Here is a 113389-nt window from a genome sequence, read left to right on the forward strand (position 1 = left end):
ACATGAGCAGATTACAGTAACTGCAAGTCATTATCTTAGAAGAACTCCATGATTTTTTAAAATTGCCTCTTCCACTAAGCTTTAAGGCTTTAAAATGTGTTTCCTCCTGCTTGATGCAGCTCATTTACATGTGCATCCTTAACGACTGCAGCATATTTAGTCCATCACTAGAACTAAAGCCAAGCACTGGGGGGGACAGGTAGCTCAGAGCAGGATTATACTGTCATACATTTTACATCTCAAAGTGATTCCACAAAAAAAAAAAAAAAAAAAAAAAAACATCAAAGCAGTGCGACAACATAAACCTCTTTTAGTAATATGGATTTATGGCACCAAACAGCAAGCTTATGATGAGATGCCAGCTGACACAACATCTTAGTGCTGCATTGGACTCAAGCCGAGGATCTCCAGCTGCTCTTCTGCTAACCCAGTCACCCATATACTAGGGATTATGTACATCCACTGGTAAATATGCATAAGCGATCTTTTGAATGGTTTCTGTAAATGTGTCAGTCCTTCTTGGTGTTTCGAATGAACAAAAGAAAAGTCTAATTTTAATGTTCCAGGGCACCAGAATAGATTTCAGTAAATGTAATCTGAGCGTACTCTATCTGTAGTCAGACGTAATAACAGTTACCGTATTTTTCGGACTGTAAGGCGCTACTTTTATCCCACACTTTGAACCATGCAGCTTATTGCCCGGTGCGGCTTTTCTGTGGAATTTTTCTTCTACCATCTGTGGTTCATTGCGGTCTTAAAAGAGCTTTTAAACACATCAGCTTGAGAAATAATCAAAGTTATGTTGATCCCTGTTAACCAAAACACCAAAGTCAGATTTTTAATGTTTGGCTGGCTTATCTAAACTTATTTGTTAAGAAGGAAAATGGATCGGTGATAAGTATGACTGGTGCATGAAAGTACAAATATTAAAATTTTTCTTAGTGCTTGTATCTCGTATGCAAACAGACCCATGATGTCCAGTCACTCAGTTAGCCCCCATCATGCCACTGAAACACGGTCAGAGGGTTTTTAATTAATTACAGCATAGATGGGTTCTAGCAGCTGAGCAAGTCAACATTTAGAGCACAAGTACCTCAACGTTACGACCAAGTTACCAAATGATCTCCTCCTGAATATCATGCACTTTGTGGAGAGATGAATATACAACGCACTGTATCTGTCACCTGCATGACTGCAGAGATACCAGCAGAACAGAGATCAATCAAATGAAAAGCTTCAATAAGCAATAGAAACGGATGTCCTGCAGTTCAAGATCTAAAGACTATAGTCATCCTCATTACCACATGTTTCAGCCTCGACATCCACATTAGCATCCAGCATGGCTTGAGAGTCATCAGCTCAAATAACGGCGAGTGAACTCCGTGCAGCCGGATGCTCTCACTGTCCAAACTTTTTCTGCCTGTCTGGATGGAAATGACCTTGATGAAAAAAATATGTTGGAAGTTTAGTTCATGAAACTTGTCTTTAAATTCCCATTGCTTACTACTGCTCTCGCTTTCAAACTTCAGTTGTTCTACTTTCCTAAAGCCCTGCATTAAAAATGTATATGTTTTATTATTATTTTATGTTATTGTATTCTAAGGTAGCTCAATAATAAGGAAATGCACCTCTAAGCATTTAATCTCCTGCCCACTTTCCTGCTGGATTTTCTGTTCACGTACAAATTACAGTTGACTTTGTCTTTCGGTAGATAACAGCTCAATCAGTAAACTGAGCAGAGACCAGCAAAATAAATAAATAAGTTAACATTTTTCAGATTTGGGTGGGAATTAGACCACCCAAATCTGACCCAAATTTTGCCAGCTGGAGGATAATAAAGACTAGCAGAAGTGAAGGGATGTGGAAAAATTCGACTTCATCCATTCTACACGGATCGGTGTCGAGCTGCAGCCGTCATCACATGAAGGGTGCAGACGTCGCCGCCGCAGCCTCACGCTCTCATCACGTTCTGCGCGACTTTATCACTCCCGAATCTGACAGTCAGAGCACAGCGTTTCTCTGAAACTGGGTGATTTCTGGTGGATCAAATGTCAGAGCAGATTCTGGCTACAGGACCCGGGGGGCCAGTTACTTCATCATCGCCACACACTGTGTGCAATTTGGACAAATTCCAGTGCAAATGAATTCAGGTCAAGATTTTCTCCCTCACCAGGAAACTCGGTGATTCAGCGCCTCAGCAGGATGAAGATTAGTTCATGGAGCAAAACCAGCTCCGGTTGGTCAAGCAACCTATTTCATCTCTGTTGTTTTAGACACTGGGGTTTGCAGAATTTATATTTATCCAATTAACAATTTGGAGAGAAATCCGCCTGATTTCCACCTTAGGACAGTTTGCCCTAACAATGGCCTTGGGAGGAGGATGGGTCGCCAGAAAAGTGTCAATTTTTAGGAATATTGGAGAACAAAGTGTCTCCCAAGGGTAGAGATAAGCCTGAGCGATTACAGAAGTCATGCATTATTTATCCAGGTTATCCACGTGTGCTGTTTCTGGGCTGGTCTGACTTAAGCCCTCTGATTGGACACACCTCCTTCCCCAGCAGCAGTCCCCATCCAGGCGGGGCGGGACCAGACCAGCCTTCACACCCATGATTGGTCTATAATAAGAAAATTTACATCTTTTTCTGACTGGGTGCCAGAAGCATCTTGTGCGTTATAAATACAGCCTGCAGCCGGGAAAACAAAATGAGCATCGACACCCAAGGGATCCGCGAACAGACACCAGCGCTCCATGATCTTTGTGAGGAGGATGGTGCAGCAAGCGCTTCGAGTGTCCGTCCGCAACGCCCTCCCCCTGGTCAAGTGGATGGAGAGGTGGGGCGAGAGCGCAGCAGCGCCTCCGCTGGGGAGCGACCGGCAGGCGGTGAGGACCCTGGACGACATGCCCGGACCGACGGTCGCCGGCTTCGCCTGGGACCTGTTTGCCAGGGGGGGTCTGACCCGGCTGCATGAGTTACAGGTAAGGAGGTGAGGCTGAAAGGGTTGGGCGCTCCGAGGGGGAACCCATCTTCAGCTCACTGATTATCCCTGCCGGGTTTTTGTTTGTTTGTTTGTTTGTTTTTAGGGTGGGGGGATTCTGGCAGCACATTTTAGTCAGTGGCGGTGCTTGCGTTAATGGTGCCCTGGAAGAGTCCCTCCTTCTGCGCCCCCAATCCTTCCCAACAGACTCTGGGTTTATATTCTGCATTTTAATTATTTGAATATTGGTTAATTGACTGGTAATTGTCATTTTATTCAGGCGTGAAGGTCAGAAACGGTGATGGAGACGAATCTGGCTCCAAACAATACAGCCTTCCTTTTACATTCATTTTCAAATGAAACCATTAAATCCTGACATAAGACTATTAATGACTCTGCAGCTTGATCAGCTGCTCACTATGTATGTATTTCTTGAATCTTAAAATGTGTTTTGAAGGATCCCTGCTGAACATAGACCAGCAGTTCCTGAGTGCAATCCTGGAGGCTTCTCCAACACACATGAATCAGTTTAATGGCTGCTGATGAGGGAGTTCAGCCATTTGATGCAGGTGTGTTGGAGCAGGGATGCATCTAAAAGTAGCTCTATAAGGATTGGACCTTGCATCCTCTGGTGTAGAATAACTCAAATAGGGATTGACCAGTTTCAGTATTTTGGAGTTTGAACTTGAAATGATAAAATGCAACAAAACAGTTCTTTACAAAAGCAGCACAATTATCCTTTAATTTAACACCAAATGTTATGTAATTAGCCACCCTGAGAAATATTTTTTGTTTTAGTGCTTTTTGTTGTCCTAGTGTTCCTGGTGCTACACTACAGGCTTCACATGTGGATCTAGAGATTTTCACATGGGGATCAAAGAAGAGGCAAAGAATGTAGCTTTGCTCACCAAGATGTAAAAGGAGCAAATAGAATAGCCATAAAAATGCTTTTAAGTTTTTTAATATATCATTTTCCAAGAAATCAAAGACATTTCGGGTACATGACGAATTTCTTTCTGTGCACCTAAACAGTTTCATCCTGCAAATATTCATTCCTGTTGCTTTTTACACACTGCTTCGCTATGCTAAAGTTAGCTAGAGCTTAGATGAAAGCAGGTGATTTTATTTTTTTTTAAAGAAGATTTTTTGGAAAAACTCCTCTCACAGTCCGTGGTACCCACAGGCAAATAAATAGTGATGTTGCACAAGATAAATTGTTAAAAGATTCCAGGAATGTCACAAACTCTGTCAGACTGGATGGGCACACTTTGTCATTTTCTCTGTTTCTTACCAGACATTTCATTGCATAGTCCATCTCATTTGGGTGTAGTGCTTGTATCCCCCCATCACCTTACAGCAGTTTGACAAGCATCCATCTCAGCCATCACTGTGATTTTATAATCTTCTATAACAAGAAGGAATATACTGACTCTAAAGGCATCTTACAGAAAGTAAAGGCATTTTACAGCTTACATTTTTAAACCTGGTGTTTTAAAGATGGAGTCGACACACTAGAAGTGATCCAATTAAAGGACATATATAGGGATGGACTCAAACAATCTTTTACTTCTTGCTGGTTAGACAGATAGTTCTTTCTTTCCACTCAATGTTTCTTTTAATCCTGTTTTCATTCACTGACCAAAACATTGTCTTTGTTTTGCCATACTGCATGAGTTCTGATTTAGTTTGCAGTCAGTTTTCATGACAAAGTAAGAAATAAAAGGTTGTTGACCAACTCAGGGGAGTGTCCAGAAAATGCTGAAAAGGTGACCCAACTCTGCAGCTGACAGACGTAGCTATAGATAAATTGATTATATTGTTTATTCATAAAAATAACTTTGCATATTGGACTGTTTGTGCACAGGGCTGACCAAATATATAGAGGGTGGCACTCTCCCCTCTTATCCCCCTTTAGTCGCAACCCTGGATGCTTCAGAGCATTTTATTCAGAGCAGAGAAATTAATTTTTTTTTCCTATAATGTCATCCAAAATATATTCAGTTTATGTTTCAGTATTTGTGTGTGTGAGCTCAATATATCAACCCCCATCTGTTCATTCAGAATTATGCCTAAGACGCCATGCATTTTTAATGCAAACTATTGCATTTTAGCCCAATTTTTTTTTCACCAACGCCCTCCAGGCATCCCATTTTCTGTTCTGCTTCAATCTAACAGAGACTGCAAATCAAAAGAGAGCGGATGAAGAGATGAAGCCAGTTATCTCGTAGCCTGCAGGGTTTTCATAATCCTCTCTGTCTCTTTCCCAGCTGGAAGGAGTGCAACGCTATGGGCCCATGTGGAAGGCGAGCTTCGGCCCCATCCTGACGGTCCACGTAGCAGACCCGGCCCTCATAGAGCAGGTCCTGAGGCAGGAGGGCCAGCACCCAATGAGATCGAACTTTTCATCCTGGAAGGACTACAGGAAGCAGAGAGGACATAACTTTGGACTTTTGACTGCGTAAGTGTTGCTGCCTCCATAAACGCCAGTGATTCCAGTTCAATAACTGGCTACAAGAAAAAGCAGCCAGTTGATGAAAAAATAAGCAGTTCAGATGGGTGGTCCGTCTAAAAATGTTACATGTTAGCGATGTTAAATAAAGGCCTCTATTTGGGTCAGAAATGTGAAAATGATCCTATAGAGAAGATATTCAATGGATGGCACAATGGCTCCATGTTAATTGCCCATACGTTTGATGCATGACCCACATGATGACTTGGATTTAGTCCATTGGTTATTACTAACATCACTATTCATGCCCACAGCGAGGGAGAGGAGTGGCAGGAAGTGAGAAGTCTCTTGGGGAAGCACATGCTGCGACCGAAGGCTGTGGAGGTTTACGACGAGACCCTGAACAGCGTCGTCAGCGACCTTATTTCCAAACTCCGCTTTTGCCGGTCCTCCCAAGGCCTCGTGACTGACATCACCAGAGAGTTCTACCGCTTCGGCCTCGAGGGTAAGGCACCGCGTCGTCTGAGAAGGACATCCATGAAAACCAACTTGGATAACCAAAATAGCCTCTCGCTGCCTCGCATGGCATTAAAATTAAAATATTTCCTACAAGACCCCAAAAAAGTAGCTGTTATGCAGTTAATTATTTTCTTCATGTCCTCTATTGTCTTCTTTTTTTCCCCAGGTATCTCCTCTGTGCTGTTTGAGTCCAGAATTGGATGCCTGGACCCGATTATTCCCGAGGAAACGGAGCGCTTCATCGAGTCCATCAAGACCATGTTTGTGATGACTCTCTTCACCATGGCCATGCCCAGCTGGCTGCACCGGCTGTACCCTAAACCCTGGAAAACCTTCTGCGACTGCTGGGACTACATCTTTGAATTTGGTAGGCGAAGCAAACCGAGCCACCAACCTGAAGAACATATCTTAAATATTTCTTTAAAACGTTCGGCACGCAAAGAGGCTTGAACTGATTCTTGAGGATATTTTAAAGAAGGATCTAGATGGGCTCCAGCTTGAAGGGCAACATGTAAACATAAACGAATAAATAAGTACAGCGATCTCCCATTGGTCGTTGAAGACTTGCACAGGACTTATGAGAAGCTGAGGCATCAAACATGTTTAAAATAATCAGCCTTGATCGAGAATTTACAGATTAAAGTCTTTAACCCTCACGCACTGCAAGCTCCTCTGCCCTGAATGTCGAGCGTGTTCTCAGAATAACTTTATATGGCTTACCATTAAGGCTTGAATAGATCTGCAACATCCTTGCCTTATTGGCCTTTGATTTCCTTTTACAGCCAAAGGTCACATCGACCAGCGCTTGTTGGCCGAAGCCAACAAGATTGCCAAAGGGGAGAAGGTCGAGGGCCGTTATATCACCTACTTCCTCTCACAGACGGGGCTGCCGATGAAGACTGTCTACAGCAATGTCACAGAGCTGCTTCTGGCTGGAGTCGACACGGTAAGACAGAGTTGTTTTTATTTCTCCTGGCAGATTTTACTTGGCTCAAAGTCCAGAAGTAGGTTAAAGCTGTCCTGTTGGTTTTCACCTCAGATTTCCAGCACTATGTCCTGGATTCTGTACGAGCTCTCCCGTCACCCAGAGATCCAGGATGCACTCAGGAAGGAGGTGTTGACCGTACTGGAAGGTCGAAAGATACCGGACAGCAGAGACGTGGCCCGTATGCCCCTCATGAAGGCCACAGTCAAGGAAGTGCTCAGGTACAACTCAGTTATATTGATTTATCTGCCGTTTACATTTTTCATCCTGTCTGACATTTTTGTTTGTTTGTTTGTTTGTTTGTTTGTTTTTTCCAGGCTATACCCAGTTATTCCTGCTAATGCACGGGTCATTTCAGAGAAAGACATTGAGGTGGGAGGCTACCTCATTCCTAAAAAGGTGAGTCAAAGCAACATGTGAAAATACTTCTAGTTGTCAAACAAACTGGATTATCATCTAGATCAACTTTAGTCCACGAGGTCCAGAGTCCTGAAACGTTCTGATGCATTCCTGATCTAACACAACCAAATCCAAAAGATGAATTACCTCTAGCATTTTGTTAATCTTTACAAAGTCTTGATAATGGACAGATAGTTATCAAGTTCCACTATGTTGAAGCAGACACACATCTAAAACTGACTGATATAAGAGTCGAGATCAAAGGTGGACAGTCTCCCTCCATATGGACAAATGTCCTGCATGTCGTAGATGAAGCTTCGCCCCACGAAGTGTGTTCATGCAGGGTTATAATACATAAAACACGCAAGATAGGACTGGAATTTCTCATCCTGATGGAGCTTCAGGTTCTGTCCCCTAACACAAATATTTTTGCATTTTACAACCCATTTGGAAGTCTTTTAGAGGAAAAACCTGCTTTAAAATGTAGGTTTTTTTATGTACAGCTTTCACTGGAAGTCCAGGGATTTTAAAAAGTAATAGCTAATGCTTTGATTACACTGTTGTAAAATTTTATGGTCAGGCCAGCATTTCCACCACCAATTGTACTCTCGCTGAGCAGACTGGGTTAAGCCCAAATGCCCAATATGACGTCATATTAGTCCAATGACAAACATAATGCATTATTATGTCTCATGCTTGTTGCAAGCAGTGACTTTTTTTCCTGTCTTCCAATAAATGGATTGATGCCAGCAGCTCCACCCTAGCCGTACCATTGTCCTATGGACTTGCAACTGGAGGAAGCCCACAAATAGTGCGGTTCTGGTCAATTGTATGGGCCACTTTTACAATGGAAACAGACAAAATGGTGTACAGAGCCGCACCGATCTGGGCCGTTCCGCTCAGTGGAAACCCACTTTTCACATTCCCAATTTGGGTTTCTGTTCTAAAAAAACAATAACAGCATGAAAGCAGTTATTACAGGACTTTTCCCTCATCTGTTTTTCTTTGTCTGGACTCTGATTCTTTTGAACTTGTGAACTGAAGACGTTCATGTCGGGGATGAAAGACTTACTTGTGTCTAACAATAAACTGGCTACAGTTGCTTTGGGAGGATAAGTAGTCTGGCATTGGATCAGTCATCCTCTGAATGATCTTCTGAATCTGGATGTAATTTCTGTTAATATTAATGGTTCATATATCCACATGCTGGCAGAGCAACTTTCTAGATACATGTAGGGAAAAATCAATTTGCAAAAATCTAGAAAGGTCTCACTATACACCTGACTAGAGCTTCTTCTCCTACAGACCTTGATCACTTTGTGCCAATTTGCCACATCCCGGGACCCGGCTGTGTTTCAAAATCCAGATGATTTCCGTCCCTATCGCTGGTTTAACAAAGATGAGGCTCATCACCCCTACGCCTCAGTTCCCTTTGGCGTGGGAAAACGCAGCTGCATAGGTCGCCGGATTGCGGAACTGGAGCTCTACCTCGCTGTATCTCGGGTAAGTTAGCTTAACTTAATCCTTTGTTTTTCTGGCGTTGAGAACAGGTGACTTGCTATGACCCTTTGACCTGCGGAAAAGTCTTCACTTGCAATGCATAGCTTCACCAATCAGTTTTTGCTCTAGTTCTGTATCTTAGGAAGGTATTTAACAAGAATCTAAGGGGGCATGTGCAGTTTTCAGTTTACAGGGATTACAACACAAGACTGAAACTACGTGACAATAATCAGATTAATTTCTAACTAACAGCAGGTTTAACTGAATGTAACAACTGTAAAATATGACGTAATAATTTGGCTTTACCCATGACCTATTTTCTGGAAACAGATAAACTGTGCTAATATTAAAGTATACGAGCATCGTAACTCTGCTTTTAGTTGCTTTTGAAGCTGCTACCAGCTAACAAAATCAGTGTTACGGTTTTGTTAAATTTGAACTAAAATCTTATCAAACTTGTATTTACATTTATATCCGAGATAAAAGTTTGTCTGTTTAGCTGCCTAATAATGACACAATTGCTAATTCTGCTAGGAAGCAGAATCGAAAAGCTAGTTAATTCTGCTTGCTAGCAGAATTAGCTAGGAAGCTAGCTGGTGTCTTTTTAAGGAAAAGCTTTACCTGTTTTTTTTTTTTTTCATGCTAAAAACAGCTTTTCAGTCACTTAATCAGAAACTATTAAGTGATTTGAATGCCTTAAAGGTGCCCCACTTCATTTTGAAGTTGAATTTATGTTGTATTAAGACTTTAAAACCTATATTTGCACTTTTTTAGCTAAGCTTTCTGCTCCAGAGAAAAGGTTTTCTCTTGAAATCCTGAACTACGTCAACTCTTACTTGAAAGACTGGGCCTACTTTGGGTCACTAGGTAGTTGTGACCCAACTACCAAGTAAAGGGGGTAAAATGACATGTGGAGTACCTCAAGGCTCCATTCTTAGGCAACATTTAATTAGCGTCGTCACACTCTCTCTTGCTCACATTATAAAGTATTACAATCTTTCTGCCTATTTCTATGTGGGAAGACTGGCATCTTTATTTTACTGTCACCCCATGGCCATAGTCCATTACTGTCATTGAGTCAGGTTTTCTGTCATATCAGTGAGTGAGAGGCAGACAATACAGAAGTCAGGGATTTTGGTTCCAAAAGTACAACATTAAAGATCGGGAATCGAGAACCAAACCAGGAAAATGGTTCATATCACCTCAGTCCTTTAATCAATGTCGTGGCTCCAGAAACAGTTGGTGTTGCAAATTTATTTTAGAGTTTTGTATTGGTACCTTGTCAGCTATTTTCTGCCGAGTTTATTTCTGAGAGTCGTCTCTGACAACATTAATATTTCTTATGACATTTACTAGCTGTTGACTCAATGTTTAGGCAAAACGAATAAGAGCACAAATTACAATTAGAGGATTAAAGTCATTAAACAAATCTCATTCCTTATAAATTAACTGGATTACTGGCCGAGGGATTTCCCATAACGGCCCAGGACTTACTTCCTTATTTGCTTATTTGTGTATTAATTTTGAGTTGCTGTGTTGTGTTCCTGCTCTCGTCAGATCCTGATGGAGTTTGAGGTGAAGCCAGACGCTGAGGGTAATTCTGTGAAGCCGATGACTCGGACGCTCCTCGTTCCTGAAAAAGCCATCAACCTGCAGTTTGTTGAACGATGAACTCCTCCTCTGATCCTGATGGGTGAACGTGAGCTGTCCCCCGCTGCCACCCAGGCTGCCCTTTACTCGGGCTGTGTGAGGTGGAGAGAACAGGCAGGGCAGCGTTATCGCATGCACCACAAGGCTGCTCAGGCGCAGCAGTTCATGTCAAAGCGGGTCTTCGACCTTTGACACAGTTAGGAGAAAAGCCCACCTAATCTGCAGCCCGGCGCGTGCTGGCCAGCACATAACGATGGAGAGAGGAAAAAAAAAAAAAACCCAGCAGTCTTAACGGCGCATTTAATGCTGAGAAAGATGTGACGGAGAAAACACGAGTTACCTGTCTGCACTGTTTCTGGAGAAAAATCTTTAGAATTTCACGTTGGACTCATCAGATCAGTTCAAGTGACGAATGAATGCGAGCTGTGCTTGAATTAAGTGGATTTCTTTTTTCTTTTTTTTTAATCTTGTAAAACCTATGAATTTGAAATCTAGCACTATTACACACATTTACTGTGTCCTGAATATGTGAACATTTTGCGTTGAATCGTTGGAGCTGATTGTAGTGCAGTGAGAAAGCTGTGCAGGTGTAATGATTACCATGGTGGGACCAGTACATTTTGTCAGGGAAAATGTTTTAAAAGGCAGCTATTGAGAACATACCTGTGTGATGTCACTGAATTCACAGGTGTAATGTCCTGAAACGGGAAGTACAGTGTGCCAGGTCATCTAAATGTCCAAGTTACTGATGTGGCATTATTCTGCAAAATCTTTTGGATTTCACCATTGTATTTATTCCAGTGTGACACAATATGATGCTGCTTCTGTAAATGTCAATAAATGTGTATCAATAATTGACGCTTAAGTCAATTAAGCATTTGAAATCTGTCCTGTCCGTGATTGATTTATTCATGTAGCTATCCATCCATTCACTTATGTCCGCAAAAGGGGGTAAAAGCAGCGGTTTGACATGAAACGCTCCCAAAGCATCACAATGTTGATGGAGAAATGAATAACTTATATGAATAATATCCGTTGGAATCTGACACAATTCAATAGATTTTACCTGGATTTTCTAGGAAGGACAAGTTGGTGCTTATATGTGAAGTGGAAGTAAAATGTTGCATGGTTTTCAATATTTTTTGCAAATAAAAGTATGAGAAATGTGGCAAGCATCTTTATCATTTCAGCTGGAGGCCTTTGCGTGTTTCTCTTTCAGCTTTCAACTTCTAGAAAATCAGAAGTTTAAATTTTTGCACATTTGTGAGTTTTTACGCATTCTTCTTTGCAAATTATTTCAAGCAGATTGGATGGAGAGCATCTGTGAAAATTTTTTTTTAAGTCTTTCCACAGATTATGGATCCTTAGATTTATATGTGTATTTTGACTATGCTATTCTAATAGATACATTTGCTTTGATTGAAGCCATTGTGTCTCTGGTCGTTCTGCAAGAAAGCCAAAAAGTTACATTTTGGTCTCCTTTTCACCAAATCACTTTCTCTCACATTTTTGCAGAAGATATTTAATGGAGATCTTCATGTCATTTTTTTCTACACTTAGAGCCACCCTGTCATATTCTTCCACCTGATCTGCAGATCTATGCAGCTCTTCAAGAGCTACCATAGGTTGCTTTTCTGATACATGTGCTTCTTGTCCAGCCTATTACCATCTTTGGATGGTCATGTCCTGGTTTCCAGTTTATTTTTAAAAAATGGAGTAAGATGAGCTCTATGGGATGAAATCTTGTGGAGAACTTCAGCTTTTACTTTACTCATACCTACTTGCTTTGATAATTTTTTTAAAATGACATCTTGTTCAGTGATGTTTTTGGACCAACCTGACAACATCTCAATTTATACTGGCATTAAATTACACATAGAGGGAATCTGTTTACCAATTTGGTGACTTGTAAAGCAATTTCTCACTCTGGATTTTAGTTTTGGGGACCAGTGAGCAGGGACTGAAAATGGATTCTTGCCACTTTTCAAATTTTACTTTTTAAAACGTCCAGAAGTTTAGTGTCGGTTCGAGGGGGATTGATTGGGGTGTTATAGCGCTCCCTGGATTGGACACCAAAAACACCCCACAAAAAATAACAATTTCAAAAACGGGAAATGATTGTTGACCAAGACCTAATTTCACATCCTATAAACCAGTGGATGGCAGAGCAGCATTACTTGGTCATTATGCAGGTAGAAGGGTCAATTCTGCAACAAAATGTTTGACGCTCCACTGAGAAGTTTCAGAAACGATTATCAAAAAGCAGATTATGCTAATATCACATGACTGTAGTCAGCAAGGAGAACTAGGAGGCAGAGCTTCACCAAGTTAAGGAGAACTTATATATTATGCAGCATTACAAAGACGCATTTCTAGAGTTATATAAGTTGGTACCTGTTTCTTTGACATTTTATGTTCACCAGTGCACTGTGAACACAGTTTATGATGTTTGTTTAATTGGTAAAAATACTACGGTACCTGTTCAACCGCTGACCAGGAAAAAATCTTGAGGATCTCGATCAAGACATGGACGACTTTCCCTTTCTACTGCAACAACAGGTACATGTTCCTGTGGCGGTGACATCTGAGAGGAAAGAATGCCCCATCTTTTGGCTGTCACTGCAAAATAAACACTTTAATGGTCTTCTGAAATTGCAACAAATACATGAATAGGATGCCACAGACATCAGCAAAAATTATTTATTTTTAATCTTATTTCAAATGGCTCTATTTCGAAATGAAAAACTTGGTATTTTGTTTTTGAATCTTAAAAAGTGTTTGAGCAAAGTCTAAACAAAACATTTTACATGTTTTATTTGAGTCTGAAGGTTTTATGTAAAAACCAAGTGACATATGCATACGCTAACAATGCAAGCTAAAGGTGTACATCCTTCCACTGATGCAGTAAAACATGACAATATCTTACTCACACTTGAAAATTTTATGCTTAATGACAATGCTTAAAATTACCTCTGCAGAACTTTGACAATAGATTTCAGCCATTCCAGTCTGCGCTGGTAATCTTCAAGAAATCATTGATTTATTGTCTCCAAGTTTTCCTGCAATCAGTGCAGCGTTCTTCTGTACAACTTGAACATTTTCCTTCCTTCAAACGCAATTGAAGGAAAAATTTTATTATAACAGTACAAATATAGAGAGAAAAAAGTAAAACAGGAATGTACTCAGAAAATATGAGTATATTCAGCTGAATCAGTTTGTGTACTTTAATTATACTATTACTTTAATTTGTTGTTTTTTTTAGATTGAGAGGTAAAAAAAAAATTATTCTTTGTTTAAAAATAAAAATGTAGTAAAAGAGTAAAAACACAAAAAAAATTCTGGGGGAATAAAATAAAGAGGATTTTGAACCATTTGGTAACAAAATTTTGCCAACTTACAACAACTATAACTTTCATGTTTATATATATATATATATAATTTTACAACGAATTACACAAACATTTATTGTGTGTATTGTGTTACCATAAAGTGCGTTTTAAAGCAGCCCGGGTCTGTTTCGGTCCGGTCCGCTAGGTGGCGGTAGTGCATCGTAAGGCTATTTGCCAAACCGTTTCTCCAAATAGAAAACCAGGAAGAAAACATGAATGTAGCCGAGCGGCTAATGCTAACTAGTTGGACGTTAAATGTTTCAAGGTAATTCTGAAAAACAGGATTAATTAAGAATAAATTGAACTTGGAATTTATAAGGGACCGACACCGAGCTACATATAAAAGGTGAGTGATAAGATAGCAGAACTAACCTTCCTAGCTTGGAAAGAAGCGCTAGTTACCGCACGATGACTGTGTTAGCTTAGCTAACATGATCCGTTAAAAAGAACCACTCTGGTGTTTTTGTTGTGTAGCCAAACAGACTGTTGTTAAATGTTGTCCTCGGTTAACATTCTGTTTTTTTATCTTATTGTGTAACTTTACGCCACATAAAAACACAGAAAAAAGGCATCAAACTAGCATCGCATGTAAACAAAGGAAGTACAAAGCTACAAACATCTCGTCAATTAATTATTGTGAATAAAAAGTTATTAACTATAAGTCCACATAAGACACCTTCAACTTATATGCAATTTCTACTCTTGTTATTTCGCTAGTTTTCAGTTCTTAGTTTGAAAATGTATCTGCAAAATATGAATTTGCAGTGTAAAAAAGTGTAAACAGTGGTACTCCTTCGTATAGAATTTCACATTATATAAAATATATTCTTATCCTACCTGTATTTGTAATATTACTTCACCGTGTAGTATAAGTTGAAAGTCGGGGCTCTAGAGTCCCCGTCTCAACATTTTGTTCAGATGGGAACAACAAAAAGCTGTAAAATCAAGGGATATGAATAAGAGTAAAATGCAGTGTAGAAAAAGAACATCTTTTAGAGCATAAATCACCAAGATGTAAAAATGAGCAAAGATTTCATTCTGAAAACAGTTAAAACTATAAAATAATGCTCAGCACAAAATTGGGAAAACTCTGAATATCCCCTCATCTACAGTACAGTGTGTTTACCGAAATGCTGCATCAGATTTCCAATATGCTTCCTTCAGTGAATGAAGAGATGCAGGCTGGTGACCCAGGGGTCGGCGCATCAGTTGGGGTGTCAGGTGTTCAGAGCCGGTCGGAGGATGAAGAGTCGCTTGGTGTGAAAGATGTGAAAAGGACAGCAACACAAGCATTTGGAGTCGGTGTTCCCAAGAGGAGAAGTTCATCCAGGTACTGTTACATTACACAGAATTGATGCCATCATGCTGCATTTCAAAAGAACGTTTTTATTTCTCATGAATGTTTCTGCAACAAAAGGTCAATAAAAAGAAAGAAGTTTGACGATGAGCTGGTGGAGAGCAGCCTGGTGAAGTCGTCCAGTCGAGTCAAAGGGCCTCCTGTCATGGAGCCTATTCGCTGTTTGGGCAGTGAACCTTCACCTATAGAAAAGAAAAAAGTAAAAAATGTTAGATTGTCAAGAGAGCATTATGAAAAATATGAAATAGATTTACATACTGATGTATTTTTCTTTTTTTTTTTGTAAGGTGACAAAATCAGGAACTGCTCTCACACCGCCTCTCGCCATGATGTTAAACCCTTCACCTCTGCCCAAAAGAGTGAAGAAAACCAAGCAGCCTTTAAATATGACTAAAGATCTGGGACGCTGGAAACCCACAGATGACCTTCTGCTAATAAATGCTGTGCTACAGGTGAGCACGAAAAACTTTGTTCAGAATTAATAAGCTCTCCTGTAGGATAGTTTTTTTTTTAGTTATTTCCTGTTATGATGCGACACTGGTGAGTGCAATGCTTTATCATTATGTCTGTGTGTTGTCCCTTGTTTCCAGACTAGTGATCTAACTTCAGTTCATCTGGGGGTGAAGTTCAGCTGTCGCTTCACCTTGAGGGAAATTAAAGAGAGGTGGTACGCTTTGCTGTACGACCCCGTCATCTCCAAGTAAGAGCTTTGTTTGGTTCTGTGTTTTTATTCTTTCTTCCTCATGGATTTTTCTAAGCACGTTGCTGATTTTGCGTCTTTCCATCAGGTTGGCATGGCAGGCCATGCGGCAGCTCCACCCGGAGGCAATCGCAGCAATCCAAAGCAAAGCTCTGTTCAGTCAGGGGGAACAGGCGCTGCTGGCCAAGATTGGCTCAGTAAGTAACAGTTACTTGTTTTGTGACTGCTCAGTTTTTATTTTGGGTTGTCTGAAACTTAAGGAATATGAAATGTGTTTGAAGTTTCATAATAGCTTTCTGATTACTGATTTTGCGGCACTCTGACCTGCTTCGCTGGACTATAGTCTATTCTTATTTCTCTGTAGAAGGTATTAATAACTAAAGATTGTGTTTTACTTTCAGGATGAGTTCAAAATGTGACGGCTTTAATAAAACGTTTAATAAAGTGAAACAATTATTATCTCTGCATCATTGAAAAACAAAATAGCAGTAAACCCATTTGGATTATCGGACAGATGGATCTATAAATAAAACTAAAAACCATTTTTCTAATCTATATCAAATTTACTACTTTACAAGAAAAGTTTTGTATATCACACGATATTTTTCTCTTATCCTCTATTAGTTAACCTCAAAATAAACAACAGTTTCCAGTTTGATGTATAAAAGTAAAGAAAACTGTTTCACAGTTTGAATCATTTACTAATTCACTGCAACTACAAACACTAACAGCAGTGGGCATTTTCTACACAATATACAGAACATAGAATATATTCTATATTCAAGAGAATATAGAATATATATTCAAGAGAATATAGAATATAGAGATCTCCCATATCTCCATGTGGGAGATCTTTAAAAGGCTGCCAACATTTCCTAATCCTCTGCCAGGGATCTCTTGTTAATTTAGTGAATTTCTTGCTAATTAAACATGAACATTTTTCAGTAGAAATGTTCTCGTGTGTTGGAGGTTTCATGGTAACATTTATGCGATTGTTAAACTTGCAAAATCGTTCCGTATTCATCAGATTCTGGATCCTGCAGGCTGCAACCAGTCAATCTTTCACAGATTAGAACCGCTGATCCTTTGTTTACCTGCGGAAACAAAGACTTCTGATTTTAGATTTTATGTTTTATTCACGTGCCGCTTCTTTCTAAACAGACCAGTCAGCCTAAAATGGACATTTTCCAGGAGCTTCTGAGCAAACACCCGGGCATCTTTCACCCGTCTCGCACCCCCAAGAGCCTGATGGTTCACTGGCAGCTGCTGAAGCAGTACTACCTGCTAGACGACCAGAGCGGTGAGTTCGATCAGCCGATCACTATGATCAAATACGTTCAAATTCTGGTGCAGTTTTTAAGAGGAGATTTGCACGAAATCTCCTCTCGGTTGTTGATTCTGCTCGACTCATGCAGCGATGCTTCGCTGTCCAAACTGAGCCAGATGTAGAAAAGTTGTGACATTAACCAAATAAGGAACAATGCAAACTGTTGTCTTTTGCTGATATTATTTTAGTGGACAATATGATGTCTTAAAACATAATAAATATAAGAGAATTATTATCAGAACTTGTTCATTTCAGTGAAACACTCGAGCTAAATCGTCTGAATTTGGTCTTGCAGTTCAGCCCCTTCCTAAAGGTGACCAAGTCCTCAACTTCTCTGATGCAGAGCAGATGGTTGACGATGTGAAATTAAAGTGAGTGTGATTTAAAATTCAGAAATTAAAATTACTTTTTTTTTATATGTAACATACTTCCTTGGGTGCTGCTTTTCCTCTGCTAATAAAAGCTGCTGTTTTTGCTTCCATGCAGGGACAGCAGAGACGAGGTGTTGGAACACGGTAAGAAATCAAGTTGCTCAGCTCAGCTAACATTGTAGCTGGAGAGGTAAAATATAGTTTTTTTTGTCAAAGGATTTCTTGTCTGACGTTGCATCAGTCCAAGCCATTTCTTCACTTTCTCGATAAGGAAGTAAATATTTGCGCCTCTCTGCTGACAGCAGCTATTGACGGATGCTTTGTGTTCCTCGCTTGTTCAATTGTACTTCTCATGTTCTCACAAACGCATTGTTTGTTTTGACCCTTTTCAGAAATTTTAGCTTTGGTACGTTTCTTCTCTTCTTTATATGTTGATGTTGCTCTGATTTGTTCTTGAATACTCAGTTGTTTTCAGAGTTCCTGAGTTTTATTTCAATATTCTCCAAGTTTGGGAAAGTACAGAAAGAAAATATTCATATTTGTAGAGAATATCCCGTTGTTGTCTGTCCTTCATTCCAGTTTGTTTTTGCACATTACATATTCAAAGCCCGCCTGCTGTCAAAATGATTGTTATAAATTTGAAGTGAACTCTAATATTTTATATATTGAACAGAAAGCAAATTACTGAGACGTTTGGAAAACGGTTTGTAGTTGAGATGATTCTCTTTTGTGAAATTGTTGTTGTTGGTGTTGTTTCCCTTCAGAGCTGATGATTTCAGACCGTCACCAGAAGCGGGAGATCAGACAGCTGGAGCAGGAGTTGCCTCGGTGGCAGGTTCTAGTGGACAGCATCACAGGTAGGTGACTTTTGGTGAGATTTTATATTTAAAATTATCATAAACTAAAGCATAGTGAAAGGAAGACGATGCACCAAGTGAGGCCAGCATCAGCAGAAGTTTTGATTACGTATCATTTGAGCGACCAGCCAGCAGCAGAACCAGAAACAAGACTCAGAAATCAGCTTGGGAAATAAATAAGAAAGTAAAATATAGTTCTGAATTTGATTAAAAATGCTCGTCCAACTTTTTAGACTTTTGTTTGTTAAAGTTTTGAAAGCTATGTATCATTTTTCTTTCTCTTAACCATGATACTTTGTTGGTCTGTCGCATAAAATCCCAATAAAAAACGTTGAACTTTCTGATTGTAAAGTTACAGAGTTACGCGTTCAAGGGTTTTGGTTGCCTTTACAAAGAAGAAGAAAGACGTAAATGCTAAATTGCATTGATTAATTTAAACGCGCAGAACTCGTTTTTGTCCTTCACCTCCAGGGATGAGCATGCCCGACTTCGACAATCAGACACTGGCAGCGTTACGAGGAAGAATGGTGCGGTACCTCATGAGATCAAGAGAGGTGGGAGGACGTTTCTGAAAGCTCTTGCTGTTATAAGTTATGCTGTGAGACTTAAGAACTGTGTTCGTTCAGATTACACTGGGCAGAGCGACGAAGGACAAGCAGATAGATGTAGATCTGTCACTAGAGGGACCCGCTTGGAAAATATCCAGAAAACAAGGTGACTTATCTCTACTTGTTGTAGAAACAATTAAGATTTTTTGTTGGTTGCTAGAAACGACAGAAATAATGGAAATAAGTTGAAAGATCAATGGTAAAAGTACTGCACCTAAATATGAGCATCATTTGTTTAATGTGGACTTGAACGTAAATGATGTGAAAATATAACTTTTTCTCTTAAAGGTCGGGGTGACAGAGCTAACAGCGACTGTTTGTCTCGACAGGAATAATTAAACTGAAGAATAATGGAGACTTCTTCATTGCTAACGAGGGCAGGCGGCCCATTTACATCGACGGCAGACCGGTGCTGTCAGGCAACAAGTGGAAGCTAAACAACAACTCAGTGGTGGAGGTGTGTTAAGAGCCTTGCACGTCCTGCAGGTTTATTGCTACTAGATGGGCGCAAAGTTTTCCACAGTCATGGAGATTTACGTAAAAATCAACAGAGCCCTGCATTTTTTTCATGCATAACTGTGAGTTTTGTAGCAGATTTTCCTCAAAAATTGTCAAAAACATTGAGTTTAAATGACCTCTAACTCCCACCTGCAGGTGGCAGTATTTTCTACTTCTTCTACACTTCTGCCTCAGCCTTACTTGATATGAAGTGATAGTTGTGATCAATATGGCAAATAAAAATTTGCATTTTCCTTTATAGACGCAAATTTCACAAAATTCCTTGCAAATATTTCTAAAAGATTTTCCATCCACATCGCAAAAAAAAATCACAAAATCCTGGATGAACTGATAAATCCTTCAGTTACATAATACACACCATGTTGTACACCATGGATTAATTATATATGTATGTATATATTTAATTAATCCATGTTGTCCTGTTTCCATGGGACATAACAATAACTTAAAACTGAGGTCCGGTTTGTTTTAGCCACTCTACAAAATGGAAACGTGACTTTATTTTTTAAGGTTGTTTTATTCACTTCAGGTGAGCAGTAAACATGAAGGGGGCTGAACTGCCAGGTCGTGTTTCATTAAAGTTGAATGAGCGATATCTCTAATGAATTTGTTTCTTCAGATCGCAGGCCTCCGCTTCGTCTTCCTAATAAACCTGGAGCTCATCTCACTGATCAAAGCTGAAGCTGCTAAGATGACACAGCAGTGAAAGGCCAAGAAGAAAAGGACTCGCAATAACCGTGACCCTCAGTGCGACTCTCTGACAGACTAAATCCTGGAGCAACATGTTTAATGTGCTGTGTGGATATTTTATTTGTAATGCTGACACTCACGGTTCAGTCCTGCTGTGTCCAGTTTTTCAGAACGTTGTATTTAAATTCTCACACCAAGCTTTTTTTAAAAATAATAAACTTGTTTAATACGTGTGCCCTATTTTGTGTTTTAGTGCATTTAAGAGTCAAGTCTGCATCTGAAAGGATACTTTCTTCTTCGTGTTTGCTCAGTTTGCCTCATGTCACAGTTTAGCGGTAAGAATTTCTAGTTTCTAAATAGTTGACTACTCTTTAAGTTGGTCATACAATATAAATAAAAATAATCAGGACTCAAAAATTATCCAAAGGGGTTAATAAGAGCGAAAATAAGAACCGTTCCAGCTACAAGCTGCCGTTAGTCGAAACCAATCCTAATTTTGCCCTAATTAGAGCCTTTGGAGATTTTTGGAGCACTAGTTTATTTCTATTTTTTGAGATTCTTCAGATACAGGTAATTATTAACTCTTCCTCCTTATTATCACATTGGAGTTGTGTGCACTGCTCCCCTCTTGTTCATACAATATTAGCAATCATATTTGCTTAGTTTACTGTTTATCTATTTTGCTAACAGCTGTAGTTTGATCAGGAGCCAAAGAATCGCTCGTTTAAGAGTAGACTAGCAAAACTTTCTGCTAACCATCAAAAAACATTTTCAAAATTTGGGTTTAAGATATTTTATTTCTTTATTTGTCCCAAATCCCTTTTCCCCGTCACTGGAAACATTTGTGCCTCTTGTGTAATTGTCATGAGAGCCTGGCTTCAGGTGACTTATGCACTTCACCACTTGGGGGCGCCAAAGAGACTAATAGATAAAATGGTTGAATTACCGTCATGTTTAAATCCCAGGTTTTAATGCACAGGTTGGGACATTTCTCTGCATAAAATTGTTTTTATTTCTTTTTACTGTGAAGGCAAAATAAACCCATTCTAGCTTTAAATATAACTTTTGTAACCTGAGTGCTTTATAAACTGTTTATAGACTAAGTTGGAATAATACACACCTCAACGGGAGAAATGTATTATGATTTGTAAATAAACACATTTTCTCTTAATTTGATAATTAGCTTATTGGTACATCCTTTATTTATCAATCATCTCAATGAATTAGAATACCATCAAAAAGTTTATTTATTTTAGTAAATTGGATAAAAATGTGAAACTAACATGCTGATTTGTTGTTTGTGGAGTGACATGTTAGAAGTGTTAATTTTTACTTGTTTTTATGGTTATGAGTAAATTAAGAATAAAGTTTCACAGAAAATCACATTGCACTCCATAAAAAAATTTAAAAAACAATTTAAAAATTAAGATGTTCATTGCAGTAACGTTGACTGATTTTGAAATAACACCAGAGTAAATGTTACAAATTTAAATGAGCTTGTTAAAACCAGTCAATAATAATTTAAGTTTCTATGATTCTTCAAACCTTTACCTGTAGTATGGCAAAAAATAAAAAATACAAATTAAAGACAAAACAATGACAAGATGAGGGGTTTTAGTGTAAATTATAAAGAAATGCATAATGTTTGTGATGTTAAAGAAAAATTATATTTAATCTGAGATTTCTCCATATCTCAGAATTTTATTGGCATTTGGGATCTGCAAAGACATGAGCAACAAGTCCAAATGTGGCCATAAATGTTATGTAATTATTTAGTTAAATAAGTCATTTTCTTTTTTGGTGCTAGTAAAGAGATACATAATTTTCTACAATATATTTAATTAATATCTAAACGTTACAACTGCAGGTTGCAGTTATAAGTTCATAGAGGCTTTTCATCTAATTTGCATGAGCTTCTGGTATTTTGCACAAAAAAAAAAATCGGTAAGATGTGCCAAGCTGGCAGAGACACAAACCAAAAGACTTAAAGCCGTAACTGTGTGAAAGATAAACCTACAGAGTACCGACTCAGGAGACTGAAGCCAAATGTTTGCTTCTCTTTGGGTTTGTGTTGTACATTTTACTTCCACTTTACAGTTTAGAAATGTGAAACACTTCAAGGGTTATGAAAAACACAAACAATCCAATTTGCTGTAAAATCACAGAGGAATAATTTGGGTTAAGATCCAAAAACAAAGATCTCATGTTTTCTCCCAGCAGTCGAATCATGGGTCTCTCAGCTGAGAGACAGCAGACCATCACCCGAGGGAAAACCGAAGCTTTATTTCTCCAGATTGCAAACATTTCAGGCTTTAAAATCAATCGGTGAGCTCGCCGCCACCTTTGTTCATAAAGAACAGTAAATCAGGGCGCCGTGTGGTGAATCCCCTGTTGCCATGTCAACAGTCTTCAGACCTGTTTTGACTGGGTTCATCAAACGTGGCGCAGCTCAGCCCGGCTAAGTCAAACAATGGAAACAGGCAACCCTGAGCCACAGTTTACGCAACAGCGCGGTCCGATCTGGACACACATAGCTGTCTTTTTTTTTCTTCTCAGACGTGTGTCATTCCAAATCACTGAACCGTCAGAAATGGGCCCTGAAACAGAGGGCACAGAGACAGCAGGACACGCTGCTTTAGTGGTAATAAAACAAATTTAAGACCTCCTGTCATAGTATGTATATTTATCTGAGGTACATTTTTTATTTTATATATACTGTAATAGTAAATCATTGTGTTTCAAACTGCTTTTGACTGGTACTCTTTTCTGTCTTTTTATTCATCTGTAAATTGTCTGTAAATTGAGATTAATGCAATAAATCCAGTTAATCTTTTCTGCTATTATGCTGAGAAATTACAATATTGCAACAGATCTGCTGGAGCTGTTCCATGTGGTTAGGTTAAAGGTTTTAAAGTTTTTATCTCTGAGAGCTTTCTCTGTGAACAAAAACTTTTATAGATTTTATTTAGTCACAGTACAACTCCAGACCGAAATATATTTTTACTGTGATTTTATGTGATAAAAGGAAAATAATATGTGGTCTTCAAATTTTTTATGTGCAAATCTGAAGAATATGACCTGGGGTTGTTTGAAGCAACCAGATTGGAAATAAAGTGTCTGTAAACAAACGTTTTCAAGTCTTGCCATAGATTTTCTACTGGATTTAGGCCTGTGCTTTGACTGGGCCATTCTGACATTGGAATTTGCTCAGATAACTTTATCATCAGTCAGACTAAAGGCTGCAGTTAAGCTGCTGCCTCCGTTTGAACCTTCATAGAGCTCTAACTTTATGCTTAAGGTTGTTTTTCTGGACTGACAAACTCCCTGACGATGATGTCCTGCAGCTTCTTTGTTCCTGGAGTTACCTGTGTGCCAGAAGGTGAACTTCCACTGCAGTCTCAAGTCTTTTACAACCTCTGACAGGTTTTCTAACTCTGCATTTGTCTCAATCAATCTTCTGGTCAATCCTGACCAGGTTTCTTGTCCTTGTTATAAAAATAAAAATAAAAACCCTTTTGCCACCATTCACTATGTAGGTTTTCCTCCACACAGCAGAATCATGTCTAACATCTTTACCTCTTTTCCAGGTAAAAATGTTATATATGTTGTGGTACACGTTTTACCTGTCTCAGGTCCTTTAAATGTCCCTTCATTCCCAGAAAGGAAATATTCCTGGAATAAGATGAATATTTCCAGAAACCTACTCATCTGTGTTGGCTGCATATAGGATAAACAAATATGTGTGATATGATCTATTCTAATCTTTTATATTAATGTCACCTTATTTAGAAATAGCCAGAATAAGTTCGCTCTAAACAATAATAAGCGCTAAATAAGTGCCCCACTTTCTCAGGCTTGTATCATCACAAAGTCATGCATACTTGTTCTGGGGACTAAAACAAAATTAAAATGTTTATTTTTATGTAAGGTGGAAGAGTCTGCTTAATTAGAACCGCTCTGGGATTAGCTGTGCCAAAAACGCGTCACCTCATTCATGCAAAAGGCGGTGCCTTTTATAAGACACCGCGTTACAGCTGGTCTGGATTCAGTTATACCGGCGTTTTCTGGCTGCGTCGCTAATCAGTCTGTGCTACGTAGCCGCGCGCCATGGCTGTTCTGAGATCAGCTGTACCGCTATCTAAGATCCTCGTGCTTCGCTCACCGTGTTTATGAAACTCTCAGTCTGAGAAGAAGGGGTCACGTCGGTGGAGCTTCGTGGAAAACATCTGTGAAGAAGCAGACGACAGGCTGACTACTGAGCAGTGAGTGTCCCGCTGTGGGCGGAGGAAGCTGGAGTTAGCCGTTTGGTTAACAGAAAGGATGAAGCGGCTAGTTTTAACATTAGCTTAGTTAGCTACGTCAGTGAGGATGTTTACTATCGGACCGGAATCCTACCCTTCATCTTCAAACCAGCAACCGCCTGGTTCATATTTATGATTAGCAAAAATTCATTAATGCAGACAGTTCATGTTTGGTTTTGTGGCAGTTTGTCGTTAAATAATGCTCCACAGTTAATCAGTGTACGCACAGCTGAGGCTTGTTGGTATGATTGTTGCTGTGATATATTCTGTTCAAGCTACACAAATTAACAAAAAACATTAAAACACACAAGTTTAAAATGATTGATATATTTATTTTCATATACTTAGCACAAAAAATAAGTACATTTGCTTCTTGGTAACAAACGGGAGAGTAATGTCTGACATCCTCTCCGTCAATGCCAAGCAGCTTTCGGTAGAGGCAGTATGATGATGTGGGCTGACTAGACATTGACAGAAACAAGGGTTTTCATCACTGGAGGCAATCTCAGTCCACAGAGATGTCTGGATATGATTTTGTAACCAGTGAAAATCTCAATTATATCCTAACATCTCCCACAGAGGAGGATTTATCTCAGACCTCCAGAATTAGGGAGTAAAGATGATTGCATTGCTTTCTTGTAGTTCTGACCTCAACCCCACTGCTGTTGACTTTAATCATTTAAAAAAATCACACCAAACAAGAGTCTGTAGTGGAACAAGCTGCCTGGCAGGATCAGGCAAGGATCTTCTCCATTCAGCCCATTTAAATGTCTTGTTGGCAGTTGCAGAGGAACAACACATTTTTTGCAGCCATTATCGTGCTTGTGGCTTAAATATGGCTGGATTTTTGATCACTCTTCTCTGCAGAATTGGAAGAGTTCATTGAATTCCCAGCAAGATTGAGGTTAAGGTTGCTTTATGTAACCACTGCCATTGTAAGTAGTGTTGTTTGCTTTGAAAGTCTCATTTTTCTTGTCATGTCATGTCTCTTTGCTAGGTAACCAAAGAGCGAGTGAGCTAGTTGATGCTACCCACCTAGCTTAGCTTACCATGAGGGGTTGAGCAGTTTTCCATCTGCCTACATCCCCCAGAATGCTGTGCAGTTCTGGATTGGAGTTCAGCGAAATTATTGAACATTGTGTCGGATATATTTTCTATTGATAGTCATCGTGTGTTTATCGTAATATACATTGTTATTGATTTATTGTCCAGCTGTATTTAAAGAATTGCTGAAAATGACTTTTCTGACTTTGTAAATCCATAATCTTCTTTCTTATATCTTCACTGAGTGCATGCTGTTACCAGATCTTTTTTTGTAATTTTAAACTGAAGGATTTTCCTTACTAATTATTGTTGAGTAATTTTAATGTCCTAAATAATTACAGTTCTGAATCTTCACTGGGCATTAACAGGCATGTAGATGAACTGGATCAGTCGGTGTTCAGCCTTCTCCTGTTAGCCTTTCTGAGTTTCGCAATATGGGTAATAACAGGTAGCTGCACATTATCATGCTTGCTGTAAAAAGAATATGGTTTTCCAGGTATGAAGTTGTAGATGGATGTGTTATCTCAGTGAAAACTGCTTCAAGACAACCCTGTCTAATCTTAATAGGCCTTGCAGACAGTGATAAGACGTGTGATTGACTGATAAAGCAGAGCTTCTCTTTTAGCTGCTTTATGAGCCTAAAGAGAGAGTGCTGGTTTTCACAGTTTGTGCTTCCTGTTCCAGAGAAAAGCAGGAAAACAGGAGGTTCATTCCTCCTGTCAGCCACAGATAGTTTTTATTCTTAAACGGCCCTATTCACTTTATTATGGATGTTAAAGTCCAAATTAAACTAGAGTCACTAGTTTGTGTATTCGTTTTGTTCACTGTAAATGATGTGCATGACGCTTCCTCCGTTTTTGCTGCTCACTCCCCTTCAGCTGGTTGGCTCATCTAGCTGGTTAAGATAACAGCTGATTGGCTAGGTTAGTAGGAGGCAAAGGTTTAAAGGTTCAGTTTGATTGTTAATAAAAGCACATTTTTGCTGAAAAGGTGAATAAAGTGTTCCTGAGCAAAGCCTCAGGAAATCAATGCTGATTTGAAAACCGAACGTTGTTTTCAATCCAAACTTTCAAAACCGAACGTTGTGTACACAAGTGTAAAGGTTTAAAGTCAAACACTATGCTTTCATCTTTTTTGTGTTTTTTTTAATCCTGCTTGGTTGACTATTGCATCACGAGAAAACTCATTAATCTTTAATCTTCTGTGTTGTGGACAGGTCTTCTTCCCAGTGAAGATCATTTTGTGTAAAATTTTTAAATGAGATTGTTTTGAGCCAAGCAGAGATTATATATATATATATATATAATTCTCTACAGCAAAGGATATTATGTGAGTGTGTTTTTTGTTTTGTTTTTTCCCTCTGAACTTAATTAATTGAATATTTCCCCAGGACATCAATGCAATGCTGCTTCTCAGGCACTGCCAGAGCCTGACTCGACTTGGCGCTGTCGGCACTCAAAGGTATGCAGCAGCAACCCCACGGTCAGCTGTTTCCATTACTGTTGTAGCTGTTGTAAAGTCACAATTTATGTGGCTTCACACATACATTTGTTAAAATCAAGTATAAGTAATAGGAGAGGCTAGTTCAATCCTTATTGAGACGTATTGTATTTTTGTTATTTCTTTATCAGGTATCAGGCGGCTCCTTGTTTTGTATCTCGTGCAGTTCGTCTCTGTAGCAGCAGCAGGGAGGATCAGAGATCATACCAGCGTGCCAACTGGAAACGTATTGTTGCTGGGGTGCTGACTGGTACCGGGGCTGTACTGACCTATGGTCTACTCCACCAAGAGGTCAGAAATGCATTGTAGCTTAAAAAAAGAGCAACCAATTAATCAGTTAACATGCATGTTTTTGGAGGAAGCTGGAGTATCCAGAGAGAACCCACACATGTGGGGAGAATATTCTAGCTCCGTCCACAAAGACAATGCATCCAACCTTCCTGTTATCTGCTGTTTTAATACTCATTTAAAAGTTTTGCCCTGACTGAAGTCATGGGTGCTGGCATGTCTTTGGAGTTGATATATTTTCCTTTTACATTTATTTTTACTTCTTCTGTGTTTTTTTTGTTGTTGTTTTTTTTTTTTAAGATTTGGAGCAAAAGGTTAACTGCTTTTCAGTCAGTAATAACTTCTACACTGAAGACTGTTTTTTAGCATAAACTGCTGGCTCTTATTTAAACATGAAATGTGTTTCAGTATAGATTTACATGTTAGACATTACCAGTGTGCATCATTGCATACTGAAATTAGCAGCTCGTCAAGTCCAAGCTGACATTTCTGAGCGTTTGTATCACTTTTAAGGAAAGTGACGTCGGCTCTGTCCCTGTTCAGGTTGAGCAAGCAGACGCTGGCTTGCCCGCCACAGAGAATCGCTCCTCTCTTCCTGTCTTCAGCCACGAGGAAGTCTCCAAGCACCGCTCTCTGGATGACGGCGTGTGGGTCACGTACAAGGGAGGCGTCTATGACATCACCGAGTTTGTGCCGATACACCCTGGTGGGAATAAAATCTTGCTAGCAGCAGGTGGTGCACTTGAACCTTTCTGGGCCCTGTATGCTGTTCATGACCAGGAATACGTGTTGGAGATCCTCTCACAATATAAGGTTAGACACATCTGTGTTGGTTTTCTTTTCAAAATTTAAAATGCCATGGATTATTTGAAACTTAATTTTACTTTAAACCCATGCAGGTGCAGTGATCATGCAGCAAAATTGTCAATTTTAAAAGGGATACAGAAAAGCTTATGCATACAGGTTTAAATAAATACAGTTTAGACCAGATATTTACAGAACCTGTCTGAAAAGTCAAACCTTCTTTCTCACTATCTGACATTAAATCAGACCAAGCTTGTTTTAGGTTAGTTAATATGATCAAAACTAGTTTGCTGAAAGTTTGAAACAGAATTTACAATAAATTCAGACTTGTGCTCCTTGTCATCATTGAAAAGTTATTGGGCCATCAAAATGACAAAATTGTAACATGCCAAAATTAATGACACCCAGAGCCATGCTGAGTGTATGAAAACAGACCCAACAATGTCTAATTTGATACTTATCAGAAATAACTTCATAATTATTGTCTATTTAGTGAATAAAATATGTTTGGATGAAAGTGCAGAAAACTGCAAACTCCATTAAAGAGGGTACATTTTCAAGTAATGTTATGAAAAAGCTGCATATATCAAAAATAACTTGAAATAAATTTGACTTTGCATCTTAAGGCAGCAAAGATTCAATGAATTCTCAAACATGCATGAATGAAACAAAGCCAGTCGGGTGTGATTTTGATATAAGCATTATATATTTATATATACAGTTCCCCTACTGGTTCCTGTAGTTGTTGATGTCAAAATTTGTTGCTTGAAGTTGGAGCATCTGTTTGTGACGGTTAGAGGGAAAGTTCATCTGAAACGCCTGCTGGTTCCTGTAGTTGTTAAAACCGTCACAATGCCATGACCGTATGATACGAGAGATGATCTGTGAAAAAAATGGAGCTCCTCTGCCTTCTCCCTGCTCTTCCTTATGTAGAAACAACCAATCAGAGGGAGGAGGAGGGTCTTAGGGCTGTCAATCACCCTCCACGTGGTGCTGCTCGTGCTCCCTTCCCTCTCTTCCCTTTGCTCTGCAGCTAGCATAGCATGCTGTGAATCCTCAGGCTAGTTAGCTTAGCCACCGAATGACGGCGGATAAATGTTTTTTTTTTGCATCGGTAAATTGTTTCTCTGTCAGGTTGATTGACAACGCTAAGACCCTCCTCCCGGCTCTGATTGGTTGTTTTTGGTCAGGAGCTATGCATTTCTTCAGACGGCAGTAGCAGCTCAGGGAGGAGCTGGAGGACAACGATCTCACAGATTATCAGTCTCATAACAAATTGTCACAACATGGAGACAGTTTGAACAAATATGTAAAAATCATATTTTATTAATTACGTACTGCAGCTTTAATGTAACCTTTCTCTTAATACAAAGGTTGGTGAGCTGAGTGTAGACGACCTGAAGAAGCAGGACGATACCAAAGCGTCGGACCCTTACTCTTCGGACCCCGAGCGCCACCCGGTGCTCCAGGTCAACAGCAAGAAGCCGTTCAATGCCGAGCCTCCTCCTGAGATCCTGACGGAGAACTACATCACTCCCCATGTGTTGTTCTTCAAGCGGAACCACCTGCCTGTTCCTCAGGTGGACCCGGCTTCATATAACCTCCAGGTGGAGGGCCTGCCCAAAGGAGCGCTGACTCTGTCGTTGAAGGATTTGAAGACCCGGTTCCCCAAACACACCGTCACGGCTACGCTGCAGTGCGCCGGGAACCGCCGCAGTGACATGAACAAGGTAAAGCAGGTGAAAGGACTGAACTGGGGCATTTCTGCTATCGGGAATGCCAAATGGAGCGGAGCGCGGCTCAGAGACGTTCTGCTGGCTGCTGGGTTTGGCCCAGATGTGGCCAAATGGGCCCGCCATGTTCACTTTGAAGGACTGGATAAAGATGTGACGGGGTCAGCATACGGAACCTCCATCCCCATCAACAAGGCGATTAATGAGGACGGCGACGTGCTGCTGGCGTATGAAATGAACGGCGAGGATATCCCCCCTGATCACGGCTTCCCGGTTCGGGTCGTGGTTCCGGGCGTGGTGGGAGCGCGCAACGTGAAGTGGCTGGGGCGGATCGTGGTCAGCGCAGAGGAGAGCAGCAGCCACTGGCAGCAGCTCGACTACAAAGGCTTCTCCCCGGGGACGGACTGGAGCAAGGTCGACTACGCGTCCTCTCCGGCCATCCAGGAGCTGCCCGTTCAGTCCGCCATCACCGTCCCGGCAGACGGAGCCGAGATCGACCGCAGCGACGAAACGCTGACCGTCAAGGGCTACGCATGGAGCGGCGGCGGCAGAGAGGTGGTGCGGGTCGACGTCTCCCTGGATGGAGGGAAGACATGGCAGGTGGCTCAGCTGAGGAGCGGGGACAAAGGTCAACCGGATGAGCCTTCGCCTCCTCCGGGTCGAGCCTGGGCCTGGAAGCTGTGGGAGCTGACTGCTCCTCTTCCTCCTGGCGCCGACGAGCTGGAGATTATCTGCAAGGCGGTGGACAACAGCTACAACGTGCAGCCGGACACAATCCCACCCATCTGGAACCTGAGAGGCCTGCTGAGCAACGCCTGGCACAGAGTGAAGGTCAAGGTGACCGAGGATTAGAGGGAGGCCCAAAACTCATCAAGGAGGGAGCTTTGTTTGTGTCGGACTGCGCGGTTAACAGAATCTGTCTAAAGTTTACAAATTATTTATGTGATCTGATCTTGTTGCTTGGGAGATTTGAAAAATGAAAGTTTTATATGACAAAAGTCAAACATCTCAACGGTTTCTGCTGTGCCACACAGGAAGTTCAGGTGATGTAGAGATTAGAGACGCACCGATCAGGCTTTTCCTGATCAACACTGAAATCTGGGTCTCTGACATCTAACCTGCAGACTTAGACTTTCTTTTTTTTAAAGAATGTAACCAAGAAAATAAAATATTTCTGTAGGTTGTTTGATAGCAGTAGTTAGGCTCTTTATAAATATAGATTTTTAAAAAAGATGTCATATGAAAATACATGCCGTTTGTCGACGAGGGTAAATCGGAGACTACTGAGTCTTTATTTTTATCAAGTGACGGTACTGATTGTATTATGATCAACTTTAGCAACAAGTGGGAGAAAAATTGCAAATAAAAAAATTAAAATACGGCACATAATTTACAACATCACAGCATAAAATAACTGAGCAAGAAAAAAAACACTTGTGCATAAATTTGTTTGGGATTTTCTCTGCTAATTTCTTAATACTTAGTGTTACTGTCCCCATTACAGTTTATGTGAAGGTACAAATTTAGTGGAATTGTTACTTTAATTGCTACAAAAGTAGCGATGGCAAAGTCTCCAGCTTAAATTTCTGTTCACTGACTTTCTATATAGGTTTAGATGTTTTTGATGTGTCCATTGAAGAGTAGAAAGTCAGGTGAAAGAGTGACTTGGAGACCCAACAAACCGACACCCTAGGCAAGGTTGTAAAAGCTCTTTGCCACGGATGTGGTCTCCCTGTAATTCACCGCAGTGGACGGGGCAGACGACTGCTTGTGCCTCAACTGATGCAGTTTTCAGGTTGGTGTTGTAATCCAGTATCGTTACTTTGACCACTTGCATTCATCAGCATTCCTCTCTCAGTAACTGTCATCAGACAATGCACACTTTGTTAGCCATGCAGTGGTTGTGCAAGTCTCACTTTTTTCCACATAATCAGCCTGTTTTCAGTGTGTTTGAAGGTTTAGTTGCACTAAAGGTTTCATAGGCCTGGCTACCAAAGACTGCTTTTTTTGTTGTAAAAAAAAAAAGTGATTTTAAAATTACTTTTCTGTTTTAGAAAACACATGAAAAGACAATTCCCACTTCTTTATGTTTCATACTAGGTTATAAACTGGCACTGCAGAAAATCTGCCCGAGATTTATCAAAATCAGGGGAATGAACACTAACGATCATAATTCAGTATTGAAGGACATTACACAAGAGACCAGTTAATAAACTTGTCCCCCCCCCGGTCCGCAGAAAATTTACGAAGGGTTGACCGGTCCGCTGTACTAAAAAGGTTGGGGACCACTGATGTAAGGTACAACACCGTGATGTGTTTGTCATGTGTATTTATGATGCAGCACTAATGGAAACAAGTGTGGATTTAAAGAAAGGTGACAGAATCAAAACTGTTTTTGACTTGGCAATGAAGAATGTTCTGAACAGGGCCTGAAGTTTTGAGCCAAATATGCAGTTTTTAGAAAATGTCTCCAAAAAGGGAGCTAATTTTCATGACACTGAAAGGGTTTTTTTTCTAGTTCTGTTGAATCAGATTTATAAATGGTTACCTGCTGATGTGTCATATCCAGCAGTGCTTCTAAAATGCGTACTGTGCATTTTGAATTTAAGGATGGCGGAGATGATGTAGACTTCTAACCTGACTTCGACTTCCTTCTGCTGATTTTGTTTCTGCTCAGTGTGAAAACTGTCAGGATGCCAAACTACACAGCACCTCCTGGATTCTCACTCATGTTTTATATACCAAGTACATTTTATTTTTCATCATTTTTCACAATAATGCAAGCTTAATGTTTTCTATAATGTTGTAATGTTTCTTTAATGTTAACTTTTAACCCTTTAGAATGGAGGTATATTTTGATATGCAGTCATGATCTTTTTATTCACTTATTTATAAATTTTAGAAAAGTGTCTTTTTTGATTTGTTTTGCTCCATTTGTGCACAAACATCAATCAATCAAATTTTATTTGTATAGCACATTTCAGCAGCAAGGCATTTCAAAGTGCTTTACATCAAATCAAACAAAAACACAATGCAACATAGAATCAACAATATCAACAAACATCTAATCTTCCAAAAATAAAAAATGTTTCCACTTGAAAATACACCTAGCACATGTCTACAATAAAATGTAGTTAGGATTTTGTTTATTTTTTCCATTTGTAGTTAAAAAAAAAAGTTTCTGAATATCTGGGAATGAGATAAGCTGGATTTGAAACCTAAACAGCCTGTTGTGTGTTTGATGTTGGGCAGGAGGCAGGAAGGAAAGTTTCTTAAAACTCCTGATCTTTTATGTAAGAAAAGCCAGCGCACATCGTGTGTGTATATTTACATGACTGGTAACTGATGACCAAAGCCGTTGTGTTATCTCTGTGATGACTGAGTTTGCTTTTCGGCTTGGACGTGACTCAGTCCAGATGTCCTCTCTTGAGCCTGAGACTGGTAGAGACTCTGAAAACGGAATAAATCAGAAAACATTCAGGAGGTTCTGTGATGCATCTTTGTGTGACTCATACAGAAGTAATGTTTGGATGAGCAGAAATGTTCTGCAGATAACCAAGAGAGACTCTGGTGATTTATGCTTGCATTCATGCAGGATCGTATGGTCCTTCTCTGCTCTTTAAAACTTTGAGATAAATGGAAAAACTGGAAATCAAATATAAAATTATACCGATTTTTTGTGTGTGTTTGTGTGTGTCACCATTCCAGGAAAAGCGTCTTTTTGTACATTTTTCTTTAATTACCAGTTTGCTGCCATAAAAATGACAAATACAGGAAACACAAAGCTGACTGTTCTCTAAATAAAGCAAGTGTGTCACTTTACTAGTGAATTAAAACTTGTAAATGTTTTTCAGTGAGTGAAGTTGTAAGAAGCAAATGTGGGAGTAAATAATTTGTTAAAATTGGGTAAGAAGGTTTTCTCGTTTTACCAGAACGTCAGAGTCCTTTAAAGGGGCAGTAATATCTGTTTTCCAGGCACATGGTGCCATTTTATAGCACAATCAAGTAACTGTGTCACCTTTAGTTGTTATAAAACTCCTGTTTACGTCAAATATGACCTAAAATAAAATTTGCTTCCTAATTTAATGCCTTGAAATTGGACCGCTGTTTCTTTAAAAACTCCTCTTTCTGAAAGAAAGTCATCACCTCTCCTCTATTGACCCTTTAACATTTTTACGAGCGTTGCAATGAGAAGTAGCTGATATGAGCTCAGCAGGTGGACAGTTCCACCAGGTGTTTGCTAATTGCTGCTGGCTAGTCTGAAGGAGCTCAGTGGGGGAGCACTGCACTGCAGCTCTGAGGAAAAGGATAATACTGCCTTGTTATAAATTTTATGAGCTCCATTAGGTTTGCTTATAGGTGGCAGATATTTATAGCTTGAGACCAGAAATGTTGCTTTTCTTGGATTTAGTCCCTTTGCTAATTTAAGTAGAATACAAACTCTACTAGAAAAGTCTGAAGATGAGTTGATGCGTTTATTAGCTTTAGATATTAAGATCCGCCTTCTCCATTTTTACCTTGTTATTGAGCAAAGTATGGCACAACTCGAAGAGACTTAACATTTATGTAGACTTGGCGTTGGTTGTGGTTTTTAAGCATCTGAAAACTTTCTGAATTATTAAAGAAATTTCAATTACTCTAGAAAGAAGTGGGAATTAATTCATAGAAATATTTTGCAGGTTATTCCTAAATGTTTCAAAAGCAAGAATGTGTAATCCAAAAAGATATTTATCCTCAAACAAAATCTGAACAGGCCTGGACTGTTAGCTAAGTGTTAGCAGGTAGCATGCTTGCTAATTTCCTATTTTAATGTAAGATGGGATGTTTGTCATAACCTTAAACAGTTTCATGCTTTGAATCACATCCAGCCAAATGTCACTGTGAAGGCTGGTTGATGAAATATTGCTACAATTGCAATATTGTGCATTATTTTACAATTGTTGGTGAATATTTATCGCTACTTAGTTAGGTTTTTTGATAATTTCCTAAAGCAACAGGAAGTGTTAATAGATCTAGGTGAACATGTGAAATTTAAAATAGATCTTTCTGATTTATAGAAAAATAGTCACAAAATTTGGATGTAAAGCAGATGAGTGCAAAACCATGCAACTTACTTCCCTGAGTGAATATGAAGACACAAAAAAGAATACTTATAACTTCTTGAAGCTAAAAAAAAAACCAACTTTTCACATACATAGTCTCCAAAAAAATGTAATACCAAAAGATTTATGTTGTATTTTTGGAAAATTTTATTTGTGAATCACGTGACAAAATTGTAGCTGCAGCACATGGTTACATTTTTTCTGACTAGAAGATGAAATGAATGAATATGAATGAAACATATTAAATCTTAAATTTGTGCTCTGAAGTGTCTTGAGACAGTAAAGTTTGGGTGAGATGTTCTGCAAATAATCCAGTTTGAGTAAAAATATATTGAATATGCCTGTAGGGGTGTGTGTGTGTGTGTGTGTGTGCGTGTGTGTGTACAGGGGAATGTGTTACTGTCCTACTCACCAGAATGTAGAGAAATATGAAAGCATTAAGCTTTCATATTTCATATGAGAGACATAAAAGCATGTTTCTTCTTTTTTGTTCACTCCACTAATCTGTTGTAACACAAACAGACACAGGAAACATAAAGCTGACTGTTCTCAAAGTCACACAAATGTGTCATTAGAGTGGTCAGTTCAAACTTTCAAATGTTTTTCAGTGGCGTTTGGTTTCTATACACTGTGGTATAAAATGAGTTAAAAACCAGAGCTCCTTTACTCTGAGGCACTTAGAGATACCACAGTGGTAATGTGATGCCTCCAAATATAAAGGCGTTTTAAAGGGGGAAAGGTTGGTAACTTTGATTTGACGTCACAAGACGCACAAGAATCAGGCCTGTCAGACGACATTAGTTAACAGCACTATGGTAGAAAGAGATTTGTGTCCGATTTGAACATAGATACAGTAACATTCAAGCTGCATTGAGCTGCAGGAGAAATCTGAAACAAATAGTGAGGATGATGATCATCTTTACTTGATTCTGTTTAATATTCCTTGTTGAATTTCTCCGTCTGGTGGCTTTCGGTGCATATTTGCGGATTATAAAAGTAGCAAATATTGTATGCTTCTTTTCTCACCTTAAATAGTTACTCTTTAGTCTGCCTGTTTTGTGGCTGTTTGGTGGAAGTGGTAAGTGATCCAGCACTTTTGCAGGACGTATTGTTGGTACTTAGAAACTCATCAACCAGGACATGTGGTTTTTATAACAGCGTGGCTTCCTGTTAGCGCTTTAAGATCTCAGCAAATAAAAACCAGCCCACACCGGTCCTCTTTAGAAACCACTTCCATGTGTTTTATTGTCGCCATGTCGTTCAGCTCAAATATGTTTTGCTGCTGCTGTAAAGAAAACAAGTCAGTTTAGACAAAATCTAGTAAAACAAGCTGCTTTAGGAACTACTGATATCCAATATCCCAAGCTTTAGACATCTTTCGGAGAACTGTTCAATCTTTCATCTGAAAATGGAGGATAACTCAAACTCCTACCACAGATATTTAATATACCTAGACACAGAAAACATGTGGAAAAGGGCCAAACGAGAACAAAAGTTAACTTTCTGACCTATAAACAAAAGATTATGCAAAGAAAAACAAACCCTGCACATCGATCTGAACACCTGGGTGACACATGGTGGTGGCAGTATTATGCTGATGGGAAAAATATAGGGAATCTTGTAAGAAAACATGTTAGAATATTGATGCAGAACAGATTTAGTTTTTTAATTGGAGAAAAATGTTGAAAACCATCAATCGTATTCAGTTCTTTTAACAATTGTACATTGCTTTGTGTTGGTATATCTGCTTACATACGTTGACGTTTCTGTTTGTAACATGTTAATATGTATAAAAAGCTCCAGCAGTACAAAAACACAGTCGGAATTCATTTCAAATGTTGGGAAAAATTTAAGTTTTGACCCCTTTGGGAGCAAATCCTGGTACAATTTGTACTTTTTTTTTTTAGCTGCATTTCTAAATGTAAATGAATTCAACCTTAATTATACCAAATACTTTTATTGTAAAGTTGTGTTTACGCATGGTGCAAGTACGTCACAAATCTATATTAAAAAGAGAGAACACTGTTCTTTGTCAACAAGAGAAGTAATGCTTTATCTGAGGTAAAACCATGCATGTGTTTGGGCTGAAACAGGAATGTGGGAGACAGAAGGTGAGTCTTACCCTGTGTTTCAGGCCCATCATTATCTGAGATACACAGCATATCTAGGACAACAGAGAATAAACACCAACCCTGTCATCCTGGAGATTACGTTACTTGTTGAGCTGAGTTTCGGAAGAAGTCCCCTCTAAACGGAGCTCAACTCAAACAACTGGGTCAACTCTGTGGAGCAAGGAGAAGCTCCCTGAACATCTGTACAGTTTAACTGCGCACATGTTGGCTGAGGTCAGCTGGCCGCTCTTTGTAATTCTCATTCCTCGGAGGTGGATCATCGCAGCCGCGGGGCTGACTCATGCCCGGCTGAGTTAAAACTGCTGCGGCGCCCGGGAACACAAAGAGTCTGCTGTGAGGCTCTGCTGAGCACTTCTCACTCCATAAAGCGCCAGCTGTGGATCCGCGGGACCGGACCTGTAGATGAGAACCTGATGATGGACGGATCAGGACTCCTGCTGCTGCTGCTCAGCCTCAGAGCTGCGCTGTGTGAGGTGGAGTGGACAGAGCTAAACGAAGCAGAGGTAAACTTAGCTTCATCACACTTACTTACCTTCATCTCCCAAATGTAGAAATTACTTCGTGTGAAATGAGTGTATTGTTTTGTTCTGCATACAGGCGTATTTAAAGCAGTACGGCTACTTAAATGACCCAGCTGATCCACAGGACCCTTCTTACCTGGAGGAGGTCATTGAAGGGCTGAGGTGACTTTATTGTTGTTTTCTTTTAATCATACAAACTTAGACTAAACTTAAAGGCGCCTGCTGCTGCAAACAGGCATTTCCAAACAATAAATGTGTCAATCACGCATCAGTTTGCAGATGTTTAATTGTCTCAAATTTGCCTGGTCAGAGTCTTCCAGGGCGTGAATGAGCTGCCCCCTACTGGAGAGTTAGATGAAGCCACGCTTGGAGTGATGAGGCAGCCCCGCTGCGGCTTGGAGGATCCGTTCAACAAGAAGTTACACAAGTACAAAGTGATGGGTGAGTCACAAAATTTAGACATAATTGTTTTGTTTTAGCCTGAAAACTTCAGTAGCTTTTCTATCAACCAGCCGTCTGTGTGAGAGGTAGAAATATCACGTAGTTTTACACAAATCCCATCTCATTACTGGGGGGGACCATAAACAGGAACATTTCCTAAGACCGATTTTTATTTTTTATTTTTAGGAGGGATGAGGGGGGGGGTCGGCAAAGTTACAGTGAAATGTAACATAAAATGTGGTTTAAAATGTGTTTTTAAACCACATTCAAGTTGCAGGACCAAAAATGACTAGTAATGCACATCAAATATGTTTTTCTAAGTAAGCAAACTGTTGAGAAGTAAAACTAAAATTCAAATGTTGCTTAGACACAAGTTTTTTTCAGTCTGACTGATCTAATCTCTGCTACACCTTTACAAAACTTTAAATTATAAGGCTTTAATGAGTAACTGCTCTTAATAAAATGACGACCAGTTACTCATTAACTTATAGCCAAATAAGCCTATTTAAATTAGGCTTATTTGGCCTAATTTAAATAGGCCAAATAAGTTATGGCCTATTTAAATTATAGCTTAAGTTGCTTTATTTTTTAACCTTTTTTAGTTTTGCCATGTCCTGGATGGATGACTGAGAACCAACAAGTAGATAGCAATGAATATCTGGGGAGTATTATTACTTAAATTTAACATTCAAAGCACCAGGGTTTATACAGAAAAATATTCAGATTCTATTTTGTGCTTTTAAAGCACAAAATAGAAATAGCTTTCTGGCTTTCTGTTTTTCCTGTCTGTTCTCGGGTCCACTTGCTCAGCCTCTCCCTCCCGTTTCAAACTCTTCTAATTAACTAAAAGTTAAAGAGTTAAATATGAATGAGATGTTTGCTACCTTTACCAAAAATTGCTTAAGTCTATGAAAGTAGTGTAGCAGTTTTGCTAAAGGGGCAGTTTATCAAGATTCAGCCAAAGTAATGAAACAATGAACTGCACTCTGATTGTTAATGTGCTTCACTCTATTGAGCAGTGAAAGTAAATAAACTGTGTTACACGTGTTTTGCTGTAAGTATTTACTTACTGGAGGTTTTTGGGTTTTTTCTTGGTGATGCAGAGCTACAGCTAACAGCTAGCTCCTCACTTCAGCGGCTCTAACGGTCCCCGTACCGTTCAGCGCTGCTGTAGCTCCTCCTACACTTTGGACTGAACCATTATTCTAACAATGGTAGGGGGGAACCTCAAAATTAATTCTTAATTTTTCCGAGATAAATGGTAGATTTAGTTCGTTTTTTGTTTCTTTTGTCTTTTCATATCGATATTATTTGAATGCAAACGTTTCTTCAATATTTTTTGTTTGGGGGGGACAATTCTAGACTTTTCCAAGATTGGGGGGTCTGGACCGCCCTGACCCCCCGGGATTTACGCCTATTGGTTGTACAAGTAATCTGAAGTCATAAACTGGACAGCTGAAGAAAATCACACAACAAAAAAATGCTATGTTACAAAGTAAAGGTTCAGAAAATATAATACCTTTAATAAGTACTCAAACCTATTTAAAGCCAAATTAGCTTCCTCGTGGTAGGTCTTGATATGGGGATTGTTTTCGTCATCAGACAGTGAAGTTTGTGGAGTTCAACACAGGACAAGAAAACGTGTTAGAGACTGTCAGATATGTCAGAGATGTGATAAAATGGTCCAGTCAAAGTCCAGATCTAAATCTTTTTGAGAATCACTCCACTCTGACTTAAAAGAACAGGCAGAGATTTCAGTTCCAGATGTGCAAAGCTGGTAGAGACATAACACAAATGTTCTGCAGATGTAATTTCGAGTATGATGACTCAAAAGGCCTGGATCCAAAAGCATCACACACTTTTTAGGTTTCAATATGTAAACATATGAAAACTATGTATCATTTCCTTCTCCTATTAAACTCTGCACTACTTTTACGCTTCATTCACATAAAATCCTAATAAAATACTGAGGTTTGGAGATATGTCATTACAAAGCATGAAAAGGTTCGACTTCCTTTAAATGTGGTTTTAATGGCGACTCACAGTAAAGGATTCTGGTCTTTCTCAGGTCGTTGGAGGAAGAAGAGACTCACCTACCGCATCCACAACTACACACCTGACATGGTGAGGTCGGAGGTCAGGAAGGCCCTCCGCTCTGCCTTTAAGTACTGGAGCGATGCGGCTGATCTGACGTTCACAGAGATCGACTTCGGCAGAGCAGACATCAAGATCTCCTTTCATAAGAAAGATGGCTCCTGCCCAGTCCCGTTTGACGGCCGGGGTTTGTTCCCTTTCCAAATCCACTCGCTGTTCCCCACACAAACCATTTAATAGGAGTGTAATCCTGCTGTGTGTGTGTGTGTGTGGATGCTTTTTGCAGGTCACGTGCTGGCGCATGCTGAGTCACCAGAATCTGGTGTCGTCCATTTTGATGAAGACGAGTTCTGGACGGAGGCGTCATACTATGGCACCAACCTGCGTATCGTGGCTGCCCATGAAATAGGACACGCTCTGGGACTGGGTCACTCCCAGTTCAGGAGCGCTCTGATGGCGCCGGTTTACGCTGGTTATCGCATCAACTTCAGGCTGCATTCAGACGATGTTAACGGCATTCAGACACTTTACGGTAAGTGCAGTAAGAAAACTTCCTGTGATAGTTCATGATAATTATTATGATTCTGACAAAGTGAATCAACCTTGATATTATTCCTTTTTATAAACTTGAGTGCCATCCCATTCTTAATCCACAAAGTTGAAAGGGAAGGCAGTGTTATGTAAAGTTGACTTCTTTGACCTTTACATGATGTAATTATGTTATTCGCACATCAAAAACATACCTGGATTGCTGAATTGAGTCTTTCATGCATGTTTGAGAAACCTTTTATCCATTTTATGTAACCTTTTGATTAAAATAGCCATGTTTATGGACACAAGCTAAACAAATAAAAATGATAGAAAACGAGACATGTAGAAAATGTTGAGTAATTATGCTCAGATTTGCATAAACTTGAATTCATACATTGCAGAAATCTAGGAATCCAATGTTTCCATTCTTTGAAGTCTGTTTCTTTAAATGTAAAATCAATCTACTCAAGGAAGAGTAGCAACAGAATATAACACTCAAGTAAAAGTGCAAATATAATTATATTTTTTTCCCAAAAAAAATGTTACTCAAGTGAAGGCAACCAGTACTCCCAGTCTCTGAACATAGATAACAAAATGATCTTCTTCACAAGTTTAACGGGAAATAGACAGTGAGCATTTAACTGAGGAGCAAAACGTATCCCAACTCAAGAGAGCAAAGCATTTACTTTTATGCCCCAATATATCAAAAAAAGGGGAATATTTATGATCCCTCAAACTTTAGATTTCAATTTGTGTTGCAGGCAAACCCATCAACACCATAACGTCCAGTACACCGACCCTGGGCAGCCCGGTGGAGAGCAGCTCCATACCAGACCCCTGCACTGCTGATCTGGACGCCATCATGTTGGGTTTGTTGCTGCAGGCATTATGACCATTTAAAAGAGAAAATAACCATAACTATACTAAATTTTCCTTCGATTTTCAAAGTATATGCATAAATGAAATTTACAAAACAAACACTGTTGACTAGATCGAAAGAGATTGTTAACTGATTTATGCATAAATGTTTAATAGATTCTAGAATAATATCAAAACTTGTTTTATTCAGGACCATGGGACAAAACCTTCGCCTTTAGTGGGGACTATGTGTGGACTATCTCTGATATGGGCCACAACAGTCCAATAAAGATCAACAGACTGTGGTGGGAACTCCCGGGAAGCCTGAACGCTGCTGTCCACTCACAGAGAACCAACAAGACCTACTTTTTTAAAGGTAGAACCATTTCTGTTTCATGGCGCTGAGCCTCTGTTGGATTTCTTCTGCTCTGCAGCTGCTGCTTCTAAACATTAAACGTCTGGACTCTTTCTGGTCACAGGCAGTAAAGTGTGGAGGTACACGAGGTTCATGCTTGACTACGGCTACCCTAAACAGGTCAAAAACATCCCTCCTAACATCGACGCCGCCTTATACCTGCAGATTAACCAGAAGCTTGTGTTCATAAAGGTAGGAATAAAGCAAAGCAGCATCTCAGTAAATTAATACTTTAAAAATGTTTTAATCATTTTTAAAGAAAAACGTCACAGAACGATATTTTTAAGTGCTTATTTATGTTGATTTTTGTTAATTATTGCTTACTGCAAATAAAAATCCATCAATACTCTGAAGTAAAGCATGAAATTCTTTGTTAGTTGTGCTTCTCAGTGCCTACCTCAGCCCAGGTAAAACTCCTGAAGTTGTATCTGATTGAGGACTAGCTTAACTAGCTAGTCGTTAAGCTAGCTCAATGGAAACTGCATTTCCATCGACCACAGAGTTAAGCTAATTTAAATTTCGAAAATAAATTCACTTAATGGAAACACACCAATTTTTTTTTTAAGTCACAGGTTTTTAATAAAAAGTTATTCTTTTGCGCTAAGATGAGGTAGTTTTTTTGGCCGTATCAAAATTTGTGTATTTCGTAAACCTGCAATGGAAAAATTTTTTCACATCACTCCGGTCACGTGATCAACAGCCGGAAGTTACCACTGGTGAAAACGATGAAGAAGACAACAGGAAGTAGCTATCTATCACAGCATTGCACAGTTCATAAAAAAGTTGTCTGTCATTCCAACGTGTTAAATCCATAATCCTTCTGTAAAATCATTTAATTATGGCTGAATATTGAATATAATCTCATGGGTCACTCTTTACATATGTAGCTACCATTATTTTTAACGAGTTATTAAAACTCATTAAAAATAAATTGTTTATGCGTGATTTTGATTTAATTTCTTATTTAATGGAAACACTGCAATTGGAAAATTGTATTTTTTGACATTAGTGGTGTAGTGACTAAGATTTATGCACATTTGTAATGAAAACGCCGCTACTCAAATTCCTTTGAATGGAATTTGCCTATAGTCCTCTACAGGATACCTGTTGCTTGTCTGACATTTGCTTCGCCACATTTTTTTGTTCCACTAAACTTTCCCTTTATTAAGCCTGGGTAAAAAAAAAACTCCCTGAACAGCCAGTTTCTCCAGCTCTTTGTAGATAACTCTCCTTTTGAATGAAGTCAGTGACTGAGTGAAGTCAACAGTCTTCCCCTTGATTTTGTAGGTATTTTTATGAGAAACAGAATTTGAGATTTTCATTAGCTCAAAGCTAATGAAAAGATAATGAAGGCAGGTGCATTTATTGAGATGCACCTGCCTTCATGTTTAACAATCTCAACTGGTCGTTATGATTTTTAATCCCAACTCTTTGCTCTTTGTCTATGCAGGGATCAGACCACTGGCAGTTTGATGAGGTGAAACCCAATTTTTCTTTCTACCCTAAGCCGCTTAGCAAGCTTATTAGCGGGTTGCCGTCCTCTCCTGACGCAGCCTTCACCTGGAACAACGGAAAGATCTTTTTCTTCAAGGGCGACAATTACTGGAGAGTGAACGAGCAGCTGAAAGTGGACAGCTGGTACCCGCTGAGCAAGGCGAAGCGATGGATGAGATGCTAGCGACCCACCACCAGGGGGCAACAGCAACCAGACGACGGGATTCAGACTCCAATCCCGAGGGCATTGACTAATGAAGAACCTCAACATCAGTGATTAATTGTGAATTGGTGAAAAATAGTGAGAGACTGACTGACTTAACTTCACTGGATTTTATTACTTTCGAGCCCCTTCAGGCTGATTTGTGGAGAGTAGAAAGTCTCCACAGGCTGATGAATTATGTAAACTTCAGTATAATCTTGGAGAGAAATCGAGGCCATCTGTTTTGCTTTTTTCTTCCACATATGTGTTGGATTATCTGTTGCAACACTTTTGTTAAGATGTTACATTATGGCTTTTTTCTTGCATGTTGTGCATGTTCTGGATCAATTTTAATATTTTTTTTAAGAGAAAATGTGAGATTTTATAAAATAAAGACATTGTCAACAATGCAACCCTTTTGCTCTGTTCATAATTACATAAAAATCAGATACGTTCATAGTGATGAAAGAACGGTCTGTCCTGCATTGTGCTGTCTGCACAAAAAAAAGAGAAGAAAAAAAATTGGAGGCGCCATGGCAACGCCAACCAATCAGAGGGTAGGAAATCCTCCCCATGACCTCTTTACTGTGGATGAAAAATCCGGTGAGTAATGCTGCTGGAGTTGCTAAGAACAAGAGGAGACAAACAGTGCTGCACATTTGAGCCAAATTTTGAGTTAAAACTTTTTTTTTTATTAAAATCTGTGAAAACTATTAACAAGTATTTACACATTCAGGCAACAAGTGTGCTGTTTTTGAAAAACAACAAATGAAACAATAAATCTTTAAACACAACCTACAAAAAAAGGGCAACAAAAAAACCCCTCAAACATGCAGTTTTGTCCTTTTTTAAAACACTACCAGGTACTAGATTATCACATAAATTACGTTTATAAGACATTAGCATACATCTTTTACTGACTGTGTTCTGACCAAAGCTATGAATAAAAAAAATAAAAAATAAAAATAAAAAAAAACAGATCTACGGTAGATCTAAAACAAGATCCTGGAGGCTCCAGCAGGGAACATTGAGGAACACTTTCTCTGCAGATTTTTCATACTTTACATTGTCAGACGCCACAAACTCACATCACATCTCACCATTTTTCCACACAGAAAACAAATAGAGACGCACCAATCAATTGGCCAGGTATCGGAAATGAGCTAATTTTCCCTCACTGAGCTCTGATCAGTAATTCTGAACAATCAAACCATTTCTTCACCACATGCATTTTTCAGTGAATAACCCTTCTTGAATTAAAAACACTGTTTATGTAGTAATTTATTACTAATACACTAGCGCAGATAAAGATGAAACAGAACATTATTTACATTCTGATGTGTAAATGTGATTTAATCTTCTCAAAACTTTGCGGATCAGTGTTTTCTAATATTTTAGTAAAATGTTAAACCAAATTCAAAAAAAGAGAATGTGAACGTAGGAAAGGTCCAATATTTCCAAAACATTTTTTTTAAACATACCAATTGGATTTTTCACAATTTCATAAATGGATCAAGAAATACCACCGTGAAAGGATAAATTTTCCTAGTAAAATCTCTTTTCTGGATGGTAAATATTTGCTGGTCAAGGTGCCGGCCAATCACCCTTAATCCACCACATTTTGCTGAGAAATAAAATTTTTTTTTTTTTGGAAGTTAAGTGGAAAAGAACTGAAAATATTTACATTTTAATGCTGTAAGTTAAACAAAACCAACAGCAGGTACCTTGGTGTGTTTTTCACTGAACACCAGATAAAGGTTAAGGAGTTCAGAATAGTTCAGATAAATATTAGGGGAAGTGCTGTGATGAACAAACGGGGATGTTTTTACTGTTTATTTTATATTAAGCCCAACACTAAAACGTCTACTGAGGAACCTGCAGTACATGCTTTACAGAAACTGAAACACTAATCTGCTCAGACCTCAAAGACGCTTTGAAAATCAGCAGAAAAACAAAAGATTGGTGCATCTCTAAAAATAAAAGAAGTACATAAAATCAAACGGATTACTTCATCAAATCCTACAACCACCCAACTAGCATGTGAGACGTGTAATACTAAAACTCTTCATGGTAATGGCAAACTTCTGAAGTACAGTACACTAAACGCAGAGACACGTCTGTTTCTGAGGCTTCCAGTTGTTGCTGTGTATCAAATACACAATAAGTGGAAATGGGAGACCTTTTTCTGTTAGTATTGACTGGATACCATTTCTCGGAGACACACAGTGGTCATAGTGGTTTCAACAGCATCAAAACAGAGTTCGATGCTTGTTATCCCTCAGTGGCATTCTGTTTGACACACAGGACTCACCGCAAAACAAACATAAAAACAACAACAACAAAAAAACCACATCCTCTCTACCAGATCTACTTCACAGCAATTAGAGACACTAGAGCAGTTGGGATGTGCTGCTCTGCGTGACAAAGACCCTCCAACCAAAGGAATCTCCTGATGAAGATACCTCCCACCAGGAATCAGGAAGTCCGGACTTTTTCCTCTGCGTTGGTCAGACCCTGACGACTGGAGTCGTGGCTGTGAGGGGAACCATGGACCCGGTCTCGCAGTCCATGTCGACCATGGTCGGGTTGGTGGTGCCGAGGCTGCTAAGGGAAGTACCTGTTCCCATCTGCCGATCTCGCAGACTTTGCAGGTAGCTCTGAGAAGACGAACGGCAAAACACAGAGAGACATGCGTTATGGAGGGGAAGTAAGGCAGAAAACATTACCCACTCAGAAAGACATTTGCTCGTATTTAAATAAATAAGAATAGGAGAAAAAAAAAAGAAGTCACTACAGCACACGCCTTGTTGGGAGACACTGACCGGTGCCAGTAGATCCCCAGCGTAACGTTTCACTGGGGTGGCTTTACGGCGGTATGTGCCTTCCTGCCCACCTGCCTGCTGTCGCTTCTTGCCGTCCTTCTCTCGAATCCGCATCAGCTGAACCCGCTTCTGTCTCCGGCTGATGACAACTGCAAGAGGAAGGGCAATTTCAAACCGGCCTTTGGAAACTGATTGTGTCTGTGAAATGCTGACCAACACATCGATCATGAATACTTTCAGCGAACCGTCTGAGTTTAAGCAACAGGCAAAACTTACAGGCAGCATTTTGAAGGAATAATTCAGATTTCTGATGAGATATTTTTGCTCTGGCCTGAAATTAGCTTATTCTTTAGAGATCCTTCAATATCTTGTTAAGACAATAAGTCATTTGATAAAACTCTCCTTCTTTACTTGGATATTAAAGAAGTTTTCATCTCAGTGTTTCTAGTGTGAAGAGAGCTTGTGAGTTTAGCAGAAAAAGTTTTGAGTCATCAAAATATTTCTGTTTGAGGTTTTGAGCAACATCTAAAAAGTGTCAACTGAAAAAATTTCTGCAATTTGTCAAGTGTGAAAAATGTAACTTTAAAATGTTTCATGAAAGAACAGAAAAGATTTGCTTTTTTTTTGTTTTTTTATTGGAAATCTATTTAGTAACATTGTGGACAAATTCAAGTGTTCAACTGTACCAAAAAAACCCTTCACTTCTCTAAAACTTGACTTTCACCCTCTGTGATGCTTTACTGGGCACTTCTCCAGCTGCAACGTTTTCCAAATCATCTCATTCTCAGATGAAAATGAGATGATTTTGTCGTCAGGTTGAGACGGACTGGTTATCCGTCTCAACCTGAGACCAGCCGACCACAAACCAGTCAACGAACTCACTGCGCTAAGTGTTACCAGTCGATACTAAGACCAATCCTCTTCCGTGTGGATGCTGTAACAATGTGAAGAATGTAATAAGCTATTTTCAAGATCTGTGCGTTGCTTCAGTAAAGTTAGAGGAAGCACAGAGAAAAAAGAAGCAGTTAAAAGGAAAATTGTTTTCAATGACATCTCCTCATATTTGTGTGGTTCAGTTTGTGAGAGAGCAAGATAACAGATAACGCAATAAGTCTACACGTACGATAACAAAACAAATCAATTTTATGCTTCTAAGTTTTCAATCTTTGTCTTCGGTGGAAAACGCTGAATTTTGAAATGTTGAAAACCTTTTTAAGGACTCAGAGTTAAGACATGGATCTACATGCTCTAGGGAATACGTATGGAGACATGATATAAGATGCCGGCCATGTGCGTAATTATTTTGTTGTTGTTTTCAAGAAATAAAAACTATTGTTTATAGTAACATTTCCTATAGTGTGAGATCACACCTGTTTCAGACAAAAACAATGAATGCCTGCTCATGGCAGGAAGGCTGGAGAAAACAGTTTGAAGATTGTCCTGAAATGTTATTATATTACAGTTACTAAAGAGAGCAAGGAATTCCCTGAGATTAGGTTTTTGAATCAGAGATTCAGTTCAATGAGTGAGTGGTCTTTATGCGTTTTGATGGTTTCCATCTTGATGAAGAGAGAGCTTTGCCTTTCGCCTCAGCTCTCCATTTACTGGATTCAGCTAGGTACAAATGAAATGTTTCTTCTTCAATCAGAAGATGAACAAAGTGTAACTAACCCCAAATCAACAGTTTTTGTTGCTAAAACGACCTAAATAGGTTATTTAGAGTCCTATCTTATGTTTTTTTTTTTTTTTTTGCTAATGTTGACATTTTCATGTTCATTTTTTAGTTCTGCGATATTTGACCTAAAACTGTCTCGCTGGTTGTAGTGGTACAGCTTGCTACAACTTTGTCGGGTATAAAACCATCTAACTCAGACACATGGCCCCGCTCAGTGGACAGCAAGGAGTTCGAATAATGAGCGTTGCCGTGGCAATCGGTGCCTCAGCTTTGCAAATGTGTGATTTATGTGCAATGTGGACACAGAGTGGAATGGCTCTCCTCTGCTCTGACAATTGGTGCAGGTATGCTGCTGTTGAATGGACGACTGTCAGACTGACTGCAGTGGTGAGGCAGCGAAGGCATTGTCGCCATAAAATCTCTAACAAGCCAGAAAAACAATCGCTAAATTTATCACCAGCTGATTTAAAAAAAAAAAAAAATTACTAGAGGAGTCTGAAAAATTGGTAAGTATAGTAACAAAGTGGATAGGGTTAATACAGAAACGTGCCATGAAAAGTTAAAACAGAATGGTTGAGATAATGTTAAATTCCCAAAGCCAAACCGTATGTTTTCCTTACCCTCAGTGTGTGAGAAGCTGTCACCTGTCATCTTCCACTGGATCAGTACTCCTATGAGGCTGAGGGCGGGCCAGATGCCCAGAATGACCCAGCTGTACCAGCACAGCGCCGGCCCGGGCGTGAGGCGCAAGCAGTCATATACGTGATTGGCAAGAGCCAGCATCTCCACAAAGTAATCAGCGCACACGGTCATGATAGCAGCTCCGAACACGGCCGTGGAGAGCACGGTGAAGGTCTTCTGCCACTGCAGCGTCAGCACAGCAAACAGCATGCCGGTGCCCAGCAGCGTGCCCAGGGGCACCCAGAGCGTGGTCGGCGTGTGGAACTGGTGAGTGACCAGCAGGCCGGCCAGAGAGAGCAGGAGTCCCAGCATCAGGCCGGTCATGAAGAGGCCGACGCTTCGCACCAGCATGGTGACCAGGCCGCACAGCAGGCCGATGCCGAGGCCGATGCCTGCGCTGGCCTCCACGCTCAGCTGAGTGTCCAGAATGTGCTCCTTGTGGCACAGCAGGAAGATGATGATCGAGCCGAACATGAGACCGGACAGGAACATGACGGCCTTGAAACAGCGGTAGCCTAAAGCAGGAAACACACAAAAAACAGGAAATGAACAGAGCAACTAACAGTAATCCAACGATTTAAAAATTAGGTGTCCGTGAGGAAAAGCGGTCCTCACCAAAGAAACAGTAGATGATGCCAAAAAGGCAACACATGGAGCAGATGATGGTGGGGATGATGTCATATTTTCGCTCAATTTCCAAACTACAGGCGTTGACCTCGGCCACACCTGCCCCCTCGACCTCGGGGCTCAGCCCAGTGGGATCAGCCATTTTGGTTGGACGATGGACGCCTCGAGGTCGGCTGAACTTCAAGATTAAGGCAGACCTGCAGCTGCTGTTATCTAAGGTCCATCTGTACAGGATTGGTGTAGGAGAAGAGAAAAACATTAGGAGATTAGTACTGTGCTTTTAATTAAAGGAAAGAAAAATTCTTCTAAATTTAGTTTCACATGAGTTTGCAGCACGTGTTAAATTTTTTCAAAATACAAATTAAAACGACAGTAAAACCTATCAGTCTACTGGTCTGTATCACATAATCACACTAAAAAGTGCTGAAGTTTATGCTTGTACAGTAACGCATTCAGTGTTCACAAGCTGCTTAATAGGCAAAGGAAGAGTACTGGTTCCTCTGGTCTGTCAGGACCTTTTCCAAACTGGTCTGTAGGCACAGCTACCATCATAACCACTAACGTCCATCTGCTGACTCTGCAGTTTCCTGTGAAGAGCTCGAGTTGTGAACTAAGAGTTCTTAGATTGATTTATTGAAGTAGCAAATGAGCTGTAACATTGGCTTCTCAGTGAAAAAATGTCTCCACCCCGTTTCCAGCTCTGTCGTTTTGTTTCTCCTCTGTTTTCAATCGGTTACTCAGATTAAAAAAAAAAATAAATAAACTGCGTCGTCAATTTAAAACACATCGCCCCTTATTGGGTCAAAACTTGAAACGAAAACATGCACACAATATTCCTGTTTCTCTCCCACTTTAAAACATTTTCTAGAACTTTTCCGTTTCTTCTTAGGATTTCTGCTTCAGAAGCCGCCCGTCCTCTATTTGTCTTGAAAAATTATATGACATTTAAGCCGTCAGGCCTTCGGGGAGCCGCAGAGGGCTGAAGGCGTATGGGTGGACTGCTCCTTCTCTGCGAGGGCTGCTGGCAGGCCTGCTGTATGAGCTCACCGCAGCTGAGATCAGATTACAACTTATTCTCGTTGTCTACCTCAGACAAACACTCAGGAACAGGCAGTTCTGTCTTTTGAGCGAAATAACACCCTGCTTCCTTCTTTATAGTCATACCTACTACCATGTTCTTTCTTACCTCAATGTTTTTAAGATGTTCTATGTTTGGGGGGTTTTTTACAGCAAAAATGAGCCACAGTTGTTTTGACATGTTTGCAGACATGAGGCTGTGTAATTTGCGTGTCCTGCCCAGGAATGACTTTAGTAGGAAAAAATGAGACCAGCGGAAAGTTTTCCTCTCTTCTTCAGTCACAGTTTTTCTACACCTATTCTCTTGAGATATTTATCTTTTACAGTAATTTGTAAAAAAGGAACAGATTATCCGAATGTAACTTTTCCCTATAATACCAAAATAGAAAACATAATGTGTTTAAAATGGCATGCGTTGTTTTAATATGAGAAAAACGAAACGATGCAAATTAAAGAGCTGTGTCAGTGAGGAAACAAATAGTTTTCAGGCAGGATGAGGGTTTGGACTGTCGCCTTAAAGCAAGAAGAGAGTCTTTGTGACAACTGGAGGGGGCGGGGGGTGTCATGTACATTTCAGGGAATTCAAAATAAAACTCAAAATTTGTAACAGATGTGAATTCATGGTTGCAAGTAGAGACTCTGCAACTCCGAATCTGATTAGAGTTCAAAACAACAACTGTTGTTTCCTTCTTGCTTGGGCGGTGGCGAGATCTAACTTGTTTAAGAGGAGAAATACATTCGCGCAAGTTTAAACTTGAACATGATTTGTGCAAAACTGAAATGAAATAAAAAGATGACTAGCGTGAAATACATTCCTTTTGTGAGTGGATGTTAGTTTAGTACCTTTTCACCCAGATGGCTTTTATCCAACTGAACGTGACGTCTGGTATGGAAAACCTGATTGGTTTAGATTTGAATAAACCTGGGCCCACCTGTCGTGATGAATAGAAACAGATCTCACCTGTGTGTCACGCGAGACTTTAAACCTTAGATCAAACGTAGCTCAATCTATACAACATACAAACATATTAAGCCTCAATCCTATTTACTACCAAATGTTTTTACACAGATTCAAACATAGTAGCTGCTGAGCCTAGTACAAAATAAAGACTACAAGAAAATTGTTGGATGATGCATAACCGGCTTTTTGTCCTTTCCCTGTTTGGAGTATAAAATATGTTTTCAGTAAAAAAAAAACATACAAATTATAACCAAGGTTTTTATTGATGTTTTATTACAGATCTTGGAGAAAACTAGAAAACTTGCACTGAATATTCTCTCAAGGCTCAGGCTCAATTATTCATCATCAGGGGTTTTTGTGATTTTTGTGGGGCCCCATGAAAGTTTAGTTAGATAGTCCTGCTTCTTTTCTGGACCCCCCACTGCTGCCATTCCCCAGTTCATTGAATTTGTATAGTCGGCATATATATAAAAAGCAAACAACTCGGGTTGTACCAGTATCCCTGCTTCTCCCCGGCATCTTTATGTGCTCTCCTTTTTGAGTCTGCATGGTTTCCTCTCAGTGCCACTAGAGGTCACAGCATGGGCCTCAGAGTCTTTGTTTTGCCCCATAATGGCTCTATTCTCCCCCGGCAGCATTGACTTGCAAGCCTGCCTTGACATAAGACACCACTGTGAGGAAGGGAGGTAACATGAGACAGAGACATGGGAGTGTACTGCTTCACACTGCTGATGCTGACTAGAACATTATTTTAACGTGAAACAAATTGTCAGAGGTGCAGACAAACAGGGCGTCAAGTTTGTTAATGCACATTTCAACCTGTTAACATGGAGCACCATCGAACTCTGGGCTGTTTGGACTTTCGGTTTGCCGAGTCAGGATTCCAACTTTAACGAATCTATAAGACTTGTTTAGACTTGAGATTCAGAAATGACTAATTCAGAAGAGTACAAATTGAGAAGTGTTTTGCAGCTGATGCTTATAGCCCGTGACATTTGCTGTCTGCGTTTTCCATTTGATTTATGTAGACTTCCAACTGAGCCAACCGGTTCCACAACCCAAAACTGGGTTCCTGTGTTACTGCTGCAGCTTCTTCTTTCAAACCTGTTGGTATGACTTTTAATCTTCTTAATTAAAGTAAAAAATTTTTTTTTTAAAAGTCAGAATAAAAAGTCACGAGTGCATAAGAATTACAAAATATCATATTCTCTATTAGCTCCCTACTGATTACAAACATCTAATAAAGTTGGTAAACCAGATGTCGCTGCTTTATAATACAACTACTTCAGCCTAATCTATCTAATGCTGTGTGCAATGTTGTTCATGAACACTGTCAGGCCTTTAGTATCTTCTAAAGCTATTATTAGAGCTAACATTGATAAGAGAACAGAAATGCAGGACAGAAGTTGTGCAAAGCAAATAAAAAAGTGCTGATTGTTTGAGAGAGCGTTTATAAGCTGAGACGAACAGTTTATATGTATGAAGGAACACATACGGTGTCTTACTGCAGTGTGATCAGAAAATTACACCAGAACCTGCATATCAAAACTGTCTGCAAAAATAACTGGATCTTAGTTTTGTTTCAACAAAAATCATTTCAGAACTGACTCTAAACACAGCATTTTTTATTTATTTATTTTATTTTATTTTTTTTTTTTTTTTTACATTTTATAGAAATATTTTATGGTAAAGATTTTGACAATTTTTCACTGCAATCAGAAATAACAATGAAAAGTGGCTCGCCGCGATATTCCGGTCCTTAAAGTGAAATTGGACTCAGGCAAAACAAACTTATCTGAAGAATAGATAAAAACAACATTTTCTGGCTTTTATGTCAAACGACTGGCTTGAACACTTGCATGTTAAATGTCAGTAAATATTAAACGCTTAGAAATAATTAAGTCGCCACTTCAAAAACAAAGCAGGCTGCAGAGGGACTGTAAGAAGCTATTTTTTGCTGGCCTTAGATAACCTCTGGTAAAATTGCGAGTGGAGCAGGTTACAGCGCTCAGCTGCTGGGGAAGACGCAAAGTTCTCCACATTGCTAATTTGGGTGTGTTTGATCAGGGCTTGGTCTTGTGTGGTCACAGCCGGGGGGGATTCTGCAATTCCTCCACTGAAATGACAGCCAAGACCAGCTGAGAGGCCGGAAAACCTGCCGCCTTACGGATCGCCGTCTGGCATGCTGGCTGTAAAGATCCACCCAGGATCACACAAACACACTTGTGGCTGTAAATCATGGCACCCTGGGAGCCGAACACAGCAACCAGCTGAGGGACCGGCCAGGTCTCGACAACCGTAACTACGGGTGCGAAGCCGACAATGTGTCGTCTACATCACAGCTCCTCATCACAATAGCATTAGCTCTCAACCGTTTTGAGCGAGACATCAAACACCGAGGCTTCCTGTCCCTCCACGGCAGGAAGTGCACGACCAAAAGAGGAAGTGGAACATCATGTTTCAGCAGGAACCTGTGTTTGTGACAAGGAGCAGAAAGAGAACGGAACGAGTTTGGCTATCATGCACGGAAAGCAAAACTCAGGAAAGAGAACCAGGTGAAAGTATAGCCGGTTAAATAAACACTTTGATCCGAGACTCGAGGAGAAAAACGAGCAGCATCATGACACAATAAAAATAAGCTTTAAATCTGCCCTGCAGGCTGATCTACAAGTGAAACCATTGTGTTGCAAGTGTGTAACGTGCACGGCTGCAACTGAGACGGGATTTTGCGCACAGAAGTTACTACGATTTACATGTGTTGAAACAGCTTGACTAAGTAAATACAGTCAGCTGATTTTTACCTCTACCAGTCATTTCTAATATGCTTTCGTTGAACTCAAACTCTGTTTTTGGAGCCCATTGCAGTTAATCAACACTCACACGTGTCAAAAATAATTAATGTCCAATAATAAACTTATAAAAACTCATTTATTGGCTTATTCACACTTTCTGCCTCCTGAAGAACTAAACACACTCCTGAACATAATACCACACTGAAACTAGAGAAGCACAGAGAATGTTGGCTTAGTCCAAGTATGGCTCTGCTTTGAAACCACTTGAGTTAAATATAGTGAAAAACGGTAATCTCATTCTGGGGAAACTTTACGTACCAATATCCGACACCCGATGAAAAGTCTCACATGTGTCTCCAGCTCTGAGGAATGTTCCACGCTTTTTCCACTCTGCAAAACTAGCAGCCAATTGGACACATTTTTGGTACCTACTTAACAGGGACAACGATCTTTGACAACCTGTGAAGCCTCTGCTAAAAATACTCCCGATTTACATATTTTCAAATGAGATTTGCATCTATATGTTCTCTGGGATTCTAGGCCAAAAACATGTTGACAGACCAAAAGTTTGGACACGCCTTCTAATTGAAGGCCACTCATGTTTCATTTGTTTGGGCACGCTATAGAAGGCGTGCCCAAACCTTTGGTCTGTACTGTATATGCTTCACTACATGGTGATTAATGACATCATATTTTATTTAAAAATTATATTTTATTAATATTTTATGCCTTAAACAGGGACTGGATCTGCAAATATGATGGTAGCTGGTCTGCTAAAAGAAGCGTCGGCTATGTGACAATAACGTTTACCAGAAGAGCTTTAAGGTTCTCTTCTAGTTTGATCAGAGATCGTCATCTCATGTTTCATTTATCAGAACCGTAATCAGTGGAAACATAGTGTAAACTAGATAGTATTAAAAAAAAACTGATATTTGATATTACCACAATGATATTTTTTGTGATTTCCCACTTGTTCCTCACTTGAGTCTCCCAACACAAAGGTAAAGTAAATGAAGCACTGTTTGGCACAGTTTTATTTACATTTTCCCATCAGTCACTCAACTTGTTGTCGAGTTTATTTTTGAAGTTAAAAGAGCCAGAGACAAATGAAACATCGAGTGGAAAACCCATTAAACACCATGTCTCTGCTGCTGTGGTTTCTAGTACAGAAACACAACAATTGGCAGTCAAGAAGGAGGCTAACTGGAAATCTCTCTATATCCAGTGCACAAACCATGTATGCATCTTCTAAAATAAAAATTGTACCTGGAAGTTGATGGCAGTTGCAGACATGTCAGGAAAATAGAATTATGCAAAATATTCATATCATATAATGTGGATTTAGGATTTCTTAAAATTCTACCATTTCCACATATTGTCATGTTAAGAGGAAAATTGTACTTTTTCAGATTTCCAAACACCTGTTAAATATGCGCTCTAATTAGTTGCCTTCTAACCTTTGTGTACTTAAGTTATTTCCACTCTGGATAAAACCTAAGCTTCAGTTTCTTCACTCCTGCTAAATCTGCAGAGGGACAAAAGCATGCTGTTGCACGATGCATGCTTATGTGTCATTCGCGGCATATGCTCATTAACATGGTGATTTCCATCTGCAGATTGAGTTGCACCAAGTCAGAGCTGTAATTCAAATGTTATGGGTGGAGTGCGCAGCGTGTGGGGTAAGGAGGAGGGGCCGTTCCATAATTCTCTATTAAGGTCTGTGGTGCAGAGGGGCATTCAGTAGGTGATGTCCATATGTTAGTGAGAGCCTGACTGCGAGGCCCGGAGTACGGTAGTGTGAGCTGTTGTTGAACAAGTTGGACAACGAGCCCTGAAAGTAACCACAAACAATGCAGAAACGCCCCAGGGTGAGATGCTAGTAAAACAATGACAGAGAAATTTTATTATTCAGATATTATCGAGTACTTTGGAAAAGTCTTGAGTCAACTTTTTATGCATTCCTCCCAATAAGCCACCTTACGTGTTCACTTTTTTTTTTTTTTTTTTTTTTTTTAACCCCTCCAGGGGGTCTTTTGTGGGTTCTAGTGTCCCTTATATGAAAGTAGGCTGACAGGAAGAGGGGAAGACACGCGGCAAATGTCGTCGGGTCCGGGAGCCGAACCCGCGACAAGGACTCAAGGCCTCCAAACATGGGTTGCGCAATCCCCTACGCAACCACGGCAGGCCCATGTGTCAACTTTTAAAGTGGAAAAGATGACTTTCAGTCAGATAATCGCTATCTGATTGAGATTGTATTTTCCTCAGCACACACGCTATATGTCTCCATGTTCTCATGTGAAGGTATACTGATGTTCTAAAAAAAAAAATTACAATTTTCCAGCACATGATTAAAGTCCATCTGATAAGATACAGAAGGAAATAACCAGCATCGTCCTGGCTGTCATGTCAGTTCTTCCCCGTCCCCTACTTGTCACTGCCGACCAGCTGGCTGAACTACATCCCCTACTCTTGCAAGGAAGACAAATCAGACAGATTAGAAAAATTGGCAAACATACACTTATCTAGACTTTTGTTTTTTACTTTCTTCCATGTAGATGGGGTTATTGTACAAGATCGCAACAGCTCAGTGTTTTACATACAAAGATACAAATTTAAAATGAAGAGTCAGATAAAAACAGAGCTGTGTTTCAGACCTCCAGAGTAGTGGCCATATATGTCAGGAGCAGCTCTGTCATTTAGCTCAGCCGTTTAGCTCTCTTTGTTTAATTCTGCTCTGCAGTCACTGAACCTCCTACAGCAATCTCACAAACCTAGAATGTCAACCATGGCCTTTATTGTCCTAGTCAGCCAGGCACCCTGTCATCTGAGCTATGTTTAAAGCGCCATAAGTAGTCCATAGTAGGATGTTTCAGAGTTACTGCAACCACTTTCGATGTGGCTACAATTTGGACAATGAGGGTTTTCTTGCAGGAAGGAGTCACCAGACTCGTCCATTTCTAATACAAACGTGTGTTGTTCTGCATTTCAGCTCTCCCAGATAGACTACCTCTGCTACAGCCACTCCATACTACAGATAGGGTGGAATCATAATCGAAACAATAAGGACAGAGTCAAAAGCAAGTCCAACTTTGATCAGCCTCTGGCTCTCTGTGCCTCTTTTCCTGCCTACCCTTATTTTCCCCCCAGAGCTAGGAAGAGTTTCCTCTTTGGGTTTTCACAGGGATTAAACCATCTGGTGCAGGATGTCAGAGGAGCTCTGCTCTGCACAGAGTGGCTGTAAGTACAGACTGTAAGCACCCCAGTAAAGAGAGGGCTTGAAGGCTGTCATCAGAGTCCCAAACCAAAAGGCAATCCCAAGCTTGATCACACGGTAAAACTAAAGGGCAGGGCTTTCTGGGAGCAACAGGGCTCATAAGTAGACATTATAAATGTTTCACAAAGGAGGATGGAAGATATCTCATACTAGGCATGGCCCGGATAAGATTCTCTCAGGATGATACCCCCGAGCAAAGATTTTATGGTTTCTATACAACGCTAGCTTGTACTTTTAGAAGAATGGCTTTCTTTCCCTCGTTTAGTGTCCAAATCATAGCTGTTCATGTTTTTGGCAACCAGAAATTTTTTTTTTTTTCAGCGCAGCGGGTTTTGTAGTTCTTCTAAGCAAGAAAACAAATATACCGAATTAGCCGATTAGCTTTAATTCGAATATGTGACCAGCAGTGAACACCGACAAGTGGTGGAGGGGAATAAATGATTCAAACAGTCAAAGAAGATTCTGCTAACTTCAGCATTTTCACAGCATTTCACAGAAATGTTGTGAAATGATGATGATTAGCAGCATCATTGAACACAGATAGAAAAAAAGAGAAGTCGATTATGTTAAAGTTTAATTTAACAAAAATGAACTCAAATTAGTCTCTAGTAAAAGCTGAACAACCTTCTTCTTGTCATCTTTGTTATTGAGTATTTCAAGTCCAAAATACAGTTAGTACCTCACCTGAAGTCGATTTTCTGTCTAGAAAACTCAAAGTTCCTCAAGCAGCAGCCCTGAATTTAGAACCCAACATTATCACTGTGCATAGATAATGGATGGAAAGCTGTTAGTGTACACTTTTGCATGAGCACTTCCGTTTGCTTCTCATTGAACAAGTGGCACAAGCAATGCTGTAAAATATTGATTTGTGAGCCTGTACTTTTACTGTTTGACCACATGAAATTAAGAAGAATTCATTGTTTTCAGCTGGAAACCTGAACCAGCTCACTGTGGGTGATGTCAGTTTCAGATCCGAGCTCCGACTTCAGAGAAAAATTTAATTCATCGTCGGACTCTCACATGCTCTGCCCAACAAGCCGGTACTAATTGGCATATAGTTCTGTGAAACCCTGATATGAACGCCTGGTTCAGTGCTTATGAATGCATCCTTTATTACTCTGGGTCATCACGTCCTCAAGTGCTTTGCCTTAGTAAGGATAATGAGGGAACTCCTGTAGCTTCCAAGTTGTCACTGTTGTCACACATATTTTTGTTCAAAAGACAGGAACTAATCTTTAAGCAAGAAAATGAAAAGTAGCAGCCTTCATTTAGCCATCTGACAGGCAGTGTGCAGCAGTAGATTTAGGATGGTGCCTAGTTGTGACTCTCGTTGAAAGGGCTTATAGTCAATGTAAGGGCATAACAAGGTTTTGAGGTTTGAACCTCAAACGTTAAAGGTAAAATTAAAGGTCAAAAGCTTACCTTTAATTAATTGTAGAAAACTCAATTCGCTCTGGTATTTTCACTGACATCTCATTAAAATATCCTTAAACCCTACTAAAGGTTTTAAGAAAAAAACCTTTAAAAACCTTAGTATACAAGTTGACAAGAAATATGAAAATATCACATGATAATTATGTACAATTGAAAGATTGGTAGAGAAATGCCTGAACACCAACTATAAAATCTTTAAAAATGCAAACATTTTAAAGACTTAAATAAATAAGCAATGCTTAGCCTGGTGGGGGCACAAGTAAAGCCTGGTGGCCTGCCAGGCTTATAATACACTGGTATATCTTGAGGCCACAAACTGTCCTAATATATGCTTCTACCTGTGCAATAAACACCTGTTTCAGTGCTTAGCATTACAGCCCGTATTAGTCCGTGTCATCATAGATTTATAGTTGCAACTTTGAGCATTTTCCAAGACCTCAGTGTTTATATTTGTTGTTATAAAAATACCAGAGTTTTAGCCAGCTGACTGGCAGTGGACAGCTACATGGGGGTTTGCTGTTATTCTGTGCCACAGAAGAATTGACATCTTATGTAAAGAACTTGAAATTGCATGGACGTCTTAAGAAAAACTTTTTAAAAGCAGTTTTAAAAGCCTACTTTTTAAAACACCCTGCTATAGCTCAAGGCCTCTGGTTAATTACACTAACTCGGTTGTATTTAAGTTAGCAATAATGAATAAATTTACAAATTTGAATGGGATTTTGAGAGCTTTCTTGTCATTTTTGGACTCTTACACGTCCCGTTTATCTAAGCCAAGACTAATTAAGACACATTTCTGTGGGACTTTGGTATGAACTCCTGGTTCAGTGCGTATGAATACAGTCTTTATTAGCTTGTCTCATCATGTCTTTGTCCTCAAAGCCTGAAGGATGAGTTGAATTATGTGCTTGAAAAGAGAAACGTTTTATTGCAGCCATGGAGGCAGCCTGGCTACGTGGTCTGTGGCAAACATCTCCTGCTGTAGACTTTGGCACCAAGGAGTCGAGATCCGGGATGAAACATTTTCCAAACAAAACCGATACAGGTTAACACAGAGGTGCTGGTAAAGTAGTTTAACTGACTGAAAACGCCAAGATTTCATAATACCGTCTTAAACTTTTCAGAAGAGCTAGCGTAAAAAACTCACCGATCAGCCGAGTGTCGGTTCTCCAGCTGAAGCTTCACCTTGACAATCCGCTCAGACAGGAAAAACTGCCCACCATTCAAAAACACAAGAACAGGGAAGCTAGCTACCAAGGAGAAGAAGGGTTTCTCTCACTTTATCCCGAGGCTGTGTTCAAACTAGTAGACTTCCTCCAACACGAGCGGCATCGTTTTGTTCCTCTCCCTACTTTATGCAAATCTGTTTTTCTCCCCCCCCCCCCCCTCCTCCTCTCTCTCTCTCTCTCTCTCTCTCTCTCTCTCTTCTCCTTCTGACGGCAGATGTGAGGAAGAGTCAGAGCCGCTTTCTGCACATAACCGTTAAACTTTCCGTCTGGGACTCAACAGGAGTCCAGAACTGCCGCTCTGTAAGCAGAAAAAAAAAATCTTAACACAGCTTCTTTTCTCCTCCCTTTTCTAAAATAAACAGCACAACAAAAGAGAGAAAAGTTTTTCCTCTCCTCCTCCCCCCGCGCCTCGGGGTAATCCTCCCCTTCCTTCCAGCATCCAGCCTCGGCAGTTGGACCGTTGGAGAGCCGGGGGTTGTTGGGAGGGGGCTTTAGCCTGCAGGGCTAGCTGCCCCAACAGGCTACCAAAATTACTTTTCACCTATTGTATCTGAAGGAAACAACGGTGGACTGACTGGGTTATCAGCTGCTAATTTAATTCAAACTATGGTTTTCTGATTGAACTTGTAAATAGTGTTAGCCAGGGGCGGCCCAAGATTTTATGGGGCCTTAAACAGAATTTGATTTGAAGGGGTCCTTTCACACAGCTAAAAATAAATAAATAAAAATCAGCTTCTCAATATTCATTATTCACGGATTTATACATATTATAAATATGTATAAATGGTGTGACTGTCAATAAAGGCCACAACACAGCAAAAAACATTTAAGAGAAGATGGATGAGTGATACAGATATGTTACTCAAACATTTGCTAAACTGATTTGTGTTATCGCTGTCATTGGGGCCCTAAGTCATTGCTTAGTATGGCTTAGGATCACTCTGAGGAAATTTGCTTCGACTAGATGAATTTAAATACAGAGGATAATCCTGGGTTAGTAGCTTAACAATTATACTTTCTGATAATTAAGATCTCTGTCTTGGCAGGCTATAATCTGACAACAAAGACTAAAAAGATCCCAAACACAATTTGGGTAATCAGGGTCTTATCTGTGAAGCTGAAAGCTTTTCAAAACATCGATTTAATCAGTTAGATGGCATAGTGAGTGAAAGTTTGACAACGTCTAAGCTCTTAGTAGGATTTGTCCTTAAAATGATTCATGAGTCTGCATTTTCAGGCAAAGCCATGTGCTTCGCCCCCATTTGTTCATTATGCAACAGCATTATGAACAAATGACCGCATTTGGCAATCAGCGCTCTTTTAATAAGGGCCTCATTTATAAAAATCACTTCAGCCTCAATAAGATTCTTGTTGGGTCAATAATACAGGATGTGGAATTCAAAGCTGGAAATTTTAATCAATGCTATTTTTTTAATGTTTTGCATTAAAACTTGTCTTTTGATGGGTTGCGGGGAGTAAAAAGCTGCAGACAGGACCCCGACAGATTGGACTGGTACCATCAGAAATGATCTGCAGCTGAAAGGATTGGCTGTAGAAGCCCTTTCCCTTCGCAGCGTCTGCCAGGCTCACAGGAGGAGGTTGTTTGAGTACACAAACAACCTCATGAAGGTACCTGATGAATAAAACCTAACATTGTGGCTCCTTTGCTCAGCATATTCATAAAGTTAGTATATTATCTAATCTTAAATGTTAAATATGTGATTGGACAATGTCATTACTTAATGATTTTTGGAATGGTATATTTGGAATGGTATATTTTTATGAAATAAATAAATATTGCTGTTTCTCCTTATAATTTTAACACCTAATGATTCAGTAATAAACAGTTACAAAGGAGCTTTAAAGGGCTTTTCAAAAGCTGAGTTATAATTACTATTTGGCAAGAAAGTGTGTGTTTTAGTCTTTTCTAATCATTTAAACAATGCTCTATACCTGCCAAAGTATTGTTTAAGTATTTCCCATTCACTTAAGTAGTTAATTAACTAGTAGTTATTAAAAAGTGGATATGCAAATTCCTTTAACTTTGTTCATCTTTGGATTTATTAGTAAACAAAATCTCTTATTGCCGTATTCAAGAAAATATTACTCATATAATTTTCTAATCTCCATTTTTAAGAGTTAAGTTCCTCATGCTAAGAAGCAGTTCAGTATAGATTAGATCGCTGCGTCTGTCAGAAACCAGACAGATGGAAAATATGAGCGTGACTTTAAGGTGTGTTTCAACAGGAAACTCTTTACGAAATCCAAGAGAGTAAAGGGAAGTTACCATCCCTATTCTGGAGAAGGCAAATTATTATTTAGTAATAAATTCTCTACCTGTTAAACGAAGAGCCTGGCACGTTTCCCTGAGAACTAACCCAAGGCAATCTCTAACGGCCTAGTTCATGTAACCTCTGCTTTGACTTGAAATAACAAGTGCCTTCCGGTGTTTTGCTGCCCAAATGTGAAGTCACTTTAACTGCAACATTATGATTGATTTCTCAACAGTTTTTTTAATGGACAAGGCTATAATGGTCTAAAATTTCTTCAAAAGAAACCAACCAAACAGAAACATTTAGATTGTAATGTCATCTTTATCCCTCAAACTTTTTCACATTTTCTCACAGCTACAATTGTTTTCCAGTAAAAAAATCTGAGGAGTATGGTATGCATCTTATCATCCATCTTTAACATTTTACCCCTAAATTAAATCCAGTGCAACTAATTGCTCTCAAAACTCACCTAATCTATAAATCTCTCAGTAGAAGTTGGACTTTATGACCTTTAGAAGACTTTTTTTTTTCCCAGATGGAAAATCCAGCTTCCAGCATTTCTGTTCACACAGGACGAGTCGCCATATTTATTAAACTCTGAAACCGTCCCAATACAGAACAAGCGATACACGGCCAACCATGTGAATTCATTACCCCACTCATTACTGCGCTCGTCTAATAACATTTCCAGGTCTCCTTTGAATCGGGGGCAGAGCAGATGTTGTGACAGGAAGTCACTAATGCAGTCCAGATGTGACGACAATACACCGCCTCCGACCCAGAAGGAAAACTGACAACACTGTGCGTGGTGACTGCAGACATGTGAGGCAAAAAATAGAAGAAAATCTAGCAGAGGTTGCAAAAAAATAATTACTTTGAAGTTATTTGAAGGTTTTTTTTTTAACCTTTTTATCTGCAAAATGAAACTTTTTATTAAACAAATCAAGAATACACTTAATAATTTATTGATACAGTGTATAGTTAAGGCAAAGTTGTTCTTAAATCATGCACTGAAATGAGAAAAGGGGCAAACACATTTCTGCCTCCTACTGTTCAAATTCTGTGTTGCACAATGTGAGAAGCAGAGCGGCTGTTTTATTCTGATAAGGTGTTGTATTTAACTGTTTTACAGACGCATAAAATAGTACATGTGAAAAGAAACACTTTTACCTGAGGGAAAACTTTTAAAGGTAACTGAATTTGAAACAATTTTACAGAGAATGATTAACTCTAAGAAGTTACAAAGCTAGAGAACAGGGAATTATAACCATAAAAAGCTGAAATTCTCTAAAGTTTCACCATGAATTACTTGTTTACATAATTTATACATATATATTTACATCATAAACGAACTGTTTGGGGTTCCAATAATCTGGTCTGCTGTTCGGCCCTCCAGAGGACTGAATCCCCTCTAAGTAACACGAGGGACCTGCCTGTTTGTGGTCCATTAAAGACTTTCACTGATCTTCGTCTTCTTCATCGTCTATTACGGCCATCTTCCTCCTCCGCTTCACGGGAGCAGAGAAATCCTCCGTGTCGGAATCTGCATCCTTATTTGTATCAACGTCCACGGCCTTGGAAGAATCATTTTCTGTAAAAGAACAATAAAATAAATAAAATAGGTGTGCGTTGCTCGAATGTTGCAGTTTGGACAAATTAAAGTAATTATATGGATTCTATTAATTGGTCTGATCAGAAGAGTAAAACGTGTTGCGTCAACATCTTCAGCCACTGTTTGGATTAAAACCACTCCAGTTGAATATACTGCACAGAAACACCAATACCTTTCTCCTCTTCATCATCATCATCATCGTCGTCCAATATCCTGTTTCTGCTTCTTTTGGTTGACATCTTGTCCTGGGATCTGTTGGATCAGAACAAAATGTGTGAAAATGAACAACATTCAAAAAACGTGTTTACTGAAAAATGTCGTCATGGCGATTAGATACCTCTCAGTTAGACTGTTTGCTTCACCAGCAGGAGCCGAGTCTGACACCAGACCTAAAACACAAAGCAACAGAATTAAAATCACTGACGTTCAGAGGAACGACAGACGACCTTAGAAAGAACGTGTAATGTTCTACTTCTTTGAAATTAGGAAGATTTTTCCTCTTTTATATAATAAACACCTCCAGCGGGGAGCTTTTACCTCTAACACTCTGGAGGGACGTTTATTTTGATGCAGTTTTTTTTATAGAGCCATTAAAGATCACTTAATCAGAATTGCTGCTTTAGATTTACCTTTGTTTTTAATCTGCCGCTTCTCCGGGGGAACAGAGTCAATTTGCAAAGTTATATTTAACTTTGTGGTTTTGTGCTGCAGCTTAAAGTTGATTTTCCTCAGCCACAACATGCGCCGTTAAATAAGACAAAGCAAACGGCTGTGGAGGTTTTTGTGTCGCGTTAGAAAGCTGAAATCAAACGGAGTCGAGGACGGATCCTCCATCTGTACCTGCACCCTCCACAGAGTGGCTCCTCCTGCTGCGTGCCAGCAGCAGAGCTCTCAGAGCCTGAGCTCTCTGTTCACTTGAGGCCTCTTCATCGCCGTCCTCTTCCTCCTCGGCCTGCTCCTGTGGTTCTGCTGGTGATTCTCTGGGCCCTCGTTGCTCCTCTGAGTGCTCAGGGTCGTCCTCTCCAGGGGTCAACGCTGCAGCCAGACTCCAAAGCTGCTCATCGCTGATGTATTCTGGAATCCTCCAGAAAGTTTCCTAATTACAAAAAAAAACAAAAAAAAGATAGAAGGAAAAAAAGATAGAAATGATGTGAAGCACATTTTTAAAAATGGACATACATTTCTAAATAAATTGCATTTATTTAATAATTGATATTATTTTTCAATGACTATAATACTTAAACAATTCATTTCTTTGGGAGCAGTTATAGATTTCGGGCTTTACTTGTGTCCCCATCAGGCTAAGCATTGTTTATTGATTTATTTTAGGTTTTCTAAAGATTTGTTTAAAGGAGTTCCAGATGGTGTTAAGGTGTTAAATCTTTCATTCTTCCAACAACACATAATTATGAAGTGACATTTAAAAATTTCCTGTCAACTTTAAACATTTTTTAACTAAAAAACACAGCAGACCGCTGGATCAACGCCCTGAGAAAACCCTGAATTTACTCATTTATTGATTTAAAAATATGTAAATATAAACTAATGTTGAATGAATGTATTTTTTAAATTAAAAAAATAAATATTAAAATAATTTATTTAGTTGTTATAACTTATTTACTTATGCATTAAAAAAAAGTAAAGCAGATAAACTAGAAAAATCCATCAATCCATTTCGGGGAGGAACTAATTCCTATTTCCAGCCATTATTGTGTAAGAAGCAAAATCATTATTGCAATTTAAATTTATTTACTGTATGACAACATAAATAACTGAAAATAAAACAAAAAAGAAACTACATAGTCACTGGCTGAAACAGTAACGTTTCTGATAATGGACGATGACTGTACATGTGGACCCACCTGTTCATTTTCAGGTGGCCTGATTCCCAGTTTGCCCAGCAGCTTCAGGAAGTTCCTGTTCTCCATGGCGTCTTCATTTGCCTCTGAGAAATAGGGAAGTGGAACCGGCTGGGACGGACCTGGGAGAAGAAAACAGGGCAGCAGCAGCAGCATTAAATAAATGAACTTTTTTTTTATGAATGCTGCAAGATTTAATGAGAACAATCCGTCTGAGTGACCAGTCATACTCACAGTCGTCTTTTCTATTCATGGCCGTCTTGCTTAAACTGTTCTGCAGCCACAACAGCGGTCCAGACAAACCTTTGATAAGACAAAATATGAGAATTCAGACGTCAGCTGAAGAAACAGAATGAATTTTCTATGCTACACTGATTTATTATATTATGTTTTAATCGTTACTTAAAGAAAAAAAAAAAACATTAAAAGTAAGAAAAACGATGGGCAGCTTTAATCTCACCTTCTTGCTGCAGAGCGTTTACCATGGACCTGATGTCTGCTCTGTGCTCTGCTGTCAGGTTAAAGTCTTGTCTCCTTTTTCTAACAGGTTGTGGTATTTTTCTCTCATTTTCATCTTCCTCACTATCCGCAGACTCATCATCTGTTTCACGTTCGTCGTCTTCATCTGCAAGGCCTTGAGTTAGCTCAGCCAAGAAGTCTTCCTCAGTCTGCAAAACAAATTAAGCATTTAATAACTAAATACATAACTGGACTTAAGGCTCACACAAACATTAATGTGTTGCACAGAAGATACGATCAGTGAGTTTCTGGTAGGTGATTTTTTTTTTTTTTTTTTTTATACCTTTAGAAAGCAGACCTGAGGAAACCTACCATGTCCTTTCCGGAGCTCTTCCCGGAGCTTTTCCCCTGAGAGCTGCGGCTTCTCTTCTTGTGAAGTTGGCGCCTCTCGGACACCAAGCCCATACTCAGCAGCTTGTCCACAACGCGTGCTCGAGAGCGCTTGGCCGTGAGCTTCTTCATGATGTTACCCAGAACATCTGTGTCAACACAAGCACTTTAAAATCATTCACCGGTCAAAGCCGAATCCCAGACAGGAGCCGCCACAGAAAACAGGCAGAGGGAAATCAAACAGTTTGCACAGTGATGACAACGAAGCCTCCAAATACCATCAGAGTCTCTGTACTCCTCAAACAGCATCTCCAGCTCCAGTTCCTGCTCCTCGGTCCACAGAACGATCTGAGTGCCCTTCCTTTAAAAAAAAAAATCATAAAAAAAGCTTTCTGATTTTTTCCACACACACTTTTTGATAGAAGTAAATCCGACTGCATACTTTTGTTTCTTCAGTTCTTTAGCACTGTCCACCAGACCCATGTGCACCAGCTGGGTCACCACCTGCCGCCGTGTGCGGTTGCTGTTGCTTAGTAACTGGATGACCGTCTCCACGATGTCTGGCACTGTGCGGAAACATTAACAGTCAGGGGTTAAAGTTCAGAGGTCAGCCTGCTCTGGTCATTTTCAAGACGACAACCCGAAAAAAAATAAAAATAAAAATGCTTAAACCTTCAGAGTCAAGATGCTCCATGTAGAGCCTTCGCAGCTCCTCTTCCTCCTCTTCAGTCCAAGATGGCTTCTTTCCCTCTCTGAAATATTTCATTGTAACGACAGATTACTCGCTAGATTAGGGATTAATAGTTGCATGAGATTAGACATACACTTTGTGAATGCAAACAAAGCAGAGCACACACCCATCTTTAGTGTAGCCTTCGGTCATCTCTCGCACGGCGCCCACGTTTTTCCAGAACAGCAGCTCAACGTAAGCCTTGTTGTTCTGAGCTGCCACTGCGAAGAAGCGCTTCAGCACAAACTTGGCAAAGGTCACCAGCTCCTGTGAAGGGAAAGGAGAAAAGATTAGAGACCAGTACATGATCTACGATGGGCTTCATGTCCAGGATTCCCAGAGATTCACTCCAGACTGAACTATGCAGAGGCTTCAGTCCTTTACATGAATTATATCTAATTTTAAAGCTCATCGTGGATTGATGGCTGATATTTCTGCAGCAGGAAAACTTCACAAGCTGAACATGGATGGATGGAAGGAAGGAAGAATAAGAACGGAAAAAAATGAAGGACACAAGGGAAAGATAAAAGGAAGAAAGGAAGGACATGACAGACAAAGGAAAGAATAATGTAAGGGAGTGGATAGTGAGGAAAGAAAAAGAAATGTAGGAAGAAGAGAAAACGTATGCATGAAGAAACAAAAAGAATTAAATGAAATTACTGCACCTTGTAAGCGTCTGCGGCAGGATCATTCAGGATCTTGTTGAAAAGGTGGAAGACTGACAGCTGGAAAAGCAGAGCGTCCATCTTGAGGTCGACGGCCAGGCGGTGCAGCATCCGAGCTACGCAGTGGTTTGTGTGAGGCGAGTTCTTCGAGTAGGATTTTAGGAGGAGAAGATACGAACGCACGATGCTGGGGTTGGCAAACCTGCAGCAGCAAACAGAAGAGGTGAAATCTTCTGACAAAGACCTTGAAATGTCTTTCTGAAGCCAAATAAAAAGACGCTCTGTGTGGGTTGGATGCACACATTGTCTCCTTTAGCTGAGCTTTAAGATGCCAGCTTGAGCCAGGCAGAGTAAATCAGGAATACTTTACTCCAGTAAGGAACTACTGTACTCTTGATGTTCACAAAATAAGGTTTTATTGGGGGTTTTTTTTAAGCAGATTGAAGGCAGCCTTAAACTCAGCGTAAAGAAGAAACTTTGATCCGTTGCTCACCTTTTGATAAAGTCTAGGATATTGAACTCTTTTTCAGAAAGCTGGACAGATTCTAGCTCCTCCTCTTCCAACTCTGCTCCTTCATCATCGTCCTCAGCAATCGTCTCAGGAAGAGGCCCTGATACACGAGAACAAAAATTAAAGGAAGAGTCCGGGTGAAAACGGGGGGTGAGCATGTCGTTAAAGGCTCACTTGGCAGGTTGGCCTGGAAGATCTGTTTAAGAAGATCCAGTTCTTCTTCTGGTTCAACGTCAGATGAGCCAAACACATCACCATCTGGCCATACTTCCCTGAACGAGGCAGGAAAATACACTCAGTTGCATAAATGGATGCCTTTCTGGTTGAAAAGAAAACGTGAATCATATTCTGATAATTAAGTCTGTTGCAATAATCAATTAATCACATAATAAATTAAAAAATGAGCTTGATAATTTCCACTCTGATGATTTAATATTTTTTGAAGGGCAATTTTGTTCACAGAAACTTCATAATACATTTTATTGAAGGCTTCTGTTGTTGTTTTTTACTGTGGATATTTAAAATATCTTGTAAAGAGTTTTTTTCTTTTTACAAAACTAAATTCTATTGATCTTTGAAAGCACAAACTTGCATCATTATGCTATTATCAATACAGCACTTCAAAAATCCTCTCTAAATAACCAAATTGTAACTTAATGCAATAATCATTGGAACAATTTATCGTCCAGCAAAATTTGTTATCGTGAAGGACGAACAGTTTATTTAGATTATTTGTCTTAGAAATGACAACTTGCTGCTTGTTTTTATGTCTCTTTAAAATGAAAAAAAAACTAGTTAAAGTTTGCTTCAAAGTTGTAGATCAGTTAATTGCAACACGGCTGGTGAAACATGACCCAAAATGTTTTTCCAGACCTGGCGGCCCGCAGCAGCGCCAGAGCTTCAGGTCCCAGTCGGGCCAGCAGAGCGTCCTGCACCCGAACCATGGCCTCAGTTCGCTGCTCCTCCAGAGGCGTTTCTGACGCAGCATCAAAAGGCACGATGCTTTCAGTCAACGATGCCGACAGCTAAAACCAGAGGACAAAAATTAGCTAACATGCTGAGAGGCTCATTTTGTCAGAAAACTGGATTTCAGATTAACGTTTGGCCACTGCTCCCCCTGGAGGCCAGTTCTGGCACCAACCTGAAACTCAGTCGCCCTCAGCTCTTCCTCAACAATCTTCCAAGTCTCCTCCAGCACTTCTGGACTCGACTCCTGAGCCGGCTGCTTCTTTTTACCTTGAGACTTCTTCCGCCTCACCTTCTTCCTCTGAAGACATGAAGGATGAAAACATTAACACCTCAAAGACGCTCCAAGCTATCCAGAAAACCACCAGGAGCAAAGAACAACTCACCTGAACGATTAAGTTCTTCCGGCCTTTGCAGAAGCGCTCCAGCATTCGTAAGAAGAGATGCGTTGATTCCACCAGGTCTTTGAGGTAGGACTGAGGCTGCTTGGTTTCGTCGTATTTCCTCAGCAAGGTCAGGAAAATCTCTCTGTACTCCATCAGGTAGAAGATGTTGCCTTTAAGAGGAGATTTCAGATATCAGTAAACAATAATATACAAAGCGAGGTTGAGAATGCTGCCAAGTTTTACAAATTTATTAATTTTGCTTTTTTTTCTAAAGTTTGAACTACCTTTAGACCACTGATTCACTCTAGACCACAAATTCACCTGACCCTGTCTTCTGTTTAGCACGATACTAAATGATAGCATGATACTAAATGATGGTATCATTTAGCATTTAGCACCTTTAAATGATGGTATCATTTAGCATTTAGCACCTAAATGCTAAATGATGGTATCATTTAGAATTTAACACCTAAATGCTAAATGATACCATCATTTAGTATCATGCTATCATTTAGTATCGTGCTAAATGCTAAATGCATTTAGGTGCTAAATGCTAAAAGCACCTAAATCTAGAAATTTCTAGAATCTTGAAATGCAAAGCTCTGATAATCAAACTTGTCTACGGTGAGATGATTGTGATTTTATTGCTAAATGATGGTATCATTTAGCATTTAGCACCTAAATGCTAAATTTAGAACCTAAAGACATCTTTAGCACTGTCTTTAGCACAGTCGATACCAAAGACGGTTGATGCATATTTCACACGTAGTAAAGTCTAAATTTACAGCAATTTTCTGCGATCTTGTGTTCAGAGTTCAGCCCAACTATGTCTAATTGTGCCGTCTTCCATAATAAATACTGAGCTTTACATTTGTTATTCATTCAAATTAACAGTCTTCACTGATTTTAAGATTTTCCTTGAACACAAAACCTAGAATAATTTATTTTTTATATAACATCCATAAACTCATATAACACATTATGCTGTCACTTGACTTTTAAACTAGGTTTTAGATGAGAAATAATATATTTATATTTGATTTATTTTATCGTGTTTATTTAATTTAAATACAATTGACAATAATGTATTATTTTAGCTGATGCTAATTTGATTAGATTTAGAAATATTTTAATAATTGTTCTTGTTTTATTTTGTTCCTATTCATATGTGCTACAATAAATCATAGAAAAATAATAGCATTTCATCTGGTCTACAATGACACGTTTACACATAATTCAGTCCATTTTAGCTTCTTATTTTGTTTTTTGCCAGAGTGGAAGCGCGCGTCTAATTTTTGTAAAGTACTCTGTGCCATACAAAGTTGTAAGAAAAGTACGCTGTATATAAATGTAAGTAGAAATGATCTATTGTGATTTTAAAAACGTGTGCTTGTACACTTGCCCTCCGAATTTGACTTATTTTTTATATAACATCTCACTTTTGATGACGTTAGAGCTCTGACGGATGCCTTCATCGGCAGAGCGGTCCATTTCGTTCACAGTTAGCAGAAGTTCCTGATACGCCTTCAGAGCGAGATGCATCCTAAAAACAACAAGAGGTTTGAACATGTGAGGAAAAAAGTCTGATTATCCGTCATGAATTCGTCCTTTCTGTGATCTGTCCAGCTGATTTTACCTGCGGGACCAGGATGTGGCCTCTTTGCGGTCCGTTAGCAACATTTCATAGTAATTGGTAATGTTGCGTTCAATGAAGTGAAACGTACGAACAGACACGGTCTCCGAGACGAGGTCGGCACAGAAACCGTTGCCACGGTTGAAGGCCATGAAGAAGCTGAGCGCCCAGAGGTAATAGGTCTCGTCGTGTTGCTGCGTTTGTTCGCGGATTAGACTTTCCTGGAATAGATACAAACATAAATAATAGAGTGAATCATCAAAATGTTTTATTTAAAATAAAGTAAAGCGAAAGTAAATATGTATATTTCTGTTCAGAAATCACAATATCTTCATGTTTTATTTGTAATTTAATTGTAGCAAAACAAAAAGAAGAGAATGCTGTGCTCTTAGTAAAACAACACTTCACTGTTAAAAAAACAGGTTTACAATAATCCTACACTTAAAAACAGAATGATAATAAACCTATGCTTTTTGAAAAAAAACTAGCTTGACAGTACATTTTTGTTAATATCACAATCTCTGACATTTTTGGTCAATTTCAATCCAGTTTTAATGCATAAATTGTCAATTTCCTAAATATACAAATAAGTAATAAAACAAAATAAACACTCTTACAGCAGATATTTTCATAGTGACTAAATACCAGAAAAAAAAAAAACCCAAAGACATAAGTGAGCAAAGAAATACATAAGACAGAAAGAACAACACATCTCTACTGTTCTCCAAACAAGTTAAAAGTTTCTCGGCTCACCACAGGTGTTGACTGTGTCACCATCATGTGGAAGTGAAACATGCATCTATGAAACATCTACAGGACGAGCGTCTCCTCACTGACCTTAACCAGGTACATGAGGCGGTTGTAGCAGTTCTCCAGGAAGTCCACGCAGAACTCCCGCAGGAAGAGCCGAACGTTTAGCGCCGAGCGCCGCTTGTCCCTGCAGTCCTGGGCCTGCCGGTTTCTCTTAGGGACTCGCCTCACCGCCTTTCCCAGGTCGTGAGTGTAACATTTGAACTGCACAATCAAAACCAAAGGCATGAGCTGCTGACTTCTCATCTCGTTGCAGAGGAGAGGGCTTGAATGGCTGATGACTCACATTGTTTAGATTTCGGTGATAGATCACGTCCTTCTCCCCGATCGCTTTCAGGCCTTGAACCACAAAAGATCCCCCGAAGCGAGAATGTCTGGAAGAAACAGCAACACAAAACTCACAACTCATGAAAAATATGTGCTGCAGTATATCTAAAGATCCTTGGAAGATGGGAAAAGAAGCCAAGGGTCTGGAAATTAAAGGTTTATTATAATCAGTGTCATGATCCTCAAAGATTTTATCACAAGTAAATAATATCCTGTGCTTTACCACCTGATGGTCGTCATGGAAAATACATTAACTAAGACTTAAAGATATGAATTATCGTTTCTGCACACAAGTAACTGATTGTGTTTAATGAATCTTAATGTTATTTCTACAAGTGCATAAAGATAAACCACAGTGTTTCTTAATAAATCATTATATTATCTGAAAGGGAATTAATGTCCATAAATTAATTTAAAAATGGAAACAAATCATGTACCTTCACTAACCATAATAATATATTTCAGGCCATTGATTTCCGGTTTTATTCCAGTCCTTAAAAGTCACAAAGCAAACATTGACAATGAAATGTTTGGTAAATGTCCTGAAAGGTCTTAAATGGAGGCAGAAGTTTTAAATCCAATTTAAAAGGAAGGGATCAGAAAGTTATTCCCACTGATGCATCAAAGGGTTTGATTCTAATCTGATTTATACTAAACTAATAATGAAGAGCATCAAATGTTTCACTCTCTTCATCTGGAGAATGAAGAAATAGAAAAGTTTTCAATTGAAATGCATTCAATAAAGCGGGGAAATAACCCGATCAACTCTCAGTCAGCACTGCAGGACGCTTTTCCTGCTGATCCATCAGCTTGTCTTTACCTGCTTCCCCTCTGCAGCGTGCGAGAGCGTCTCTCCGCCTGCTCCTTCTGCCTCAGCGCCTCCAGCTCCTCAGCGTCTCTCTGCTTCTCCTCAGCGGAGCGAGCGTGACCGGCGCTCACCAACGCTTCGGGAGTCTGACAAATTCAAACGCGTCACATTGAGCTCGTCTCTGCAGATCCGTGGATGAAAGGCGGAAAGGCTTTCGACGCCTCACCTGGTCTCTGAACATGAGGGAGATAATTTCCAGCACGTGCATGCTCCACTGCTGCTCGCTCTGAGCGGACGCCAGAAACTTGAGCAGGTCGTCAAAACCGCTCATGTGAACGGCCCACAACACCCGGTCATGCACGCCGGCGTCATCGTCCACCTTCTGTCAGCAGAGAGACGGCCACGAGTTAGAAAAGAGAGGAATGCGAGATAAAAGAGCGAAGGATCAGTTATCAGTCAAACCTTCTCTTCACAGGGATCTGCTGGCACATGGAGAACGTTTCTGACCAGCAGTAAAATCCTCTCGATCAGCAGGTTGTCCTCGTCCTGTCTTTGTTCCCAGTCCTGGATGAATGAAGGTGCAGCAGGACAAGCAGTGAAAACCATCACAAAACGGAACTGTCTCAGTATTGAAAACACACAAATGTTTGCATTTTGAAGCCTTGCCAGAGTTTTTAACCTTCCTCTAACTTTTTCTGCATTCTGCCAAGCTACAAATAGACGCTTCAGTGTATTTTATTGTGGTTTTATATATCAACTCAAAGCAGCACATGAATATGATTGATCTAAACCATTCCAGCTCTAACTGTATGTTTATGGTCGTTGTCCTCCTGGTAGGGGAACCAGCCTAATCCTGGATTTATCTCAGATTATTTTCCCATTAGATTAAAATTCTCCTTGTTTACTCTGTCGGTTTAAGAGGACAGTCATGTCTTGGTAGCATTAATTCTTGCTCTACCACATTATGGACCACATATCGCTTTGTGAAATGTTCAAAGCTTGGGGAGATGCACGTCTGCTGTGTTTCTTGGTTTTTGTGATGCTGTTTGTTCACGTTTGTCAAAAATAAATTAGACAAAAGTTGACTCTTCTTCCTTTTGAATGTTTGTTTCCGCTTTTCGGATTTTTATTTATATAAAAATAGAATATAATACGTTTTTCTTGAACTTCACAGATGTGCACTACTTTGTGATGGTCTTTTACACAAAATCCCCACAAAACCTCTGAAGTTTGTGGTTATTATGAGATAAAAATGGAGATTTTCAATTTGTATGAAAGGTTGTGCAAAAAATAAATAAATAAATTAATTAAAAATTAAAATCACTGCCTTACCAGTTGAAGTAGGTTGTACAAAGTCTCACTTAAAATCCCAAACACCTTCTCACTGGCAAAAGCCTTGAAACAGAAACAAAGTGCAAAAATATAGTAAAGACTAAAACCTAGGAATTCAAATTCCTGAGGTTTAATTAGAGGACAATGTACTCAAGAGTTTACAACACATTGTTATAAAAAATACCTCTTTATAGGCCTGCAAATGAGATGTGACCTGCATGAAGTGTTGCCTGAACACTGGATCATCTGGGATTTTACCAAAACACAGCATGGCAGGCTGGGTGAGGTTAACCATGAGCCTGAAACGAGACAACGGGACAAAAACCATTCTAACACCACATTTCTGTGCAAACCAATACACTGTAAACAAATATACATATTATCATACCAGTAAAGCTGTGTAAAGAGTCATACCTGATGCAGGCGTCAAACAAGGTCTTGTCTTGTCTGTACTGAACGATAATCGGTAGAAGATCGTTTTGAACAATCTGGCTGTCGCCGAGCTGCTGCCGAACATCACGAGTGTCGTCTTCATGACGTAAATACCGGATCAAGTCTTTAACGCTCTCTGTACCACAGGGGGAAAAGTTTAAGGAAAGCCGCTCGAAATCAGAGAATGCCCATTTTGTTAGATGTTTGAGTAAATGAGTTACTTGCCCAGACAGTCAGGCTCCTTGTGATAACTGTCTCCCTCTAGGTAACCCAGAGCGCTGCATGTTGCCAAAAGCTCACAGTTCATCCTGAATGGGTTTATGCACCATCAGCCAACCTGATGAATTCAGAAGCCTGGGTAGAAAAAAAAAGAACATCATGTTGTGTGTTTTATTCAAAGAGATTAATTTGTAACTAATAGTCAGCCTATTTCCCCTAAACTGGATCAATAAATGCATCAGTCAACATGCAGTCTGATGCATGAGTTTGAGTTTAATAACTCATTCAGGTTATTCTTTCCTTTTCTGACGGATTTCAAAGTGCTAATATCAAAAATACAAAAGCAAGAAATATTTTTCTCTACTTTATGTCGGTTATAACAATCTGAAAACTTCCTCTATTATAACTACAGAGCTGGATCGGATACATTCAGTTATTGTTTGTTGATTGGTACGTTACTGCCTTTTATAATTTTTTATTTAAAATAAACACATATTTGGAACATTAGGAATGTTTCTGCTCTGACTTGTGTTTAGGTAATGTTGTGCTGTTTTCTAAATGTACAATACCCTTTCTTATTATTATTTTTCTGTTATTGCATCCTTACCTTAGCTAAAATATTCATGATTACATTTACCTCCAACTTCCTGCTGATACGCCTGGTTTACTGAATTGGACAATAAAGGATTTTTCAGTTCTACGCGCTCCGTACATATGACTTAATTTACAGAAAAACCACGGAGCTAATTAATGAAGACATCAACAGCAAACTATCGTACGGCTATGGCTTCTATATAAAAATAAAACAGTAACATTTCACTTCTGCTGTTGTAAGGTGTGTTTAGAGAAGTTAGCTTGCAACGTAACAAATATGCCTCCAAAATAAAGTTAGTTATTTACACCCAATCGAAAAAAATAACATACCAAGAACTTATTTCGGATGTTAGTCTTCTCCAGAGTTTGAATTTATCACCAGTCAGTGGATAAGTTTGAAGTTTCCTCCGGTTGTAAAGTTATTATCGACCTGTTCTGTTGTTTCTCTAATCGGACACAAGTTCCGCGCCAACACAGAGAGCGAAAACTGAGAGAGCGGAAGTGGAGCCACGTCACTTTGTCTGTGTTTCTGTGCCCTGAGTTTGGTATTTCAGGCACCGCGGGCATTCTGTGACACATTAAAATATATAAAGTTTGATGACCGTATTTAAAATAGCTTGATTAAACTAGATAACAGTCTGACTCTTCACGTCTGAAAGCGCCGCAATTTTATTTACTATAGAGTTATGTTTACTTTGATGTAATTTTTTCTCCTTATCAGTTTTATTCGAGGGAAAAATAGGCTAACCTCAAGATTTTTTAAAAATGAGACGATTTTATTGTTGAACACCTGTTTGTTATATTAACACAAGAAAAAAACGGACATACATTTAATTAATTGTGAACATTTCTAATTTTGATTATTTTTTGGAGTTTTACTTTGAACCTGACGTCATGGATCTCCGTCTGAAACAGTGGCGGTGTTTTTATGGATGGCGCCCTGGGCAAGCGGTTTCCCTTCACGTCCCCCATTCCAAACCACACATCAACTCCACCCATCTAGCCCATCATTCACACAACAGGAAAAATATTTAGATTACGCATGTTCAAAACTGAAATGCTGGTGGTAATATATATTTCTAAATATGTTAAAGTTATGACCCAAAATCACAAAAAATCCTTATAAATAGGCTTTGCCATAAGTGTTCAACAACTTATCTGAATGTTCTAATGTTTTTAGTGCTTGAAATAAGAAACAGTTGATTAATTTGTAATATTCCTTTTTCACCCTGCTCTCTAAATGCTCTTTTACTCTGTCTCATGGATATTAAAAAAACACAGTAAAATAGCAGATATTGTAAAAGTGTTCAAGGAGACAAACGACAAACATTTGTTCCAGTTATATTTATTTGCACATTCATATTCTTTCGTTATTCGTGCCAGAGTCACACATCATTGAAAAGCACATTCTGCAGAAGTCTAGTCGGACATAGTTTCAGTGTCAGCATGTTTTCTTTCAGTCTTGCGTGTTCATGAACTAATCCACATTATTGAACAGTGAGAGGATAGCAAAGCTTCTAAAACAAAAGCCAACGGTTTTAAATAATCTCCGTCTGTGTTTTAAGGTGTGTCGGCCAGAGGGCAGTGTCAGCAGGTTTGTTACTATAAGGCATACATAACTCCAGCTACAAAACATCTCCTATCTAAGCCACCCGTTTCAGTCAGTACTTCACTTCACTGCTGTAAATGCACGGTTGTCCAGTTTTCCACAGGACTGAACTGTAAATCAAGGCCTCGAGTGGTACAGTAGTAAAGTGGATTTGAACAACTCATCAATCGCTTCCATAGCACCAAAGTGACTCTGTCCAAAGGGATTCATCCAACGCGGCACCTATGCTGGGACAGCACATTGCTAGACAATGACACACAGCCTAACTAAAGGAAATGAAAACTAAATTTGCCAGAATTGTTATTTTCTACTCTTTTCACTTTATTTTGTTCCTATGATGGGACGGCATCAGTCATCACAGTTTACATTTACTCGTCCTTGTTGGATTTTCCCGAGTCGCTCTCCTTCTCCCTCCTGGATTCCTTCACCACCTGGTGAAGAAAGCACACATTTTAGAAATAAGGATTTTCAGAATTTAATCATCAGACTATGACATAAATCCTTCTACCTCTCCGTCTCTAGTCTCCACGGTCTTTATCACCACAGTTTTTTTGCCTTGAGTGTCCGGAGCTCTTTCATAGTCTGTAAAGACAGTCAGACCCAAGAGCGACATAAAGCTGCTGTCATAAAGTGAAGAGCCCGCTGCACTGAGCCCCATTGAAAACCCCAAGATTATTCCACCAAATAGTGATTTCTGAACTCTTCCTGAGTTTAAACATTAGTTTTGTTGTTTCTAAATGAATCTGGGCTTGTTTCCTTTGCATTATTTGAGCTCTGAAAGCGCTGCATCTTCTTTGTCATTTTCTGCAAATAAATACTCAATTTTTGCTTGGAATTTCAGAGACATGTTGTCAGTAGTTCACAGAATAAAAGAACAATGTTTATTTTACTCAAACATAAACCTATAAAGAGTAAAATAAGAGAAACTGATCATTTTAAGTGGACTCTTTATTTTGTTCCAGGGCTGTACATAGGCTGTAAGAATTTACATTTAGATAGAGCTTTGCAGCAAAGACATAAACTGATAAGTTGAAGAACAAACCACCAATCACACACAGACCTGATAAATTACAAAGAAGCTGATTAGAGTAAGAAAATGGGTTTTAAATAAATGGGTTAGAAAAAACAGTTTAAGTTTGCCCAATGTAGTTTGATTTCCTGATTTAATCCTTGAAGTAGTGGGGCAGGAAATCTTCCTTCTGAGATGAATAAACAGCTGCTTTGAAAACAATAAAACTAATTAATGAATACAAAGCTATGCAAACTTGAGCTTAAAAACGTTGCCATCATTTTATAATTTCAGTTTCAAAGAAATGCATATTTTTGAAATACTTTTTTTTCTGATCCCAAAATAACTTGCATCTAAACAAGAAATTAGTCCCGATTAGATTTCAACTGTTAATCTAATCTAGTTTGAAGAGAGAAAAACGTCTTACCTCGATCACCAAAGTGGTTGCTCATACCGATATTGAGGATTGGAACAGAAATCCTGGGAGGTACAATTTTTTTATTATTATACAACATACAGTAAATGTTGAATATTGTGCCCATAATTAAGATATGAAAGGTGTTCAGCTCCACCTGCTCTCCTCTCCTTCCAGCAGCTTACGGTAAGTGGCAATCTCAATGTCCAGGGCCATTTTGACGTTAAGCAGGTCCTGGTACTCCCGCAGGTGGCGCGCCATCTCCTCCTTCAGGTGGCGGATCTCATCCTCCAGCCTGCCTACATTGTCCTGGTAGTTGCCGATCTCAATGCCAAACTGGTCCTCCATTTCACGCATCTGCCTGAGCAAAGCTTCGTTCTGGAAACAGAGAAGAGGAGAAGCGACTTTAAGCATTTAAAAAAAAAAAAAAGGAATAATGAATTTGCACACCCATTTGCAAGAAACCAGATTTGCTCTTACTGTGTTCTTCAAGGCGTCAATTTCACAGCTTAGAGCCTGAATCTGCCTCCTGGACTCATTGGCGTCCTGCTTGGCCTGCCTCAGAGCATCAGTGTTGCGCTTTGCAGACTCAGTCAAGTCTGCAAACTGCCAGAAAAAAACAAAATAAATTATGCACACAAACCTACCCTGGAGAAACACGAAATACTACCAAGTATTTTTATTCTAACTTCAAGTGAAAATGTTTTAGTTCACTTAAAATAGGACAAGCCTAACTTACAAGTAACTTTTCTGCAACATATTCTTTTAGTCAGTAATTCCTTAATATTGATGAAATAGTAATATTTCCACTGGCAGATCATTTCACTTATAACATGGGGAAAATGTCTGGTCATAAGTGAAATAATCTTCTTTTTTTTTAACAATAATAAGCAATTAATGACTTAAAACAAGTTCCTGTATCTTGTTGAGACTTCACTTCTGTTATTTTGTCTTATTTCAAGTTTACTAAGATATCTGCACTACAAACTAGACTAAAAATACTTAATACAGTGTAAACTAATGAGCGTTTCAGTGTATATGTCGGTGTGTGTACCCCACCTTGGACTTGTACCACTCCTCAGACTCCTGCATGTTCTTCATGGCGATGGTTTCATACTGCGCCCTGATGTCCCTCAGAGCGCCGGTCAGGTCCGGCCTGGAGCTGCTGTCCACCTCCATCTTCAGCTGATGGGTTTGGACACTCACTTGCACATCTTGAATCTCCTGCAAGGGAAGCATTCAATACAAGTGGATTCAGGCACAAATCAGTGTTGATTTCTGCATCAATGTCACCAACGGCAAACATCTGCAACATCGCACACGGCCATTTGCAAAACATCTTTGAATTCAGAACATCTTATCAGAAACAGCCACGACTAAACCAAAATTAACATATTATATATTACTTAATTTGATGGATGGCAGATTGATTTCTACAATACAAAACACAAAGAATCCCATTTTTCAAACTTCCTTTTAAAGCATCCATAGACACAGTAAAATGATTCAGTCCAGGCATGATTAGATATCTCAACCTGAGATGATCCTAATATCCTAATATCATTGAAAAATAATTTTGTGAGTGTTTTTTTTTTTTACAAACAGAACAAAGAATTCTTAATCTCAAATTCTTTTTTTTGCTGTAGAATAACTGACCAACATCTCAAACAGCTTTTAAAAATCGAGAAATAACCCTTTAAAATAAAATAACGTAATCATTTAATGTGAATCAGACACTAAACTCAGTCATCATCATTCACCTCTGGGAACAGAAATGTGTTCAAGCGTTAAATGTGAACGTTACCACCGGGGGGCGCTGATTCCCACTGACTAAACATTATGTGCTTTTGAATTTTTGTATAAAAATACAAAATGCTAATTTTGAATACTTGCATTTTATCTTTGCTGTTGTCAAAAGCAGAAATTATTATTATTTTCAATTCAGTGAAAGCAGACATTATCTAGTAGAGAGAAATACAAAATGACCAAGTTGTTCATTTATAAAACTTGCTCCTAATTCTGCCTGTAGGAGGCGCTGTGTCTTCTGAAACAGCGACGTGTACTTTTTCAACACAAATGCAGGAACAAAAGCACATAAAATTAACATATGTCTGAACGTTTGAAAAGTCTGGACGCAGAAAAGTATTTTTTTTGTCAAGTTGCTGCATGTTTTTATTGCATTGTGTCAAAAATGTTCACCTCTAGTTTATATGTGACATCACAGGTTGAAGCAAACAAACACAAGGTGAGTTGTGGAAGGAATGTGGTAATATGAAACAGCTTCAGAAACCTAATTTTCAATTTCTAAGCAATAAAAAAGGACATTACCACACGCTTTTTATGCACTAAGACAGAAAAATTCACCAAAAAACTGAACTGAAGTTTCACTTACTTTAAACTTATAAGTATTTTCTACTTCAAGTTGATTATATAGTGTCTTGGGTAGTAACAGTCCAGTTCTGGCAAATATTTTAAATAGTTAATTTAGAGTTTAATTAGAAATTAGTGTAACTTGGAATAATGTTTATTTGTTTGTACTACGAGATTGCACAAATACCATAAAGTAAGTACTTTTCTACAGTGGATCAGAAGAAGCGTCACTTACTTCATCATGGAGTTTCTTCAGGAATTCAATCTCATCCATGAGAGATTCAATCTTCCTCTCCAGCTCCAGACGAGACAACGTAGCATCATCCACATCCTGGTTGTTCCAGAAGAAAAAAGCAACTTAATTTTTTTTTTTGCTGTACTATTAGATTGTGGATGTTTTTAAATCATTAATGTGCGTGGTGTATCAGAAGTCTCTTACTTGATACTGACCTTTAATATTATGAAAGTGCTTGAATTTATTTACCGTAGTCTTTATAAAAATATTTTACTTCCATACCCATATTTTTAAAAGGCAGTTCTTAAGTTATTTGTTCCCTTTTTGATCCTGATGCAGTGCTTCAGGATCAAATCCGTATTCAGAGGAAATACGGATTTCGTCTGAATCCGGATTTGAATTCATAATTACGTACTATGTTAGACATCTCCCTGTCATATAATTGTGAAGTTAGCATGGAAGTGTTGGAGATGGAACATGCTGCAGGAGAGATGAACCCTGGAAAGAATACAATAATCCTCGTCGAGTGACCTCTGTGTTTACCTTGCGGAAGGCAACCAGATTACTTTCAGCGTCCGCCCTCTTCTGGGCTTCTTCCTCCAACCTGCGAGCAGAAAAAAAATATAAAAATCATTCAAAACATTAAATAGATTCCTCCAGGGCCCTAAAATCTCTTTGTACTTTCTTTTTCAAGGACGAGAAAGTGGTATAAAAGCTTTTTGGCTGTGTGAACCTTCCTGTCAAAGGTGGTGCCAGGGCATCAGATGGCAAACAGCTTCCTGGATCAATCTGGTAATTCACGGCCCTGCTAAAAGCATTTTGGGAGCGCGCCCACTGGGACCACCAGGTGCTTTGTTCAACTAACGCGGCTTGTCTGCAGTTCACTAAGGTCAGATCCACAAACCAAATTATACACACACTCGTTGTTGTCTGGAATCCCAAAAGATTACTTCAATTTCTGTAATAGTGCAAATAATTATGTTATAAAATTATAGTGCTATTATCCAAAGTCCATGTTAAATTAAATGAAAGAGGAAGTGTTTCATTCAATTTCACACTCATCCAATTATGGCAATGGTCCTGCAGTCCAGAGCATCTGAGGAGGTTTCTTTCATTTTCTGACTTATTAGGAGTGTGTGTGTCGAGGTGTAGAGGTGGACATAAAGTATTAGCCGGCCCTCTGCTCTCATCTTTTATTCATGCTGTGCTTCACGGGGCCGTTTTTGTCCTAATGGGCTGTCTGGCACCATCCCAACAGAAGGACACTGGAACACAACTAATGGAGTTATTGAGTCACATTGATTTTTTTCCTGACGCTATTCTTTCTGAACCCCATTCTTTTTTTCTTTTTTTACCTTAGTCTTGTCTCCTTTCCCTTTTTCTTCTTGCCCCTTCCTGTCCCTCAGCCGGCCCCACCCTGTGACCAGTCCCTCTGCCCTCAGCCACTCCACAACACCGAGTTTAGATCTGGTAAAATTTAGAGCTGCACAAATCACCACCATCGCAATATGAGCAAAACCTCCATGTCAAAGGATGTGACAATCGGTTTGCGACTACATTTTAAGCATTATGCATTTAAGATTCTGCAGGCTATTCATATATCTGGCTTGCTGGATGGTGTTTCATTGCCCTTGGATTGATTTTGCTGAGATGCTAAATTCCTCATAGCAAACCTGGAAAATCATGATAATAGAAAAGAGAGCTAAGATTGAGGAAAATGTGGGTTTGTTGAAACTGAATAAATCATCAAAATTGAATATTTTACTAAAAATATACAACTTGAGTCATTTAAGCAAATGCTATCCCTAAGAAAACTGAATTATATTACTATTGTTTTCAATCATATTTTCATCGTGCATGGCTGCAGTCTGCGCTCCTCATGCGCTGCAGCGTCCTGCTGCAGGTTGCTGCCAGAGCGCCACGCCCTAAAACACCAACAGCAAAGCGCTCTCTATCTATTTGTGGCGTCTGTTTGTCTCCTAAACGCTCACAGAAACCCAATGTTTGCGGTGGTGGCAGCATAATGCTGTGGGATGCAGCGGTCTGTCGGTGTGCGTCACGTTCATACCAACCTCTGCTTGAGCAGGGACACGTCTTCGGCCAGGTTGTCCCTCTCCAGCTGGTACTGGTCCCTCTCCTTGCCGACTGCGTCCAGCTGGCGCCTCAGCTCCCTCAGCTCCTCCTGGAACATCTCGGAGGCCCGGTTGGGCTGACCGTGCTGGTACTGACCCTTGAACTGGTTCAGCTCCTGCATCAGGGCCCCGTTCTGCTGCTCCAGGTAGCGCACCTTCTCGATGAAGCTGGCGAAGCGGTCGTTAAGCTCCTGCAGCTCGGCCTTCTCGTTGCTGCGCGTGGCCAGGAACTCCTGGTTGATGGCCTCGGCCAGGGTGAAGTCCACCTTGTCGTAGGAGAGGCGCGGGGCCTGGGGGACGGGACGGGACCGCTGTTGGTGGTAGGTGGTGGAGCGGGCGGCCACCGCGGGCGAAGCCGACCGGCCGTAGCGGCCTCCAGACATGGGAAGACGAGAGGAAACGGGAGAGTAGGAGGACAGGGAGATGGGGTGAGGGCTTCCAAAGGTGCGCCTGTAGGAGGTGGAGGTCACAGAAGAGTGGCTCATGGTTGCGCTGGTTCTCTCTGCCGCAGAGAAAGGAGGAAGAAGTGGAGGCTCTGAGATGCTCCTGAAGCAACAGGACATCAGACTGAGGAGAGCTGAAGGTTTTTATGCCCTCACCCCTCCCTCAGCTGTCCTCACCCCACCCACATCAAGCCTTCCTCTCTCCATCCCTCATTACCATGCATGCTTTGGCCACTCCCTGCCCTCGCAGACAGGACCTGCCTCTCTCCTTCCTGCTGCTGCAAACTAGATCTTTATCAACACTTCTCCATCCATTTCATCAGATAATTTTGCTCTAAGCCAGATTTAACTTTGTCTTTTCCTTGCATCACATATTGATTCCTTCATTGTCACTTGTCCAGCTGATTAACTGGTTAGTTTGATCTTTTTTTCCCCAACATATACATATGCACTCATTGCTTAATGCCTGGCAATAAGGGATTTGAAATCCTAACCTGTACTGATTCTCCTGGAGGCTTTTATTTGATTCTTTTTTCCTCCCCGTCCATTTGTCTCCCTGCCTCTCGCCTCTGTGTCGGTCTCTCCTTTTACAGTAATGGAATACTTTATTGATATTCCGGCCGTCTGGGTCGGCGCCATGACTCTGCAGTTATTTTACGCCTTTGGAAAAAGCTCCATGTCCAGTAATCCCAGTCATGATTGGCGTTTTCAGGCCATTAAGTCCATTTGCGCGCGGGGTCGGCTGTGGGTTTCTAGTTCAATGAGTTCATGTCGGGGCAGGATGCGAGGACGACACCAGGACCAGGCGGTGGCTGCTGTCATTACAAGTTTACACACTCAGTGACATTGAACAAACCAGTTTTAGGTAAGCAAGGTGCCTTGCAAAAGTATTCAAACCTTTCAGCTTCTCCACATTTTATTGAGCTAAAATCAGAAACTTAAAGTGTTTTATTAGGATTTTATGAGATGTGCCAGCAGAAAATGTCACCTTTATTTGAATCTCTCCGTCTGAGACGATTCCTCTGTGCTGGATTTGATTATTTATTCTGCAAAATGAACTTAGTTCATTTAAAACCGGGTCTGCATCCGGTGGCCCTAAAGGCACAGGCAGTGTTTTAGCTCCTCCCAAGTGACTCTACGGAGCAAATATTAAATAGAAACAAGCAATTATGATCATAGTAGCAGTAATAGAAAAGGAGAGATGAATCAACATGAATATATGTTTAATATCAATATTAATCCTCTATGGATTAATATTGATATTCGATATTAATATTGCTATCACGGCAAATAACCCATATTTTTACTAATATTATATATATTTTTCTACTCTTTGGATACTGTGGAAAAACGAATTTAACATGGCCGACACCCTTTTCTCCTGAAACACATTTATTTATTTATTTTGAAGTTGATAGAAGTATAAAATAACCAACATAAACAAGGAATGCAAAAGATGCATATTTTTGTACAATAATCTTAACATGTTTGAAAACATGAGTAAATGATCAGATAGAAATAAAGATGAACATGAGCTTAGAAAAAAGACTAATATCAGAGGTACTGATCTATCAGACAGATATCAGATAGATCAGATATCTATCTGTGATAGATATCTGATCTATCACACATAGATCGGATAATGATCTATCTATGATAGATCAGATAACGCTGATCTATCACACCTCCCTAAGAAAAGGGACTTTTATGAGTTCCTTTTGTATGTTTTTATGCAATATTGTTTTTTTTGTTTTTTTTTTTTTACAGTAGCAATAGCAAAATGTGTATAAATCAAATTTAATTTGGACAATCATTTTTTTCCAAATTGTTCATTCTACTGTTACAATAATTGTCTAAATGTGTCTTGGTCTGCTGTTGCTACAAACATAATATATAACAGGTAATAAAGTGCCTCTTATATATAGTGTGTTGTATTGTATATTATTTTATATCATCCTATTGTGTTATTGTTTTATTATAATAGTAGAACAAAACCAAAATAGATATTATACATTTAATACTTATGATGTAAGTTTTGTGAACCTAGACAAGTTTTATTTTGGAGGGAGAGCAAAACTTCCTCTTTGGATTAAAAAGGTGATTGTTAAAGCAGCAAGCTAAATGTTTTCATTTGACTGTGTTGGTCATCTATTTAAATAAAACACAGTTATGAAATAAAGAAACTATGAAATATATACATGAATAAATCTTGATATAAATAAAAAATAAAACTGCGACTGTCAAAATAATTTCCCCATAAAAAATATATATATATTTGTACATGTTTTGTTTTTCATGGGGACATGTATTTGTCTGAGAGTATTTGTTAACTAATAACAAATATCAATTTATGACAATATTTATTTAATTATGAATGAAACACGGTCCATGTAGAAGTCTACGTCCCAGTAGAGTTCAGAACCAAACTCTTAGAAAAACTTCTGTTGGAAAACGGAAGTCGGACCCGACCAGGTCAGGCAGGACTGATCGCCCTAATGGACCCATAACCCGCCTTCCTGTGGAGATACAGCCACTGAAATAAAGACTGCAGAGAGTCCGACTCCACCATCACTTTCTTCCCTGTTCCAGAGCAGAGTTTCTGCAGGTCTGTAACTGCCTCTGTTTCCAAATGTTTCTTCAAAATTACCCTTTAATCATTAATATTTCCCCCTTGACACCTGAGAATGAGGCGTCTCTTCTCCTTCCTTTAAGAGTGCATTACTTAAAAACCCAGTGGGAACTTGTAAACCATGCTAGTATTGTTTATTCATGAGACTTGATGGTCACACTAATAAAGTCATTTGCACTAGAACAGAGAGTTTAAAATGATTCACTGATGATTTTACTGAATGTTCGTTATTTACAACCATGTGAAGCATGAATGTAGAGGACTGATTTCACATTTGCTCACCTTTCAGAGTGAGATGGGGTTTTTTTTTGCAGACAGTCTTAGCTGATGTCATACAGAGCATGCTCCGTGTCGACTGGGTGTGGCGATTTCCTCCCTTTGTGTCCCAATTGATGCTTCATGCTGTCCTATTTCCAAACATAACATATTCACATGTAAGCACATTTGGATGATTGTTATTGTAAAGTTGCAATTTTGCAATTTAATTTAAAACCTGGTTTCATCTCTGTCCATGAGGTCCCATGGTCTTATTCTGTCTAACTCCAACACATGCATGCACACTTCTCTCCCTCCTGCATGGCAGTCACAGCCCACGTCTGTTTCTCTGTCTAACAAATGGCCTGTTAGACATTGCTCTGTAATCTAATCAACCTGCTTTATGATCAGCAACTCTCTCCTTTCCTTCGCTCCCCCTCCGACTCATCTGTCTGTGCAGGGCAGAACCTCACTTCCTCCATCCTGCCTATAAAGCGTCTCTGATGGGTTTTTCATCATTGTTAAGGCCATTTGAGTTTCCATGTGCTTGTTTAGCAGTCCACACTCCAGGAACATAAACTTACATGCTGGCAAAAGAACACAAAATAACCCAGTGGTTTGTGTCACTAACACCAACCCCGGCCAGATGCCACCATTAGCAAATGATCCCCCTGCTTCTCTTGGAAACCCCACAGGAGCCAGGAATCCAATTCAGGTAATTTGACACGGACGGGTGAAATATCTGTTATTATTTCAATACACTGAACAGTGTGTGTGTGTGTTAGGTTTTATATAGAAACAGAAATGTAGATACATCAGTCACATGGTAAAGTAAGACAAAAGGAAGATTTTATTATGGGGCAATGATGACACTAAATATTCCTCTGTAATAATGGATTGGGAGTCGTCTCCAAAGGAAGATCACATCTGCTTAAGCATCAGTGACGATGCATAAATTTTGCATGATTTCTAGACCATTTTTCAAATATGAAGACTCTTTAAAGGTATTTGTTGAACACCGTGTGGTTTTGTTCCCACTTTGTTTCATGACTTTTTTTTGTTGCATTTCTTTAACTCTTTCGTTTTTCTTTTACTCTTTTCCATTTTCCTAGTTTGTTGATGCAATCCTAGTCATAATACATTTATTATATACATGTTTGTCCTGCTAATTTAAGACTTTTCTTAAGACTAACATTAAGTTTCTTAAATGAGCGCAAAATTCAGTGCAAACTAATTTAAATAAGCTTTATCATTCTGAAGATTTCTAACCAGAATCGTACCAGAGTTTTGTTGAAACCACATGGCTTCTTCCCAACAAACTGTTTTTCCAAATACTAGTGAGTGAATTTCTATATATGAGAATACACAATTCCCAATCTGGATAGAGGAAATTCACAAGATATTCAAACTTGTGTATCCAGTTCTCTTTAATCAAATTCAATATATTTTGATAGAAAAGTTCAAACATTTCTTTAAGTCAGTGTTTCTCAAACCTTTTCAGGTCAAGAACCACTTAACCCATTTAAAAACACTCATGGACCACCTAACCTGAAATTACCTCCTGCAATAACACAAGGTCTTAACATACACAACCTGAAATTAAAATATTAGTCGCTTAACTCATTGTCTTGGTTCCTCCTAATGAGAAGGGTGGGGCTGTTTTGTAAATGTGAGTGGCCATTATAAAACCACATGAACACGTCTACTCTGGTCATTTAGTTATTGACAGATTCTGAAAGTGTGGACTCTACGCTTTCCAATGATAGAAAACACATGGAAATAATAAATTAAATAAGAGCTATTTACTACAAGTATTGTGTGCACCAATGATATTTAGGTCTATTTGTAAAGGTCAGCAAAATAAAATTAAAATAGATTTGCCTTGCGTTAAAAAACAAACATTGTTTTCAGCCAGTAAATAGTACAACATAAATAATTTTACTTTTTGGTGTTAAGATGCAGTTGGTCAGTGTGGGGCTCAGCTCAAGTTAATTTCTTCACCGTCATATCGCATTCAGCACAGCCACAGACCGAGATCTGCATGCATGTAAGCATGCTACGTGTCGTAATAGTGTTCAAAAACAAACAAAGGTTCTGCAACTCACCCTTATAAACTTAAGGCTTCACTATCTTCAGGTTTTCTTTTTAGTGACCCGGTCTTAACCCGTTTGTCCATTACTGTGTTTTGCTAAGCTATGAATACTTTAGCTGTGTCACAGATGTCACACAGATATCAAGCAATTTGACATCTATGATGTCAAATCGTGAAGGTTTCTGCAGGGCTGGGGACAGATGAAGGTAATTACATCCCTTTCAGATCTGTTGCCAGGGAGTGGCGAGCTGCAAAAGTCGCTCAGATTAATGAGCGCTTCCGGGGAGATGTCCTCTATCTGACTCATCTCAAATTTGGCCGCTGCAGAAACCCGACATTTTCCAAAAGTAAATCAAATAACAACAGAACAACAGATTTTAAGTTTTTCCTCTGTGCTCCAGCTTGCCCTGTTATTAATGACGGCGGCTCTGTGTGACACTGACCTACTAAAAGCTGCATGGATTCTTTGGCTGAGGCGGAGAGATCATCTACTATCTGTGAGAAGAGAAAGAATGGCCTCCCAGGAGGGTTGTTATAGATTCAGAGGTGAACAGAGACGGCTGAACCCTTTTTAATCCATGCATGGCAGAGAGACATGTTAATAGCTGAGAGTGATGGACGGCCTTGTAAGGCAATTACTGTAATGGAGGACTGCAGGTTACATAAGTATGTTGAGTGGAGATTCATGTGTAATGTAAGTAAAAAGAGAGATTAAGGAACACAGAGGAAAACTGAACACATTAATAACATATGCTGATATAAGTACGTCAAGTGTGATTAATCTTTTATTATATTATTACTGGAACCCTTCCTACCTGGAAAATTAAAAAATAAGGAATAATTATCTGTAAAAATGTGAAAATAAATGATAAGACAACAGGATTGAAAAGGTAAAATACCTAATTTTCTTTTAAATTTATGTTATGAAAAATCAGTTTTTACTTCCTCGTTGCTCTGCTTCCTTGTTTCCACCATTGTGCCGAGGCCAAAGCTGCTTCCATTAAATATTTTTGCTGCAGTGACGTCAGTTTTATTCCTGCACTGCAGTGTGTCATCGGACATTGTGCATTGTTGCTCTATAAGTTATAAGTGGTTTATAACGTAATCATAAATCTGCTTAAAGTCTACAACTGATCACAGTAAGAAACATTTTATTGCACATTCAGCTCAAATAACCCTTTAAGTACTATGATTCTCCATTAAACTAGTTCCTGCTTAATAACTTACTGCTAATTGTGTAATTCCTTACAATATAGTTAAAATACCATATCTTTGTTTCTTTTTAACTTTAACTGAAATAAAAGTATCTAAAACATAAATAATTCTATGCTTTAAAACACCAAGAATACACTGAGGTGAAGTATAAGCACAATATGTAGAAAACATCATCCTGATGCAATTTTATACAAAATTCAATAAATTTTTCACACATTTTTATACAGAATGGTAAAAAGTAAATATATTTCTCACTTATTACCAATAAATATTTACTTAGTGTGTCATAAAATATATACTGTATCTTCTACTACAGATCACAAAAAAACAGCAGAATTCAGTTTAGTTTAATAGTTCATTCAACTAAAATATAGTAAACTCTATAAAGGTAGAAACATTTTATAGATAATTTTAAATCATAAAGTTGTACTTCTTTGCTTGACAAACAAGAAGGAAGACACTCTTCCCCTCTAGTGATGGCTGATGGATATTACAGCCTATAGAGACTTTACATAATAATAATAATAATAATAATAATAATAATAATAATAATAATAATAATAATAATAATAATAATAATAATAATAATAATAATAATAATAATAATAATAATATACAGCACAGCTAGCAGGTTAGAAAAGTTTCAGTTTGAAACTCCAATTATAGCTTTTCCTTCAAAAATAAGAGATAACCTTTCTTTTTAGCATAGCAACCATCAGAGAGCTATTAGTTTTATAGAATTTTTTTTTGTTTTATTGTTATTGAGCAATCTGGATAAATGTTGCAGAGTTGAATATTGTTAGCTGCCATTATGGAAATGACTCACATGCTGCACATCTGTGATGTCAAATTGCTTGGTCTTAACTCACTTCCTGTCCTCTGTGGACAGCTCTGCTAAATATATATACAAAAACTGCTTTTTGTTGATTTTTGGGTTACAAATATATGCATTTTTAAACCAAGAATCCAGAGAAATGGATGAGTGCACTTTTAGGGTTTCCTTACTTTTTCCAGGCTTGAAGTGAACTTCAAATTGATGCTAGTTGATCCTGTTCCCATTGATTTTAGTTCTGCTCTGCATCAGTCAATGTAAAAACTAAACCACATTTGTGTAATCATGAGTGAAAGTCATTTCACAAATTGAGGTAGTTTGTGGCTTGCAGCACTGTGAGCGCTCTTCAAAATGAACCCTGCAGTCACAAAATGTCTGGTTGTAAAATTTCAATAGCAAGACTTTGATGTGAGGTAAAGCCCCTTACTCTTTTCACGTGTGATTTGTTTAAACCACTTACACAGAAACGTAATTAAAAAGCATTGAAGAAACAAATATGGTGATAAACTTTCATTTTATTAGCTTTAGGGTGGCACAGATAATACTATCTGTAACAAACTTTGTTTGTTTAGAAGTAAAATGAATAAAAACTGATTTGTTAGCAGGTTAAAATAAGTAGGCCACAGATCAAGCTTCTTATTTTAACAACAAGTGACATTTATAAGATGTTGCAGGACAAATAAATAACTTTCCATATTACAGAAAAGACACCTGATTGTTATTCATGAAGATGGGTCCATAAAATTTGAAGTGTTTCTGTTTCGTTTTGTTTTGTTTTCTTTTTTCTTTCTTTTACTAACTGGTGTCACATATATAAGGCCTGTGTGTTAGCACAGTATGTACATGTCGGGTACATGAACTGGTGATCATTTTTACACAATCCTTCCCTGAAGCAACGGGCGGCTTTCCCCCGGTGACTGTCGGCTCAGCAGGTTCCACAGCAGCAGCGGCACCGACGTCACGAAGCTGCCGCCGTTACCGGCGCCGCGCTCCTCCGTCAGCGGCTGGTACTGCTTGAACCGTCTGTTCAGAAACACCGGCAAAGATGTGTGAAAAAATAAAATAAAATAAAGAGAGACATTCCTTCCTGTGTTGTGTGACATTAATAAAGCAGCTCCACGTGTGAGTGAACACAGTCCTGAATCAGTTCTTAGTAGGAGAACTGATTCTGGTGTTACTTTTTTAGGTCTTGTTCGCACATTAATAATGGTAGTTTGCAAAAAGCAAAGCAATTTTTACATCCTACTTCTTCTGTATTTTTTAAAAAGTACATTGTAATAAATATTACCACACTAAAACACCAGTGTAGTAATTTCAAATGTGGATTCCACCTAAGTCAGCAGAGGGCTTTGAATGGCCCACAGACCACCGTTTGGACATCCCTTATCAAAATAATATAGTTTTTTTTTTTTTTTTTTTAAATCCAGCTTATTCCTCAACTTCATTTGGTTAAAGAAGGGGGTAAAAATTAACATTTCTTAAAATTTTCTACACTTTTAAATCTGCTCACTATAAGTTAATTTTGTATTTGATTGAGGATGAAAAGATTGAACAAACAAACAACAAATAAAAAAGGATATAGCTGTTTCCAGTCTACTGTCAGAAGTTTTAATATTTCTTTTCAGAAGCAAATTTTCTTTTCTGGTGGTCTGTCCTAACCAAACCGTAACAAGTACTGAGGATTTTTCTCTATAACTGTAAAAAGATGTTGACAATTTAAACTCCTTTACAATTCAAGTCAACACAAAGCATGATCTTTAGAGTGTTAAAACGTTTTGAAAAATGTTTTTCTTAGGTGAAACTTGACATTTTTAAACACACCACAGCTGGTGTGTTTAAAAATGTTACGTAATGTTACTTTTAGAAATGTTACGTATTGAAAGTGCTAGCTCCATACCAGAGCTTTTTTGAAAATTGTTTTTTTAATGGAGTGGAAACACAGAGGGTTAATACTGACTGTAGGAAATTACAGCGGTTCATGGAAATGGCTGCTGTGAGAGTCACCCTTTACAATAATGTTCACAGTGACAGAGAGACTGAATCGGCTGCTGCAGCCTGTCTGTGTCAGGTCATCTGTTCTGCTCATGTTCACAGCAGAAGTAGCAACAGTAAAAGGAAAAACAAATGAATTAAATACAATAAAATTTGCCTCAAGCCAAATTATCAACGAGTCATGTCAAAACATGCTAACATTAGCTTAGCATTTTTTTCAACTGGTTTTAAATAAATAAGTATTTTCTGATTTGAAATCAGAAAACTAATGTACATAATGTAAGGTAAGATAAGGTAAATTTATTTATATTGCACATTTTCTGCAACAAGACGATTCGAAGTGCTTTACTTGAATTAGAAGGAAATACAATGAAACAATATGCCCAAAGGAAAGAGCAAATGTGCTGTATTATATTACTGTGTATGTTTTTAAAGTCATTCACGTCATGGCTCTGCTTAATTAATACTTTATCAAGTATTAAATGATTTGAACTTGCATCCGGAATAAAGAAAAATAATCAGGACATCCCCTAAATTAGTTCAAAGGGGCAAACAATCTTTCTATAAATAAATAAATCTTGTCTGATACATTTTGGATGTTAATCACTCACCTGTACATCAACCCAATACAACAAACAACACAGGCAAGAACCATAACTCCCAGTACAGTGGCTGCAGTTCCAGCTGGGGAACCACCAGAGGCTGAAATGAATTGAATCATATTTTACAAATGAAATGAAACAACGTTCAGAAGTAAGTTTTGTAGCGGCTCGTGGTTTTTCCTGATGCTCACCTACTGCCACATTGACTCTGGCGCTCGCCACAGCCAGGCTGACGTCATTAGCCAGGGAGACGTTGAGGCAGAACACGCCTGTGTCGTTGAAGAACTGGCGGAGGATCATCTGACAGTCTGGAGAAGGCGAGGCTGCGCCGCAGACGGTCTGAACCGGTGTGATACAGTCAGCATCAGAGATGACCGTGCACACTTCACTGGGCAAGCTACAGAAAAAAATAAACAGTGCGAGGAAAAAAGACGTTGGTCTGAAAATAATAACTATAATATGATGTTGAGATAATTGTTCATTCTATCAGAAATCCAGCAGGACTGGCCATAACTCTGGAACATTTTTGTCACATTAGAACAATGAACATCTATGTATCTAATGGGATTTTATGTGACCGACAATAATAACTGTTAAATAGAAGGGAATTGGTATATGATTTAAAAAAAAAAAAAAACCTCTCCTTTTGGAGTGTGCATGTGCCAACTTTGCAAATTTAGAGGCTGAAACATTTGTCAATTTTTTGTCAAAAAAGCTAAAATTTCAGTTAGAATTGATGGAGAAACTGTACAAATGTTTACATCTGGACTTTGACTGGTTGTAAACATCCAGTCCAGACTTTGACTGGACTCCAGTCAAAGTCTGGACTGGACAGGAATTTTAACAAAGTCATGCCATTGTTGCTCCGGCTGTGATTTTTTTTTAGGGTTGTTATTCTGCTGTAAACTGAGTCTAAAGTCATCTGCACTATTTATCAGGTTTCCCAGCATTGATATTTATTTAGCCCCATTTCTGCTTCTGTTTACTCTGAGCATCTTCTGTTCCTTGAATACATTTGCAAAGTGATGTCATAACTATTTAACAAGAAATTACACATTAAAAAGTCTGTAAAAAGAGTTTTAGATGTCATGATTGTAACTCTTCCAGTTTTCATGCTGTTCATCTTTAAGCTGCAGCACGTTTTTACGTAAACTATTTTTGAAATAGACAAATGGATGATTACTTGCATTATTTATGATATGTCTTAAATTGAGTGTTTAAAGTTTGCACCAACCTTCCCTGACAGGAAATGGTGACATCCACAGCGTTCTGATCAAGCTCAGTCGCCACCGATACAACGTTGGACATCTGAACAATCTCCACACTGTCAATTCCCTCTGCAGGCCCAAAGGACAAAAATAACTATTGAGTTTGTTATTAATTACACAGAAGTGTCGCGTAAAATTTGATGTGAACTGCATGATGAGACTTACGAACAACATCTACAGATGTAGCGAGGGAGCCGTAGCGGTCGATTATGCAGTTTTCTGCTGGGGCCTGTCTTTTGGCCACAACTAGGACAACCTGCGTTGGATCTGCCTCCACCTCAGCTTGAACTTCACCCTCATCAGGAACAGCTTCTGCTTCCGCTGTTTGTTCCCCCAGTAAAAAATAAAGGGGGTTATCAATGGCAGTGCCATAGTGGATCAAAGGTTGGCCTATTAATCTGTGTTGTAGTTGTATGAATTTATAGAAAATCATCACCTGCAGCAGCCACAGTTGCTGCAGCTGCATTTTCAGTTTCCTGAACTTCAGCCTCAGTGTCAGCTGCAGCTCCTTCTGCTGCTGTGGCCTCAGTGGCCTCAGTGGCAGCAGCGGCAGCGACAACGTTGTCAACAACAGCAGCAGGGACTTCGGTTTCGTCTTGAACAACCACTGGGGCCACAGAGGCGGGTTCAGCTGCCTCGTTTGCTTCCTCCTGCACAGCAGCATCCACCACAGGTGCAACAGTGGGAGCTTCAGCAACCTCTGCAGCTTCTTCTCCTTCTGCGGCAGGGGTAGCAGCAGCAGCAGCAGCAGCAGCAACATCAGCGGCGGGGACAGCCTCCACAGCTGCCTCAGTAGCATCTTCTGCAGCAGCTTCCAGCTCTGCCGGTTCCTCAGCTGCAGGGGCAACAGTGGCCACCTCTCCAGCTGCAGCCTCCGTCTCCACTGCAGCAGCATCGCCTGTGTCGGCGGGATCCTGCTCTGCTGGAACAACTGCAGCGTCTATTCCTGCCGGAGCCACAGAGGCAGCCTCCACAGCCACGGTGTCGGTCTCAGCGGCTGGTTCTTCATCATCAGCGGTGTCGAGAGGAGTGGCGTCTGCCGCAGTGACATCCAGAGCTGTAGCATCCTCACCTTCGGCTGCAGCAGCAGGTGCAGGAGAGGAGGCCACAACGACTACAGCTGGACCAGCAGAGGGATCGATGGGAGCGGCTGGAAGGAAAAGTGCAAACCCAGTTATCTTTGAAAAAGATACACATGTATGCTCACCCTTTAAAGAGACAGCATTATCGTTTTTCCAGGCGCATAGAGCCATTTAAAAACAAATCAAGTAACCATGTTACCTTCAGTTGTTACAGAAATGCCGCACATGAAACATGATTTTAAAGAAATTTGACTTTTCGAGTTATGGTCTTGAAATTGGGCCACTGTCTCTTTAAGAATCTCCTGCTCTTTCAGACACCCCAGCTTCAGCACAGCAACGCTTCTTGTTATGCCGTTTACAACGATTCTGTGCCGAGTTCATCAGATGTTTGTTAATTGCTGCTGTCGCTAGTCTGGAGGAGCTGAGTGGGGGAGTAGTGGGAGAGGGGCTCTGTGAGGCAGAAGCTCGATTTGGAAACTGCAGCTCCTAAGAGAAGCTGAGTGGGATGAAGTGTTATTTGAGAGCAAGCTTCCTGAATGGTTGCCACCAGAGATTAAATGATTTTTCAAACGTGCTTGAAAAAAGTCAAAGCAACACTGCATAACTTTAAAACGTGATATAAAGTTTTAAAAAGTTGATTTTGCATAATACTGGTGTGTCACAGAGTACATGATCAGAGTGAGGTCTTACCAGCTGTGGGGTTTCCACAGGGAATGCTCGCCATCAAAACCACCTGAGGTCTGAAGGCTCCTACTGACAGGTATGTGTGTGTGACGGTGTGCTCTCTGGAGATGAGCGTCCCACTGTTGTCCCCAAAGTCCCAGCTGAACCTGATGTCGGCGCTGTTCAGGTACTGGCTGGGATCGTGGAGCGCCACAGTGAAGGCGATGGCTTGGTTCTGGATGAAGTTCTGGTCATTTTGATTGACATCATTGACTTGAGAAAGGGACAGACTGAATGGAACCTGATCTAATGACAAAGTAAAGTATTTAGACATTATGATATCTGACTGGTTGGTAGTATTTATTATTTATCAGTATACAGTAGATTGTGGAAATTGTTCTGAAGGACACCTGTGATGGTGAAGACTGACGAGGCGTAGCCGAGGGGGATGAACCTGTCTCTCCCACGGCAGTGATAGATGACCAGCTCCATGCTGTAGGAACCCAGTTTGATGTCGTCCGTCCCAATGGTGAGGGAGGAGGACGGTCCGTCTGCCACCTGCCAGTAACGCCCTGAAATACAAAAATAAAAATGAGGACGATCCAAAGCAACCCAGAGATCACTTCAAACGTTAATGAGAATGTTTGGCTCCTTAGAAATAAAATATTAGACGAGCTGATTTAAACCTTTTCACACCACTCTGTATTAATGTCATTAAATTATATTTTAAATAAGAGTAAAAAATCTTTTTTCGCTCCATTAAAACTGGAGCTGCATTGTCACTGAAAGGGATAAAAAAAAAAAAAAGTGTTTTCAGATTGAACTTCATTTATTTATTTCATGAGAAACTTGTAAAACAGGATACAGCTCTGGAAATAAAATGAAGAAACCTCTGCAAAATGATCAGATTCTCTGATTTTACTTTTTATAGCTATATGTTTGAGTAAAAGGAACACTGTTCTTTTATTCTACGAACTACTGACGTGTCTGAAAGTCCAAGCAAAAATGTTGTATTTGCTTGCAGAGAATGAGAAATGGTCATAATAACGAACGAGAGCAGAGCTTTCCGACCTCAAATAATGCAAATAAAGCAAGTTCATTTTAATTTAAAAACAACAAAACTAATGGTTTAACTCAGGAAGAGTTCCAGAAACCAATATTTGTTAGAAAAACCAAGAGGTTTTCAACGGGTTTCAGTGTAGTGGACTTTTAATTTTTCCAGAGCTTTATTTATAGTAAACATTTCCCTAATTATCAGGTGAAGATAAAATGTTTGAAAGTGAAAGGAAGGAAAACTATTTCAATTTAAAGATTTAAAGTTGCAGTCTAGAGGATTCATCACAACACGACAGTTACACAAGAAGAGTACAATAAAATCCTGCCTCCCACGACACAATAAAAGCTAATCTGCATTTCCAGCAGACTCGTGGTGATTTACCGAACGTCTTCCACACAAACACGTAGCGTGGTTTCCTGTTCTGACTCCTGTTGAAAGGCGTGCCGTCAGGGAAAACTCCGGTCCACTCGCCGCCTCTGTCCGGATAAACGGCCTGGCCCTCCTGATACTCACGGCCTGAGCAACAACAGCAGCCACATTCACCACACAATCTCAACGGCAGACACAATAAACTCCACATGCTGAAGGGAAATGAAAGAGGCTGAAATTTAATCCGATTAACAGAATCACAACTATTTTTATTTGCTTCTCACCGTTGACGGTGCAGTTGCGTGCCCACACCACCTGTCCATCAGGCAGCACTGTCTGGTTTGGGGGGAAGTTAAGGTTGATGGTGAAGGTTGTCTTTGCTCCCGTCAGGGTGGGCGCATCGTTTTTAAGGTCAAAGGTCACGTTACCGCCTGTAAAACATAAATATGTTAAACTATATATTGAAATCAAAGGTGTACGGATGGATGAATGGATGGATGGAAGGATGGATGGATGGATGGGTGGATGAATGAATGAATGGATGGATGGATGGATGGATGGATGGATGGATGGATGGATGGATGGGTGGATGAATGAATGAATGGATGGATGGATGGATGGATGGATGAATGAATGAATGAATGAATGAATAGATGGATGATTGATGGATGGATGGATGGATGGATGGATGGATGAATGGATGAATGGATGAATGGATGAATGAATGAATGGATGGATGAATGAATAGATGAATGAATGAATGAATGAATGAATGAATGAATGAATGAATGAATGAATGGATGGATGGATGGATGAATGAATGGATGAATGAATGAATAGATGGATGGATGGATGGATGGATGAATAGATGATGGATGGATGGATGAATGAATGAATGAATGAATGAATGGATGGATGAATGAATAAATGAATGAATGAATGAATGAATGAATGAATGAATGAATGAATGAATGAATGAATGAATGAATGGATGGATGGATGGATGGATGGATGGATGGATGGATGGATGAATGAATGAATGAATGAATGAATGAATGGATGAATGAATGGATGGATGAATGGATGGATGGATGGATGGATGGATGGATGGATGGATGGATGGATGAATGAATGAATGAATGGATGAATGGATGGATGGATGGATGGATGGATGGATGGATGGATGGATGGATGGATGGATGGATGGATGGATGGATGGATGGATGGATGGGGCCTCACCAGACCAGCAGTTTCTGAACCTTGCGTCTCCATCTTTCCACACCGGATACATCTGAGAGTTCCAGGGTTGGTCACGTGTGAACTGGCTTTTTCGTCCTGCAAAAGTATCACTAATTTAATAAAAAATCTCATCAACAACGATGATCTAAGGAAGCAACTTCTAAAGGAAAGAAAAATCATTGATTTTGTTTGTTTTCAGTTGTCCAGACTGTATTTAAAGTGATGATGAGGGAATTAAATAAGGTGTTTCATTGGTGGTAAAGATGAAGGTGAGGGTTCTCAGAAGCGGGAGTCACACGACCCACAATCCCCCTCAATCCATTTCATGTGACTTTCAGCTGAGCAGGAGCAGCACCAGTAATCCCAGTGTGAGGTATGAGGGCTCCCAGACACACTTTAATCCAAACCTGTTCCAAGCTATTAGTTTTCAGAAAAACAAAACTCTCTTTAAAGAAAATAACAAGTGGCTTTTACATTATCTTTCATTAATACCAAGATCATTTCTCAGATCCATCACAGTTTGATGGATTATAGGACACAGAAATTATTCATAAATCCAGATTGAAACTATTTGTTATAAAGAAACAAAATCTTCTAGTGGCAGAAAATTGGCATATAAATGTTTATCTATCCTCTCACTTTTAAACAAAGCGCAACTTGTGTTACCATGAAACAAGCGTGAAATAAGAAGTCAGTCTGTTTGCTGTTCGATTTCAGGTCCAAACCATTAAAAAACCAAGAGTAAATCAAACAGAATGAGTTGCTGCTAGAAATCATGACCAATCAAAATGAGTAAATACTTGAAAAATTAAAGATTCACGCAGAAATATTTGCATACGTTTTGTTGTCTTTACTTTCAGGGATACTCACTAATCGCCATGGCTGATGTGAAAGTCAGTAGGAGTAGCACCAGAGTCTTCATCCCTGCTTTGGTAGTTTTTGTTTTTTTCTCTGAGCCCAGATCCTCACCCTGTCGTCCTGAATCCCAACACAACTCCCAGACAGGACCCACGAACGCCTCCCTCACGGGTTTTAAGATGGATCCCGGACCTGAATTACCATAAAATCTGTTCTCACGTCTGACATCACTGAGGAGTCAGTAGTCTGGGTCCACCCCCTTTCTGTGAGGTTCTGCTTGCATTAGTTCCTTCTCTGAACTCTTTTATTTTACTTCATATTCTTACATGTTATTGCTGTATGTGTTGTGTGCATTTCTTTTAGCATAAAAGTCCATCCGTGTTATTTTTTACGAATCGTTTGGGTCATTTTTGAAGCAACAGCTTTCACATAAAGCGAATAAATGCATTCCAATAAACAAAGTTAATGTCCTGAGGTATTTACTGGGAAAGCAATGAGTGCATGACACCCAAGTCATTCCTCAGCTAAGATATGACCTTATTACCATGTGTGCATGGAAATCACAAGATCAGAGTGTGGATGCCCATTCAATAACATCCTTTTATTTCCTTCGCCTCTCCTCCTCATCCTACTGTTAACCCCCGGCTGCTGCAGCTCAGGAAATCCACTCTTCATACAACAAAGACATGAACAGATCCTTCAAGAGGATTCTAACTTTTATTAAGAATACAAGTTGGGTTCAATTTAAAGTTATGTAAATAAACAAGTTAAATGATAGCTTGTGTTTAGTCAAAAAACAAAAACATGCACACTAAAAAAGTAACTAGAGATGCACCAACCTGACATTGATATCTGTAATAATTCTAATACAGATATTACCAGGGTAGTCAACTTATTGCTTTTGTCAGTTTCTGTTTCTTTATTATTTATTTTTACTTCGGCTGTTGAGCTCCTAATTGCACTGACTGGACACTTTAAAGTTGTGTTGTTTTAACATGTTTGACCTTGTTGTAGCTTGTGAAGCTCCTGGTGTATTTAAGTGTGCTGCACTGCTGCAACTTGTAATTCGGTGCATTTACATCTGTGTTTAACGAAAAGAAACATTTTAAGTCAATTCAGCACTGATTTTCTGTACTGATGCTAAATCTCAGATATCTGTATCAAAAGTGGAAAAAAAGTGGATTGGTGGATTCTTAAAAAGAACTAATGTTATTGTTAGATGCTGTGATTTTTTTAAAACATCTAAAGTTTTAATGAGGAGTGGCTAAAAGAAAAACTTATATAAATAATTAGATTTTTCATGCTATACTTCTACTTTGTTAAACTTTCAATTCTGCAGCCATTCACAAGTCCAAACATCAAGCAAGGAGGTTGAGCAAAACTTTCACATTTATAAAGTGGGCTTATCTGGCTATGATAATGACCTGCAATATATATATATATATATATATATATATATATATATATATATATATATATATATATATATATATATATATATATATATATATATATGTAGAGATGATGAGGTTAGTCCATGATAAAAAAAGCCATATGTAAGAACTGAGCAGAACTGTGTCGGTCACTTGTGGGGTGTTCATGCTGCAGTGGTCTGTGTCTATCAAAAGTGTATCAAAGAAAGAACAGAGGTGAACCAGTGGCAGCGTCTTGGTTGGCCATACTAATTGATGCACGTTGCATTGATGAAGAAGAAGATGAAGGTAATCATGCTGGCCCCTGTCAGTGTGGCATTTGTCAACGGGATAAAACATCCTGCCACATAGCAGCACTTTTTCAGAAATGATGTGTTGATGTGTACATTTCCCAGATCTCATTCCAATTGAGCCTCTGTGGCATGTGCTTTAAAGTGCTCCTTTTCTAACCACCAGTAGCAGCTAGCTGTGCTGCATGGAGTGCTAACTGTAGCTTGCAGCAAACCAAGAGCCATAAGAGGTGGTTTGGTTTCAGTTGTATTATTAGTTTTTATTCTTTTGTCTTCCTCTGCAATGATACTATATCTAAAAAAATATTAAAAATCTCAAACTATTAAAAACATATCTTGATCCTTTTCTGCTGCTTGTTGTAAATTTCCTGTCAAGTAAAAATATGGGCTTTTTTTTGTGCAGAAACATTTGCTGCTGGTGAAATATTTTCAAAAACAATGGAGTCACAGTAAGGCTCAAAACCTCAGGTAGAAAATATCCAGTGACTCATAATGTTCAATTCAATGGACAGATGATTAATTAGAATTTCCTCCTGACACAATGTCAATATCATCAACATTTTAACAATTATTTATGTTTTAAGTATTTATGGAAGGTGACTGCAGCATTGGTATGCTCTATTTGTTGTGCTTTCATGTTACTTTCTAATTGTGTTATAACTTTGGTAGCTGCCAAACCAATGTGTATTGTACAGATAAATATCCAAAACACGCTGCAGCAAAACCCCCAAATCTGTCTTTTTCTGATTGATTAAGAGGCAAAGTGTATGTCATTCAATTAAAACACACATTTATTTTCATTATCAGCATCATTATTTTACTTTTTGATAATTTACTTTATCCTAGCATAATCCTAGAATCACTCAATTTTTCCTGAAGGAAAATAAAATATAAAGGTTGAGTCACATCATGTGTGATGCCACAAGGTTAATTTTGCTGATTTTACTCGTGTGTTTGAAGAGGAAAATAAAAACTTCCACAGCGTAAAGATGTAAAGATGCAAAACAAAAATTCATTCCACAGTTTTTTTGCGTTATTCTTTACAAGAGCAATTAAATCCTAAATAACCTCCACAAAACAAAAACCACACTCCTTTCTCACTCCTATCTAACCTTCATTACCACTCAGGCCGTCCACCTCATTTGCATAAATTGCAAAGTGGCCAATTAAGCTACAAAGCATACAAACATAAAATAAAACACTTATTCACAATAAAACATTATGATAATAATGCTACCTAAACCTCAACAAATGCACTTATTAAATTACTATTTAAACAAATAAGTTTTAACAGTAACTGAATATTTTATACATTAACTTGGCCGCCACATCATGAATACTTAACTAATTTCTTTTTGTGAACTCAAAAATAACAGTAGGAAATATCTCAGCTCTTGGTTTAGAAGTTACTCTAAGTTGTTTAATCCCAGTTGCTGGTGGTTTTCCCAGTGATGTCTTGTGCCTCTGAGACTGCAGCCTGCACTGCATGTGACCCCTCATGTGCTCACAACTGAGTTCGAGAGGAAATAAATCCCCCCCCAAAAGAGCACCTGACTCAACATACCACAAAGAGTCAACCTTTAGTTCCTTTTCTTTTTATTATCCAAGCTTTGTGTTATCCAAGCAATGATAGTTCACCAATTTTGCGAAAATAAAAACCCAAAGCAGAAGGCGGTTCCAGCATCAGTTACACAGATTTGTTTGGTATCTAATTAAGCAAAATGATTTTATTGTTCAGTGAAAGTTTTGATGAAAATGGAGGAAAACCTGGAGTTCAGACGAGGGTTTTCATTGGCAGTGGAAACAAGTGAAAGGAAATGTTGGACTGAAACCTGATCGATGAAACTGTCTGAGCAGAACCATTAAGCAGAACCTTAAATCAGCACATCTGAATACTGAAATCCTGCTCTATTTTTCCTTGAAAAACAGCTCAAGCTCAGTCAGGTTGGATCAAGTGTGTCTGTAAACATCAATTTCTAGATTTTAGAATTTGATCTGTTCCCATTCAACACATGAAAATACTTTTATTTGGGTGTTTTTAATGCCTCTAGCAGGTTTTCTTTGTGGGTTTGCCCATCTGTTCTGAGCAGTTTCCCTGATTTATACTGACAATAAATTTCACTGAACGTTTTACTAATTAACAGACATTTGAATGGAGATGGTGGATTTTATTTTGGGGCATGAGAGTGAAGGGGGCTGAATACAAACGCACACAAAACTTTTTAATGTTTTATTCATGCAGAATTTTGACATCAGTGCCGTCTACTTTCAACTTTGCTATACTGAACTACTTTCTGTCGCGGCATCAATAAAAAGACTTTGTGGTTGTAACTTTTCTAAATGAAAAAATGGTTTAAGGGGTGTTAATATTTTTTCAAAGCATTGTGATTATGATAAAGAGTTTGCCTTGAGATCAACATCACTGAAGCATGTGAAATAAGAAGGAAAACCTCAGTATAAATGGAAACAGTTTATGGATAGCTACTCTGAAACAACCTTTTCAGCTGATGGTGTTAAGCCTCTGGCCTTTGATCATGTGCAGCATTGTTGTGAATGCTTTCTATTAGTGATGTTACGTGATGAGCCGAGGCTTCGAGGCGTGTGTCGAGTAATGGAGGGGGCGTTTCCGTAAAGCGCGTATCGAGGCTTGCTTCATTTAGGGGAGGAGCCGAAAACGATGACGTCCGAGGCCTCGCTGCCCGGCTGTACCACGTGACTGCTTCGGGAAATGGCTCAGATTTTGTCGCGCGGTTTGACAGCTTTATAAACCCCACAGGCTCCATTCAAAATGTGGGTTGTTGTAGGCGAGTTACGGTCAGTTGAGAGAGTGGATAGAGTTTTGATAGTTTGGATAGCAGAGTTTGGATAATGTTTATTTAGTTTGAGACAGTTAGTTTGGTGTTTGGAGAGTTTAGGAGAGAGATAGATAGATAAGAGATTTAGGAGCGCGAAGACAGGATAGGAGTAGGATGGAGCCAGCGAGAGGTAAGGTGAACTGAACATTTGCAGATGCATTAGGTTTGCTTATGAGGAACTGTATTTTTCACTGTTTCTTATTTTCTGTAAAGGTGAGGTGTTTATTGTGCACCAAGGAGTTGGGGTACAATAATAACACCTCATCCATGCTAAGACACTACCGTGCCTTGCATGAGAATAGGGAGGAAACTGGAGCTTCACCCAGCCAAGGTATTTCATTACTATACTATATACTATACTATAATCATCGGTCACTGTACCCCAATCTGTACAAACTTGCACTTATTTATTTATGCACCCCGGCATTATCTGTGCCATGTGAGCGTGTCTTTTCAAAGGCTGGAGAAGTAGTGTCAAAAAAGAGAAATCCTTTGAAACCTAAAACTGTGGAGAAATTGTTGTTTCTTAATAAAAATGAATGAAATCATCCAAGTTACACAAGCATTAGCCTATTCACTACCCCCTCCCTACTTCCACAAGCACTTTCACTGTCCTCTGCCTGATTAAGCTCATGCCATTTTTCTAGAGTCACAGAAAAACATTATTACACAACATGCCATATCACATGACACTACTATTTTGGGAATAATTACACACAGAGAATACATTCAAACAATATTTTATTGTTCAAACAATATTTTATTGTACACATATGTACACCTTTTGTGAAGTCATTCCCAAGACCCATAATAGACAAAAATTCAATGCATCACATGTGTTAAGATACAGCGGGCTGTGATTGTACACCTGGCCAGTAGGTGGTGTTGTGTGCATATGAAGCCTCAAGAAATGAACCCTTTCTCGAACCAATTGGCTCAAATGGTACAATGCCTCATGAGGCTTCATCTCACCATCACTACTTTCTATGTGTGAGCAGACAGAAGCAAATTCTTTGTGGAACAAATTACGTCTTAAATTACATGATCAGTGATTCTCAATTCAAGGTCCTCAGGCCCCCCTGCCCTGCTTGTTTTAGGTGTTTCCCTGCTGCCACACACCTGGATTGAATCTATGAGTGATTAACAGGCTTCTGCAGCACCTGATGCCTTCAGAAGCAGTAATGCAATCATTTGGATCAGCTGTTCTGAAACAGGGGCACATCTAAAACATGCAGAGAAGAGTGGGCTGAGGACTGGAATTGAGAAGCACTAAATCGATGCATTTCAGAGGAGACACAGTGGCTGTTATCACCCTTTTACTCTCCTAGGCTGATTAATTTTCTTGTTGACCTTAAATAAAGCTCTTAAAGCTGTCACTAAGCTTTATGGTAGACAACAAAGCTGTTTGTGTTTTCAGAGTGAAATTTTTCTCACTAAAGTCAAAAGATAAAAAGAATGAGAACAAAATACTAAAGTCAACGTTTTCCTTGATTTGGTATCTGTCAGGATGCTTTGTTGCATGTTTAATTGGGTGAACTGCTGCATCCGGCCTTTAGGTTCAAGCGTGCTGTGCAACAGGATGCACCCATTCATTTGTTGTTTTTTTCTTACCAAGCCTTTGTAAAGGTTTAATCCACCCACAGGCTTGGATGAACACCAGAAGCTCACATGATAGCAGGAAGGCATTATGTGAAACTAGTTTTTCACTGATGATTCACTCACACTCACTAAAAACAGATACCAGCCAGATATTTGCCACTAGAGGGCGTTACTAACTCTTCCTATGAATTCTCTCTTGTTGAAGCTACTGACGCACTTCACGTCACTTCAGTATATATTTTGACAATAAAGTTAATAATTATAATAATAAATATAATTTTTTATATTAATTATTATGATTACAATATTATAATTATTATATTATTTTAATGAAAATATAATATTATGTTATTTTTATTGTAATATTCTAACATATTATATTATGTTATAATATAAAAATAACATTATGATGATCATATATACTTATTGTGATTATAATAATAGATATAATAATTATTCTTATTCTTATTATTAATTTTGTGTGATAGAGACTTTCTCCTCCCATATTAACTACATCATTAACAACGTCACCGAGTTTTTACCATGTGACTTTCGAGGTCTGTTGGCCGCGCTTACCTGTGTTTACCCGCTTAGAAGCTATTTGGAACAAAACAAAGTATTTTAGCCACGTTTCAAATTAATTTATGTTGTATTTAACAGACTATAAATCGATAACGTCATTGGTAACGTTTCGAAGAAAGGGCGCAATGGGAAAGGTAGTAAAATAACCGTGAGAATATTACTCATCTCAAATATCTGGTGTGCCCCGGACATATAATCGAACGCACCCGGCACAACGCGGGAAACGCTGTTGTGTTGGTTCGGTAGTGGCTTCTACTGAGGAGCAACCGCCGCGCCAACACTTAGATTTACGTTGGACCTCCAACGGAGAGTACACATGTTAGTTTCTTTCATTTTCGTTAGTTGAGCTTATACCCGAAAGACTCTCTTCTCGACCCCATCTTCTCGTTGAAGCGTTCCCGGCTTGAATGACGGAAGCAGCCGGAGTAGCAGTCGGTCGGTCCCCGCGTTGTCCCCTAACGTCTGTCCCTGTAGCCGTTAGCTCCGACACAAAGAGAGCAGCCGTGCTAGGCTGCTAACCCCACAACAAAGTTCTGCCGGGTTTTTACCTTCAATATGGATACGTTTCAAAAGGTGGAGAAAATAGGAGAAGGGACGTACGGAGTGGTTTACAAGGCCAAGAACAAAGTGACAGGAGAAACTGTTGCTCTGAAGAAAATCAGACTGGACACGTAAGTCACTGTTGATGCAGTAGGTTATGATTTAGTGAAACAGATGACTTCTTTGACAAAACCTCAGGTTTTAATAAACGTTTGGATGTTTATACCTCGTGGAATATTGTCATCAGCTAACTCTTTACAGGAAAAATTAACTCAGGAGTTTCTTTAACTTTGCTTTAGTTATAGTCCTCCATAAACTAATAATAAACAAAAAACAAAGCAAAATATAATACATCAAAAATAATGCTATAATAAGACACACATACAGTATAACTTTTTATATCATAAAGCTTACAGTTCTCTCTCATTAAACTAAAAATATCATTAAAGTGCAACTGAGATATTATAAAGGTGTTGATTAATTACAAAGCAATTTTTTTTTTTTCACGTGTTCATCTTAAAATTAACACGTATAACTTACTTTATATTGATGCTGTAAATCAGGAAAAACTGACTGGAAAAACCTGCTGAAGGAACAGGGATTACCTTGACCTCCAGTGGATTGTGGGAGATTAATAATTTGGGAGTGTGGCTGTAATCAGTGCTTCAGAAGCACTGTGATCCACACACATCAGAAGCATCTTATCAGGGCTAATCAGAAAAAGGATTGGACTGTTGCTCACTGGCCCAAAATCTCCTTTTTTTTTTTTTAGATGAAAGTCAGGTTTGATTTCATTTGGAAGTCCAAGAGTGTAGAATATGTAATGGGGCACAAGATCCAAGCTACCTGAGGTCCAGTGTGAATTTTCCACTGTCTGTTATGATTTGGGGAGCCAATCCATGGTGGTCCACTGAGTTTCATTGTCCAAAATCAGCGCAAGAGTCTACCAGGAAATGTCACATACCCAGCAATATCAGCAAGCTGATACTCACTATTGGGAAACAAGCACTGATGCTCAGTATTTAAAAAAAAAAAAATCCAGATAACAGCTCAAGGCTAGATTAGAATGAAGCGCTTAAAATCACCCTCATCAACATAACAATGTTTTAAACCTACATTTGGTGAGCTACAAGCAACATATTTGACTGCTGGCTGATTACATCATCAGTCAGCCTGACTGTTATCAGCTGTTAACAACCAGCTGTTATCAGCTCCATATAGTCCCACAGATATTGTGGCAGAAATGAATAGTATTCTTAAAACAAGCTTTAAAATCCTAATTAATTATAGCAAGTTTTCCTTCTGAGGCTTTGATTAAAATCAGTGTTTCATATTATATAAATATGTTAAAACTATAATAAACAAGATTATTGATATATGCACTATATTGTTTGTATTTGTGTTTTAAAATAATATTTTTTAATTCCAGAATTTTGTCTAATACTATCAATTATTTGACGTAAGTTTATTGTACTGTGAGAATCTTAAACCAGCCAATTTTAGGACAACCAGAGGAGAACCGTTTTTTCATGGATAGACAATCACTCCCTCACTTGACCAACAATAATATGCTGTTGTTATATATTTTTAGACTCTAGGTTTCCCAGTCTTTACTATATGATTAAACTTACAGATGCATCTCATAAAAAACAGAATAACACTCAAGTTAATTTATTTCAGTAAGTAAATTCAAGGCATGAATTATTTGAAACACATGGTGTTGTTTTTCAAGCAATTAATTCTGCAAATTTTAGATTATGGCCACAGCAAATGAGAAATTGAAATCTTGATTGTCTCTGATAAATAGCCAATTAAAGAATATGTTTAATGGAGAAAGTCAGTTTACGGAGTTGGTCAGGGATGTTTTGGGTGTTTCTGTGTGCCTTAGGTGTATGTTTTGCTCTAGTAATTTTTAAACGAGGGCCTTTTTTTTTTAAATCATCATCCTATGTGCTGTGAACGAATGAAGAGAGCAAGCGGGCGATAACTCTCCTTTTCTTTGTGTCCAGAGAAACGGAGGGCGTTCCCAGCACAGCCATCCGAGAAATTTCCCTTCTTAAAGAACTCAGCCATCCAAATATTGTCAAGTAAGTTTTAGTAACATTTTAGCAGAACACATGTTCTGATTATGCTGTTTGCCTTTTTAGATTTATAACCAACCTCTTTTCTTATGCTCTTTTAGGCTTCGAGATGTGATTCACACCGAGAACAAACTTTACCTCGTTTTTGAGTTCCTCCATCAAGATCTGAAAAAGTTCATGGACTCCTCATCAGTCACTGGCATCCCGCTGCCTTTGGTTAAGGTAATTGTAGCTTCACTTTCCTAGTGGCATGAATAACGTTTTTTTGTGTGTGATTGTGTGTTTATTTGTTATGTTTGTCTCTCTGTTTTAGAGCTATCTCTTCCAGCTGCTGCAGGGCCTGGCCTTCTGCCACTCTCACAGAGTTCTGCATCGAGACCTGAAGCCCCAGAACCTCCTTATCAACGCCCAAGGAGAGATCAAGCTGGCGGACTTCGGCCTCGCAAGGGCCTTCGGCGTTCCCGTTCGCACTTACACACACGAGGTAAGATGGTAGTAGTCTTTGTTTTATTCTTTTTTTTTTTTTTCTCACATCCGGTCTTTGAACAAACCACAAGTTTCTCCTAGTTCAAGTTCCCCAATAAAGTGTTGACACTGTAGATAAATTCTTTGTATTTTAGTCTTCATTCTGTTTTTATATTTGTTTTCTCTTTGTGTGAGTCTGTTTGTTATTGTCCTTCACTTTACTGCTGTTGCACCTGAAATGTTCCTGATATTTCCATTCTGTTTACTGTCTCTCACTTCTGCTCCTAATATATGTAAATAGGCCTGTCATTATAACGCATTTTGTGGGACAGTAAAATGGCTGAGAAATTGTTGCGATAAACTGTAATCCTGTTGTCTTAAGGCCAGTTTTGAGTAATATAATAGTAATAATGGCTTAATGGTGCAAGAACACGTTCTCTAAGATCAGGAAACTTCAGATTCTAGTTAACATTGTCGTGGAACAAATACTATTTCCAAACACTGTTGTAACTGGAGGACATTTTAAATATCCGAAATGAGTAAAGAAGACAGCAAATAAAATGAATTATGAAGTCCAAAGACTGGAGACTTTAATTATTCCGTTTTTGGTAAAAAGAGAAAAGAAAAGCAATATGTCAAGCAAATGAAAATGATTGCATTCCTTTTAATTTATGATGTGATTCATTGATTTATTGGTTATTGTGACAGGCCTGTATGTAAATTAAAAATGACTGACAGGAAGGCTACAGAAATGCTCTTAATGCTATTCTGATTTCTTCTTATGTTGTGGCTCAGAAAGAAAAATCTAAAAAAAAAAAAAAAAAGTTGTGTGAAACCTGAAAAATATCCCCATTATTCCATTCAGCGCGTCTCTCAGTCTTGGTCTCCTACTGGACGAAATTGTGTTTTCCTCATTTTCCAGGTTGTCACACTTTGGTACAGAGCACCAGAAATTCTCCTGGGCTGCAAATATTACTCCACCGCTGTTGACATCTGGAGTCTGGGGTGCATCTTTGCTGAAATGGTAACATGAGCGTTTCCCGCAATAAATATTTCACAAAGCAGGAGTGATGTCTGATCTTCAGCACGGTCGCTCTCCGTCCTCAGGTCACCAGGAGGGCGTTGTTCCCCGGTGACTCGGAGATAGACCAGTTGTTCAGAATCTTCCGTACGTTGGGAACGCCAGATGACACCGTGTGGCCTGGAGTCACATCGATGCCCGACTACAAACCGTCCTTCCCTAAGTGGGCTCGGCAGGATTTAGCCAAGGTGGTGCCTCTTCTCGATGAAGACGGGAGAGAGCTGCTGGCAGTGAGAACATTTTCACTTGTTTGAAACAAGCAATGCTAGCCAGTGACAGAACGAGAAATACTGATACATGATGGACTTATCTTTTCTTTAGGAAATGCTGAACTATGACCCAAACAAGAGGATTTCTGCCAAAAATGCACTTGTACATCGGTTCTTCCGGGACGTCTCCATGCCAGTTCCTCATCTCAGACTGTGATTTGTGCAAAGCGTCAGGCTGGTTGGAATCGGAGTAACATCAAAGCAATAAGGACCGGCTGCCCTGCTTCAGTCCTGTGCCTGCAGCGGACAGAGAACCTGGACACTACAGGAGACGAAGGGTGCCTCAGTATCCAGACGCAGCCTTTACTTAGCCGGACGGAGGTCCTGCTGTTATGGTTCCAAGTGTTTACCCGACATTTCTCATTTTTCTGTGCATGTTTATGCACAACTGCCATGTTTGATCTGTAACTAATGATTCAAGGTGTTCTTTGATAACGTTCAGGCCAGAACAGTGACTGCTCTTGAGCTTCCCCATTTAAATGTAAGTAGCTCTTGGATGTTTGAGTTTAGTTTGTTGATTAGAGTCGAATTAAATTGAGGAATTTGTGGGATTGTGCAAATAGAGCAATCTGGATTCTCTGTGACCTTGAGAGCAAGAGACGGCTCTCAGCCCAACAATCTGGTGCTGGATAAACAACGGGTCGCACCAGCTGCCCTCCGGGTCGACTTTTCATTTCTTGCAGTTCCATGCAAACGATCTTGAAGTGGTTTTAAAGCTCTTCGTCTGAGACTAAGGTTCTGATTTACAGTAGTTCACTGTCATTGTACAGAATTAAACTTGGTGTTGCATTGTTCTTACTTTAGATTTTATTCAAGCCTAATGCACAAATTTTATACATATTGTTTATATACAGCTGAAAAAAATAAACTTGTTTAGATAACGGATGGTTGTGTCGGAGATTCGAGCTGTTAAATATGCATGTGATAAATCTGACAAACGCAAAAAGCTATATCTTATTAAAACAAATTATTTTCACGTTCACTTTCATAAGCAGAAAAAAACTTAACAGTTTTACTGAAAATAAAAGGTTTGCTATTCACCAAGTTTGTACAATTATGTACAAACTATTCTAATTAATAGTGCCTTCCAAAAGTATTAACCCGTTTTTTTTGGTAACTTTGTCACATTACAACTGCAAAAATAAAAATGTGAAAAGTGTTTATTTTTTGTAATCATCCCACTTTACGCTCATATCATTAAATTATTTCCAATAAATCCAATCAAATACTTTCTTTTTGAAATCACCTGAGTAGAAAGTGGGCTCCCCCATATTTGTAGTTTCAAATTAGTCTAAAATAAAATACAAAAAGCCCGTACACGTCACACACCGTCCCTATAGAGTGCAGATAGTTTGGTTTGCTAAGACATTACAATATGACACGCATTTCCTTCTAAATTGAATTTCCAGCCACTGGTGTCTTTGTCTAAACAGAGGAGAGCAGCACCTCACATTTTTTCCTTTGTTCCTTTACATAACTTCTGTCTTTGAGGGT

At 39.2% G+C, this 113389-nt stretch overlaps 9 protein-coding genes across 22 annotated transcripts; 5 read left to right on the top strand and 4 right to left on the bottom strand.

The window, feature by feature from the left end:
• The first annotated feature begins 2656 nt into the window (after positions 1-2656).
• Positions 2657-11362, top strand: LOC122834207 (25-hydroxyvitamin D-1 alpha hydroxylase, mitochondrial). Its single transcript, XM_044122407.1, has 9 exons — positions 2657-2977; positions 5244-5434; positions 5740-5930; positions 6111-6311; positions 6727-6890; positions 6984-7150; positions 7247-7328; positions 8634-8831; positions 10386-11362. Exons 1-9 carry the CDS (start codon positions 2750-2752, stop codon positions 10497-10499), a joined length of 1536 nt encoding a protein of 511 aa, XP_043978342.1. The 5' UTR covers positions 2657-2749; the 3' UTR covers positions 10500-11362.
• Positions 11363-13992: 2630 nt separating this feature from the next.
• Positions 13993-20529, top strand: mcrs1 (microspherule protein 1). Its single transcript, XM_044121182.1, has 14 exons — positions 13993-14213; positions 15032-15197; positions 15285-15423; positions 15512-15676; positions 15815-15924; positions 16013-16121; positions 17086-17224; positions 17547-17622; positions 17738-17766; positions 18387-18479; positions 18951-19033; positions 19106-19193; positions 19417-19544; positions 20226-20529. Exons 2-14 carry the CDS (start codon positions 15043-15045, stop codon positions 20310-20312), a joined length of 1401 nt encoding a protein of 466 aa, XP_043977117.1. The 5' UTR covers positions 13993-14213; positions 15032-15042; the 3' UTR covers positions 20313-20529.
• A 3574-nt stretch (positions 20530-24103) lies between these two features.
• On the top strand, positions 24104-31957 carry suox (sulfite oxidase). 2 transcript variants are annotated; one of them, XM_044121181.1, is made up of 6 exons: positions 24337-24558; positions 25465-25532; positions 27032-27102; positions 27273-27432; positions 27973-28242; positions 29607-31957. In XM_044121181.1, exons 3-6 carry the CDS (start codon positions 27044-27046, stop codon positions 30816-30818), a joined length of 1701 nt encoding a protein of 566 aa, XP_043977116.1. In that variant the 5' UTR covers positions 24337-24558; positions 25465-25532; positions 27032-27043; the 3' UTR covers positions 30819-31957. The 2 variants fall into 2 exon arrangements, with proteins under 2 accessions (XP_043977114.1, XP_043977116.1); XM_044121179.1 differs by lacking the exon at positions 25465-25532 and having other exon boundaries at positions 24104-24558.
• A 4146-nt stretch (positions 31958-36103) lies between these two features.
• mmp19 (matrix metallopeptidase 19) lies at positions 36104-44166 on the top strand. Its single transcript, XM_044122991.1, has 9 exons — positions 36104-37703; positions 37798-37883; positions 38032-38162; positions 40231-40443; positions 40543-40788; positions 41549-41656; positions 41857-42021; positions 42125-42252; positions 43511-44166. Exons 1-9 carry the CDS (start codon positions 37614-37616, stop codon positions 43736-43738), a joined length of 1395 nt encoding a protein of 464 aa, XP_043978926.1. The 5' UTR covers positions 36104-37613; the 3' UTR covers positions 43739-44166.
• Positions 44167-44425: 259 nt separating this feature from the next.
• LOC122833995 (transmembrane protein 198-like) lies at positions 44426-60650 on the bottom strand. Of its 3 annotated transcripts, XM_044122030.1 has the most exons (6): positions 60247-60650; positions 51482-51570; positions 49550-49785; positions 48874-49449; positions 46579-46727; positions 44426-46413 (listed from the first exon to the last, which is right to left on the bottom strand). In XM_044122030.1, the coding sequence occupies exons 3-6, from the start codon at positions 49701-49703 to the stop codon at positions 46264-46266; spliced, it is 1029 nt and encodes a 342-aa protein (XP_043977965.1). In that variant the 5' UTR covers positions 49704-49785; positions 51482-51570; positions 60247-60650; the 3' UTR covers positions 44426-46263. The 3 variants fall into 3 exon arrangements, with proteins under 3 accessions (XP_043977965.1, XP_043977964.1, XP_043977966.1); XM_044122029.1 differs by lacking the exon at positions 51482-51570; XM_044122031.1 differs by lacking the exon at positions 51482-51570 and having other exon boundaries at positions 46650-46727; positions 60247-60649.
• A 2820-nt stretch (positions 60651-63470) lies between these two features.
• Positions 63471-76840, bottom strand: timeless (timeless circadian clock). Of its 2 annotated transcripts, XM_044122465.1 has the most exons (30): positions 76665-76840; positions 75747-75875; positions 75504-75657; positions 75274-75388; positions 75090-75152; positions 74220-74321; positions 73984-74139; positions 73770-73903; positions 72909-72996; positions 72650-72826; positions 71816-72033; positions 71619-71722; positions 70180-70349; positions 69969-70094; positions 69701-69852; positions 69002-69099; positions 68810-68927; positions 68317-68518; positions 67779-67918; positions 67594-67673; positions 67364-67487; positions 67200-67282; positions 66904-67070; positions 66533-66740; positions 66307-66375; positions 66076-66194; positions 65054-65309; positions 64551-64602; positions 64386-64465; positions 63477-64192 (listed from the first exon to the last, which is right to left on the bottom strand). In XM_044122465.1, exons 2-30 carry the CDS (start codon positions 75826-75828, stop codon positions 64059-64061), a joined length of 3771 nt encoding a protein of 1256 aa, XP_043978400.1. In that variant the 5' UTR covers positions 75829-75875; positions 76665-76840; the 3' UTR covers positions 63477-64058. The 2 variants fall into 2 exon arrangements, with proteins under 2 accessions (XP_043978401.1, XP_043978400.1); XM_044122466.1 differs by lacking the exon at positions 76665-76840 and having other exon boundaries at positions 63471-64192; positions 75747-75844.
• An 823-nt stretch (positions 76841-77663) lies between these two features.
• On the bottom strand, positions 77664-89621 carry prph (peripherin). 10 transcript variants are annotated; one of them, XM_044122469.1, is made up of 12 exons: positions 89537-89621; positions 87670-87784; positions 87459-87578; positions 84045-84606; positions 82516-82576; positions 81973-82068; positions 80427-80591; positions 79848-79973; positions 79525-79745; positions 79380-79432; positions 78452-78525; positions 77664-78374 (listed from the first exon to the last, which is right to left on the bottom strand). In XM_044122469.1, the coding sequence occupies exons 3-12, from the start codon at positions 87517-87519 to the stop codon at positions 78312-78314; spliced, it is 1482 nt and encodes a 493-aa protein (XP_043978404.1). In that variant the 5' UTR covers positions 87520-87578; positions 87670-87784; positions 89537-89621; the 3' UTR covers positions 77664-78311. The 10 variants fall into 10 exon arrangements, 9 of the variants coding, with proteins under 9 accessions (XP_043978404.1, XP_043978403.1, XP_043978405.1 ...); XM_044122468.1 differs by lacking the exons at positions 87459-87578; positions 87670-87784 and adding an exon at positions 85042-85362 and having other exon boundaries at positions 89537-89619; XM_044122470.1 differs by lacking the exon at positions 87670-87784 and having other exon boundaries at positions 87459-87583; positions 89537-89614.
• A 2446-nt stretch (positions 89622-92067) lies between these two features.
• On the bottom strand, positions 92068-100857 carry pmela (premelanosome protein a). The gene is made up of 12 exons (XM_044122203.1): positions 100713-100857; positions 99843-99938; positions 98888-99034; positions 98616-98750; positions 97588-97749; positions 97205-97483; positions 95869-96582; positions 95598-95753; positions 95399-95501; positions 94356-94561; positions 94174-94264; positions 92068-92593 (listed from the first exon to the last, which is right to left on the bottom strand). Exons 1-12 carry the CDS (start codon positions 100762-100764, stop codon positions 92443-92445), a joined length of 2292 nt encoding a protein of 763 aa, XP_043978138.1. The 5' UTR covers positions 100765-100857; the 3' UTR covers positions 92068-92442.
• Positions 100858-107409: 6552 nt separating this feature from the next.
• On the top strand, positions 107410-112780 carry cdk2 (cyclin-dependent kinase 2). The gene is made up of 7 exons (XM_044122205.1): positions 107410-108130; positions 110009-110086; positions 110182-110302; positions 110394-110564; positions 111468-111569; positions 111653-111856; positions 111948-112780. Exons 1-7 carry the CDS (start codon positions 108015-108017, stop codon positions 112050-112052), a joined length of 897 nt encoding a protein of 298 aa, XP_043978140.1. The 5' UTR covers positions 107410-108014; the 3' UTR covers positions 112053-112780.
• The last annotated feature ends 609 nt before the right edge of the window (positions 112781-113389 follow it).

This window comes from Gambusia affinis, linkage group LG07 (genome assembly GCF_019740435.1).
Source record: "Gambusia affinis linkage group LG07, SWU_Gaff_1.0, whole genome shotgun sequence".
Classification (NCBI taxonomy): domain Eukaryota; kingdom Metazoa; phylum Chordata; class Actinopteri; order Cyprinodontiformes; family Poeciliidae; genus Gambusia; species Gambusia affinis.

Bases quoted from the DNA above. Each gene is read 5' to 3' on its own strand.
- prph (XM_044122468.1), bottom strand. From the start codon at position 85,186: ATGGCGCCGACCCAGACGGCCGGAATATCAATAAAGTATTCCATTACT. The intron at 82,069-82,515 runs GTAAACACAGAG...TGGAACAACCAG, and splicing joins ATCTGGTTGCCTTCCGCAAG to GATGTGGATGATGCTACGTT. The intron at 79,433-79,524 runs GTGGAGCTGAAC...TGTACCTCCCAG, and splicing joins CTGGAAGGAGAGGAGAGCAG to GATTTCTGTTCCAATCCTCA.
- mmp19 (XM_044122991.1), top strand. From the start codon at position 37,614: ATGATGGACGGATCAGGACTCCTGCTGCTGCTGCTCAGCCTCAGAGCT. The intron at 37,704-37,797 runs GTAAACTTAGCT...TTCTGCATACAG, and splicing joins CAGAGCTAAACGAAGCAGAG to GCGTATTTAAAGCAGTACGG. The intron at 40,444-40,542 runs GTTTGTTCCCTT...TGCTTTTTGCAG, and splicing joins AGTCCCGTTTGACGGCCGGG to GTCACGTGCTGGCGCATGCT.
- timeless (XM_044122466.1), bottom strand. From the start codon at position 75,828: ATGAACTGTGAGCTTTTGGCAACATGCAGCGCTCTGGGTTACCTAGAG. The intron at 71,723-71,815 runs GTAAAATCAGCT...TGTTGTTTTTAG, and splicing joins GCCACATCCTGGTCCCGCAG to GATGCATCTCGCTCTGAAGG. The intron at 66,741-66,903 runs GTAGGTTTCCTC...TTTGTTTTGCAG, and splicing joins AGAGCTCCGGAAAGGACATG to ACTGAGGAAGACTTCTTGGC.
- LOC122833995 (XM_044122029.1), bottom strand. From the start codon at position 49,703: ATGGCTGATCCCACTGGGCTGAGCCCCGAGGTCGAGGGGGCAGGTGTG. The intron at 49,450-49,549 runs GTGAGGACCGCT...TTCCTGCTTTAG, and splicing joins CATCATCTACTGTTTCTTTG to GCTACCGCTGTTTCAAGGCC. The intron at 46,728-48,873 runs GTAAGGAAAACA...TTCCTCTTGCAG, and splicing joins CAGCTTCTCACACACTGAGG to TTGTCATCAGCCGGAGACAG.
- pmela (XM_044122203.1), bottom strand. From the start codon at position 100,764: ATGAAGACTCTGGTGCTACTCCTACTGACTTTCACATCAGCCATGGCG. The intron at 99,035-99,842 runs GTGAGGCCCCAT...TATGTTTTACAG, and splicing joins GTTCAGAAACTGCTGGTCTG to GCGGTAACGTGACCTTTGAC. The intron at 95,754-95,868 runs GTGATGATTTTC...GGGAACAAACAG, and splicing joins AGCAACTGTGGCTGCTGCAG to CGGAAGCAGAAGCTGTTCCT.
- suox (XM_044121179.1), top strand. From the start codon at position 27,044: ATGCTGCTTCTCAGGCACTGCCAGAGCCTGACTCGACTTGGCGCTGTC. The intron at 27,103-27,272 runs GTATGCAGCAGC...TTTCTTTATCAG, and splicing joins GGCGCTGTCGGCACTCAAAG to GTATCAGGCGGCTCCTTGTT. The intron at 28,243-29,606 runs GTTAGACACATC...CTTAATACAAAG, and splicing joins AGATCCTCTCACAATATAAG to GTTGGTGAGCTGAGTGTAGA.
- cdk2 (XM_044122205.1), top strand. From the start codon at position 108,015: ATGGATACGTTTCAAAAGGTGGAGAAAATAGGAGAAGGGACGTACGGA. The intron at 110,087-110,181 runs GTAAGTTTTAGT...ATGCTCTTTTAG, and splicing joins AGCCATCCAAATATTGTCAA to GCTTCGAGATGTGATTCACA. The intron at 110,303-110,393 runs GTAATTGTAGCT...TCTCTGTTTTAG, and splicing joins TCCCGCTGCCTTTGGTTAAG to AGCTATCTCTTCCAGCTGCT.
- LOC122834207 (XM_044122407.1), top strand. From the start codon at position 2,750: ATGATCTTTGTGAGGAGGATGGTGCAGCAAGCGCTTCGAGTGTCCGTC. The intron at 5,435-5,739 runs GTAAGTGTTGCT...TCATGCCCACAG, and splicing joins AACTTTGGACTTTTGACTGC to CGAGGGAGAGGAGTGGCAGG. The intron at 6,891-6,983 runs GTAAGACAGAGT...TTTTCACCTCAG, and splicing joins TTCTGGCTGGAGTCGACACG to ATTTCCAGCACTATGTCCTG.
- mcrs1 (XM_044121182.1), top strand. From the start codon at position 15,043: ATGCAGGCTGGTGACCCAGGGGTCGGCGCATCAGTTGGGGTGTCAGGT. The intron at 15,677-15,814 runs GTGAGCACGAAA...CCTTGTTTCCAG, and splicing joins TAATAAATGCTGTGCTACAG to ACTAGTGATCTAACTTCAGT. The intron at 17,225-17,546 runs GTGAGTTCGATC...TTGGTCTTGCAG, and splicing joins CCTGCTAGACGACCAGAGCG to TTCAGCCCCTTCCTAAAGGT.